The sequence below is a fragment of the Electrophorus electricus genome, chromosome 17 (genome assembly GCF_013358815.1).
Source record: "Electrophorus electricus isolate fEleEle1 chromosome 17, fEleEle1.pri, whole genome shotgun sequence".
Taxonomy (NCBI): domain Eukaryota; kingdom Metazoa; phylum Chordata; class Actinopteri; order Gymnotiformes; family Gymnotidae; genus Electrophorus; species Electrophorus electricus.
In genome coordinates this window covers 11162641-11278320 of record NC_049551.1, presented here as the reverse complement: position 1 = coordinate 11278320, position 115680 = coordinate 11162641, and the positions used below count along the sequence as shown (strand labels likewise).

The following is a 115680-nucleotide window of genomic DNA, read 5'->3' as shown; positions in this document are numbered from 1 at the left end:
AGACTACAAAATTCTAACATTTTTACGGTATTTCGTTGCTCACCGCAATCTAACGCTCCCCAAGCAAAGAGAAATATAAACTTGCATGTTTTTTGAAGAGCTTTGAGGAATACACATACTTTTACCACATTTAAAAGTACAAAATACAGTTTACTTGAATGAACTAGTTTACTTTCATCATTAGATTAAACACAATTAGTAATATACTTAAACATCTTAATAAGCATTGTGCAGAATGTTTTTTCTACATAACGTTTCTCAGACGTTTATTATAGAGCTTGATTGGTAGCTCAAACAGGGGTTATCACTAGTGAAGTGTTGCAAATGTGTAGGGCATGGGGTACTCCAGATTTGAAAAATTCCACTGCCAAATGAGTGGTGGCTCTTGGCTATCACCAGGTCAGGTTTGAAAAGATTCTACTGCACCAGTTTTTAATAAATCTATATTGATGTTCTTGTATTTGTAATGATGTTTACATGCCCAATTAATTCAGAGGAAGTATGGTTACATATTTTTTCTGAATTTTTCCATAATGCCAAAACAGTTCTACTACCACCCAAGAGTGGTAGCCTTTGCCAATCCCCGGTGCAAATTTGGACAGATTCTACTGTACAACTTTTCAAAAATCCATATTAAAATGCTCTCTAATGGGCTTGGAGACAGTTTGGTTATCTATTTCTCAGAAATGTCCCATAAAGCTAAAACAGTGTCATTACCACATAAGAGTAATGTACCTTGGCTATCCACAGAGTAAGTACTGACAAATTTCACTGTACCTTTTTTTCATAAATTCATATTAAAGTCATATTACCTTAAGGCAAGTTAATATTCTCATTTCGTATTGGCTGAATTTAGATATGCTTCTCAGAAAGTTCCTGTAATGCCAAAACACTTCCACTAGCACATGAGAGCAGGAACCCTTGCCCATCAGCAGAGTAAGTCTGGCCAGATTTCATGAGCCATTTTTTCATAAACCCATATGAAAAACTGAACTGAACACAAACTCCAACAGCTTGAATTTGTAAGTCAACTTATTACACTGCTTTTTTTTTTTTTGGGGGGGGGGGGGGGGGGTAAAAATGGTACAATAAAATCTTCCCGAACTTGCAATGTTGATAGCTAAGGGCTACCTCTCTTGATTAGCAGTGGAAATGTTTTGGCATTATGGGAAAATTCTGGGAATTTGATTGCCATATTGTCCGTAGGCCCCATTAAAGCTTTTGGGTTTTTTAAATAGATTTTTGACAAAATGGTACAGTAGAATCTGTCCAAACTTGCAGTGATCATAACCAAGGGCTACCCTTCTTGACATTATAGGAAAACTCTGAGAAACAGCTAACCAAAATCAGCCTTTATGATATGAATATATTAATCTGACCAAAGGTAGTATGACTAAAAATGATTTATGAATATATAGTATAGTTGAATCTGGTCATAATTGCACTCATGATAGCCAAGGGCTCCTACTCTTATGTGGTACTAGAATTGTTTTGGCTTTATGGAAAATTTTGAGAAATAGCTGTCCATACTGTCCCAAGCTCTATTATCAATATTGGGATTTTAATATGGATTTATGAACAAATGGTACAGTAGAATGTGACTAAACTTGCACTGGTGATAGTCGAGGATTACTACTCTTGTCATATAATTGTTTTGGCATTATGGGAAATTTCTGCAAAATAGATATCCAGATTCACCCTATATGAAATGAACGCATTAATTTGCCTAAATGTAATAAGATTTTAAAATGGATTTATGAAAACATTGTACAGTGAAATCTGTCCAAATGTACTCTGCTCATAGCAAATGTACACTACTCTTATGTGGTAGTGGAACTATTTTGGCATTATGGAAAATTTCTGAGAAATAGATAACCAAACTGTCTCCAAGCCCATTAAAGAGCATTTTAATATGGATTTTTGAAAAAGTGGTACAGTCTAAATTTGCACTGGTAATGGGCAAAGGCTACCACTCCTGGGTGGTAGAAAAACTGTTTTGGCTTTGCTCTCCTTCAGTGCAGATTCTAGCGCTAGAAGTGCGCATCCAGACCTTGTAAATGTTAGACCTATGTAGGAACTAGAAGTACAAGCTCTGGACGCCTTAGGGGAAGTTAGCAAGTCCTCAACTCCGGCACTACAGCCCTTGCTGCAGGGCAAAGGGGGGATATTATGGCGGAATAGCTGCCCATGGGAGCACTACAACATCCCGAATTCGCGTGTCCAACAGGTTTGCTCCACTCAGCGAGGCACCCGTTGAGAAGCCTGTTGAAAAAGCTCTGATTATGGGGGATTATATTTTGCGACACATGAAATTAGCTAAGACTTTAGGGACACCAGCAGCTGTAGTTAGCTGTATACCAGGGGCCAGGGCGCCAAGCATTGCAGGTAATCTTAAGGTGTTAGACAAGCATAGGTTCTCGTTATCCACTAAAAAAAATATTGAAGAGGTGTTTCAGTTTGTGAAGGCGATGTCCGATGCTGCAGGATTTTCTGGTCCCATCCCAACATGGCGCAGCAATATAACCTACAGCTGGTTATGTTTGCTGAACTGCCGACTATCCAAGTGATGTTCACAAAACAATGTGGGATAATATAGATAATTGGAACGCATGTGAGGGCAAGCCTGTCCTTTTAGGGTGGGGTGGTATCCATCCTACTAGGGAGGATGCTGCTCTCCTTTCCTGTAACATAAGCCATAGTCTCATGACAGACCTAGTTGATCTATGACAATCCAGAGCAGAGGCCAGGCAGCAGACAAAGAGGCTAAACCAACCGTCTGCTGGTTGCTATGTGACGTCACCCGAGGTTCATCATATTGACACTGTGTCCGTTCCCCAAGCTAAGCAGAAAAATGTGTCTTAATAACTTAATTACTATTAAAGTAACCTATTCACAGAACACTGCCTGCACCTTTTATCTAAAACTTAGCTTAATGTTAGATCCCTCACATCTAAAGAGCTCATGATAAATGAAATCCTAACAGATCATAGATTTAATGTACTTTACCTAACAGAAACCTGGATCAAGCCAAATGAGTACATAGCTTTAAATTAAGTGTGCTCTTCTGGCTACAGCTATGTACACCACCCTTGCCTAACTGGTCATGGAAGTGGCATTGCAGTTATTCATACTGACATGTTAGCCATAAACCAGAAAACTGGTTATGATTTTTAGTCCTTTGAAATAATGTTTACTAGCATAAATGATATAGCCAGCGATAAGAACCCCACCCAGCCTCTTCCACTAAATGGCATCTAGAGGCCACCAGGACCCTGTCACAGTTGGCCGATCATCCAACAGGAAGGACACGCCCACTCCTGCTCGGAATCACACCCCCTACCTGCCCCGCTCCCAATCACCTACCTATTAATTGTGTTCACCTGTTCCTTATTCTTTATTCCCCGCTAGTTACACCCACAGGTCCCGATAAATAGCTCTGCACATTAGTTGACCACGGAGCTGCGTTTGCCTACGAAAGACGCAACGCTACTACTGTTGCGATATTGCTGTTTCTTATTTTTCATTAGTCCTTTCAGACTCCGACTGGACATGGACAATAAAGAGCGCTTACCCACAACCTCGCCTCCTCTGTGCCGTCACAGACCCGACTCAGAACTTATTAAGGCATTTGTAGATTTCCCTTCTAATCTAGCCACTCTAGTTGAAAAAGCCATTATTGTTGTTGTTTTCAATATTCACTTTGACAGTGCCCAAGACCCTCTGAGATCGGCCTTTAGTTCTATATTAGAGTCAATTGGTTTCACCCAATATATAAGAGAACCCATACACTCTGGTGGACATACGCTTGAATTAGTACTGACATGGTGTAGACATAGAGAACGTAGTTATACAACCCCAGTCAGATGCCTTCTCAGACCATTCCCTAATTTCATTTGAACTACGTATGAGCCACAATATAGTAACCTCGTGTCGCTATCATACCAGATGCACGATCACGTCAGCCACTGCACCTAGATTTATTGTGAATCTCCCAGACTTATCATTTATGACTAGGATACCCTCAAACCCCATGGAACGTGATCAAATAACTGAATGCTTAGAATCAGTATTCCGCAGCACACTCAATCATGTTGCTCCACTTAAGAATAAAAAAATTAGGTACAAAAAATTAGTACCTTGGTATAATGACCACATTCACAATTTAAAATAAAACACTTGAAAATAGAACATAAATGGGGCCACACTAAGCTTGTAATCTTCCAGTTTGCATGGAAGGAGAGCCTTCTCAAGCACAGAAAAGCACTTATTACTGCTAAAACATCTTATCTTTCAACCCTAAGAGAAAATAACAAAAATAATCCTAGATTTCTTTTTAGTACAACTGCACATCTAACTAGGAATAAAGATGACACCAATGCTCAGATTACAACATCACACAGTAGTAATGGGTTCATGAATTTCTTCAATGAATAAATTAAGCACATTAGAGATAACATTAAGAGTATTAACAGGACATTGGGCAACTACTTAGAGATCAGATCAACCAAGGCAAAAATGACTCTAGAATCCTTTACACCTATCCAAGAGCCAGAATTTACATCTCTGAGCTCACACTCAAAATCCTCCACTTGCGTACTAGATTCACTGCCCACACACTTTCTTAGGAAAATCCTACTTGAAGTAATTGAACCTAAATTTAATAAACTCCTCCTTGAACCTTGGCTACGTTCCTAAATCATTCAAATGTTTTGTTGGGATTAGAGGAATAGCCCTTTATGGTTTACATTTTTATCTAGTTTGTCTCTACCAGTTTGTTAACATAAATGGAGAATTATTTGCATACAACAAGCATATAATCCCACAAGCATCCGTTCTAGAGCCTTTGCTTTTTCTTTATATATGCTACCTCTAGGTTACATTATATGTAATCACTATGCTAGTTTTCACTGCTACGCTGAGGATACTCAGCTATATGTCTCAGCTAAACCAGAGGACATGTATCAGTTTAGTATTATTGACAAATGCATAAAGGATGTCAGACACTGGATGTTGAAAACTTTCTCTCACTTAATCCTGAAAAAAACATTGCTTCTATTAGGCCCAGGGACAGCTAGGTCCTCACTCTCTAATTACTCAGTGAACCTTAATGGTCTCCCAATCACATTTTCTCTAACAGTTAAAGATCTTGGAGTTATTATGGATCCCAGTCCCTCGTCCGAAGCTCATGTAAATAATATTCCTAGGACCACCTTTCTCCACCATAGGAACATTTGAAAGATTAGGAACATACTCTCCTCACATGATGCAGGAAAGCTAGTCCATGCATTTATTACTTCAAGATTGGACTACTGTAATGTTTTACTATCTGACTGTACCATTAAGTGCCTAAACAAGCTCCAGCTAGTTCAAAATGCAGCAGCCAGAGTTCTTACTAGAACTAGAAAATCACATCACTCCTATCTTAGCTACTTTACATTGGCTCACAGTAAAATTTCATATTGATTATAAATACTCCTAATAACCTACAAAGCACTGAGTGGTATTACGATCCACCACATCTGCTTAGATCAAAAGTTGCAGGCTCTTTACTAGTACCCAAATAAGAAAATCTACTGCAGGAGGCAGAGCCTTTTCCTATAAAGCTTCCATACTATGGAATAACCTTCCTGTAAATGTTCGAGACTCAGACACAGTCTCAATATTTAAGGCTAGTGTGAAAACCTATCTGTACAGTCAGGCATTTTATTAGCTACTTTCCTTCTTAGGCTAAGGTGTAGATCTGGGGGTCCATGGGCATTGAGAGTTATGGTAAACTGGGATGTTATGATCACTTCACCTCTCTTTTGTCACTCAGGTTTGTTGACTGAGAGCGGCGGGGAGCTGATGTTCCAGTGTGCTTTCATGCCTGTTTTTCCTTTTGGCTCTTTCCTTTTAGCTGTGCTGCCATAGCTACATCTGCCAGAGTCCATCATTGCACATTATAGTTCCCTAGTTTACACACCCTCATACTTGGACATGCATAATAATCTAGTCTCTCTTTCTGCCGAGGTACATCTATCCCTGATGTCATGATGTTACTGCCATGGCTACTTCCACCACCCCCTGATGTCCCCACCACACCTCCACCCTAGCCTACTACATCTCCGTTACCCTTGATAGAGGTTGTCTTGCGGGATGGATCTCGGACACATGCGCAAGATCGGCCCTCTAGACTATTACCTCTAGAAAGTTGGACTAGACATTAATTGCGTATTTGTTCATTTTTTATTGGATCCTCACAAGGTTTCCTCCTCATGTTCTAGGGAGGTTTTCTTTGCCACTGTCACGCTTGTCTTGCTCACTGGGGGCTTGGACTTGGACATTTGTAAAGCTGCTTTGTGACAACATCTGTTGTAAAAAGCACTATATAAATACATTTTGATTTTGATTTGAATATAGATTTATTAGAAACTGTTCCAATAGAATCTTATCAAACTTGATCTGGTCATAACCAAGGGCCACCACTCATTTGGCAGTGGAATTTTTTCAGCCCTGGATTGCCCCGTGCCCTACACATTTACAATTCACTAGTGATGACTCCTGTTTGAGCTGGCAATCAAGCTTTATAATAAACAGATGAGAAACATAATACAGAAAAACATTTGTTTAAATTTGTTTAATCTAATAACGCAAGAAAACTAGTTCATTCAAGTAAACTGTATTTTGTACTTCTAAATGTAATAAAAGTGTGTGTCTTTGTAAAGCTCTTCAAAAAATGAGATGTTTAATGATGCCTGTTGCTGGTCATTGTCCAGAACACATTATTTTCCTTTTTTTTTTTTTTTTTTTTCTTTTTTTGAGTACTCCTAAAATGACCACAGACCTGAAGGACGAGAGCCTGACATCAAGGTGTATGACCAGTCTAACACAGAGGTTTCTGAAGAAATTGCAAAGGAGTCAAATGGAACCTTGTGGGCCACTCTGTGCAACAAAGAACTCGGTAATCATTCAACAATTTTGTATATTTTTAAGATGAAAGGTTGGGTTAGTATGAAGCCATTTAAAATACTAAGTAATTTATACAAATCGACTCAACGTGGATTTTTTCTTTCTGATTTTTAAAAACTCATGAATTCCTAAATATGATAGCTCAATGTGATGTTTCTATTTTGTATACATTTCATAACAGAATTTCATTTAGAATTGTTTCCTTATCCGGAAGATCCATACTCACAACATGGAATATATGTAAGTATATATGTCATTGCAACCTTATGCACACATTCAGTCTTGTAAATGTTTATATTATGTATTTGTATATGTTTATATGTAATTACGTAGGAACATTACTACAATCCATCGAGTGGGTCTGGATACCTGACATGGTGATTGAAGACCATAAAAAGAAAAACTGCAGAGGACCTCAGGAAGCAAAATGTAAGTTAATTTATCAGTTACTGACTAATATCATAAAGATATCATAAACTATGTGAACTGTGCAGGCATGAGAATATTAAATCGCCTTCTGTCTTAAGCCTGTGCACCAGGCCCTAGTCATTAACCCTTCACAGGTGACCAAGACCCAAATGACAAGGATATGGATGCAGCCATTGCTGTTTTGAGATATTCTGCTGATGAAGACGCTGTCCGTGTGAAAATGGAGGCTACCTTTGTTTATTGCCAAGTAATGGTCAATGATGCAGACAAAGAAGCAGATATCTTTTCGGGCTTTCATTTTAAATCACTACATCAACCAAAATTTTTAACAGAGAAGTGGGAAACTGTTGAACCAGTTGAATGTGTAATTGGCTCAAGATTTGACACAAAACAAAACAAAAAGCATGGAACATATGATCAGGTAGTTAAAGACAAGCTTATGTATGTTGCAATTTGATCTACATTGCAGTCAATATTTAAAAGTAGGTATGTTGCAGAGATGTTGCAGAGCCCTAAATTGTCAGTGAAGATGGCAGAGTTGACATCCTTGTGAAGTTTTCATTTGTTTTAAAATAAATGGAGGATGTGCTTTTTTAATGGAAAAAGAGACTAAATGAAGCTTAGAGTTTGTTGCGAAAAGATTTCGATTCATGCACCCATATTAGGTCAGCATGTAACATGAGAAAAGATATGTAAGACTCAAATTTATTTTAGAATATTTGTAATATTTAGTTTGGTTTTAACTGAATTAATTTATTTATTTATTCATTTTTTAAATTTTGTTAACTGATTATTTTTATATCACTAAAGCAATGTGTAAGCTCCATTCCTGAAGATGTTTTATTAATAATTATATATTTAAATGCCAGATCTGGCCAGATGCTGAAAAAGGCCTTGTATATACTGATGGAAGTTTGAGGAATGAGTTTTTTAATAGTGGAATCACCATTGGCAGGTCAGTTGAAAAAAAGGATTTTCTTACAGGGAGAAACCTGGTCTGTATGAGGCCTTGCTCCTAAATTCCGTTTGCTTGCTGTGAAATTGTAAATCCAAGTAAAAAATAAAGATGCAGACTCTGGTCTAGCTGGTCACATTCTTTATTGGAAGTTAAACATAACGTGCATTTGAGGCACTCCAGCGCGCGTCTAACAATCACACAAAGAACTCACATTTTTGTAGTTTTTCAGGTGCTATGAAGTAATTGCTCCTCCTTTTTTACATTTTAGTCTTTGAAGTTACTACCATTATGTCCAAAATATTCATTATTCAACATTATGCAAATTTTGTTTTATACCACTATATTCCAAAGAAAGGTTTTCTTTAAAAAAAAAATCGAATTTTGTCCATCTACGTCTGATAACATTGTTTCTTGTACTACTTCATACCTGATGCTAGAATAAACCAGAATAATCCACTTTGCTCCTCCTTAGTGGCCTTGAAGTTCTCTACAAGGTGTCCTCAGATGCTTGTGAGACATCATCTCTCGTTTGCTTAAAAACATTTTATTACCTCAGACTTCTCATTTGTCTGGTTCTACATGAATAAGACCTTGAGTATGTATTTGAAATTTCTTTAATACCATTTTTAATTACACTATTACTAGATGTACCATGTTGGCACTTCATTTTGAGGTGTAAAATGATCATGGTCCAGGCTAAAACCAGGTTTTTCTTACAATTTACAAGGCCTTCATTACAAGGAATTAGGCTTTCACTATGTATCTGAAATTTTCCCTTTGTATTCCTTTACCTGAGTGCAGAATGTGTCATGTTGCCAGTTGTGATGTAGATCACCATGGACCAGACTAAAATCAGATTCTCACACAAAGAGACAATATATCCTGTGACTGGCCTGTGGTTATTTAAACTGTCAAACCTTAGCTGGTGTTTCTCTCTTCCAATTAATTTGTGTCTTCCAAATAATTTGTGTCCAGTTTTCAGGCACTTTTGATGTATAAAATCACTAAGAACCAGACTAAAAATAGGTTTTGCCTAAAACAACTTGCACATTGAAATGACATTATACACTTCTAAGGGACTGAAAACAAAATTACATAAAATAAATATTTTAAATTAGATTTGAAAAAAAATATCAGGATGAGAAAAAGAATCAATCCTTGACAAATTTAGTTCATCTACAAAGTGTGCAGCAAATATGTGACGTGAACACTCCCTTTATGAGTGAGGAACCAATTTCAGCCACTGAAGAAGAAGTTGTGAATAAGTGACTTCAGTGTCATGATGTGAATTGACTTTAAATTAGGAGCAGTTTAATTCTGGGTTTGTTTACCCTACTCAGGATTTGCCTGTAATCGATTAAAAGATGACAGAGACTTGGATCAGTTCTGAGAACTCAGCGACTCTGGCTACCCTGTCCTCTGGTTTTTCCTTCACCCATTCTCCATGGTGTCACAGGTTTACTGTTGTCTCAAAAGTGGCATTTCACACTACTTTCCTTCTCTTTCAATCTCTTCTTTCAAATTTCACGCTATTACAGTGTCCTTCCCCACTAAACTTCAAATCATTGTCCTCTATCTCCCTCCAGGTTCCCTAGATAACTTCATTGATGAGCTTTGCACCCTCCTGAGACAATTCTGCATTGAAGGAAACCCACTTATTCTCCTCTGTGACGTCAACCTTCTATCAGACAAACTGCATTCCTCCTGCATCCTTTTACTGTTGTCATCATTTGACCTCACCCTCAAGCAATAAGGCCAAATCAGGCAATATCCTGGACCTAATTTTCACCCGGACACTGGACATTGCAGTCACCACCCTCTACTTCGCAGACCATTACTTTCTATCCTTCTCTTTCTCCCTCCCTACTCTTTCTGTCCACACCTCCCTCACGTGTTCTTCCTCCTTTCATCGTAATCTGTGCTCCATCACTCCCTCCTCCCTTGCTTCTACTATATTGTCCACCCTTCCTCACCCTGACACTCTTTTTTCTCTCTTTCAGGATACAGTTATTATTAATTTCCTCTCTACACTCTCCACATCGATGAATCTTCGGTGCGCTCTCTCCTCCAGACCAGCAAGATCTCCCCCACCTGCCCCCTGGCTAACAGAACCACTGCATTGCCACATGAGAGATCAAAGAATGTCAGAGAGGTGGTGGAGAAAAACGCAGACCTCAGTTCATACCAGTCTCTTCTTTCCAAGTTTTCAGTCTTTTTTCTAGGTTCCCACTCTACCCATCAGTGTTCATACACCTATATCCAGCTCTCCTCAGACAAAATCCAAAACTTCTGACTTCCAGCAATCCAACTACATGTCTGTTGGATCTCATTCATTCCACTCTGTTCAAGACAATTTAGAGAGATCTGCTTCCGTTCATCTCTTCTGTCATCAAAAACTCATGCACCTACTGCATCCAAGACCGCCAGGGTGGTACCAATCCTAAAGAAGGCCTCACTCAACAGCTCCAACATAAGCAATTACAGACCACTATCACTTCACTCTTTCCTCTCAAAAGTCCTTGAACAGTCTACAATTTACAAGTTATGTCTTTTCCTCACCCAGAACCAGCTCTGCAATCCCAATCAGTATGGCTATAAACTGCCACATTTAACAGAAACCGCCCTCATAGCAGAGACAGAGAAACTTCATGTTGCCAAAGCTGCCAAACTGTCATCTGTCTTGATTCTTCTGGACCTTTTGGAAGCCTTTGACAGAGTAAACCCCAACACCATGCTCTTTGTTCTCTCCAGCCTCGGTGTGACTGGATTCTCATGGAAATGGTTCCAGTCCTATCTGGAGGACCTATCAGGTACCATGGAGGGGATCCACATTCAATCCATGTAGACTGTCCATCGGTGTCCCCCAGGGCTCAGTACTAAGCTGTCTTCTATTCTTTTTGTATACTTGCTCTCTTGATTATATAATATCTACTCATGGCTTCCCCTACCACTGCTCTGCTGATGATAATCAATTCATTCTTTCCTTCTCACCTTCTGACACTCAGGTTTCCAGGCATATCTCAACTTACTTGACTGATATTGCATCACAGATGACAGCCCACCACTTGAAACTCAACCCTAGCAAAACTGAGCTTTTGTACATCCCAGGAACTGTCAATCTTTCCCCTGACCTCATAGTTTCTTTTAAGAACTCACTGGTATTGCAGTCTGAAGCTGCTCACAGTCTGCACATAACTTTGAACAACCAGTTGTCCTTCTCAGATTTCTCCTTTGTAACATATAAAGGATTCGGCCCTTTCTCACAGAGAAGATAGACAACTGCAACTCACTACTTGCTGGTCTTCCATACTTGCTGGACAAGCACCGTGTCCTGTCTCCCAGATGGTGGAATGAACCATCATTTGTTATTGCAACCATTGTTGGTGGAATAAACCATTGTTTTTTTTATTGTTGTCTATTACAGAGCTTATGCTTATTTTGCACTTCTTCTAGGTATCAGCATTGATTCCTGCATTTCAGCAGCATTCTAGTTCAGCAGTATCTTAAACTCTGATCTACTGTACTGGCTCGTATACATTCTATGAGTAGATGGCAAAGCACTTCTGTAAGTCGCTTTATATAAGAGCATCTGCTAAATGCTGAAAATGTAAAAGCACACTACTTCTTTGGCGGTTTAAAATGTATTTTAAGAGAAAATCATGTTGTTTATATATATATATTCAGACAGCAGAAACCTGAGGAGGATAGGAATTAGAAGCAGCATGGGAGGATAAACATCTGCACATTATGTTCCACTGGCAAACAGTGGAAGTGGCTGATAGGGAAAAATCCTACCAATGGCTGGAAAAGGCTGGCTTGAAAGACAGCATGGAGGCACTAATCATTGCACCACAGGAACAAGCTCTGAATACAAGATTATTATATGCAAATGAATATTATAATATCCGTGATAACATTCACTGATAAAGACAATTACTGGTTTAAACACAGCATAAAATTGATTAGCAAGGTGCAGCCATATTTTAGTTTCTCCTGTGCCCTCTGCTGGGCTGGGCCATATTATGTTATTTCAGTGCAATATATCAGTACCTTATGGGAAACTGCTCGATGAAACCTTTAGAAGAGTTTCTTTAACTGGGATTTCAAAATCGAATATTTTCAGATAAAAGCATTCTTGAAGGGTTTTAGAACTATTAACTATTTATAACTATCTGCTATTATGAAATGATTCTATGGTCGTACTGTTTTGTTCTACTTCTGTGCAGAATTTTACAATAAAACTCGTTCAAATTGTACTATTGGAGGTGGCATGTACACATTTTTGTGGATATACGCACACTGCTTGTGCTTACAAGACTGCTGTAAATCTAGTCTAACTGGTGCAACAAGTTTCCACATGTTTCAGAACCTAAGCATTTGTCATATCCTCTACAAATGCAAGAATACTGTAAATTACTCAAATATCACCTGAAAATACACAATCGTTAAAATAATGAAAATATGGACCATTATCTTTTACGTTTGTCACCCGTCACCGTCACATAACATTGTTATAATTAGTTTACAAGAAAGTCTGACACAAAAATTGACACATATCTTCAAACGTTGCTTTGTGTCATACTTTTGAATAATTTTCAGCGGGTTCATTAGGTAATACATTAATACATGCTCGTAACAACGTTATCCTCTAGTTCCATATACCCACTTGCTCGTGCTATTCATCACGTTAACCCAAACCCCGTTTTGATGACCGAATCACAGAAGTGGTAGCTGGTGCTTCTATTTTGCCTTCATTTTACTTTCAGTATATTGTGGACAACATTTCGGCTCACCAAAAACTACTCCATCGCCCTATTACATGCGTTTTGTAATTCTTAAAAGGTGTGTCTGTTTGAAAGGGAGGCCATTTTGTAAAGAGGCGTCTGTACATGCCTGTGTATTTTCTGTGCTCACGTCAGTAGCAGGAAGTGTGCCTTTGTGCTTAGCGGAGTGAATTTGTGTTGGGGAGTCGAGCTGAGCTGTACTAACAGCACCCAAACCCATTTCTGCATTTCCCCCTTATGCTTACACTATCGTTTCACCTCGCCACTGTCTCTTCTGTGCAATGGATGGGTATGTGTTTCTATTTGCATTTTGACTTTTATATGCATGCGACTTGAACCAAGTGATTCTATTTTAAGACGTTGCAGTTTGCACTACTACTGTATGTAAGTGCAATATTGGGACATGTGTTCAAAGAATGAAAGAGGTAATATGTAAACTGTCTGGTTTTGTTGCGAATGACTTCATTCTCAGGTATAATTGTGGGTGGGTGGTAGACTACAAGATTGTTTCTTTTCCAACTTGGGAGGCCAGATCAACATGAGAACGAAAACGGAAGACCTAGATTTTAGCCTACGTGTTAAATTGTCTGCTGGTGTTTAAAATCGACGTCTGATATGGGCGTATATCTTATCAACATCAAAGTTGGGTTTAAGGAAGTAGCCTGCTTATATTTATATGATCCCCATTAAAATGGTATTGAATTATTGTGACTAAACCAACGTTTCAGATTTTAAAGCCAATGTTTAGATGTTTGATATTTTTAAAAATGTTTACATTATTTACTGAATATACGCTACTAAGCAAGATTTTCGAAGTGATAAGACTAAGGTAATAAGGTCTTCATGCGCTGCCATTTTAAAACCATTAAGGGGCGTTTCTATGAAAACGATCAGCAAAATATATTTTACTTGGATAAAGCAGTCCCTTAACATTTGTTGTTAAATATAAGAATATATTCAATAGCGATTTCTTTTGTAGAATAATACCTCGCACCACATTTGTGCTCACATATTTTTAGAGACAAGGCAAGTGGATCATTGTTTACAAGTCGCGTGCGTGGGAAGAACGGTGATGTGGGCGGGGGGCGGTTGGGTGGCGCAGCCGTGATGTTTTTAGGGATTTCTCGATTAGTTTAATGTTAACCGTTTTTTACGAAACTGTCTATAATCTAGAATAAGTTGACTTTTTATTTAGACGTATTTACATTCTTGTAGTCGAAATGAAGACGATCAAATTATTTTAATCGTATCGCGTCTAATAACGAACTACCCTATCATCTGAATTAGGTGATTTTATACGGCATGCAAAATAGCGGGTTTTTTTTCTTTTGTATAAACGTTAATTGTTAGAGACATGTGGATCTTAATGGACATTTTTCAAATCCCATAAAAAAACAACTTGTAACTGTATTAGTCACGTTGCTTTCACAGAACAAAGGACAGCGACAGTTTTCGACTGTAAACAGATAACGTCTTCTGTAGGCTCCCAGGCTTTAATACGGACCACGAGAAAGACTTCTCGTGACTGTCCGGTTCGCGGGATATTCGGTGGCTTAACAGCGCATATTTGTTAGGCCTGCATGCTAAATAATACCACAATCGCAGAACTGAAAGCATTAGATCTTAGTGCCTTGCACTCGGTGTCTGGGGATTTTCATGGCCCTCGGACCCTGATCTAAGTCTCCTATTAACACTATTAGCAAGCATTACGCGATGGAAGGATGCGCGTAATGATTCCCTTTTAAGCGCTAGGAATAAACAGTTATGTAGGTTGGTTAAAAAGTCATGTAGAACATGCCACCTGAGGTTGTCCTTTCTGCTTCGTTACTACTTTATAAATTTACGCAAATTAAATCACATAGTTACAAACTCCTTCGTAGACGAAAATAATTGAGAATATCATAATGGTCTTGATCATTTTTCCGCTTTGTCACAGCGTTTCATCTCATAATTATGTGTCGTCCATTGTTGCAAATAATGGCTATACAAGTTCTCTTAGCGCTTTCAATTAAAGGTTTTCATAGCATATTTCCACAAACATTATTATTATTAATATTAATAATAATAACAACAATAACAACAATAGAGCATTATGTACTGACTGAAAATATGGTAATCATATATGGATTCAATATCTTAGAACACTTTGCTTGCACAGCTGATGAAAATCCGATGTCCGAATCATCCTGTTTGAAACCTTGTGTACTTCACTACGATTTTGACTTCAATACACTTCAGTACACTTCAGTTGGTAACCTATATACCATATATATGTATGTATGTATATATATATATATATGTATGTATGTATATATATATATATATATATATATACACACACACACACACACACACGCACACATATGTGTATATAGCTTGCTTCTTATCTGCATCTTATATATACAAGTTTGCTGTATCTTAAATGCTTAAATATGATAACATATACAGTGATTGATGTGACGAATGCTCAAAAAAAATCTTAAATAAAATAACATTTAATAGATGTTAAAAGCACCTGAGTTACTCACTCACCAGGTTTGGTTGCTGGGAACAGTTACATGCAATCATCTGCAAACTGGTCAAACCTGCCCTCCACACATCCTGTACTCTTAGCTTACAAACAAGGTGACTTTGCAGTGTAATACACCGTGACTTAGAAAGTTGTTATGCCCACATGTACCAGCTCTGCTTTAAGGATCTTCTGAAAGATTTTCCAGTGGTATTCAAGCCTTGCCTGGCTCAATTGCATGAATTAGCAATGACTGCCCACCCACAACACTAGTGCTTTAGCCCAATAACGATGATAGCAGAGTGAACACTTCACATGCTCTTCTTGTGCTGCTTCAAGAAGCCTGTTTTTAATCAGTCCTTTGGGTTGTCTTTGTTGGAGACAAGGGGTATACTGCAATCTATGTATGGTCTATTTTTGGTTACACAAAGCAAACAGTGTAGTGAGTATTATAAAACTAGGGGTGCGGCTAGGGTGGAATGGGGGAAGTGCCCTTATCTCGAGCACAGTTGTCTCTATTCAGATCAGAGTGTAGACGTGAACTTTCTTTGGGTAAGCGGCTGTTCAGCTTACTCAGTGTATGACATCATCGAGTCATACAGGCCCATTTCCTGAAACAGCGTTTTACCAAAAAGCTGAAACACTTTTGCATCTTTAGCATTCTGCACAAGATACAAAGCTGCTGTTATACAAAGATATGTTTTTTCTGAACATAGTTTGGTTCAGAATCCCATTTTGAGGTGAGAGCAAGTTGAAATGCTCTCAAGTGTTGCCACAAATATATGTGTGTTGGAAATGGCTTAGTAATAAAGGTTCACAGTGAAAGCTTTTACCTTCAAGCATGTATCTGCCTATTCTTCTGTTAGTCTTGGTGCATCATCTTATACTGTGCTTCTCTCACTGGCTAAAGTCTAAATTCTGTCTGTTTTTCTTTATACGCCTCTGTTGAAAGATGCCAGAACAGATGAGGTACTATAAAATGGCAGATAAGTCATTTTCGAACAATGTCCATTCTGCTTATTGATCTTGCCACATGCTGGCAGTATGTATTGTGTTCCTAAGATGAAACGGGAGCTTTTTGAGCACTGTGAAAAGGAAATGGCTCAGACCTAATAATTACAGAATTCATGTTTAAATGCTGGTTAGTATGAGTTGGCAACAGCAGCAGTTTTTGTTGGTGAATGTGTTGGCACGTGTTGGGTGGAGTTAGCCTCGGGTGTCACAGACTCCTCTGGAGTAAATCTGGGGGATTTGTTGCAGGGTGTGACAGCAGAGTAGCACATCTGTTGTGTTGTATCTCATAAGAATAGTTATGGTCAGGAACATTAAATATTGAAATATCAGAATATGCCTTAGTGGTATTTTAACAGTAATAAGTCCTTTATGTTAAATATTATCTGATAAAATACTGTAGTAAAATTCCTTTCAAGAATCCTGTGACCGAAAATAGTGACGTACAGGGGAGATGGTTCATTAAGACCTTCAGACCTCCTGTGCAAAGCTGCGTTCTTTTGCTCCTATGAGGTCAGTTGTCTCCCCTCCCAGACAGAATGGAATGTTAGATAAGGATGCAGCGTTTGGGCTCAAATGTGGTTTCACCACACTTGCACAAGGTTCATGAAGAACCCTTTGCAGGATATGTTGTTTGTTCATGTATTTGATAGTGGTGAACATCTGTCACCCAGCCTGGTGGTACACTGGGAACTTAGTTTTAACAACGTACTGGGGACTCCAGCTTCTGCAAATGTTAAGTGTGATCCCAAAGGGCTTAATCTAAAAAACTTGGACAAAAGTTATTGATTTACATTTTCTTCAAATATGTAAACATTTCAAGATGCTGTCTTTCGTTTTGCTTTGTTTACCATGTATCAGTTTTTCACTATGATTAAAAAAGTGAACAAAGCCATTTTTGAGTGCACACGTGCACTCCTCTCAGATGCTGGCCTGTTCCTACAGTAGCCTACGCACTACAGAGGCAACGGTGAGAAACTGAAGCCCAGCCTGGTGAGTGCGTCATGCAGCAGACGTGTTTCTCTGTGCAAGCTCAGCACTCCACCGTGGGGAAACGGGCTGAGCGGTACCGCACCTCTGCGTGGCTGACGGTTTAGAATGCACTTAAAATGGCTATTGCATCACACTCCATCTGAACAACAGGGAATGAATGTTTATATTTAGTTGCATTAGTTAGACTAGTGGGATTCACATCGTGTTATAGCCCACCTACTGCACACTGGTGTGTAGGCTTATGTGAAATGAAAAGAGTTCAGTTGAATTCAAGCCAGATAACGGATTTTTTCTTATGTAGTTTTGATCTGGATAGTGGATATTTTACTTGTGTAGTTTTGATTTGGATGTGGGATATTGTACTTGTTGAGTGTACTTGTACTTGTTTTCATTTGGATAGTGGATATTTTACTTGTCTAGTTTTGATTTGGATAGTGGATTTTGTTCTTGTATAGTTTTGATTTGTATAGTGGATATTTTGCTTGTGTAGTTTTGATTTGGATAGTGGATGTTTTATTTGCATTTGTTTGCTGACTGTGTGTGCACATGTTCGGTAATGGCTTTGTTTGCTAGAGGGGATTTTGCACTCCATGGCGACCACTGCACCCCAGCTATTGCCTGCTCCTTTGAAGCTCTGTCCACCAGTTGTTCCATCTTTCCTGCAGTTTTATTGGTTGGATCATTTGTGTTTTATGTTTATTTTCCTCTCATGCTAAGACTAAATCAAACAAATTTTTAGAATTTTGTCTGTGACTGCAATTTTCAATATTGTAAGCAAAAGCCTTGAGAACATGTTAAATATAAGGTTATATGTACCACCATAAATAACGAACAGATATATTTTTACAACCTAATATAGATCCACATTTGTAGCATATGGTTGATTACCATAGATAATTTAGTGTTTCCCTGTACTTAAAATAATGGAAAAACCTGTTGAATTGAAACACATTTATATTGGAAGGCTAAGGGCGGTTGATCTGTTTCTCAAATGCTGGAGTTTAGATGATTTTCAAGAAGATAAAAACCCAATAAGTTGCTCTGAATAATGTCCACCAAATGCCATAAATGTAGGTAAAGTGATGATTTCATTAGTGGAATTGTAGATAACAAAGAAAGCAGTGCAGTGATTTTCTACAAAAGCTGAAATGTGAGTACCCTGCTGATGAGGATTTATGACCTATATTGAGAAAACCGCTTTCATTTTGGGCATACTCATATGGTGACCACACAGTCACTCATGCCATTAAAACAACAACATTGCATTTGGCACCTAAACATGTGATTTGCCAGGGCACATATAAAGCTTGCACTGCTGTCTGAACACTCTGGTGTTTCGCTCTGGTGTTTCGCTCTGGTGTTTCGCCCTGGTGTTTAGCTCTGGTGTTTCGCCCCTGCCGTTCCGATAATTGTCAGCACTGGATCACATGCCTTTGTGGCAGGCCTGTTTGAATTTCTAAGAAGGCTTTAAAATTTATTTCATGTCATTGCAACTGGAGCCTTGTGTGGCCAAAGATAGTGATGTAATGATGTTTTGTAAAGGAGAGGAATATCCTCCATGCATGCTGGAAGTAATCCATAGCTTTGCTACCATGAGGGCTGTTGTGTACCCTCCAAATGAAATGGAACGTTAGGGAAGAGCACAAAGTTAGGGCAAAAGAACAGCACTAACGTGTTTTCTGGAGTTTCGGGAATGACACTGTGGATTCTCATACCTTTGACAGTGATGAACATCAGTCACCCAGCCTGGCTGCCCCTTGCAGAGAAAGATGTGTTGACCATTTCCTTGTTTTTTTGGCCACTTCACTTCCTGGTGAGTGCAGGGGAGAAAGAATCTGGAATGTGTCTCTCGGAGTAAATGAGTCATTCTTTCCACTTTTCCAAGTCGCCGTCAATTGTCTCCTAATTCACTCAGGACAATTCATCGTCATTCTCCTTAAATCCAAAGGCATGGAATTGAAAAAGGTGCAGTTTTAAGCATTATTAGCATGGCACCAGCAAAATGTTGGAAATAAACTTGAAAGGCCAACGGAGAGGCTATAACCATTTCCTTGTTTTGTAAAGTTGACACACTTTTGTTTCAGTTTGCAACCGAGGACTAGAGCTGAACTGGTTTGTCACCCTTTTGATGTGCTTACACAGGGAAATTAAATTTGGCACAGGCACTGTGTTTACCATGTCTTGTCTTTCGTAAGAACCATCTTCTCCTCTTTCTCAGGATGATCTGCTTTGTGCTGTAGAGGCAACTCCTAGGCTGGACTGACCATGTAGGAGTTCGGGTCAGACTTTCTTGTGCCCACTGTAGATGAACAGTTGTACATCACAGTGTCACTCTGGTTGTCCTGGCTTGTGTGCTGTGTCCAGACAGGTGAGGTGCTCAGTCTACCGGGCATAACTTGCAGCCATTTTGTAAAAAACCTTCGGACCTTTTAGCCCGAGCATCATCAATGATGTGGATGTCTGGCTGAATCCCTCTTTCTGGAATTCATCATTGTTACTGGTGAATTCACATACACAAAACACACACACACACGAATACACACACACACACACACAAACAAACACACACAGGCTTTAATATTGTACTGTGCTTTATAATGTTGCCTGTTTTATTACAGCTCTGTTTGTAGAGAGGAAAACAGTCAATTTCCCAGAATGCTCTATTTGAGAAACCAAAGTTCATCTTACATTGGCCAAAATCTGAAACTGAAAACCAAAAACCAAGAGATAATTTAAAGATAGTTTTAAGAATTTAAAGAGAATTTACATTTTGGTACCACTGCATAATATTTTGCTATTTGTCTATACTCTGAATGAATATTGAAAACAAGGTGATAAAAAAGAGACTGCTTTTAAGACTGCTGACCTGCGTTTTGCTTTTACAGAACCAAGTAACAGCATCTTCTGCTTACAGTGAAGCACTGTCACTGTCTAAATGCATCCATGATGTCCAGTGCAGGAGATTGCTAGCGATTATTAGTGAATGGTTATATTTTGATACCTCATTAGATTGACATGCAGTGTAACCTCTTTCAGCAAACATTTCAGTGTTTTCTCTTGGTTTTTACTTTCACTTTTCACATGTTTGGGGCAATGTTTTGGTGCATCCATAACAAGTTCCTGATTGGGTGGAATACCTGTAATCCATTATCTTTTCCCTTCCTGTCTCTGTTTAAATATTTTATGGGTGTTTGTAAATAAGGACTTATTGCATTTTTCTGTTTTTTGTACTTTTTAAATGTTAGCACTGTTAGTTGCTTGTAGATTGACTTCTCGGGACATTCTAGCTACACTTCTATTGGGTCAGATGCAGTTCAAAACTCATAATGGGTCAGGTTCAGTTCAGAACTCCTACTGGGTCAGGTCCAGATCAGAACTCACACTGGGTCAGGTTCAGAACCTCTTGTTTAACTAAGTTCCTGCATTTCAACAGTGGAACTATTTTGACAATTAAGGGAACCACCACATGCGAACTGATCATCGATAGCCCAGTCAGTCTGCGATAGCCCAGTCAGTCTGCGATAGCCCAGTCAGTCTAAGTAATAAATCTTTTTGGTGTGAACCAAGATACCACTGGTTTTGCTACCAGTCAGCCATGAGAAACCTTTTCTTCTCAGCTATGAGAAACCCAATTTCACAAGAGCCAGAGAAGGCCACAGTCTGAAGACTCAGCAAGTAAGCAGTATATAACTAAGTTGGCAGACCTTCCTTGGAAGTGTGTTTCCTGGGACAGTTGTGGCATTAAAGCCCACTTCTGAGCCAACCCTGGAAAAAAACAGCTGCTGACACTTCCATCTGTTCCACGTTACGCAGTGAATAGCCTGGTGTGGTGTCCCCCCCTCTCCCCGCAATGTTGAGAAATGCGATCAAGATCACCACCATGCCTGTGGCATTTTGGTTGGTGGGAGGGGAGAGACTGTTCCTGAGAGACTGGGCCTGCCTGACTGGCCCATCGGCCTAGACGCCAAGCTCGTGTGTGTGGTGAACAGGGCCTTGCTGGAAATTACAGGGGGACTGCTTTTGAGACCACGCTGAGCACACCCACCCACGCTGCTCCACCCTGCTCCACCCTGCCTTTAGTGGAGTCCCACACCATTCTTCTGGCTTGCTAGTTCAGATGCGACTTTGTTGCTGGGTGCATCATGTGCACTCTCTTAAATGGATTCACCCATTACTCCTGGCTCTCAATGCGCCTTTCAACTCGTGGAATTAAAAAATGATGCCACATGCCCCTAGACCCTCTGAGTGGACAGTGCAGTTTTTTCCTGAATGAATGTAAGCTTTAGTCTTGGACTAGATGACTTCGTCAGGGCTGATGGGCCTTTGAAAATCATATTCATGTTGGACTGGGTTTGGGGACTGGGTTTTCCTCAGTGCACATCACTGAATGCCCATGAAAAAAGCCCTGCAAAATCACTGCAGCTTTTGAATAGTTCGTTTGGCAGTGTGCCTGACACACTTCTTTACATAATGTTTTTCTGTTTTGTAAGATGGGAAGGACTACACCAAGTTTGTTTGTTTTTTTATAGTAGTGGTTTTGAGGTTTTGTCAGCCATAAGCATGACAGTCAGTGCTGTCAGTATGGAGCCCTTTAGACCTGTTGAGGCTGCGACGACCCCGGCAGATTGCCTCTGACCACATGAACAGCAGACTGCCATGTCAGCAAGGTGTGTCTCAAATAAGCAGAAGAGCACCTTTCACACAGCGAGAGAGACAGGCCACAGCAAGAGAGAGACAGGCCACAGCGAGACAGGCCACAGCGAGACAGGCCACAGCGAGAGAGACACATCCTTCTTTCTTCTGGATTTCAGGCTAAGATGTTCTTCTCTCCATAGCTCTCTCTCTTTTTTCTCCCCATAGCTCTCTTTCTTATGACTGTTTACTTTTATGCTGGGTTAATTCTTTGAAAAATGGCACTATTATATGACTACAAAATCCTGTTTGCCTTTACCACCTATGTGCTGTCCTTTTACCCCTTATGTGCTGTCCTTTTACCCCTTATGTGCTGTCCTTTACCCCTTATGTGCTGTCCTTTTACCCCTTATGTGCTGTCCTTTACCCCTTATGTGCTGTCCTTTACCCCTTATGTGCTGTCCTTTACCCCTTATTTGCTGTCCTTTTACACCTTATGTGCTGTCCTTTTACACCTTATGTGCTGTCCTTTACCCCTTATGTGCTGTCCTTTTACCCCTTATGTGCTGTCCTTTACCCCTTATGTGCTGTCCTTTACACCTTATGTGCTGTCCTTTACCCCTTATTTGCTGTCCTTTTACACCTTATGTGCTGTCCTTTTACACCTTATGTGCTGTCCTTTACCCCTTATGTGCTGTCCTTTACCCCTTATGTGCTGTCCTTTTACCCCTTATGTGCTGTCCTTTACCCCTTATGTGCTGTCCTTTTACACCTTATGTGCTGTCCTTTTACACCTTATGTGCTGTCCTTTACCCCTTATGTGCTGTCCTTTACCCCTTATGTGCTGTCCTTTTACCCCTTATGTGCTGTCCTTTACCCCTTATGTGCTGTCCTTTTACACCTTATGTGCTGTCCTTTTACACCTTATGTGCTGTCCTTTACCCCTTATGTGCTGTCCTTTTACCCCTTATGTGCTGTCCTTTACCCCTTATTTGCTGTCCTTTACACCTTATGTGCTGTCCTTTACCCCTTATGTGCTGTCCTTTACCCCTTATGTGCTGTCCTTTTACCCCTTATTTGCTGTCCTTTTACACCTTATGTGCTGTCCTTTTACACCTTATGTGCTGTCCTTTACCCCTTATTTGCTGTCCTTTTACCCCTTATGTGCTGTCCTTTTACACCTTATGTGCTGTCCTTTACCCCTTATTTGCTGTCCTTTTACACCTTATGTGCTGTCCTTTACCCCTTATGTGCTGTCCTTTACCCCTTATTTGCTGTCCTTTTACACCTTATGTGCTGTCCTTTTACACCTTATGTGCTGTCCTTTACCCCTTATGTGCTGTCCTTTACCCCTTATGTGCTGTCCTTTACACCTTATGTGCTGTCCTTTACCCCTTATGTGCTGTCCTTTACCCCTTATTTGCTGTCCTTTTACACCTTATGTGCTGTCCTTTACCCCTTATGTGCTGTCCTTTATCCCTTATGTGCTGTCCTTTACCCCTTATGTGCTGTCCTTTACACCTTATGTGCTGTCCTTTTACACCTTATGTGCTGTCCTTTACACCTTATGTGCTGTCCTTTTACACCTTATGTGCTGTCCTTTTACACCTTATGTGCTGTCCTTTACCCCTTATGTGCTGTCCTTTACACCTTATGTGCTGTCCTTTACCCCTTATGTGCTGTCCTTTACACCTTATGTGCTGTCCTTTTACACCTTATGTGCTGTCCTTTACCCCTTATGTGCTGTCCTTTACACCTTATGTGCTGTCCTTTTACACCTTATGTGCTGTCCTTTACACCTTATGTGCTGTCCTTTACCCCTTATGTGCTGTCCTTTACACCTTATGTGCTGTCCTTTTACACCTTATGTGCTGTCCTTTACACCTTATGTGCTGTCCTTTACACCTTATGTGCTGTCCTTTTACACCTTATGTGCTGTCCTTTACACCTTATGTGCTGTCCTTTACCCCTTATGTGCTGTCCTTTACACCTTATGTGCTGTCCTTTTACACCTTATGTGCTGTCCTTTACACCTTATGTGCTGTCCTTGCCAAGTTACCAGTTTTTTCCCCTTTGGCCTCAACTACAAATGTAGTAATGACACAGCCAGCTAATTTGTGACCTCAGTATCTGTTAGTAGTTTCCTGAATGATTGATGTGTTTAATTTTTCCCCCATTGTGCTGACCCAATTAGCTGCAATGTTCTCAGTGTTTCCTTTCGTTGCGAGGTCTCCTTGCTTATATGGGCAGTCTCAACCCTTCATTCCAACCCTGTACCTCTTCTTTTAATGTAGCTAAGTATGCATTGACCTTAATGTGCTTTAGATTCTAGTTGAAGAAGTCACAACAAAGCCTAGGCTTCATGTTCCCCTGACCTTGTAGACCCAAGGCCAACCCGAAGAGCCTCTGGGCCTGAGTATGCCTTTATTTTCATTCCGGTGTTCCTGACGCCATGTTGCTCAGGGCCCCACAGGCCCTTCCAGTCCTTTGCCAGTGTTTTGACTGCCATTAGCTGTTTTCTGCCATTTGGTGTTTTGGTGGCTGGCCTTGTTTTGGCTAGCAGGAATTGGAGCTTGGCTGTGAGGGTCATTCTTGTAGTCTGCCACCAGAGCAGCTCTTTGCCCATCTCTGGCTTGTCATCTGTGAGGAGCAAGAATAGTAGCGTTCCTGGTTCTCTCAAACACCCACCCCCACCTGGACTGAGCTTCTAGTCCAGTGGACAAAATCTGGGTTTTGAGTTTCATATAGTGGGAATATGCTGCCGTGAGCATAGCTTTTGTACTAGTCTGAGGGGGAGCTTGAATTGTACTACACATTAAATGGTGGTTCTGAGATGGTTTACTTTCTGATTATTGTTAATTAATTAATTAGGTTCATTAAAAAATTCCTTATTACTTTATTTCCTTCAGTGAGTTTCAGCATTAGATTTGCAGATTTGCCTTCTACTCAGAAGAGCTCAGTTTGCATAGCAGTATAATTAGGCCATTTGCCTTAAGGTGTACTCCATCACTCAAATGCTCCACCTGCCCTTGTGTGGGTGGAGACCAACATGTAAGATCTCATGTCCATTGGTTGATGTCTTTCCTTTGGACATTATGAAGAGTGAGTTGAAGACTTTGATAAGGTATTTGTCAGTTCTGGGCTCTCCTGTACCAGGGAAACACAGCAATGTGCTCTCCACAGACAATCAAAGGTTAAAACAATTATATTGGAGCAGAGAAATGGCTGAAGTGTTTCTTAAACCTGTCCTGGCAAAAAGCTTTTTGTCACACATTATGCTTCAATATGTATATAATGACAATCAAAGACAACTCAAGTAGGTGCCTTTTCCCAGGGCAGTAGCCTGTGTTCTTTGAAGAACCCATGACGCCACTGCCTAAATGATAAGGCTTAATATTTCCATTTAAAGGTCCTTACATGAAGGTAGGTGTGTCTGTCACATGGATCTGGGATGTAAGGGATCAGGGTGATCTGTGACTGAGAGAATGTGTTTCTCTGTCACAGTGTTCGGCTCAAATATTTAAACTTCCTGTTGTGGAGCCCTGGGGGCAGCCATGTGAACAGGGAGCCAGACAAAGGCTTGCTGTTTCTCTCAGAACGCTGACCTAACAAGGTCCTGTGCACAGTATAGGTAACACAGGCAAAGTCTGCGTGGGCCCTGGATGACTCCTGCTCTGAGTCTGCGTGAGCCCTGGGTGACTCCTGCTCTGAGTCTGAGCCCTGGGTGACTCCTGCTCTGAGTCTGCGTGAGCCCTGGGTGACTCCTGCTTTGAGTCTGAGCCCTGGGTGACTCCTGCTCTGAGTCTGCGTGAGCCCTGGGTGACTCCTGCTTTGAGTCTGAGCCCTGGGTGACTCCTGCTCTGAGTCTGCGTGAGCCATGGGTGACTCCTGCTCTGAGTCTGCGTGAGCCCTGGGTGACTCCTGCTCTGAGTCTGCGTGAGCCCTGGGTGACTCCTGCTCTGAGTCTGCGTGAGCCCTGGGTGACTCCTGCTCTGAGTCTGCGTGAGCCATGGGTGACTCCTGCTCTGAGTCTGCGTGAGCCATGGGTGACTCCTGCTCTGAGTCTGCGTGAGCCCTGGGTGACTCCTGCTCTGAGTCTGCGTGAACCAAGGGTGACTCCTGCTCTGAGTCTGCGTGAGCCCTGGGTGACTCCTGCTCTGAGTCTGCGTGAACCAAGGGTGACTCCTGCTCTGAGTCTGCGTGAGCTCTGGGTGACTCCTGCTCTGAGTCTGCGTGAACCAAGGGTGACTCCTGCTCTGAGTCTGCGTGAGCTCTGGGTGACTCCTGCTCTGAGTCTGCGTGAGCCCTGGGTGACTCCTGCTCTGAGTCTGCGTGAGCCCTGGGTGACTCCTGCTCTGAGTCTGCGTGAGCCATGGGTGACTCCTGCTCTGAGTCTGCGTGAGCCCTGGGTGACTCCTGCTCATAAGCAGCAGTGGTGCCACTGACAGGTGAAACACGATGATGGTGCTTGTCACTCCTTTAAGCCGTACCAGGAAGTGAAACTCTCACTTCTTCATACACACACGACAAATCGGAAGATCCCTGTAGCAATTCGGCACCTTTCACACAGACATTTGACTGAAACTTCAGGTTAGGAGTAAAATATATAGATGCTTGATTTGGAACATAATGATTGGGTTTTCTGATGTTTGTTATTAAATTGGACACATAATACCAACAGAAGAGTAGTGCAGTAGTGGCACATAAAAAATAACTATTTAATAATCAAACAATTGGTAAATCGATAATAATAAGCCCATAAAACATATGGGATGTGTTTGTGTCCATTCAGCTGTATTCCTAAGCGGTTTTAATTTAACAGTGTGACAATACTGTTTGCTGATTATTGGTTCTCTATAACACATTCAGTCTATGAAACATGCAGCTGGTCAGTGTTTTGTAAAAGTACCGGAAATACCTGCAGTATGCTTTAAAAAGGACACTCAGGCAGCTAGCCTATACCGGTGCCATAGCAATGTCACAGAGAGTTCCAGAAGCTGCTCCTGTAGGGCCTTTGATGCCCAGGCTTCATTTAGGTGGCGTTTAGGGCTCTGGGTTTTCATTTAGGTGGCGTTTAGGGCTCTGCGTTTTCATTTGGTGGCGTTTAGAGCTCTGGGTTTTCATTTGGTGGCGTTTAGGGCTCTGGGTTTGATGCAGTAGGGAGTAGGGTGGAGGGGGACAACTGACGCTCAGCACCTCGATGCTAGCGTCTTTCACGGCTGCTTGGCCTTCTCCGTTTTCTCCCCCTCGTGTGGCACAATGCGGCATGGGTAAAAAGGCTTGCCTGCCCCAGCAGATCAGGTGACCTCTTCTGCCTGTCCTGGCCTGGCAGCTGGGTTCCAGGTCCCCGGTCTTAATTATGCTCGTGCAATATTGAAAAGGAAGCGGACACCGCGCCATGGCCCTTCTTTGCGTTTCTGCCCAGTAACATGAGTTTGCAGTTCCTATTTCTCCTCTGTCAGACTGGTCCTGACTCGGGCCTCCAGCAGGTCAGCAGGGTGGCGGCCCACCCCGTGTCCATCATTAATATTTACGCGTAGGCATCGCTGTGGAGGCCGGAGACGAGCACGCACCTGCGGTACACGCGCACCGCGCAGAACGGGTTGGTTTCAGCAGGTTTTGCATCCTTTCGTTTTCAGTGACGTTCGCTGAGATGGAAGAGGGTTAAGCTCGACAGAGTTCTCTCTGTTCTTGTATGATCGGAAGCTCTGCTTTCACACTTGTGGATCGTGGTGTTCTGTCAGCATCTGAGTTGTGATGCAGAGCAGATAATTGTCCATAAACTCTCTGCTCTTCAGGAGAAAAGCTGTACTTCTTTTCCCCAGTTGTTGGGTGTGGATGTGGGAAAGTGTGTGTGTAAGAGACGGTTTTTGGCAAATGAGAATTCCTGGTTATCTCCTCTCCTCCTCCTCCCATTCCCACTCTCCACGTGGGCATTTTGGTTCTGGCCACCCTGGAGAGACAGCATGACCCGAGCATGACTGGAGACGGGTGTAGATCAGCCGTCAGAGAGACTGCGGCTGTGCCCGTGGAAGCATGATTTCGACTTCTTGTGGGGCGTGGTGAAGCGACGGAGACGCAGGCAGGGTTGCTGCGTTACACAGAGAGAGAATTAACAAAAAAAAATAAAAAATCATACAGAGAAAATGAAGGAAGAGAGAAAGGGGATAGAGGGATGGGAGAGGAGGATGGGAGCGAGGGAATGATGGAGGACAGAAATAGAAGCAGAGGGAGTGGAAGAGAATGGAAAGAATCAGAGAAACTGTAGACCAGGAGAAGAGGCCTGATGGTGAGGCCTTTGTAGAGAGTGCGATCACAGTGGACTTTAGGCTGCTCCTGTGCCTGGAATCAGTGTGCCCATGTGTTCTTTCAGACTGACGCACTGAAAGGTGCCATTTTGCCTTGTATTGTGTGATTTTGTTTTTTTTTTGGGGGGGGGGGGGTTGTTTTGTTTTTTTTCTTTTTACATGAAAATGCAGTCAGGCTTACAAGCTGTACTCAAGGACTGGTGTCCTTCTTTGGTGTGGTTTGTTCCGGGTAAGGCTACAGTTTGTCTCCTGTGACAGCTGAAATTCTTTTCATTGCTTCTTATCTGCTCTGTTCTCCTTTCCTTTCTCTGCTTTCTGCTGTATTCTCCTCTGCTCTCTTCTCCGCTCTCCCCTCCGCTCTCCCCTCGGCTCTCTCCTCCGCTCTCCCCTCCGCTCTCCCTTCTGCTCTCTCCTCTGCTCTCCCCTCTGCTCTCCCCTCCTCTCTCTCCTCTGCTCTCCCCTCCCCTCTCCCCTCCTCTCTCTCCTCTGCTCTCCCCTCCTCTCTCTCCTCTGCTCTCCCCTCCCCTCTCCCCTCCTCTCTCTCCTCTGCTCTCCCCTCCTCTCTCTCCTCCACTCTCTCCTACGCTCCTTTCTCTTCTCTCTGTACTCTGTTTGCATGGTCCTCTGGTCTGCTTGCTGGTGCTCTTGTCAGCAGTGCTGCTTTAATTGGATTGTGCTTCTGGCTGTGTTGGTCCAGTTGTATCCGGTTACTGATGAAGGGGGCCAGCCTCAATAATAGATATCCCAGACAATAGAGCCGGCACATGCGAGCCCGCCCACACACACACACACACACACACGCACACACGCACACACACGCACACACACACACAGTCACCCTCCCAGCCAGTGTGCATGCTTGCTGAACAGCTGTTGTGGACTACACTGCCTCTCGAGATTGCTTACTAACCTGTTGCCTCCCGCATTCCGCCTCTCCCTTTGTCTCTGTGTGTCTGATGGCCCTGTCGTACTGGGTCACCTGTTACCAGGAGCATGGCCTTACTGTTCTCCGGGCTTGGACTGAGTTCATTTTGTGCCTGGACGAACCCCTCCTCTCCCCTTCTGCCTTCAGTTTTACAAGCACAGTGATGCGAGTGTATCTATATGCACACACTCATGCGCTTTCTCCCTCTCGTACACGCGCACACACACACCCGCCCTGATCTCCCTTTCCGTACGCTGGTGTCTCTCTCTCTCTCCATCCCTCCCTCTCTCAACAGTGTAAGCCTCTCTCTTACTTACTCCACTCTTGGTCCTGAATGCAATTCTCTCACATCCCTCTCTCTCTCTCTCTCTCTCTCTCTCTCTCTCTCTCTCTCTCTCTCTCTCTCTCTCTCTCTAACACTCCTCCTGCCTCTACCTCAACTCTGTCTGACCTGTCTCTCTCCTCTGTCTGTTCTGTCACTTGTCTACCCAGAGGACTAACTTGGCATGCTGTCAATAACGTGCAGGTACTGTAACCTCGTGTGCAATTTTGAACAGCCTTGTCTTTTGCTGTTGTTTATTTCGTTTGTTTGCACAGACTTATCCAGTAGATTGTGACATGTAACAAGTGTAACAGCTGTTATCAGGACATCTGCTGCCATTGTGTTGTACAGATCTCACTGATAAACACCTTCAATACACCAGTATTGAAGGTTGCAAGTTTACCACTGATGTTTTTAATTTCCTCTTCTTTCTGTTTTGGGGGATGTGGTGTTTTACCAGAAATTATAGCTTTTAGAGAGGGAAATGTCTCTATGTACTGATTATGATCCTCTTGATATTGTTGGCAGTTCCTCTTACATTAGGTCAAAAATAATCTGGAATTCATGCTTGTTAATAACTAATCTACATGGGTATGTTTGGTATGTTTGTATGTTGCGGGTGGTGTTTAGATGGCGAGTCATTTGCATGCTTCTCTGCCCGCTCCACCTGTTAATGGAAGCAGAGTTTGTGCTCCGTTTCTCCTACGTCTGGCCTGAATATGTGACGGCCCAGTGTCTCTGTGAATGTGCTCGCCACACGACAGCAACGCAGCACCGAGCACAGGAAGACGGCGTCGCTCCAACCCGATCTGTTCACACGGGTGACTGCACAGCCTGTTATTTATGGGATTAGTGAAGAATCTTCGCATGACCTAGTCCAAACAAAACAATGAAATCGATTGAACTCTTATTTGTTTTGAACTATTTTATTAATCTTAATACCAACATCTGCAGTCTGGAGAAGCCAAAAAAGGCCCGAAAAGGTTTATGACAGGCTAAACACACACTCAGACCCTTTACGTGTGTGTGCGCGCCTTCATGCAAGTGCACTCGGACATTTGGTGCGAACATGGGAGTGCATCGGAGATAAATGACAGATGAGGCAAATAGTTAATTTGGCAGAGTGTATGGGTAATGTGAATGAGCTGAAGAGTAATTCACGTGCACAATGAAAAGCTTTTTTTCCTTCAGAATTTGCTTAGTGACTATTTTAGTTTATGTCACAATTACTAACAATAAACTGCATTGACAGTGTGACCTCGTTACCTGTTGGGACGCACGTTTTCTCATATATTTGCTCCTTGACCTCTTCCTGTTTTAGACCTGTAATTCTTACGACATTTCTTTCTTGGGCTGAGTCTGGTATGGCAGAAACTGATTTCCATTACAGAAGTGCATCTCCTTTAGGATAAGAATACAAGAGGATTTAGAATACACGTATGAGACCCAATACTACCTCCTACCTTCTCATTCTCTGTGTGTGCGTGTGTGTGTGTGTGTGTGTGTGTGTGTGCACACTCGTGGTTCAGAAATGACAAAGATTGTTTGTCACAATTGATTATAACTTATGATATACCCATAATAAAACTTTACTGAATAAAACGGCAGATTTTACCAGAAAACAGCAGCAAACGGGCAAAAGTAATCAAACATTTCATTGAATTGAAACTAAGATCTTGTTTGTCAGTTTAATTTACTTAATCTGATTCTTTAAAAAAAAAAAACAAATACAGTTAAACACAGCAGTATCAAAAAACAGAAATACAGTTACACATCAAACTGTTTAGGCCGATTTATATTTATGCCATAAATTCAGAACACCTGAATACACATTAAAATGAATGATTCTCACAAAAATAACCGGGCTAAAGGGCAGGTTAATGACCTTAACATTTGAGCAAATTGTTCATATACGCCTTTCCATATGTTCTATTCGAAAAGTTGATTTGAAGGAAATTTAATTTCTGTCTCATTGATGGTAAAAACCAATTGATGCCATATACCGTCTTGTGTGAAAACCAGACAGACAGACATCAGATCAGACCTTAGATCGGATCTTTTGCATGAAGAGAGAGGGAGAGCGTTTGGCCTTTCAGCATTTCAGCATCAATATTTCTATAGTTTCACATACTTTATAGAAAATGAACAGTGTGACCACCCACCCAAGTGCCGGCCAACCCAAGTCTGCCTTCATTACAAGACTTATTCATTTGTTTGGAGTTATTTATATATAAGTAATCATACTGCAAACACCATTGTTTCCTCTTCATTCAGACATCTGGCTTCAGTGTCGTGAACACGCCACGATGCCCTGCCTGACTGATATGTGAATCCAATAACTCTGCTATGAGCCACGGGAGTGAATAAACACAAGGCATCAGAAAACATCAAACCGCCTAGGTGTTGTTTTCACGTTGCGTAACATCTGCGGGAGAGGGAGAGTTGGTTTCACCACCCCGTGCGTCTCCGGTCACCCGCTCTGACCCTCGAGAGACGAGGCGATGGTTTATCCTCCCGGCTTATTTTGGTTCTCTCGTGTGAGGAGATGTGAGAGAAGTCTGACAAGACCAAAAGCCAGTTGCTGGTGCGCATTCATACCGTTTGTTCTGCGCACCAGCAAAGAGTGCTCACTGCTACACGGATCCACTCATCAGTTCACTTACCAATTCAGCTGATGGAAAATGTTATGTTCTGACATCACCACAGTAAACGGGCAGTTTGACCCAGCAACACGCAGTAGTAACAGTAACCACACAGCCTAGTGTCTCCAGGCTGCCGGTATTGATTTCTTGGCTGTCAGCTCAGTTTTTATTTTTCGAATCACTAGTAAGCTTTGGGTGATTCTGTACCTGACTGGTGACGCATGCTTCTGAAAGACTAATCCATAAGGATAAGGTCGTCTTCGGACAGAGCAGTGCATAAGGTAGACGAATGTTTGTTATCTGTGCGTGGTTAAGGGTAGACTTAGGAAGCGCAGAATTACAAACTGATCTTTCTTTTGTAGGTTTCATTAACATTTTACAGATTCATCCACATTTAAAACCAGGAAAAGTGGCATTTAGAATTTCAAAAGACCCCTATGAGAATAGGGTCCAATATCCATCTGGGAACATAATGGCTTTATTTAAATGCTGTGTATTTTTTGGCTTTGGCTGAAATATAAACAGCTGTACTAGTTGGTGAATGTCTTTTAATCAGATTTTTCATGTTACTGTCACAGAGTAAGATGGCACTAGACTCTGGCTGGCACATCCATTTGGAAACCACACTAACCTCAGTGTGAGCTGTTGCCATGAATATTCCCTTTTGGTTATTAAATCAGCAATTCAGTATCGCACTGTGCCTGGAGGATTGAGTCCTCGCATGTTGTCGTGGATGATGGGCAGAAGCCTGAAACGGTGATTTGGCACAGTGGCTGTGTTGCATTCCCCGACACCTTTAACCCATCCTGCTGTGGTTTGTTTTGCTTCAGCTGTGTTGTAGCATGTGACGCGCGCTGTTTTGCAGATGTTTTGCTTTTCCCACCTTAAAAAGCTGTCGTAGAGCCTGCATCAGGCTGGCCTCGAGTTCAATGAACAGTGAAAATTGTAGATTGGTGTTATTAGCTTTGGCATCTCTGACAATCTGATTAATTTTTTTCTGGTTTGGTGTTAAAGAATATCCCTGCAACAAAGAATAGAATGTTAAGGGTTTTTTTTTTTTAGTTAAATGATTTTTTTTTCTTCTGAGCTCCACTGTGTAATGTAAGCTTCTAAGAAGCAAGCTTACATATCTATCAGAGATGAGGGCAAATTTTCACCCAAGGGCTACAGCACAACATTCTCTACTTGGTTCCTTGGACATTATATCATATTGACAAAAACATTATATTCTGCTCTAATTTACACTTGGACATCTGTAAAGATGTTTTGTGACAACAGCTGTTGTAAAAAGCACTGTATATCTAAGTTTGCCTTTGACTTAGGTTTCCTCTCTTAAAATCTTTCTCCGTCTCTTTTGTGTACTTATTTTGCATTTTCATAAATACCCATTAGAACATCTATTCAAAAAGAGGTGTACTCATGTACTCGATCACTCTACAGAGGATGGAAATATAAAACAGATTCCTCTTGGGTCATATTACATTATGTTTACTGAGACTTCTCTTAAACATCTAAGCAAATTTTGTGTATTGTTCTTTCAAGTATTTCTTGAAATATAGTCATGAGAAGGTTTTGTTATGGTACATTGGTGTTTAGCCAGTCCTTGGGAGAAGGTCACCACCTCATCTTCTCCAACTACTGGCCATGCACTACGGTTCAATGCATCAACATTAAGGGAGGAGTGCTCCCATCTCTCTACTGTGCAACCAGTCATCCGATTGGTTGATGCGTTGCTTGGCTACAGGGTGACACCCTCATTGCCTTCTCTCTCTGCCAATGACAGGAGAGCCAATTAGTTTTCTTCCCTCTTGCCTTCGCATATTTCAAGAAAAGCAGCATGCTTGTGTTCCTTCGAAACCTGTCTACGCTTGTGCATAATGAGTGTTGTGTTGTGTTGAGCAGATGTATGATGTCATTCTGGGCTACAGACCTTAACCAGTAGCTGCAGGTTGGGCATCAGTCCTGGCAGTGCAGGAGAGAAGACTGTTTCTGAAATGGGCACTGTTCCTCCCCACTTACAGAAGCCCAGGCTGGGAGCGTGAGGGGTTCCTCCCCACTTACAGAAGCCCAGGCTGGGAGCGTGAGGGGTTCCTCCCCACTTACAGAAGCCCAGGCTGGGAGCGTGAGGGGTTCCTTCCCACTTACAGAAGCCCAGGCTGGGAGCGTGAGGGGTTCCTCCCCACTTACAGAAGCCCAGGCTGGGAGTGTGAGGGGTTCCTCCCCACTTACAGAAGCCCAGGCTGGGAGCGTGAGGGGTTCCTCCCCACTTATCTCTCCCTCTCTTTTACTCTGCCATGTTTAATCTTCCCCTGCCCCCCCTCACATTCATGCTCTGCCTCAGTCTCTCCCTTTTGCTCTCTCACACTAATTAAAAGCACTTAATGATGATGGTGTAGAACAGGCTGAATGTCCTGCCTGGTGTGGTCAGCTCTGCTGGTGTAATCACCAGTGCCACCTGAGCTAATCCTCCAGGAGGGTGCTTGGAGATATGGCGGTTACCATGCAGAGAGTGTGTGCGAGCGCGCGAGCGTGCGAGGCACTTGCGTGATTTCATTAGCCTCGGAGCAGCACGGGTCAGAGCAGGATCCCTGCGGTCCATTTGTTTCTCGCTCGCCACACGAAATGTCAGCAGCACCAGAAAAGAGCTTAGCTGTAAAGGGTAAAGAGATCCGATCTGGGTTGGGCGTGGTTTTTTCCTCTCGCTCTCCTTTTGCATATTCATATACTGAAGCTCATTTGAATATGCTCTTAAAAAAAAAGGCAAAAGATAAGCCCTCAGCCCCTGCCTGGTAAAGAAGTGAATAAGGTTGGGGGTGGGGCGGCACAGCATGACATTAACCGTCTCTGCGGCAACACAAACTCCCTCCCTTTGTGCTTCACCTGGTAGAGCTGTGTCCGTGGGTGTTTGGTGAAAGGCAACCCCCCACCCACCCACCCCTGTCCACTGCCGGTAAGCTCCACCATGCATACTAATAATAATGCTGGGTCAGGCTTGACATTAATAAGGAACACCAGCTGTCTTGTTTTGTGATTCAGAAGTGCTCCCTGTGCTCCTCTCTGAGCTTTAGGATATGGCAGACTGTGACCTGACACTGGACTACTGGGGCAGATTCCCTTATGTTTGTTTTGCTTTACTGGATTGTGGCCTTGTCGATCCGTTTGCCCCCCACCTATTGATTCTGGGTTGTTTTTTTTATAGACACTTGGAAAAGGCTGCATGCTCATGTTATTACCACAGAGAGGAATATATTGTTTATGCTATACAGTTTTCTAAAAAGCACCTCAGAGATAATAGCTACAATAACACTTTAAGCATTTGTCTGAATGTGTCTAGAAAGCTGCATGTTGCCACGTTGCTTGTACATGGCCTTACCCTTCAAGACTGGTCTCATCCTGCATCTTTCTCTTCAACGACTGAGTTGAAGAGCCTCTCAGCTTGTTCGTTGTCTGAATACAGTGAATGTTTCCTGGATGGTCACTCAAAGTCAAATTTATTTCTTTCGTGCTTTTTACAACAGCCATGGTCACAAAGCAGCTTTACAGACGTCCTGGGCCAAGCCCCCAGTGAGCAAGCCAGAGGCGACAGTGGCAAGGAAAATCTCCCTAAGAGCACGAGGAAGAAACCTTGAGAGGAACCAAGACTCGGGGGGGGGGGGGGGGGGGGGGGGGGGGCTCATCCTCTGTCCACTCTTTTTCTAGCTCTGAATGAAAAAACAGTGAAGTTAGTAGCTGTGCAGGAAGTCCGCTGGTATTCGCTCCTGTTTAGGAGGAAATGTGGATGAGCAAACGTCCTCTACTGCCTGCTTCACCCAGCCATTGTGCATCAGCCATCTTGTAGCAGAGTACACCATGTTCTGATCTGGGCACCTTCTGAACACTAAGCTGCTAATGGCTGTGTGTGTGTGTGTGTGTGTGTGTGTGTGTGTGTGTGTGTTAGCTGCTCTTCTTGAGAATTGACTGTTCTGATGAAATACTCCTCCTAAATTTAACACATGCATTAATGCTATACTTGAAATAGTACTGTTTTATATGCATTTTGCCTAATGGTACAGATGGCGTCACCATTGTAATTTATGAAAATGTACTTTTACATTTTATTAGCATATAAACCTCAGAGTTGCTTATGCTCAACCTGTCTATACCTGCAAATTAAAGCTACAGTCAGTGGGTTGTTTTCAGTATCTCATGACATAGTGTTTGTTTGCTTGGTTTAAAGGTTTATAATGTATACTTATTTTAAGATAAAAATAATGGTTATATCACTGGTCATGAAAGAGTGGCTTTGGAAAACAACTAGCATTGTTAAAAGTACTCTCAGTGCTCAGTTTTAGAGCCTATATTCTAGAAATTGCTGTTTCATAAGATGAAAGGTTTACACAAGCCATATGAAATATGAAAACATAACAGCACTTTCTACTGCTGATAGTTACCGTTTTACATCCCCTTCCTGTCAGTCCACTAGCTTCCGTTATCGTGGTTTTGTAGGTTCAGCCAAAGCAGGGGTGCAGCTTTCATGCAAGAGCTGTGAAAATATACGTTGTATAAACGGTGGTTTGTAAGCGTGCCATAATCATGGTTCCTCTGTTTGTTGTGGCTTTCAGTGGGCATCTGAAGAGCCTCCCGCGTCTGCGTTCCTGTGCGGCCGAACTACCATGAGCAGTTCCACTCCATCCACAGGTAGAGCCCATGCCCTGTGTCTCCACATCAGTTCATACACACCGGTGACTCAGAGGCCACACACTTATGACAAAGATGTCTGTGATTAGAAATGTTTATTTTAAACCTTAAGAGGGGTGTCCCGAAATGCCTCGCGATTGTCTGCACCCTTTAAATCTCCAGTGTGACAAGCGCCGACGTCACGTGATCAGTTGAGGTGCGTTATGTTCTTCCATGGTGTGGTTCTTCAGACCTGTGTCACTTAAACGTACATCAGTGTTCGGTTGAAGCGGAGGACTTCGAGCGAGTTTGTTTGGCTTTTTTAGTATATGTTTTTGTGGGAAGGTGAATGAGGTGCTGCGCTGCATTAGTTGAAGCGTTGAATGTGCTGTTAGAGATCCAAACTGGGAGCTCTGAGGCAACACGTGCCTTAAGATTAGCACTGAAGTGGTTGAATGAACTCCCACTACCTGTCCATATGATCCATATTTGTCCGATTGAATCACAACGCAGATTTGGGTGCCATTTAAAAGGATAGTTCGGTGAAAATAAAGTTTACATCAGATTTGTAATTTTTAATATATTACTATGGTCATAGTAGCTCTCTTGCTCTCTCTGTTTGTGTCTCTCTTTGTCTGTGTCTCTCACTCCTCTCTCACCCTTTCTGTGTGTCTCTCTCTTTCCTGTGCATATCAGTTTACTCAGTCTTGGGTAAACTATAGGCAGTGCATTAGTGGACACTTGATTAGAATACTGAATCAGTACTTTACAGGTGCACGGAACCACAGACTAAGGTGTCAGTAGGGACTGTTATTTCTATTTGCACAACCACCACCTTTAAATGTGACCTCAGACACCCTCCTCTCACCCATGATCTAGTTTATCATTCACTGATGTAATAATACAGTCTTCTCCTCTGTGTAAAGACTTAAATGTGTTCACAGGATGATATGGCTGACACTGGGTGTTACTCTAAAACAATTCCCCAATGCTTCCTGCTGGCCTTGAGATGCTGTAGAGACAAAACTGGTCACCAGCCTCAAGAATGCAAGGTCACTGGTGACTCACGTTGACAAGTGAAAGTAGTGGTGATCATTTTGATAGCCGCCCTTTGTTCATTTACCCAACCAGTCTACACACAAACAGCCTGCAGAACCTGGAGAGAAGATTCATGTGGTGTATCTTAGGGTCTGGTTAGGGTTATCCCCAACCCATATGGAGTATCTTAGGGTCTGGTTAGGGTTATCCCAAACCCATATGGAGTATCTTAGGGTCTGGTTAGGGTTATACCCAACCCATATGGAGTATCTTAGGGTCTGGTTAGGGTTATCCCCAACCCATATGGAGTATCTTAGGGTCTGGTTAGGGTTATCCCAAACCCATATGGAGTATCTTAGGGTCTGGTTAGGGTTATCCCCAACCCATATGGAGTATCTTAGGGTCTGGTTAGGGTTATCCCAAACCCATATGGAGTATCTTAGGGTCTGGTTAGGGTTATACCCAACCCATATGGAGTATCTTAGGGTCTGGTTAGGGTTATCCCCAACCCATATGGAGTATCTTAGGGTCTGGTTAGGGTTATCCCAAACCCATATGGAGTATCTTAGGGTCTGGTTAGGGTTATACCCAACCCATATGGAGTATCTTAGGGTCTGGTTAGGGTTAACCCAAACCCATATGGAGTATCTTAGGGTCTGGTTAGCGTTATCTCTAACCCATATGGAGTATCTTAGGGTCTGGTTAGGGTTATCCCAACCCATATGGAGTATCTTAGGGTCTGGTTAGGGTTATCCCAACCCATATGGAGTATCTTAGGGTCTGGTTAGGGTTAACCCTAACCCATTTGGTGTATCTTAGGGTCTGGTTGTTCTTGTTGTCTGCTTGCTCTTATACACCTAAACCTGATGTTGGATCAAGGGAATCGGATAGCCTGTGCTTCCAGAACCAAAGCTAGGCACCTCTGTGCTAAGATGCGGTAATAGGGTACTGAAAGTGCTAATTATGGGGGTGTATGTTTGTCAGGTTCTCTGGTTGTAAACACGGGATGAATTCAACAGCAACTGTAGCATCATTTCAGCTCTTTTTCTTTAGCAGTTGCTGCATGTAGTAATCATCTGGTCTTCAAAGCAGTGCTTAAGGTTCTTTTGCGAGAGCGGGGGGTGGTGTCTCCTCTAACCCATCGCGCTGGTGTCAGTACGTCACAAGCAGGTGTCTCAGCTGCAGCAGTGTGCGGACACCCCAAACTACCTCTTCTACATCATTCCTCAGAATTTGAAAGCGCACACACACACACACACACACTGTCCGTAGGGACCACTCTTCCAGAGCCATACAAGAAGCATTTTCTGCTCCTTTTTTCGGCTTTTATTCTTTTTGACTTTCTCAAGTGAGGATGACTGGGGGAAGAAGCAAAAACCTCATCAACTTTGGGGGCGTGTGCGTGTGTGGGGCACGGGATGAAAGTGGCCGGGATGGGAATTCTCTCAGGAAGGGCCGGAATTTGTAGAATGGCTGATATAGAAGTCGCTGATGACTGGTAATAAACCCTTGCACTGTGGACTGCATTCCTTGGATTCCGAGGTGTCCTAGCAACAGTCTTACATTAGCAAGACTCTGGCCGAAGCATCACTGAATGCTCCTATGAGAACAAAGCTGCTCCAAAAACAAAGAAGTAGTAGTTGTAGTTGTAATAGTTGTAGTTGTTTTAGGGACTATACAGGCAAAGAGGAGCTCCTACGGCCTCCTCTTAACATGCTGCCAGTGTTGCTTGCTAAACGTTAACTTGCGTATTTAAGACAATCTTAATGCTGTTATGCTCTTGGGAAACGGGCGCTGAGCTAGGATTGTTTATTGTGCACATCATACACATCACACATTTTGAACTGATATTTTACCATTTAGTTCAAAATGATAAATATTTGGTTTTCACACGATGTCCTCTTTCAAACCCCGTGTCACATTTGGTTCAGAAGATGGATGCTGTAATGGCCTCAAATGCACAGTGTGATGTGTGTGGGGATGAAGGGTCGACAGGAAGCAGATCATTGGCAGTTCTCTGGCTGCATGTCAGGACCAGTGTCAGCCACAGCAAGGGCTGCACCGGGCAGGAAACAAAAGATGCATGCACATGTTCTCCCTGCGTGCTGTGTGTTTGTTTAGGGCTGCGTCTTAATGAAGATTGGATTTAAGGCCAGTCATTTTTCTGTTTTCTTTGGGTCTGCCTGCAAATGAGGAGATCAATTTTCGATCAAAAGCAGTCATGAGCTGTGTATTCCCCAAATTTTGCACTTAAAATCCAGCTTCCCTCCTAAACAACATTCTCATTCTCTCTCTGAGAGTGCCCCTGTGGTTTTCCGCTCATGGTGCAGTGTAGTTCCTTTCCTCTGCCTGTTCTCTCTGCATGTGGTAAGCTATGGTAAGCAGAGTTCCTTCCGGAATGGTCTACACTGTCCTTCCAGAATGTCCTATACTGTCCTTCCAGAACGTTCTACAGTATCCTTCCAGAACGTCCGCCACTTTAATGTTCATCTCTCTCTTGTGCTGGAGGTAGAAGGCATCTGAATGGGTCGCTATGCGCCTTTAAAACGGGTTTGTTACTTTGACTGGGCCTGAAGGGAGAAGGAACTGAGAAGAATAAAGACAGACCACTGGTAGAGGGCAGTGGTAGTCTTGAATGAAATGTGGGGATTATTTTTTCACTTTCCTGCACACACAGCCAGGATGGGGAATTTTCTTCCTCCCTGAGAAAAAGTCTCTGCACAGTTTGGATTTTCCATGCTTGAAGATTGTGGGTCGGTTTGGAGAGTGATAAGGAGAGATGGGGTTTCATGTAAAACACTGCAGCCTTCATTCTGTGTTTTTAAAACACCTCCCTCATGTGGCATCGCTCCCGCCCTCCTGTTTTGATGTAATGGAAAGAGTCAGGAAGGTTGCAGCTGGTGCCCCTGTCGGTTAGCACGTCTCTTCCTTTAATATTCCTGTGCATTCCACAAAAACTATTCATTAATTCAGGTTTGCTACTTTCCAAAAAGGTACAGAACCACACATGGTGCCCGGTTGCACACAGCTCTCTGAAGCCCATTCCTGTTGCAGGGCCAGTGTACTTCCTGTTCTGTGTCATGTGACTGTCATTGAAATGTCATTCAATCAAGTCAAATGTACAGTATTTATATAATTCTTTTTATAACACATGTTGTAACAAGGCAGCTTTATAAATGTATGGGTCCAGATTCTTAATAAACAAGCCAGAGGCAACTCCTTTAAAATCCTTTGTGCGGCCCAGCTAGTAACCATTCCACACTTTATTATAACGTTTTTAGTCACCACTTCAGTGTAGATGTGGAACCTCAGTTACATCAGTAGGCAGTTACACCAGTAGGTCTAGGCTGGAGCCTCAGTTATTCTGGTGGGTCTAGGCTGGAGCCTCAGTTACACCAGTAGGTCAAGGCTGGAGCCTCAGTTATTCTGGTGGGTCTAGGCTGTAGCCTCAGTTACACCAGTAGGTCTAGGCTGGAGCCTCAGTTATTCTGGTGGGTCTAGGCTGGAGCCTCAGTTACACCAGTAGGTCTAGGCTGGAGCCTCAGTTATTCTGGTGGGTCTAGGCTGGAGCCTCAGTTACACCAGTAGGTCTAGGCTGGAGCCTCAGTTATTCTGGTGGGTCTAGGCTGGAGCCTCAGTTACACCAGTAGGTCTAGGCTGGAGCCTCAGTTATTCTGGTGGGCCTCAGTTGCTCTGGTGGGTAAAGGAGGAGCCTCAGTTATTCCAGTGGGTAAAGGAGGAGGAGTGGAGTGATGGAGAATTGATGGAGGAGGAGGGGAGTTTTGGAGGAGGGTTAGCTTGCCATGTACGGTGGTGGGCATCTTCTCCAGCCATGCAGCTGTGGTGACGCAGCCAGCTGAACACATTTTCTTTTTAGCATCAACGTTCCTCTTGGTCTTCTCTACTCAGGTTGATGGAATTAACTGTGGTGTGTGTGTGTGTGTGTGTGTGTGTGTGTGTGTGTGTGTGTGTGTGTGTGTGGTGCACATTGCCCTTCCCAGTATGTGCCCACACTCCACCTGCCGCATGTCTACAGTGGGATGTTGGGTAATGTACTGTCTGTGAAAGACATTCTGCAGTCACTGTAATCTTTCAGGGCAGGTCTTGGTTTCTGAGAATACATATTTGTGCTGTTGTAATAAAATATAATAAACAATCTATAGACTACAAACAATCAAGGGCTTTGTGGAAAGATGGAAAACTTCTGGTTTTTTTCCCCACTGTTTCGATCTAATTATTCCAGAACGTTACAGTTATTGTTTAACTCCTAAGGCTGTAAAACACCTGGATAGCACAAGAAACAAAAAGAGAAAGAAAAACGCAAGCGATGTCAAAAACAAGACGTGAAAGCGATCTTGGGGCAGTGGGAGGCCTCTGTGCGCACTCTCTGGACATCGTCTATGCTTTGATCCAGCGAAGGGTGAAAACTGCAAAGCTGAACTCCTCCAGAACCAGGGGAGTGATGGGATGCAGCCATGCTTGTTAAATGTAGACATGGAAAACACACTGCGTCTGTATATGTGCGTGCATGTGTGAGAGAGGGCTGTGATGTGGCCCTGGACACAGGTCCGTGCCAAACTGACCTCAGTAGGCAGCGTTTGGAGTCCGCCAGACTACATAAACCCAATAATCCTGCAGGAAGCTTCTCTTATTGTTGTGGTGGGCACAGAGTTGCTGTGCACTAGGCGTGGTGTTTGCAAGCCTGGCACTTTTGGTATTTTACCCTCTGACTCTTCATATAAGACCTTATTTCTTTAAACAATGCTGTTCAATGTTGATGTAATTTCAACAAAATCAGTGGCATTTGGTGTTGCTAAATGGAGTTGTAAGAACTGTTTGCAAGTCTTATTTTTTGAACATTTTTTGAGTGTTCCACGCCACAAAGCCACAATCAGGGATGCAGACAGGAAGTGTGTGGTATATAACCACTGATGTGTGAAGATGACATTCGTTGCTGAAGAATGGATGGATAGGAATAGAATCTCCTTTGTTCAGACCTGCATGACTGACAGGACTGATGTCGGCCTCCGCTCTCCGCTCATTCAGGTTTCAGCCCTGAGGCTGGCGGTGGGGTTTTATCTGGAATCCCTGCGAGCGCCTTTAACCCACCTCTTCCCCCCCCCCCCCCCCCCCACTTTATTCTATTTCCAGCTAATGGCAACGAGAGCAAAAAGTACAAAGGAGACGCATCTCCCAGCGGTACCTCTCGTGTCATCCACGTTCGCAAGGTTCCCCTCGAGGTCTCAGAGGCCGAAGTCATCTCATTAGGACTCCCCTTTGGCAAAGTCACCAACCTGTTAATGCTTAAAGGGAAAAACCAGGTGACTGCTTACTCTATTATCCTCCATTACCTCTACCCACAGACTGTGTATATATATAATATATATGTTGTCCTATTGGGTACCGTTTGTGTGTGTGTGTGTGAATGTGTGTATGTGTATTTGTAAAATAAAGACACTTCATGGAGTGGGTGGGTACGCGTTCTTAATCTTCTGCTGCCCTCATTAGCGGTGTGCTACAAGAGAAAGGGCAGCATACGTTCTGTGCAGCACATCGAGGCGGTTTAATAAGGGACTTTGATAAGAAGCCTGGCAGAAACAGCAGTGCCCCTTCATATTCAAATGGGACGGGCGTTATTTAGACCTGGGGAAATGGACAGGGTCTCCCTCTTGTGATGCATTTATACTGCTGAGGCATAAATTTGGTCATGCTCCATGGTTGGATTCAAAAGAGCCCTGTTTATTAAATCAGCCTCTGAATCCACCACTCTCCTGAACCTTAGTCGAACTACTTGGAATAATTTGAGATGCAGAGGTACTGAGGTACTGGATGAAATTGTGCCCGTTATTTATTTATTTTTTGGACAGTGATTTGATTTTTCTTATTTATCTGAGAGTTTCAGACTTGTCTGTCTGCCTGTCTGTCTATCTATCTATTTCTTGTGTCTGCCTCTTCACATAAGGCTTTTATAGAAATGGCTTCTGAAGAAGCAGCCATCACCATGGTCAACTACTACACCACTGCGACACCCCACGTCCGCAACCAACCTGTCTACATCCAGTATTCCAACCACCGTGAACTGAAGACCGACAACCTACCAAACCATGGGGTGAGAACGTTAATCTATACAGCACCTCCACCTTTAACCTCTGCAGATGGCCTGTGAAGTAATGAGGTATTTAATTAAGGACTGGAACACATTACCTGAGGGGTGTCTAAATAACTGATTCATAAAACACTCACATCAGTCTGAGTTTTCAAATCATCTTTGAGGAAGTTTTCATAGTTTACATGACAGTAATACAAAGTTCTAAATCAGCAGATTTTAAAATAAAAGTCTACATATTATATACTGTATTTTATACTATTTTCAAAGTTGCATAGCATTATAATATCTACATTATAACTACATAGATGATAGCTTGCATTTCATCTGATACCATTTTAAAATAGCATTTTAGTCAGGTTTTTCACCCTTTTGTATTTTCATCACTTTTACTCCTAAGGCAATATGGCAAAACAATTCGTTATTATTCAAACATGGAGATTAGGATTGAAAATTATACACTATATGAAGATTTTCTTTTTGAAAAACCTCCTCAGATAACTGAAACTTCATCTTACTTCAGATTGCTCTTATGTAAAACATGAATATTTAATAATTTAATATTGATTTAAAATACTTATGTAATAAACAAATGTCTTATGTAGACATCCTTCATGTAAAGTGTGACCCGAGTAGTTATGCTGACATTGAACTGCTGGTTTTGATTCTGTTGTGGCAGGCACACTTAGGTTATTTGATTTGGATGATATAAGAGACATATTGACCCGTTTGTCAGCAGGGGATGGTGGGGTTGAAGTCATCGACCTTCCAGTCTGTCACCATGGATATGTCACTGCGTTCTTCTGGGAATGTTAAAGCCACACAGTGGTGGAAGCATTTCTGGGCAGCGTTGGGAGACTGGGTCCACCCGTAGTTGTGTAGGAAGTCTGCGTAAGGGATTCATAGGATTAGACAGTGTAGGTGGTCTATATAAGGGATTCACAGGATTAGGCAGTGTAGATCTACATAAGGGGTTAACAGAGAACATGGTCTTTTTGCTTCATCCCCATCATGTCACCAATTCTTGTCCTTTATGTTTCTGGGGAGCACTGGTAAACTGCTACTGCAATCAGCAACAGTTGGGCCTCCAGGCAAACAGTTGGTGTGAGGTGTGAGGTGCGTTTGTGTGTAAGTGTAAGAGCGAGAGACAGAGAGAGAGCGAGAGACAGAGAGAGAGAGAGAAGCTTTAGAAAAATCTGCTAAAATTACAACATAGTGAAATGTCCCACAGAGAACACAGGCAGCTCTACAGGCTGTCAACGCAGTGCATTCTGGGAATATGACACATTCTGCATCAGCCAGTGACAGCAGCATGATGCCTGGACAGAATCCTGTGCTGCGTATCATTGTGGAAAATCTCTTCTACCCTGTTTCTCTGGAGGTTCTTCACCAGGTAGGCCTACATTTCCCAGAATTTCTACACTAAAATGCCTTTTTAATAACCACCATTGATGTGAATTCGGGTATGAATTTGTAAAAAGGACTAGAAATGTCTGCTCTACTAATAACTCTAGGGTACACCTACTAGCAAATGTCCATAAAACAACTTACCTATGTGTGATGAGTAGGAATTATCTTTCTCAATCTCATTGGCTCTGCTGGCATATCAGTTATTTTTCTGAATATTCTAAAGCCAAATATAAACATTGGAAAATGTATGGTTGTTGAAGGTGTATTGGTATGGCCAAGTTTTAGTCACAAAAACAGGTTCTCGATTAGCTTTCTTATTCTAAAATAACTTTGAAATGCAGATGTAGCTGCATTTTTAAGAAAGCATTTTATCTTTACTCTAAAGTTTTAGAATTTTTGAGTGTCCTTTTTATAATCTTCTTTTTCACCCACCCCTAGATTTTCTCTAAGTTTGGAACAGTCCTGAAGATCATCACATTCACCAAGAACAACCAGTTCCAGGCCTTGCTCCAGTATGCTGACTCCCTGAACGCTCACCATGCTAAAGTGGTCAGTCCCAAAGGCACCACCCGCCATCTCAGAATGCGGCTTTTTGCTTCCTTCTCGCCACGGGTTCCACCGAGCCGACAGACTCCACACGCTCTGTTTAAAACGCTAGCACAGCCAGCTTCCCTGCGCTAAGCATGTGTGAGCGTTTGCCGCGGGCAGTGTGCTGCGTCCTAGTATGTGTGGTCGGTCACTCAGCCCTACCCTTCTCCTGACCCGCCCTCAGCCTCGGTGTACCCATGGTGCACCTGCTCCTCAGTGCCCCCTGTTGTCCTCGACTGATGACTGTGACTGTGCCCCCTTCTCTTCTTTGAGTGGAAAGTTGGGTGGAAATTTTGAAAGTGTTTTTTCCCCTCCTGCTTTCCTGGCTGAAAGCCGGCTCTTGCCGTACCTCGCACTTCTGTGATTAATTTGTCAGTGCAGAGGATATCTAATGAACACCACTGAAGCAGCGAGGGAGAAGGAGCTGTGTGGGTAATTACGCCTCTGGCCTGCGCGTGTTATCTATTGTGCTGCTGCCATGTTGCGTTGCCTCCCTGCACAAAGGAGGCGTTTGTTGGTGTTACAGGAGGAGGGGCAGAATGCTCCGCTCTGAAATGCTCCTTCTGTAAATCACTTGGGAGAAAGGTGAAAAAATGGCCCAAGACACACCTCTTGCTGTTTGGTGTCGGTGAGGAAAAGCAAAAATGAAAAAGGCTTTTCCTTCCATTTTTCCTAAACTACATAAATAACAGAAGTAAAGGCACCCGATTCGTGGATTGGATTGGCCTTCTGTCTGTCACATGATTCACGGATTGCCCTTCGATCTGTCACCTGATTCATGGATTGCCCTTCCATCTGTCACCTGATTCGTGGATTGCCCTTCTCTGTTTTTCTCCTGTGAAGCTCCAGCTGTGTGGAATCTGCTGCTGGGAGGAAGTTTGACTCAAGCGTGTGATCAGGGTTTATTCTAATGAACAGGCATCATGAGGGAAGTTCCATCCCCTTTCCCACCCCGGGGCTACTAGTCTGGCCCACTCATCCCTGTAACCTGTCCTACCCCGTAACCTGTCCTACTCTGTAACCTGTCTTACTCTGCAATGTGCCCTACTCCATAACCTGTCCTACCTTCTAACCTGTCCTAACTTGTAACCTCTCCTACCCCATAACCTCTCCTACTCTGTAACCTGTCCTACCCCATAACCTGTCCTACCCCATAACCTTTCCTACTCTGTAACCTGTCCTACCCCGTAACCTGTCCTACTCTGTAACCTGTCTTATTCTGCAATGTGCCCTACTCCATAACCTGTCCTACCTTGTAACCTCTCCTACCCCGTAACCTCTCCTACTCTGTAACCTGTCCTACCTTGTAACCTGTCCTACCCCATAACCTCTCCTACCCCGTAACCTCTCCTACTCTGTAATCTCTCCTACCCTATAACCTGTCCTACTCCGTAACCTCTCCTACCCCGTAACCTCTCCTACCCTGTAACCTCTCCTACCCCGTAACCTCTCCTACCCCGTAACCTCTCCTACTCTGTAACCTCTCCTACCCTGTAACCTCTCCTACCCCGTAACCTCTCCTACTCTGTAACCTGTCCTACCCTGTAACCTGTCCTACCCCATAACCTCTCCTACCCCGTAACCTCTCCTACCCCGTAACCTCTCCTACTCTGTAACCTGTCCTACCCCGTAACCTGTCCTACCCCGTAACCTCTCCTACCCTGTAACCTGTCCTACCCCGTAACCTCTCCTACCCCGTAACCTCTCCTACCCCGTAACCTCTCCTGCTCCGTAACCTCTCCTACCCTGTAACCTGTCCTACCCCATAACCTGTCCTACTCCGTAACCTCTCCTACCCCGTAACCTGTCCTACTCCGTAACCTCTCCTACCCTGTAACCTGTCCTACCCCATAACCTGTCCTACTCCGTAACCTCTCCTACCCCGTAACCTCTCCTACCCCGTAACCTGTCCTACTCCGTAACCTCTCCTACCCTGTAACCTGTCCTACCCCATAACCTGTCCTACTCCGTAACCTCTCCTACCCCATAACCTGTCCTGCTCCGTAACCTCTCCTACCCTGTAACCTGTCCTACCCCATAACCTGTCCTACTCCGTAACCTCTCCTACCCCGTAACCTGTCCTACTCTGTAACCTCTCCTACCCTGTAACCTGTCCTACCCCATAACCTGTCCTACTCCGTAACCTCTCCTACCCCGTAACCTCTCCTACTCCGTAACCTCTCCTACCCTATAACCTGTCCTACTCCGTAACCTCTCCTACCCCGTAACCTCTCCTACTCCGTAACCTCTCCTACCCTATAACCTGTCCTACTCCGTAACCTCTCCTACCCCGTAACCTCTCCTACCCTATAACCTGTCCTACTCCGTAACCTCTCCTACCCCGTAACCTCTCCTACTCCGTAACCTCTCCTACCCTATAACCTGTCCTACTCTGTAACCTCTCCTACCCCGTAACCTGTCCTACCCCGTAACCTGTCCTACTCTGTAACCTCTCCTACCCCGTAACCTGTCCTACCCCGTAACCTGTCCAGATAAGTTGTCAGACTGGGGGAAGCATTTCTCACTGGGGCTGTGAAGTGGTGAGGTGAATAGTGGGAGAATCCCTGTGAGAGGAAAAAAAGTTTATAGAATAATGACTTCCGTGTCTGCTTTTGTCACAGCTGGATGTGAAGCCGTGTGCGTGCGTATGTGTGTGTGTGTGTGTGTGTGTGTGTGTGTGTGTGTGTGTGTGTGTATGTATGTGTGTGCGTGCGTATGTGTGTGTGTGTGTGTGTGTGTGTGTGTGTGTGTATTCCGATCTGCTTCTGTCTCCCTCTGGCTGTGCTGTATAAATGGTCTTTCTCATCGCCATCTAATACTGATAAATCTTGGGTCTGTATGCTTTAGATTTTAATGTTGTCACTTTGTCATGCACGCACACAAACACATACGTGCACACACACAGACACCTCAAAGGGAAGAGACTAAGTCTGATCTTTAGCTTTCACACATGCACACAGTTGCGAGTTCGTTGTATAACCACATTCAAGGAGAAGATTTATTGTGTATATGTGTGTGTGTGTGTGTGTGTATGTGTGTGTGTGTGTGTGTATATGTATGTGTGTATATGTATGTGTGTGTGTGTGTGTCTGTGTGTGTGTGTGTGTGTATTTGTGTGTTTGTGTGTGTGTGTGTGTGTGTGTGTGTGTATGTCTGTGTATGTGTGTGTGTGTGTGTATTTGTGTGTTTGTGTGTGTGTGTGTGTATGTGTGTGTGTATGTGTGTGTGTGTGTGTGTGTGTGTGTGTGTATGTATGTGTGTGTGTGTGTGTGTGTGTGTGTGTGTGTGTGTGTGTGTGTGTGTGTGTGTGTGTGTGTGTATGTGTGTGTGTGCACGCACATGTCCCTTTGTCATCGAAAGTGCCTTAGATAAAGTCCCATTCTACCTTATCCTAATTTTAGCCTCTAATGTTGCAAGAACTGACATGATGGCATTCTAGAGAGACCCTCTGTCATCTGTGCGCGGTGGGAGATGCTATGAAGCTGTAGGGCAGGATCATCCTGCCCGAGTCCCAGCTTCAGTCACACGGATCGGTGAACACACCGCTAATGAGACCTTCTCAGGGCTTAGTGTTATTAATCTTTTATTTGGCCTAGTGGAAGTGGCTAGTGGAAGTGACATTTTTCCAGAGTGAAACAGAGCTCTGGGCAGACACCTGCAGGGCTGTTATTTGGGAGATGTTTGGCAGTGTTCCAGCTGTCGAGTTGGAGATCTTTATCAGCAGAGAAGAAAGAGCAGCACGAGGCTGACGTGAGCGGGTGTAGCAGCACTCCCCTCTGAGCAGAAGGTCTGAGGGAGCAGGCCAGAGGAAAGCAGAAAGCCGAAGCTCCCTCTCACTTGTTCCTGCTTCCATTCCGACTCCGTTTGTAATTTCCTTTTAATCCTATCGTTAGGTGCTCTCCTATTTCTCTGGTTTCGGATCATGTGGCAGTGTTTAGGGTGGCGATATTCCTGCCACGGGTTTCAGCAGGCGACTGGTTTACATTGCTTTGGAGGGAAAGCGATCCCCTGAACACGACTGGAATGAGCTGAGCCACTGGATCAGGGCAGGTCTACTGCAGTCTCCTGGCGTTACGTGCAGGGTTGAACAGCCTGTGTCTCTCTGGCAGACTCTGGACGGACAGAACATCTACAACGCCTGCTGTACGCTCCGCATTGAGTTCTCCAAGCTGACCAGCCTGAATGTGAAATACAACAATGATAAAAGCCGAGACTTCACGCGGCTAGACCTGCCCTCAGGAGACGGACAGCCCACGCTGGATCCAGCCATGACTGCTGCATTTGGTAATAGTCACATGCACACACACAGACGCGCACACACACACACACGCACACACACACATATTAATTTTGAGACTGGCTGAGAGTGTTGGCGCCCATGTCGTGCTCAGGCTGCTCTTAGCAATGCCATCCATGCACATGAACATCTCCATGACAGTGTCAGTCACAGACTTCTTATAAAGGCTTCCATCCATCAAAATCCTTTATTAAATTCTTTTTTTCCATCATTTCAGAGCCAGAATTCACATCAGTGCAAAAGTGATTATGATGTAAAGATTGATTGTGCAGTAGCGCAACAACCTTTATGTTGTTAGAGTGAGGTATTCCGATCTGCTTCTGTCTCCCTCTGGCTGTGCTGTATAAATGGTCTTTCTCATCGCCATCTAATACTGATAAATCTTGGATCTGTATGCTTTAGATTTTAATGTTGTCACTTTGTCATGCACACACACAAACACATACGTGCACACACACAGACACCTCAAAGGGAAGAGACTAAGTCTGATCTTTAGCTTTCACACATGCACACAGTTGCGAGTTCGTTGTACAACCACATCCAAGGAGAAGATTTATTGTGTGTATATGTGTGTGTGTGTGTGTGTGTGTGTGTGTGTGTGTGTGTGTGTGTGTGTGTGTGTGCATGAGCATAGTCTTTGTGAGTATTTTATAGTGGAGGTGGTGGATACCTCAGACAGCTCATCCATCTGTCTTGTTGTCCAGAGCCCTGTAAATCATGGCTGCTGTCGACAGGCAAAGGTGTTGTGGCTACCTGATAAGCTGTGTGTGTGCAGGTGTGTGTGTGCATGCATGCCTGCATGTGTGTGTGGCTTTAGCCTGTAAATCTGTGCTGATAAATAGCTCCTGCAAGTAGTTGCGAGCGTCAGAGTTCCCCCTAACTCTCATGCTCCAGCAAACGCAATAAAAAGGCGTTAAGATGGCGGCGTTGAGATGGTGGTGTTAAGGTGTTAAGATGGCCGTGTTTATTTCAGCACCGCCATTTTTTCTCAACTCCAGTCATGCATTCCCAACACTTTTCCTCTCAGCATGTTTTATTCTGAGGCAGAACAGATTTGGCGCACAGAGTTCCATACAGGACTGCTAGCCCTCAGGTCCAGTGATACCATTTTTCCCAGTGTGCTGGGGTCCAGCAAAGTGCTGTCCAGCACAGTGGGGTCCAGCGTGGCGCTGTGGAACAGGGGCTTGCAGAGATGTGCCGCTCATGCCTGCTTTGCTGGATGCTGACGCCTGTTGAGAGAGCTCCGGTTGTTTAGGCCTCCAGTCGACCTTTCAGGTCCCTGTGCTGTGCTGCTTTCACCTGTTTCTATATGACAATCTTGTCAGATTCATAAACACTGTTATGTAAGTGTCTTAAATTGAGCAAAGTGTTTTATTAGTAGTATTTGTGTCGGTTCGCCTGCAGAAGTGTACACATTTGCAGCATTTCTTAGATGCCCTTGTCCAGTGTGACTCTCAGAAGTGCTTCATAGTCTCTATCAACTCCATCTCTTAATGTGACCACAGATGGTAGTGTAGATAATGCCCTGGCTACCGTGGAAACTAAGTCATTATACAGTACCACTCGAAAGATTGGACACATCTGAATAAATGTATGTTTTTAATAGTAATAAACACATTTTCTGATGGATTATGCTTAAGTTTGTTTCTAAGACATATAAGTTGGGAAAGGTTTTAGCCTATATATGAATTCATATGTTATATGAAAACACACACACACACACACACACATACAATTTTAGATGCACCCTCAGCAATAGTGTTCTTTCAGACGTTTAGTTCCTCACCCTACATGTGTCATTCATGTGTGAGAATGCCATCAAGACTGATGGAGAAGTATCCTTGGTGACTGCCTCATGAACCTGGTTACGAGAGCACAAAGCCGTCAAAGTACAGGACAGTTAGTTTGAAGAATCTAAACTATAAGATAGAAGTCAATATTTGTTTATTACAGCATAATCACATGTTATTTCATTGGTTTGGTACCTTCCCTGTTTTTAAAATGTTGAAAATAAACAAAATAGAAAATAGGTGTGTCCAAACTTTTGTCTGGTTCTGTAAAGGAGAATTATTTATTTATTTAAAGTATGCGCTGGTGGTTTTGTGACCCCAAATTTTTAAAAGTCAACAATTACATGATGAAAATGGAGATGACGTTGACTAATTGCTGATGGCCCTGTGTGTGCGGTTTGTGCTTGTGCATGTGCGCATGTGTATGTGTACGTGTGTAGGAGCTCCTGGGATCATCTCTTCACCGTATCCTGGAGCGGCGGGTTTCGCTCCTGCTGTTGGCTTCCCGCAGGCTGCTGGTAAGATTGTGGAATGTACAGACACAGGCTCACTCTCTCTCTCTATCTCTCATATATATGCATACACACACACACACCATATGGACAAAAGTATTGGGACACCTACCTGTGGGACACCTGTGGGCCCTTTGTGAGGGCAGACGTTGAGGTTGGGCAAGAGGGCTTGGCTTGCAATCTCCATTCCAGTTCATCCCAAAGCTGTTCGATGGGGTTGAGGTCAAAGCTCTGTGTGAACCAGTGAAGTTCTTCCACACCAAACTCACCCAACCATGTGCTTTGTGCACTGGGGCCCAGTCATGCTGGAACAGTCAAGGACCTTCCTCAAACTGTTCCCATCAAGGTGGAAGCACACAATTGTCCAAAATGTCTTGGTATGCTGAAGTGTTAAGGTTTCCCTTCACTGGAACTAAGGGGCTTAGGCCAACCACTGAAAAACAACCCCACAGCATTATCCTTCCTCCACCAAACTTTAGAGTTAGCACAATGCAGTTAGGCACGTTCTCCTGACATTCGCCAAACCCAGACTCGTCCATCAGATGCGATTCATCACTCCACGTAACACGTTTCCACTGCTCCACAGTCCAGTGCCAGCGTGCCTTTCACCATCCATCCGACACTTGGCATTGTGCTCATGCAGCTCCTCTGCCATGGAAACCCAGGCCACGAAGCTCCTGGCACAGTTTTTGTGCTGATTTTAATGTCAGAGGTGGTTTGGAACTCTGCAGTTATTGAGTCAGCAGAGCGTTGGTGACTTTTCCACACTGTGCCTCAGCACTCGGCGACCCCGCTCTGCAACTTTACGTGGTCTGCCGCTTTATAGCTGAGTTGCTGTCATTTTTAAACACTTCCACTATTCAATTTTGCCACTCACAGCCGATCGTGGAATATCTAGCAGGGAGGAAATTTCACAAACTGGCTTCTTTCGATGGTGTACCACTCTTGAATTTAGTGACTCTTTAGAATGACCCATTCTGACTAAATGACTAGAATGCCTAACATGAGCTCTTTAGAATGGCTAAATGTTTGTAAAGGCAGACTGCATGGCTAGGTGTTTGATTTTGTGGCAATGGGACTGAATGAAGCTCCTGTATTCAATGAATAAGGGGTGTGTCACAATACTTTTGTCCATATAGTGTGTGTATATATGTACACAAACAATTTCTCTCATTCAAATTGGCATACACTTATTCTCTTTCTCTGATTCTTCTTCACACATTTATATTCTCTCTCTCATTCTTGCACACGCATACAAACACACTCAAAGCCAAGTAATGAAAGTTTTAGCCTGGTGCTCACACCCCTGGTTTACACTAAATAACCAGGGATGTCATGTAATCGCCACAAGCAGTTGTATATGCCTGCTTGTTAAATATAGCAACACAAATGAAAACAGAGGTTTACCAATACTGACTGCACTTTATAACAGATGACACAACAACACATGCATAAACTGTGTATTACACATAATTGGTTGTTGATTACTCACCCGGCATTAACGCTGTGTGCATCAAGGTTCACTCTTCTGCTATATTGCCCCTCTGCTCTGCCATTCTCCTCAGTGACTTATATCATCAGTTTAAATCACAACAGTTATAAATGTTTTGTTGGACTTCTGTGAGACATATTTATGAGTCCACCACCGCAGTTCTCAAGGGCACTGCGCTCTTCGTCCTCCTCTTCCTCTGTTAATGCCGGGGGCACTCGGAGCTGTTAATGGTTTACTTTAAAGCCCGCACGCCCCAATCCTACACAGGTTTGAAATGCCACAGTCAGCATTCGAGGAACATCTCGTGTTGCTAAATCAGCAAGGAATTTCAAGCCTTTTTTTGATGATGCAACCATTTCCTGTCTGACCCTGTGTGACCCAGTTGCTCCTCTCGGCCCTCCTGTGTGGCGGGCTGCTCCCTCTGCAGGTCTCTCCATGCAGGCCATGCCGGGGGCACTCGGACCCCTCACCATCCCCACGTCGGCTGTTGCTGGCCGGATGGCCATCCACGGCATGGCCCCCAGCACCCTCCACTCCGTTCTCCTCGTCTCTAACCTCAACCCCGATGTGAGTGATCCTACACCCCCCCACCCCACCGCACAGACACGCAAGCACACCAGATTCGTGCCCACTGCCTTGTAATGCTTTGGCATCTTTGGGTGGAGTATTCTTTTAATCGGACATTGGAGTGCAGTGGAGAACTCCTTTACTCAGATATCTGATTGCTTTTCCCTCACACCTCCTATCCCAATATATATAGAAACACTGTGTGTATGTATTTGTTTATGTATGAGGGTGTGTTTCACACCTCCTCTGATCGGCGGTCTGGATGGCAGATATTAAGAGTTGTTCTGTTCCCTATACAGAGTATATCTCCACATGGACTCTTCATCTTATTCGGTAAGCGTGATTCCTTTGCTCCACTAGATTAATTCTGTGGAAGGTTGTTTTCTTGAAGGAACGGCTCTGTTTGCCGGCAGACACAGGAGATTATTTAGAAGTACACAATGACAGCTTCACTTATATTAAAATTACACACACACACACACACACACACACACACACACACACACACACACACACACACACACACACAAAGCATATAATAATTGGAAACAACATGTGCTTGTGTGAGTGGGTGTGTGTGCATGCAATAAAAAGACTTCTCCTTAAGTGGCTGAGGTTAGCTTTTTTTTTTTTTTTTTTTTACATTTTCTTGTAGTATCTTTGGATTCAGTGTTAAAGTATCACATGTGTTTGTGGGTGACGGGGTCAAAGAGAATTTGAATATCCACTTGAAGTTGCTCATTTCGGGTCCTCTCTTGGTGTCTTTGCAGGGGTGTATGGGGATGTCCACAGGGTTAAGATTTTGTTCAACAAGAAAGAAAACGCCTTAGTGCAGATGGCCGACGCGACTCAAGCCCAGCTGGGTATGCAGCTCCTCACCAGCCACGTCCGCTGGATATTTTGATTGGCTTCTGCTATTCATGTGTGTGTGGGTGTGTGTGTGCGCGTGTTTGTGTGTGTGTGTGTGCATGTGTCTGTGTGGGTGTGTGTGCATGTGTGTGTGTGGGTGTGTGTGTGTGTGTGGGTGTGTGTATGTGTGTGTGCATGTGTGTGTGTGTGTGTGTGTGTGTGTGTGTGTGTGCATGTGTGCATGTGTCTGTGTGGGTGTGGGTGTGTGTGGGTGTGTGTGTGTATGTGTGTGTGTGTGTGTGCGCGTGCATGCGTGATTAAGCACTGCTCTGATTCTGTTGGGGCTCTTATGCACCAGTACATTCTTTTCTAAGCCTGGACAATACATGACTGTAGAAGTACACAGAGCTATACTACATTTTATCATCACAGCTCTGGTGATTTTTCTGCATTTAGCAAAAAATACAAGCACAAAAAGAAACAGAGCTCCCTTCCGGTGTTTGTGGAGTGGGTTTTGTTGGAGGTGGGGTAGTCAAATCACTTCATTTTCTGACAGGGCCTGATTGTGTTGTGTCTGCATGCTGTGTTTGGTCCTAAGCTATGAGCCATCTGAACGGACAGCGGCTACACGGCAGGGTGATCCGGGTGGCTATCTCCAAGCACCAGACAGTGCAGCTGCCCAGAGAGGGGCAGGAGGATCAGGGCCTGACCAAGGACTTCAGTGGCAGCCCCCTCCATCGCTTCAAGAAGCCCGGCTCCAAGAACTTCCAGAACATCTTCCCACCCTCGGCCACGCTGCACCTCTCCAACATCCCGTGAGCGTGGATGCATTTTTGCACGATCGTGCAAGCATTATCTAATGGGGGGGAAAAAGCAAGTCTCAAATGATCTGGTTGTAAGACCAGTCTTTTTAATTGATTAGCACGTAAAAATAAATTAATGTTTAAAGCTCTTTTGAGTTTTGAGGTCTATTAGATTTTAACATTATTTTTTAGGTTTACTCACTGATCTAGAGATCAGTGGCTGTTGCTCTGTGAAAATGTAAAATAGTGAAATGGACTTACTGTATGTATTCACTTGGAAAGAAACAGATTGTTTTGGTATTGTGAATTTTCAGTAAAGTAATACCCAAACACATTTTAGCTCTTTTTAAACTAATTTAATGTAATAAATGCAATAAATATTAAATAATGCAATTAAATAACTATATTAATATTTACTAAAATATTTATTAAATAAATAAATATTCTAAACTTCATTTCATTTCAAAGATGGAAAAAATACTTGGGTGTTATTAATATCACTTAACTATACAATAGTGTTATGAATATCACTTAACCATAACAGTGTATTATTATCACTGAACTATGAGTGTCATTAATATCATTTAACTATAACAGTCTGTTATTAATATCATTTAATTATAACAGTGTTATTAATATTTAACTATAACAGCACACTACTATCACGGAACTATAACAGTATTATTAATGTCACTTAAACATAACTGTTATTATTATCGCTTAACTATAACAGTTTGTTATTAATATCTCTTAACCTCCCCAGTAACTCAGTAGTAAACTGTTCTCTCTCTTCTCCCGGCCCTCCTGCTCAGACCCTCTATTGCAGACGACATGCTGAAGAATCTTTTCTCAAGTTCGGGATACAACGTCAAAGCATTCAAATTTTTCCAGTAAGTTCCCTTCAGCACTAGCCCACTGGCCCTAGCAATTGCTTTGGCACTGTGTTTGTTCTATGGTGAGGTTTCTTTGGGTGTACAGGCACACATGAACAGACTTGTTCACAACAAATCTGTTGTGGGTCCCTGTTTGTCTGGTTACTAGTGAGTCCACATCTACCTGCTTGCTTCAACATGTCCTCTGGGGGTCACTGAGAGGGAAAGAGATTGGTAGGGTTAGGCACGCGCACACCAAAAATGACCTGAGGGTATGCAACGTGCTTAAGGATGTGAAAGAGGCAGAGAGACACTGGCTGAATCACACGAAGCGCACCAGTGTGAATTATTCCTCACTCCTGAAATGTTTGAGCGAGTCGAGATGTAGTACACTTGCAGTGCAACTAGATGGCAGTAATAGGCTCAACTCACATGTCCTCGACTTGGAGAAGACCCAAAGAGCAATGTTTGTTTGAAATTTGGGCAGGTGAAACAGGTCTGCTCCTGAGAGTCCTGCACTGCATGCTTTAACGGTTCTCCTGTGCTACTGCACCTGAAGTAGCTCGTGAAGTTGCACTGGATGATTGAGCAGGGGGAAATGGTGTAGCCTCCGACTCCTGGAGGTACACTACACATCCAGCCTCCAGTGTGAAAGCATAGCTTCTTCAGTTTTTTTCTGCCTTAGAGAATGACAGTCACGTAATAAGCGAGGTATTAAAATATGCATTTATGTGCTTTTGATCCAGGACTCCCATGTGCTCAGATAGTCAAATCATAGCCAGAGCACTGGTCTTGCCTGAGGGATCAAGCTTTTATGTCTTTTGGCAAACATCAACAGAGTTTATTATAATTTTTGTGACTGCTGGTTTGTAGTTTAGGTTAAGTCGATCTTTTGGAGAATTAACAAGTGATGGGTCACAACACAATTTAGATACCACTGAATTAAATGTTAAACTAAAACTGTCCAATAACTGCACAAACTTGCGGTTGTGGGAACCTCAGTTGCCTGTATGAAAACCATGAACTCTGCAGTGTGGCGATTCTCCAAGTTTTGGAAAACACCACATTAGAGGCTACAGTCTTTCTAATAAAGATGTAAGCTGGCATCATCACCTGTGAACTGTGTCAGAAGGGCAGTGTTTCCCACGGACCTGCAGCATTTATGCCACTACTCGTTAGCTGAATGTGGCGGTCCCACAGGGCTGGGCTCAGTAAACCCTGATCCCTGTCCCTGTACGGGACCCCGACTAAGCTCATTACTCTCGTGCCCCTGCATACGGTCCTGGCTGACGACAGCCGATGTTGGTGTTCGCCATTCACCACGAAGAAGCTCTCTCAGTGTGCGCTCTCTCATTTGTCAGGAAGGACCGCAAGATGGCGCTGATCCAGCTGGGCTCTGTGGAGGAGGCCATCCAGGCCCTGATCGACCTCCATAACCACGACCTGGGAGAGAACCACCACCTACGAGTGTCCTTCTCCAAATCCACCATCTAGAACCTTCTCCAAATCCACCATCTAGAACCTTCTCCCTGCGCATACGCCTCTCCCACCCCCAGAACTTCAGCTTCCCACACCAAGATGACGCTGATCGGTCAATTGCAAATGATGGCCGATGAACTACAAACATATGAGAGAAAACAATAGACAAAAACACAAAAAACCAATCATAATTGCTTAGTTTTAGAGATTTGTAGGAAAAGCAGTTTAAAGAAGAAGCTAAAGACTACTGTATGACCTTCAGGTAGAGGCTGGAGGTGAGTTTGTTTGTTTTTTTTTGGTTTTGTTTTTTTTAAGTTGGAGATGAGGGCACTTCCATAGCGAGGAAGTTGGCTCTCTTCTTCTGGGCTGTTCAGACACACACACACTTGGATAGCTTCAATGACACTGCAGGAAGTACGTTTCCTGATCAACCAGTCGCTGAGGATGACTTCTGTGTTGCACGGACGTGGAGGCGTTGTTGGAGATGGAAACTCCTGTAGCCCAATAGCCTTGTTACAGTCAAGCTGTGGGCGGGGCCACCACAGTTATGGCCCAATAACTGTTGTCTGTTTCATCCAAGTGCCCCACCTAGTCCTGCTGCACTTCAGAACTGGGGCTCATGGGATAGGTGGATGCAACATTACCCAGGAAGGTCTCTGAATGTCTCTGATGTTATCACACGGTGCTGCTGGGTTGGAAACCCTGTAGCGACATTCCTAACCAGCGGGCTGTCCCTAAGTTTTGAGTAGCAGTAAAGTGCAGTGGAGCACTGAGTGACTTACATTTCAGACTCCCTGTGCAGCTGATCGGTGTGAACTGAGGACCGTGGATGCGGGGGGACACTGACCATTGTGTGTGTTTCTTGTTTGACCAGACGGTGGGGATCTGTGAATAGATGGTGAATGGAATGCTTTTATGTTCTCCTGTGAAAAAAAAAAAAAAAAAGGGGGGGGGGTGTTGTTTTGTTTTTAATTTCTAACGGACAAGGCTGTAGTGGGCCCGTCTGACCTAAACTGCTGTCTCGACGTATCCATGGCGACTGCACAGGATGCTGTCTGTTGCCGTCACAGGCGGGTCTGGTCCCACTGAACTGGAGAGACTTCTTTAACGAATCAAAAACAAACAAAGAGCATGCACGACTAGTCCAGGAAGAACTGCCAGCTGTCCATACTCCCGGAATACTCCGGAACACTCCAGACAGCAGATCCCAGCTGTCAGGAGGCTCCACCTCCTCTTGAATGGATTTTTGAATGTGAATGATGTAGCCCCTGACAATGCGTTATGGGTGGGGATTGGGTCATTCTCCACTCACTTCCCTCTTATACCCTGATTCAGTTCTTGTATTCAGATGCTGTTTTTTTTTAACTGTTTTGTTTTGTTTTCCCCGCCACTTGTTCATCTTGTGACGTGTTGACAAGCGGTCTCCGCTCTCTAGGAGTGGGTCTTGTCAGGTAACTGCCATAGAATTGGAATGAGTAGAATGGACCTGCGAGGAGCTCCCGTTCTACTGGTTCTGTTTCTGTGCTCTCTCTGCCTCCTGGGCTGCGAGCGCTGGTCTTGTCATAGGTCAGCGTCGGCGTTGGCACTGAGACTGTCACTTTCGTCACACACTCTCTTTTGCCTTGCTGTCCCACACTAAACACCTCCACATAAGTACAAAACCAAAAAAGGGAGAGAGAGAGAGAGAGAGAGAGAGAGAGAGAGAGAGAGAGAGAGGTGTCCATGTGGCACTAATATCTGTCCCTTCTGAAACAGTCACATTTTAAGATTGTATTACAAAAGTATTGAAAAAAAGTTGAAATGTGTTGTAACTTAATTTTAAGACATTGTTATGCAGTTTCAGTGGGGATGGTGAAAGTTTGAAGTGTGTGTGTGTGTGTGCAGGCGTGCGTGCTTGCGTTTGTGTTTTGATGTGTACATGTTTAGTGCTGTTTAATCAAGTGGTGGAACTCATCAGGACTTTGTAGGACAGGGATGTCTATCCTGCTCCTGGTCTGCTACCTGCTTGAGCTGACACTCCAGCTTCTAATGTTTACACGTTTAAACACTTCAGAAAGGCTCGACTGCAGCAGACGTGTCAAATCAGGCTGCAGTGGCTCATCTGGAGCACGGTTGGGCATCCGCCTCTCTAGTGGAACACCTCCAGCGTGCAAACAGACAAGGTGCTGTCTTGAGCTGCCAAGGACTAGCCTTAACATTCCAAGGAGGGTCACTGTAGACCCGCTGAGGACCTCTAGAGGGCGCTCCTCCTGTTCCTCACACACGTGCCTGTTTGTGTCCCACAAAAAAACAAAACAAACAAAAAAAAAGGTTCATCAGACAAGTTGAAATCAGCATAAACAAAAACACTGGAGCTTGAAGGTTTGTGGACCCTTTGAATTTACTATATTTCTGCATAAATATGAACTAAAACAACAGTCCTAAAAACGGAGAACCCAATAATATAAATGAGATTTAAAAATAGATAGTTGTGTGAAAATTAAAATGAAACAGAAAGCGATGTGTTATGCAGAAATCTAGAAAATTCTACAGCGTCCACAAACTTTCGAGCACCACGGTGGCTCCAGAAATGCAAGGCAAGGGACAGTGACCGTTTTTTCCTCCTGGTTTTACCTACAGCAATTCCATACTTCGCTAACACTTCTCAAAAAGAAATTGAAAGAATTTTTTTGAAGTTTACAGTCTTAAATAAAGCAAAACTATTCAGGTCTATATATCTTGAGGATTGTCAAGATTTTTTGGAAAAAAGAAGTTACTTATTTTTGGTAATTTGTTCTTTTTTATGGAAAGAAAAAAAAAACAAATTTGAAACCTCATCGGGTTTTTGTACCACTATAATCATTCAAGAAATCATGGTGAAAAAATCATATTTACTGTGTATTTACTTAATTTTCTTATTATGTGCCTTATAATGTGTTTATAATCAAATAGGTTTTAGAAATATTACCTAAGATATCTTAAGTACTATTTTGTGGGATTGGTGAGAGGGTTGATTTCATTTGATCTTTAATTTTCTCGTAGATTTTTTTAGACGTGCTTTTTGTGGGGATTCAGTACTGTGTGGTCTGTCTTCAAATCATAAGTTAATGTTTGGTGCTTTGAATGCACATTGGAGAAATATGAGTGAGTGGTAAAATCTCAAAAGCTCAGTGTCTGCTGTGGGTGTCCACCCTCTGTGCGCGCGCGTGTCTCAGCGTCAGTGAACTGCCCTGTGTACTTAGAATTAGAAACAGGTAGAAAGCAAACATTGGAACTCAGAACACTGACCATAGGAGCTCCCAGATGAGAACTCGACGGGATGCAGTGAAATGAATATAACCATGGCAACCGCTTAAGTGAATATAACCATGGCAACTGGGTAACATCCCCTTCCCCCAGTCCAAACTCCTAACAGTGGAAATCCTGGCAGTACTCGGCCTGGAGTTGGACTGGCGGGAGGAATGGGAGTGCTGCTCCTGCCACAAGTCCGAGTGAGACCTGCTGTTCAGCCAAATGAAGTGATTAACCTGAAAAAATCACAGTCCACTCCACACCCGAGGAGACGGAGCGGTACGCCACGGCAGTTCTTGTCTGTTGGTCTGGGCAAACCTGCACCATTCACTGCAGCTTTGCAGCTCTGCTGTCAGTAGGCGCTCTCAGTAGCGCTGTCAGTAGTCCTGTTCCTGAGCACAGCTGTCAGAGACGTCCCCTCTGCGTGTCTGTCTGTGTGGTTTGAGTTCTGTTACTGTATCTTATACTCATGTAGGGGATTTGGTCTGTTGCGTGATCTGTAGTGATTATTTTCCCCCTTGCTTTTTCTTTCTTTTTTTTTTTTTTTGGCAGGGATGTGAAACCTGATTAAAGGTGGATGTCAGTATGACTCTAAATGTCAGTCGGCTGTAGCCACCGGCACACTAGCGGAAGAGAGAGAATGTGTGCGCGCGTGTGTGTGTGTGTGTGTGTGTGTGTGTGTGTGTGTGTGTGTGTGCGTGCGTGCGTGCGTGCGTGTGTGTGTGTGTGTGTGTGAGAGAGAGAATGCGAGAGACAGCTTTGTTTTGCTCACTAAACGTCAGTCTTGGTGGCCGTGTGTGAAGCAGCGTGTGGCGTATGCTGTTAACGTCGTGCCCTCCCGCTCCTCAGCTCGACTGGGCGTGGCCGGCCCCTCCTCCAGCTGGGCGGGCCGTGGCCGGCTTCGGCTCTACAGCTTTTCACTCACTAAGAGGAGAACAAGCCAGCCTTCATAACCACGGGGCACTAAAACCGTTGCTCTGGTAATGTCTGATTCCCGCCGTCTTGCGCATTTTTCTCTCTTCTCCTCTCCGCTTCACTCAGTCATTTTCAGTCCTGTCTTGACTCAGGCTCCATTGTCCCCGCCATGATGAAAGACAGTTTCCTGTCACTCCGGTTTGAAACATTTTGGGTTTTTGGTTTTTTTTAATGGTTTTATACTCACAAATAACGCAGGACCAAAGTTTATGTGCCTTTCATCTTCTTTCGTCCATCTTATTTGTATCTTTATTCCTGAATGTGTATCAGAACCAACAATCTTTTTTCTTCGTGTTTTTCTTTTTGCATTGTTGTTACAAGTCTGGTTTCCAATGAAGTGAATGTGTTTTATCGTATTGATTTGCTTCCCCTAAAACAAAAGGTCAAGCCATATATTTGTCCCTCTAACGAGAGCTACTATTACGATACTGAATGTTTTTCTTGCCCCTGATTGGCCCGCTGGAACAGCCTATCATGAAAGCCTACTTTGGTCCCCGGCTTTGAAGTTAGGTTAGTTACTTCAGAACTAAAAGAACCATTACCAATTAGATTTATCATCTCATTTTTAAACAAATTGATGTAAGAAAGCTTTATTTAAATGTATAAGATATAATGATTCACTAACAAATGAAACCAAAGGAATCGGGCTAAAATTGGACTGGTGGGGGCAATGTTTAGCTCTTAACTGAATATTCTATTGCTATAAAGCAGAGAAGTTGAATTTCATGAATAATTCAAGTCCAGGTGCAATGGCTATTTCCTAGGCTCTTATTCTAAAATGGTGGCTTTGTGGGTGGGATGTCGATCTTAAGCTCAGCTGTTGTAATGCTGCAGAGGCTGAGATCTCGGGCTCTCTGTTCCTTAGCAAAGGCAGTGCAAGCCATCACAGATTAGCTAGTATGGATCATGGGGTAGAAAATTAGATTTGACAAGATGCCCAATAGTTTTAATTTGCCCTCCAGTCATGATGAATTAAGATTATGCATGCATTTGACATTTTAGACAAAACATGATTTATGGAATTTAGGCATAAAACTAATGTACTTTGATCTGGGAATTACATTGGCTGTCTGAACACTTTGATCCCTAAATGCACACAAATCAAATGCAAAAACGTCCATTGCACTCGTTCTTTTGAGTTGAGGTGTTTCTGAACTTAAAATTTCAGCCATCTTGTCTTTTCTATATTTTCTTTGTGTGGAAATGATCTGGGCTGCATTTAACTAATTGAATTTGTAAATTTGCATAAAAAGGAGGGACTAAACTCAGCTAATTGAGGTGGAGCTCAGGCACAGCACACATACAGAAGTGCCTGCATGGACCTCAGAATGCTTGACACACCTTGAAATACCTAATTTATAGCTTGGATGAATGTTCCACTACCAAAAGGAAACAAATGCTGTAAATATACGTTCCCTTTGTTTAGGGATTTTTTTTTTTTTAATCCTGGCCCAAAAAAAGAAAAAAGAAAAAAAAAGGTTTTGCGGAACAAGATACAAACATACGAATACGAACTGGTTTTATATTTATGAACATTAACAGAAAAACACAATTTGTCTTCTGTATTTTGATATCATACCAGTACCAGCTTTCATTTGTAAAGCAGTTGACATTGTGGGAAACGGGGAGAGAGACGTGCAGATTCAGTTTGATGTAATAAAATGCAAATAGAAGATGACTATTAAAGAAACATATTTTCTAATTTTGCAGTGCATGGTTGATTGGAAGTTTTTTGTTTGTTTGTTTTATAATCTTGTAGGAAGCATTTCTTTTTCTGTTTCTAAACTGCTTAATAATATACATAATCATTATTAGAGTTACGGCTATTATTATTATTATTATTATTAATATTATTATTATTATCCACCCAGAGTATCTGCTGACTTTTTTCCTAATCAACTTTAATTGTAGCATGCCTTGAATAAATGTCATGACATCTGTACTTTCCTCAGTGCTCTGTCTTTTCGTCTCTTTCGCTTTGGGTTCGTGCTAGTTTCCTGTAGACCCAGACCCAGATCCCTTTACTCCACAGCATCCTTCTTGTTCTGCTTCCTCTCAGGAACCCGTTCACTAACAGGCTGGATTGGTGAAACCGATCTGAACCAAGTCCTTTCACCCATCCACTCTGCTTTGAGAGGTGTGTTGTTTAGGAGTACTAGAGGGGATTCCGGTCTCTGGCTATAACACTGTCTTTCTTCTGCTTTTTCTCTAATGGCTGCATCTTTTAATTCAGAGCAGTGGCTATTTGCAGTCCTGGATCACAGGCTGGTGTTTGCAGTCCTGGATCACAGGCTGGTGTTTGCAGTCCTGGATCACAGGCTGGTGTTTGCAGGTCCTGGATCACAGGCTGGTGTTTGCAGTCCTGGATCACAGGCTGGTGTTTGCAGGTCCTGGATCACAGGCTGGTGTTTGCAGGTCCTGGATCACAGGCTGGTGTTTGCAGTCCTGGATCACAGGCTGGTGTTTTTCCTGCTCTATCACATTTGACTCAAAACTAGTTTTTGGTTAATTGAAACATGTGTATGAGTGTGAGCAGGGATAAAACTAAACTGTGGAGTGCTGAGGGCCTCCTGCACTGCCTCTGTATTCATCCTCCCACTCTCGCTGTCTCACTCCCTGACTCCACCCTCCCATTCTGCCTCCCTGTCTCACTCCCTGTCTGGCTACACTGTGCTCGGCACAAGCGCTCTGCTACCTGTTGCTTTGCCTGTTGCATCTCTCTCTCTTTTTAAAGTACACTGTGGAGAACAGATCTAGTCATGTTGTGATCAATAACAGCAGAGCCTCACTACAGTGCTGCAGTGCCTAAATGGTGTGAGCTGAACAGCAAAAGGGATCATTAGGTCGCAGTGCCTCCCTCCAGCCGCCCCCCTCTAACACCCCCGTGCCCTCTCAGGGGCTTGGCCCCCCTCTAACACCCCCGTGCCCTCTCAGGGGCTTGGTCCCCCTCTAACACCCCCGTGCCCTCTCAGGGGCGTGGCCCCCCTCTAACACCCCCGTGCCCTCTCAGGGCCTTGGCCCCCCCTCTAACACCCCCGTGCCCTCTCAGGGGCTTGGTCCCCCTCTAACACCCCCGTGCCCTCTCAGGGGCTTGGCCCCCCTCTAACACCCCCGTGCCCTCTCAGGGGCGTGGCCCCCCTCTAACACCCCCGTGCCCTCTCAGGGGCTTGGTCCCCCTCTAACACCCCCGTGCCCTCTCAGGGGCTTGGTCCCCCTCTAACACCCCCGTGCCCTCTCAGGGGCTTGGTCCCCCTCTAACACCCCCGTGCCCTCTCAGGGGCTTGGCCCCCCTCTAACACCCCCGTGCCCTCTCAGGGGCTTGGCCCCCCTCTAACACCCCCGTGCCCTCTCAGGGGGTTGGTGCTAAAGAAGATGGTGCAGCTGTCCAGTTGAGGAGCACCTGTGCTGAAAGGCAGAAGGTCTGAATTAGGGACAGAAGGTCAGAACTGACCTCTGTTTGAACTGCTGTTTGAACATGGGTTAGTTTAAAGCTATAGTCACATGTCATAGTCATACACACACATACAGGAAAATATGTTTCATTTGGAAATGTGTGTGTGCATGTGTACACACAAGACCTTTTTTCCAGATTATGGATTAACCAAATCAAGCCTTGAACACTGAAACTTTTTTTATTATGTACAAGTTGCACACATTCAAGACAACTAAAGACATAAAACCTTTGCTGTCAGTGTTTTCTAATGAAGTCTGAGGTGTGAAATTCTTAGAAGTAACAAGCACATCAAACCAGTTTATGGAATGCTGCTTACTCCAACTACATGAAACTTCAAGGATTTAGGTTAAAGGGTAAGGCAGCTCCTGACTGCTGCCGGCCTGCTCCTGCACAGATCAGCGCAGACAATGGTAACAACTGGCAAATGACTGAACAGCTGCCAGATAACAGCTTATTTAGATATGATAATGAAATACATGTATGAAAGAGAACTATGGGAGAAAGAAAACTGTGAACTCTTTTTTTTTTTTTTTTAATAACTATTTCCTCTTCGTCATCAGCGCAGCAGAGGACAGCCTGCAACCCTCCAAACAGAAAGCTTTCTCAGGCCAAACCACTACAGGTCTAAACAGGTTCACATGTGCTGACGTAGCTCTTTGAGTTCTTTGGTGAGCCGTGTCTGTTGTATTAGAATGGGGGCTTCAGGCCTTTTCGCTGGTGCAGGATATTCGCACGTGCCCAGCCATGCATTGTGAAGCGTACACCTTCCGACTCATCATGGTGAAGCGTACAGCTTCAGACTCATCATGGTGAAGCATACAGCTTCAGATGCATCACAGACTCATTCAGAAGTGCATTAAAAAAAAGCTAAATTCATGTTTGGTCTTATATATTGGTTAAATAGTGGCTACTCCAATGGATGCAGAAGCAGCTCACAGCCCTTGACCCTCCAGAGTAGCTGAGACTCCCACATCTACACTGAAGTGGCTACTTGGATTAAACATAATAAAGCAGGAACTGTTTATTAGCTGGGCTGCCCAGTGCTGAACGGGTTCCCTTTTGAGTCTTGGTCCTGTCAAGGTTTCTTCATTAATTCCATCTCTGGTTTGCTCATTAGGGATCTGGACCCAAACATCTAAAGCTGCTTTTTGAGAGCTTGTTCTAAAAAGTGCTACATAAATAAATTTGACTTGATTTGGCTGAAACAGTTTTGTGTTTATAGTTATACAGTTTTGTTCTCAAAAAGGGGGAGATTTGTGTCATGCTGTGCCATGTCATTAATAACAACTATAAAGAGGGAAGGTAAATGTGATGAAAAGAAATAGCAATATTAAAGTATATAAAAGTAACTGTCATAATTTGGAATTGGAGTTTAAGCTCCTGGAGTTCATCCCACCTGTCATGTCCAGGGAACAGGGGCTGGTTTACAGAGGCAACGCTAGTGAGTGATACTGCTGAGTGCACGGCAGACTGAGGGTATGCAGGCAAGCATTCTCTGAGCTCAGAACAACTGGACATAACAGTGAGGCGTAGAATGAAAGCCAACAAAAGAGAAGCAGGTTAAAACCCCTTAGTGTTAATAAACATGTTACAGTCAGTTATCTCGTGCAGTAGTAAAATTAAATTTTCATGTTTTTGTTTTGTTTTTGTTTTTGTTTTGCAAAGTAAGCGTTGCTTTAAAAGTTAAAATAAAAACAAAAATATACATTGCAGTTCTAAAAGTTAGCACAAGAGGGCAGTAGAGATTATGAAATAATGAAGATGAATCTAGAGCCACAGTTGCAGACTATATTCATAACATTTATTTTCCACTTATATAAATCCATAGAAGATTCCAGTTGTGTAGTAACTGATGTTCAAAACCATAATGAAGTATACAATGTTTCCCAAGAAATGATGTTTCAAACAAAAGTCCTGCACAGCTGATGAAGGACCTCTGTGAGAAATGTCGGGTGGGTGTGTGGGTGTGGGTGTGGGTGTGGGTGTGTGTGTGTTTTAAATAGAAAAAAAGTGAACAGAATCAGAATATGAGAATTTGCAGAACCGGAGACTAAAAGAGAAAATAGACAGAAGGCCAGAACCACAGAACAAGTAAACAACCACAGCACTCACTTGCAGGCCTGAGAATATTTATTGATTTTAATATTAGTTTGCTTATTCAGTCATTTATGCATCACCCTAACATGACTTATCTATTTAAAGAAAACCTCTATGAACATTTCGTTAAAGACATATTGAAAAGTCAGTCTCTCTGCTCCACTGCAAGGATGCTGTGGACAGTAGAGCTCTTGCCAGAGTGAGCCAGACCCCCAGTGAGAGCCCGCGCGAGTGCTGGCTCTGCCCAGACCCCTTGCGAGATCCAGCGCGAGTGCTGGCTCTGCCCAGACCCCTTGCGAGATCCAGCGCGAGTGCTGGCTCTGCCCAGACCCCCAGTGAGAGCCCGCGCGAGTGCTGGCTCTGCCCAGACCCCTTGCGAGATCCAGCGCGAGTGCTGGCTCTGCCCAGACACGTGCAGCTGTTGAGCAGAGGACTGACATGGTCTGCCTCGGCTCACACGCTGCATTCATGTGTCCAACACAGCGCACATTCACGGCAACTTGGACAAATCCACTCAGTGCCTCTTCAGTGACACTGAGCACAACATGGCTTCCTCTTCAACAGCTCAAGGCTTCATTGTGCTTGGATCTTAGAGACCATATCACCCCTATGCTATACTACACCAAAATACTACAGAAAAATGTTAAACAAAAATGCCACTCAAATTAGCTCCTTTTAAGATCATGAATTATTCCCATTTTACAGCCACATTTTAGCAAAATAATCCTAGCTAGAGGGTACAAAATAAATCTGTACAATAACTTGTATTAAAAAAGTAATAATAATAATAATAATAATAATAATAATAATAATAATAATTCTCCCTAATAGATGCTCTATATCTGTAGCTGTCTAGAAGAGGGATCCATTGGAAGGGTTTTGTCTAGTTCCTGGGAAGTTACATTTGCTAGAACGGTACAGTTGAAATGTAGCCTTTTACTCCTACATTACTTCTTCCAGATAGAGATGATGAGGATGAGGATGAAGAACAGCAGGCATATCAGAGCTTCTCCAGAGCTACGTCCTTTACCTGGTCCCTCCTGTTCAGCAGAACACCAGTCGCTAAAGAACGTGTTGTGGCACACTGCTGGTATTGAATCTGCAGTAACTGATGTACTGCTAAAGTGTACAGCAGATGCCATAAATGGGCACTGGGCTTGGCCTGAGTCAGCAGAGGAACACAGGAAGTAGTTATGCTATCTCTCACCATCTTCTCTGTACCTGCTGTGGTGCTTTTCCTGTACTTGCACGATTATGCTTGTATGTGAGAGAAACCTGCACACCGACACAGATATAGACTTAGGGGGTGCAGCAGGAGCTTCTATCCCTGCAGTCTGCAGCTGTGACTCACGCCTGTCCATGATGCAAGCAGATAAACCAATCAAAAACATCTGCTTCAGCATGCAAATCCACCGTGTGACAGAGACACATTCACTATCAATCAAGACGCTATGATGGGGAAGGAGGGATCTGGCTGGCTGATAATGGTAGGGGGATAGTGTATGGAAATAGTGCATTTGAGATGCATTTATTATTCATAGAATGCTTTGCATGTAGCTGCAATGCAATATTCTGTGCTGGATTTTCGAGCCAACATGCTGCTGCTGTATTTTGGTGCAGTATTTTGGTGTAGTATAGCATAGGGATGAGATGGTATGTAAGATGAACACAATGAAGCAAAATGAAGCCTTGACCATTTTCAAGTCTATCTAGTAAAATGTTGTGATTTATGGTGTGAAATGCTCAGATTGCACAATATAAGCAAAGAGACGTAACCCTGGACAAGAAGCCACCAACAGGTCATTAACTACTTTAATCAGCACTGTCTCTGTATTGTGATGAGGCCTAAACCCTGACTGAAAGACTTCATGTATCTGGTTCTGATTCAGGTATGAATTTAGCTGCTTAGCTACAGCTTTTTCTAGGATCTTGGAAATAAATGGATGATTTGAGATTGGCTTGTGATTTGGCAGTTGACATGGGCTGAGGTAAAACATTTTGATATGTGGTCTGATTACTGCTAATTTGAATGATTTAGGTACAAGGGGTTTATAACATTTACTTCAATTACTTCAGGTAGAATTTCCTTAACAAATTGTGTGGGCAGCGAATCTAGTATGCAAGTGGAAGATTTTGAGTGTGAGATCAGAGATGTAAGTTCAGAGTAAAGGAATTTAGAGTCTTTTTTTTGGCTTGGTTGTTCTGATCTCTAAGTCCTGATGTTGCATTAGTACTCTGAATGTTATCTCTAATGTGCTTAATTTTCTCATTGAAAAAAAATATTAACTCATTACTACTATGTGATGTAATCTGAGCATTGGTGTCAGTTTTATTCCTAGTTAGATGTGCAATTGTACTAAAGGGAAATTTAGGTTTGTTTTTGTTATTTTCTATAGAGAAAAGCTGCTCGAGTGGTAATAAATGATTTTCTATTATTAAAGAAGGCAAAATCTATTTTCTGTTGTTCGTGTGTCTAATACTAAATCATACAAGTGCATGGTTAAATTTAGCATAAAGACGGAACAAAATAAGGCAAATCCCGTAAGGTACAAAATAACCGAGTAAATGAAAAAGTCTGTTTGTCCTGACGGTAATAAATTCCTGCCGTGTTTGACTCCCATGTCCATGAGAAAGCTAATCAATGAAACTCAACATCCCACGTTGGGTCATCACATACCGCACGGTTTTATAATTCACCTACTCCTGTCATCTAACCAAACAGATCCCCAAGAACGTTTAATCTCGCATCTTGGGTAAGCCTTTTAAAGCCCCTATTAGAGAACAGGACGCCGTTTTAAATGATGCATGTCAGCAGGTGGAAAACAAACGCACCAACAATATAGTTCGGTGTGTGTAACCTATAGCGCAGGATTTACGGGTCTGCCTCCAATACAGCATTTTGTTGCGTGTTGGTGTGTAAGCCTACCTAAGACTCTAGGTAGTATACGTAAGTTTTTATATTCACGAAATAATTGTCGTTATTCACCTACCTACTCCCCAAACCATTCCATCTCTCTGAGGCGACTCATCCCGGAATTTGGAGAGCTTCTGCGGACACCTACATTACACTAACGTGCGACTCATGCTCCGCAGCTAATTAACTTGCGTGTTTCGCAGGCTGGCGTGAATGGTCCGTTTGAAATGAGACCCACGCCTGTTGGAGAGCCTCGGGCGGATGGACGTAGCTTAACCCACCGAGAGCTGTGTCTGTGCGTTTCGTTCTGCAGCGAGGGGGTACTTGAACTACTGAACGGGGTAATGTTTTAGATCAGCACGACGAGTGAGGGGAAACACACGCCGATCAGCGTGCCGACAGCCGGAGATGCGCCGTTCCTTCTCCGTGCCGCTGGTGCAGAAGCTGTGAACAGCGCTCACATGCGCCGTAACCTGGCATGGGGACCCAAAGGACGTTCCACTATTGCGGGTTGGCGTGGGAATTCTTGACCTTTTAGTTGCGCTTCCTTGTCTTAAAGTGCATAATTGAAAGTATTTGTATCAGTGTGTTTCTCTGCCGGCAGCTATGTGGGCAGAAGAGGCAGCGCTTCTGAGTAAACAGTGGTCAGGCCCACACCCGTGTAAAAAAGCCCGTAGCACTTCCTTTCAGTTCCACTCGTCTGATACAAGTGTAAGATACTGACTCCTGATCAGAAGACATTTTAGTTTTTTTTTTTGTTGTTGTTGTTTAGGTAATAAGAATATGTGAAGAAAAACGTTAGAAAAACGAAACGTGTTCACAAAAATGCAACAAAATGTGAGGATTTAACCCACTAGATTCCCGTTACACTGTGTCTAACCAATAATTCTATGGCAGCCCTGCTTAATGCTGGAACTTAATTTTACTTTGGGACAGTGTTGGACGTACAGATGTCTAAACGTTTGACTGTCAACTCAGTTCTTGCCATTATTGCCAGTGAGGGAGTGAGTAATACGTTTAATGTGAACATACGTCAACTATATGTATATTAGGTCTACGGAATTTTCTGCCTGATGTCGGAAGGCGGATATGTACTGCGCTGCGAATTCTTAACATAAATTTGCAGTGACAAGAGAAACCTTGATACAATGTTTATATGCGTGTAAAACACACCATCTACATTTTTAAAATACATTTAATACCATGATCTTGAATACTAGTACATTTATTTCTGACAACTGGGGCTAATCGTAAAAAGATTGTCATAAGAATCATATTTCCGATAGACGATTCAGATTAAAAGGGACACACCGACTTTCTGTAAGGGATACTTAGAGCAAACACAGTGCGAGAATAAACCCAAAGCTTGTCTGCAGTGGGCATGCAAAAGTAGCCTAGCATCATGTGACTGTGAAAGTATCCGGCTAGCATCATGTGACTGTGAAAGGGCTTTGCCCCCTACAAAGATTCACAGCACACATTCTGCGCAGGGATTGAATCCCTGACTCCCACCCACCAAAGATTAACGAAACACAAAAAGCAATTCGGCCTGGCTTCAGTAGATGCCCAGTTACACAAACACATCATATGTCAGGAGTATAATGACTATATGAACATTAATCTCTAGGTAATCACGTTGTGTCACAGTCATAAAGGTTAACAGAAACCAGTGACGTATCCTAGTGCGTACTATTCAGTAGTGCATCAGCGAAACACTATGTGCAATACAGAGTGGAGGTTTGGCCAGTGAGAACACACCTACAGACTAAAACAATAAACAGGCAGATTTACTCCGAGTTGGCCAAGCCGTGGCAAGGCTGGTCCTGAGCCACCGTGCCAACGCCTCAGGCTGGTGTCTACGTGAGTGGTGGTGCTGAGGTGTAGTCTACACCTGCAAGGCGTCGCTGCGTTGGGTGTACTGCCAGCAGCGAGACAAAAGAACCGTTACTGAAACTCCTTCCAAGCCATAATCAGCTCCACTGTAAACGCAAACGTTGGTGTGATAAAGCTTCCATTTACTCGGAATGTCACCGTCGGCCGCTGTGAATTAAAAGTTCGTTTTCTGAACACAATACAGAACAAAAAAAATCAACCTACATACAAAAGGGGACTTCAAAAACAATAGTTTATTTCAGCCATAGTTCTTCACTACAGACAGATGAAAGGATATACAAAATCTGAAGGCAAAAAAAAAAGTCCAGCTCAAGAATAAATTAGGCCTCCTGAAGCAGAGCAATTAACATGTACTGAACTCCATAAATACACTATACACATTTAAAAAAAAAACACAGAGGCAAGTTTTTTTTTTCTTTCAGCAAATAAAAATATACAGTGGATCACAACTAGATATTTTTCTTCCCAAGTGTGACTGGTGGCACATGGGAGCAAACTGCCCCAGTGTATAGTCAGAAGCTAATAAGCATGACAAAGTTTTATGCTAGCTGTTGAAAACAGTATCTGACAATGCCTCACGTGGCTCCTACAAAACTAGCCCTTGCTCTTCCTCACGTCTAGACAGCAGCAGCTGAGAGTCGGAATTGCTTCTTTCATGTGGGGCAAGTGCATTTTCAAAATCAGAAAGACTGCCTAGTTCACATTAGGTTTCTGCTCAGGATACATGAGGGTTTACTGTGCCCCGAGAACAGCTGCACATCAGGATTTGGTTCACTAGTCACCTTTTTGGAGTTAACCACAGTAAGCATGTTTAATTACCAACACAGGAGACTTCTGGGGTTCACAATATGGTCAATGCCACTAGCATTCAACAAAGCACAGGAATCTTCTCTTGCTCTCTCTTTCACTCACACATTGTGGATTCACATACAATAAGTCACACTAATGATTCAAACATAGTGAACTAAGATGGGAAAAAAAAAAAAAATCCAGTTCCCCACATACAATAATACAAAATCATTGCCAACAGCAATATGGTAAAAGACTGTCAACAGATCACACATATGAACCCTAAGACGCGTACACAGGTGCACGCACATTTATACGCATTCTCAAAAGGAGAACTATAAGCAAAAGAATTTGACCATGTGTTGAATAACCGCTGCAAATGAGCTGGAATTAATTCAAGTGGCTCTGCTTGATCAGACAAAGAAGGCAAGAACAGCTTACTTGCTGAAAGCAGAAACCGTCCAGTTTGAATCTGTACCCTAACTGTCAACTACTATTGCACCTTCTGGGGCAACACCAGATTTACTGCACAGAAAGAACAATTTACACTTATTTACATGCAACAATACATTCAGGTACTTCACTGTGCTGCTCAACTATACTACATTGCTTCTGAATGAACAATTACTTGAAATGGTCATTATACTGTGTAAAGTTTAATATAGAGATATATTGTATGACTGGTGCAATCGGTTTGTTTCACAGACTAAGTAGAGGATGACTTAAACTTATTGCTAACTAATCTACGAGCAACTTTTCAGACTTTGCCGGCCTGGGTTGAGATAAGAGTCAGTGTTTCCCGGCCTGCCACCATCATTAGCATGAAGTGTTCACTTGAAGTCATCAGCCTAACTGGCAGAACGGTGTGGATGAGGGACAGCTGACAGGTCGGAAGAAGCGATGCGTTGGCATTGTACTACACTGGACAACAGCACCTGCTGCTACCTCTGCACAGAAAGCGGGGTCAAAGCTACTGCAGAAACGAAACCAAGGACCCCGCCATTTGTCCCTTTAACAGAGCCACAACAAAAGGCAAAGCTGTTGGGACGGAGGGTTACACTCCTACATAATACTGTCCAACTTGGTGTCAGCTCAGTGTAAAGCCCTGACTGGGGTGGGTGTATGACCAGAATACGGTAAGAGCAAGGCTGGGTGCGCAAGCAAGGGTGGAAAGAGGACGTTGCACGGAGATTGTGCAAAAGGAAATCGTGGACTCAACCAAAACGCTGCCATTTTCGACACTGGGAGAGCTTTGATCCGCACATTTGGAGAGGGCGTTCTAAACACGAAGCAATCCAGCTGACAGGTATCTGAAATGAATCAAGGGGAAATGAAGCCATTGTGTCGCTTAACAAAGCCGTGGGGTTTATTGCAGAAACCAAAAAAGACCGTTCAGTGGTCTACATTGGTAGACTGGCTCAAGATTTACTGGACATGTTGAAATGCAACAGGATTAAAGAAGATACAAGTATAATTGTATAATTTGGAGATCACCCCTCAAGTAAATATGTGCACACACCACCATTCTCAGAGTAAACATCAAACAGGAGTAAACAGTGACAACTGTTTTGAGGTGGGATAGCAGGGTGCAGTGGGGGGAGCGGTTTGGTGGACAGGGCCATGTCCTCAGTGTATCTGTGCACTTCATACACATTGGTGCAGGAATGTGTTATTACATTGAGACAGCAAAGTCTTTGGGCATAATCAGAAACCTCCTCCGTTCAGACTGCCGGCCCCTTGGCCTGGAGTAGGTTATCGAGGGCGACAGCAGGCATGTGGAGGCACCAAGGCTGGCCTGCAGAGCAGGAAGAAGAGGCTGACCAGGTGTGGACAGGGCACACAGTCAGGCGTGGTGTCCAGAACAGTGCGTGTGGACCTGCCCGACGTGGACCACCTGCAGGCGAGAGGTGGAACCGTGGCCTACGGCTTCGCAGCACACCCCAGCACTGTGGAACCCTGTGCGGAGAACTATGTTTCGGCCACGGTGTGGCAGCTTGGGGGGGGCCGGTGAAATGCTGCGTGGCTGCTTGCTGGCCAGGAACCATGTCGCAGAGACGAGGGCATCTGCTTCAGAAGTACCAGTGAAACCAGTGGGGTTTCAGTGGAGTGTGACCATGCTTTAGGTGAATAATCCCACTGCTGAAATGCCCCGCTGAACACTAAACAATGGCAGTTCAACCCGTTTGGCATGCTAACATTTGCATAAAATGATTACCATAATAGTAAAATCATAACCACTATTCAAAGTGATTCTTAAAATGTATATGTCTGCATGCAGCAGTGCTGTTCATAACACAGAACATGTTTACCAGCACATAAAAAAAAAAAAAAAGTATACCTCTTAGGTTCCAGACATTGTTTGGCCCTGTGGCCCTGGTTCATTCCTCCTTCCTGGACATGTTCCATGTAACTCCGCCCTCGTTTTCCTTCACTGTGCCCTGCAACTCCGCCTTTTTCCCCCCTTCACTGCTCCGTCACAACTGGCTCGTTTGGGAACTCAAGGTCTTGGACTGTTCCAGAAGACCACAGCGAGTCCCGAAAAAAGCACCAAGAACATAAATACACTGTACAAGACCTCCCGCACGCCACAGGTTTTTAAAAAACTATTTTTTTTTTAAAAAATGTCACTTCTTAAAACTCACACAAAATCTAAACCCAAGGAAGCTGTTGCAGTTCGTTCTGCGTGTTGTGCAAGCGTCCGTCTCTCCTTCCTTGTGGGCGTGTCCCGAGCCGCCAGCCGACGGCTCTTCTCTTCTCCCTGCCCCCTTTTGCGTTTTAGTTTTTATACGTCCAGTATTTCCTCAGCCGTGCCTCCACAGCGTAACCGGTAGCGACCCGTTCTCCAGCTGATGGTGGGGTCCCACAGGGCTGAGAGGAAGATCTGGATGGTCATGGACTCCCTGATGAACCAGGCTACAGCGTAGTCCAGCTTGGAGAAGCACATTGGGCCGCCCTGAAGGGACACGAGAAACATGGGCGTTAGAAAGGTCAGGCGTTGAGGGAACGCTCCACAAAGAGATTAGGGGACGGCAGATGAAGCTTGCGAGGAATTAGCCGAACGGCAAGACACAAACCCACTTGGTTCATTTGCCAGAATCGTTTGGCAGCTGGGAGCTCTGAGTGTCAGAGCCCCTGAGAGCAAGGACTGCCAGTGAGTAGCGGGTACCAAAGTAACTGCCGCTCCTCAGCTTATAGAACACATATTGTATAAATCAAGCACAACAATTCCAATACATTTCAAGTAAAACTGTTGTTTTCACTGACATTCAGGTATTTAGGCAATTCGGTGCACAATTTGTGTGTTTAAAAAAAAAAGAAAAAAAAGTGGTGCTAAGGTGTGGTGTGACCTGGACTCCACGGAGCTGGATGTAGTCAGAGATGAACCAGGCCAGACAGTGGCACATGAAGAACACCATGATGTCCCAGTGGAAGACGTGGTGCGCGGCCCAGCCAATGATGAGGCTGGCCACAAAGCACTCAGAGATGGGCTCCATGATGGTGGCTGGCAGCATGTTGATGCGCAACTTGGCCCACCTGGTTTAAGGAGACAAGAGAGGATGACCCAAATAACAAAAACAACAAAACTTTTTAAAAAGAAAAAAAATAATTAAAAAAAATCCCACAACAAAACAAAAAAATCTTCCCAAAACTGAAACCAATTTGTTAAAAAAGGGCTTGCATTGTACAGAAGCCTGTATCAGAACCATCAGTAGATTCTCTATTAATGCACACACTTTCATTAAATGTTGGAAACATTTAGACACTAACTAAAATGACATAATACAAAGACTGGAATGGCAACACAGACCTTGTAAGAGCCAATTAAGATCTAGGGAACTGTTTAGTGTTAGTCAAAAAAAAAAATAGGAGATTGATTATGATAATTTCATTGCATTTGATTTGTATTATTCATTTATATTTCATTGAATGCAGAGGTTGGTCCGGCTTGAGTGAAGGAAGACTTCTCTTTTTGGTTCTCTGGACTGTCAAGTGTGATGTCAATACTTCATTGGTTTCTGATTGGATGTAATTTGATGTTTCTGGAAGTTTTTCGACTGTGCACTAGGCATTTTAATGTAAACGTTTTTCTTTTTCCTTCAGTAAACATTTCTAAAAATAAATTATTTTGTCTCGTCACTTGCGCCTCAAAGATGTGCTTGATTGACTGACTCCAACATGTTGCGGTACAACAGCAGCGAATAATATGAAGTGTCACTAAAGATCTAAATAAATAAACAAATCCAAGAAAGCCCGACAGACTGAACATCAGGGTAGTGCGGCACGTGGCCTGTTAGCGCTGACAAGGCTAACTGTACGACACCCGATCATGCACGATACTGTATGACACCCGATCATGCACGATACTGTACAACACCTGATCATGCATGATACTGTACAATACCTGATCATGCGAGACTGGAACTGTGCAATGGAGTAGGAGCCCGAGTTCTGCATGGCAACCTGCGTTGCCATGGAGAATTTCCACCCTCTGTAAAGACAAAGGAAGAGGTTAATTCCCACCCAGGTGAGCACATGACTGTTGCACTGACGCACTCAGTAAAAGCAGCGGTCTCCACGAAGGCAAACTCCTCTCCTGCCCCTAAGGAAAAACGCCCAGTAGGCAGCTAAATTAGGACGAGGCAGCAGCAGTAATAAAGATGTTATTAAATATGAAGGACGAGCTGGCAGCAGTAATAAAGCCATTATTCATTCTGAAGGGCAGTCATGTTAATAGGAGGACTTGATAAAACACTCTCAAACCTTTACACTATGGTCCAAACAGTAAATCCAAGGGGAAACAGGTATAATTTAAAAAATAATGCCTGAAGGGATAAAATTCAAAATTGACTAATTCAGGGCAAAGTGTCTATTACATGGAAAATTTAATGGTCAGTGACATTTTTTGAGGGGGGGGGGGGGGGGGCCAGAGTGTACAGTTTAGCCTTCACATCTTAAATGTGTATTATGTGATATTCTCTCCATTTAGGGATAAATAGGGACAGACATTCTGCTTCACTGGGGGTCAGGCCGCACCTGTCTGCAATAGCCTTGGCCATGAAGTAATCCTCAGCTATGTACTGGGCAAAAGCGATGAGCCCTCCAGCTTGGTCCAAGACTTCCTTCCTCATCAGGCATGACATTCCAGTCACACACTTGATCCCCGTCACATTGGCCGATATGTACGAGCGAGGGTGTGACGTTCCAAAATACACCTGCGGAATCACGAGGGCAGAGCAACACCAGCGGGATTACTCATCATAAACTTCCTGAAAGACAGATTCATGGTCAAGGCTTTTGTATCTGAAACGAACCAATTAAAACAGGCTGTTTAATGAGGAAGTCACGATTAACCCACAGTTCAAAGCAGCTCCTGCAGTTAAACCAGTACCTTTCAGTCTGAAACATGACAGAGATGCGCAACAGCGAGAAGTTAACCTGAGAAGGCCTGTTTGGACTATTATTTAATGAACAGGTTTTGCTTTAAAACGTTTAGTCTAGGAACAAAACGCCACCCACCCACACCAACCAAGTAACAAACAATAACACCACCAAACAGGAGTGGGACACCTCATCAAACAATACATTACTCATTTGCCAGATGAGCACCACAGCCCAATGAGGAAGACTTCTTTCACCTGCAGGCTGGAATGTTTCCACTCGAAACTCGACATGGTGTTTACTCAGTACCAGTGTCATGCCCCGGGCTGGGTGCAGCCCGGACTTATGGGCGGTGCCTCAGCGTGGCCTGGATGCATGTCGCATGTTCTCATGCGGTTTTTCATCAAGGCGTATCGAGCGCATGGTGAGCACAGTGAAGGGCAACGCCAGCCAGCACAGAGGATCTTCAGGTCTGGGTGGGGACAAGAATAAGACTACCATATGTTCTTGTTGACATTACAGCACTTCCAGGCTCCTTGGAATCTGCTCAACTAGAAAATCCAGCTTGTAACAGATGTGTCTGGTGGAGCAACACATGTTCCTCATGCTCTCTACGCTTCTCTGGCCCAGATATCTCAGGATTGGGATATTTTAACGCCTTACCAACTCAAATGTTCAAACTTTACGGTTCTTATACTCCAACTGCCACACTTTGTTTAGATCACATCACCCCTATGTTGTCGACACTGCACTGGGTGCCAGTCATATCCCATACTGATGCCAGACGTCTATTACTGACACAGAGCTCTACATGGCTTTGATCCTCAGTAGCCAAGTGAACTTATTTTGTTACGAACGATCGTGCCTGCTTGGATCACAAGGTACTGGTTATCTGTTAGTACCTAGAAATAAGAAAGTTACAGAAGGGGGAGATCATTTACATATTAAATGTACACAGTCTTGGAATAACCTTCCAGTCTGTGTTCAGAAACTCAGACACAGGTGTTTTTAAGGGTGTTTTCACACTAGAGCCTTTTTCTGCTTGCTCTGTGAGTTCGGTACTTTTGGTCAAGTGTGAAAGCCATTTTCAAGACTTGGAGCGGTGCAGAGCACAGATGTCTGGTTATTCTGAAATTGGTAGTCTGTGGTCCTAGTAAGCTGTGGTGCGATCCGGAGCAGGTGTCGTGGTCTACGTGATATAAAATGAACCAAACATGACTACTCAGAAGATACCTGAAAAGGGAAGTGGAAGCAAACAATCACTTACTATAACAAAAACTTAAAATCCATTTTATCAGGTATCTAAAGCTTTATATTTTGCAGGAGAAAAAAAATCTAGAGACATAAAATGCAACAAAAATCTTCTCATGAGAAGGGATCTTTGTTTGCTAGTGCTCCTGCACAGTGAAATTCCATGCATCCCAAAAGCGCTGTTCCTCATCAAATGAGCATCTAAGCAAAAAAAATTAAAAATCCAACCATCTTGCAAATCTGTGTGCAAACAAGTGACATACGGAATTGCACAAACCAATCCTCGGTTCGGACAGAACCCAGCAATAATGAGCCCCTCCGTCAAAAGAGCCCAGAATGGGTCCTTGGTATGGACTCAAGTAATCAGGACACGTGTGAAAACACCCCAAGTACATGTTGAATACTTGAGTGCGTAGTCAAGCCCTCACACCTGTGCTGAGGTTGGAGCAGATGAGCACTGGTGTCTCAGTGAGCCCTCATGCCTGTGTTGAGAGTGAAGCAGAGGGGTGCTGGTGTCTCAGGGAGCCTTCATACCTGTGCAATCTTCCAGCTGCCCTCTTTTAGCTGAGCTGACATAGCAGGTTCTGCCGAGGTCTCTGTTGTACTATATTAATCACGTCCAGTGCATGTCAAACAGCGTTAACCATATCTGTGTTTTTCTCTGCTGAGTTGAACCATCCATCTTGTCTGAAGGTCACCCTGAACCAGCTGCATGATCCCAATCAGTCTGGCTACAAATCGGCACATTCTACAGAAACAGCCCTCATAGGGCAGTTTCTCATAGCAGAGAAACTTTATGCTGCTAAAGCTGCCAAACCGTCATCTGTTTTGATTCTTCTAGACCTTTATTCTATGAGTAAATGACAAAAGCATTTTTGTAAGTCACTCTGGATAACAGCTTCTGCTAAAAAACCATAAATGTAAATGATGCAAGCTCCACGCTGGAAGAGATCCTGCTTGTCTGCCCTTCAGACCGGCCTGACCCTCATGGACCCTACTGCTGTACCTGATCGGCTCATCTGCATGTTCCACCTACTCTCCTGAAGAGATCAAAAACTGTTTCTGGTTACCATGGAGACTTTACTGAAGAGGCCATCTCCACTGCCATCAGCTCTCCTGCTAGACAGTGTTTATTCATTATGTGCTATTTGCCATCCGGTGAGGACCGGTGGAGAATGGGTTACACATCTGGACATTGGTTTCTCCTCTTTCTCTGTTTTTCCTCGGCCCCGTCATTGGCTTGCTCACTAGGTACCTGGACCCAGATTCTTTATATATATATATATATGATTTCTTTAAAGATGCTTGTTTGTGATAACGCATGCTTTAAAACGTGCCAAACAAATAAATTAAGTGAATTACACACTTTTTAACAACCAGCCCAGCCCAAACCAGGCTCCTGTGGTCAGATCGGAGTGGTCTGTTCTCCTTTAGAGATGAGAAATCCGAGCGGATTTTCTAGGATTAGACTGGACTTGTGACAGAGTTACTGGCTCTCTCGTCTAAAACATCTTGTAAAATCCAAAGCTTAGGTTATAATGATGTGAATTGCTTTCAAAGCAATGCAACACATTCCAACAAAGAACTAAGCCCTGCTCAGAGACAGCAAGACATAGCTTTGGCCGGGCAAAGTTCATTTATATAGTGTTGTTCATACACAATGGTAATTCAAAGCGCTTCACATAAGAATAGAAAAAGTTAATTGCACCTCAGGAAGTTCTTTGCCAAGATATATATTAATAAAATAGACATTAAGAGAAATTAGAAATTAAAGAACCAAAATGAAAGGTTGGGAGAAAGATAGATACACAGACAGACAGACTGATCTAACCTGAGCTAAAAGCCTGGCCAAATAGGGACGTTTCTAACTTTGATTTAAAAGCATCTAGTGTTAGAGCTCTTCTAATATCCTCTGAAAGATGGTTCCATTTGGAAATGGCATAGTAGCTAAATGCTGTTTCTCTGTGCTTAGTTTTTACCTTAGGCAGGATAAACTGATTAGTTCCTAATGACCTTAAGAATTCTGCGCAGCTCATAACTCTGTAGCCTATCACATAAATATGCCGTTCCTACATCATTAAGTGATTTTTAAGATATTATTACGGGTCTATAAGTGAAATATCTCTATAGTATCTTGGTAGCCAGTGTAAGGACTTAGGAACAGGGACAATGTGTCTTTTTGCTCTTAATGAGATCTCTAGCAGCTACATTTTGAATCACCTGAAGCCGTTTGGGTGTCTTTGGGACTCCCGTTTGAAGGCCATTACAGTAATCACTCTGCTAGTGATAAGCTTGGATGAGTTTCTCAAGGTCTGGTTTAGACAAGAAATCTGATTCTCTTGATGTTCTTAAGATGATTAAATACCGACTTGGAATAGTAATTGACCCTTCTTAGGGGAGGGTATGAGGGATGAGGGTTGGGATGAGCCAGTAGATTAGGGTGGAAGAGGAGCTGGGCTGATTTTACACTACCTACTGGCTGGCTAACAGAGAAAATGACAGCCTCGTGCCAGCTGCAACCAGCTTCTCCATGATTGTGGGGAAACTCAGGTGGGGTGAGGGAGGCATGGAGATGAAGGAAAGTGTAAAGTCCTCTTGGGGTTGTGGTGTTCCCGGAAGCTGATGAGCTCCCATCATCTTCATGACTCACATCCAAGGTCTGCATCTCCATCAGGGCATAGAGAAGAGATGTCGTGGCTCTGGAGCGAGAAAATCTGCTGGTGGAATGGAGTCTTTTGGTGCCAGTATGTCATCACTGGTGGGGGTGGATGACATGCTTACTCTGTCAAATGTCTCGTTTGTGTGTAGTACATCTCACCTAAACAATTATTTATTTCCAAAAAACAAGTTAAAGAAGTTGTCAATAAAATTCAGGTTGTTGGACTTGCAGCCTTTGTGTAGCCAAGTGTAATCCAAGTAGCCTTGAGAAAATCTCTCTTCTCCATGCAGGCAGAGGACCGCTGCTAAATTTCTGAACCGCAAGCTCTCCAATTGTGCTAAAGAGGTTTTTAAAGTCCCTTTTTAAAAACTCAGAGTCCTGCTTTTGTGTGTCACTTACACATGCACAATAAGCCACTTCACTGTAGTGTGGTCAGCCAATATTGTTGGCAATTTATCATTTAACTCAGAAACTGTGATATTCTGTTATTTCATGCCAACGACAGTGTCATCTATTATGAGGGGGTCAGCTGCATCCACAGGCTGAAGCCTTGTGGGTCTGCTGGAGCGCTCAGGCCGACGGACACTTACTGTCCTCTCTGTCGCTTTTCAGTGGTTCAACTGTCCTGCTGATGAAGTGACTCTTATACTGAGCTATACATAGCACATTTAGATTTGACCCGAAAAAAGATCCACTGATCATTCAAGCCGTCTGTGCTTGTAGTGGTTCTGTTCATCCAATCCACTGGCCTGGCTCCGCTGCTCGCTGCTGCACTAAGCCGCCCATCAGTGGTCCACTGCCAGCGCGCTCACACTCAGATACTCCACGCAAAGTACCGGAATGCCAATTTTTAAACTCCGATAACGAGCTCTGAAAAGCCATTTTCAGTACTGTCATTTTCTGTAGGGATTGCAGCAATTTGGACAGCACATATGTTCAGAAACCCGAGGAGCCATTTTCTGATGGATTCTTTTATTATCCAACAGGAACTTTCCTGTTACAGTATCTGTGGCACTGATTTTAAAAACGTGAAAATTACAAGAAAAATGACCACTTTTAGCTTTGTAGTTCTTTGCAATAACGATCTCGGACGCAGTAACTTAAAAAAAATGGACTTTCGAAAGCAAGTAAAAATATAAGAAGCTGCCAGAGCTAAACACAGAAGCGTCCGAATAGCAAAGAAGCAGGAAGCATCTCCTTCCTCCTTGGCAATAAACAACGTTAGCAGGTGACTTCAAATAAACCCACACGCGCCATTAACACACGGCCCAAGAATGTTCCAGGGAGAGTTCCAAAGGGCAAAGTTGGGCAAGGCTCCCCCCTCCCTCAATCTCTTACCTGCTCCAGCGTAGCGGCGAAGCCCTGTCTGTCTGCCACGTAGGGGAGGCCGTGGACCAGCCCCACCTTCTCCGTCATCTGATTAGCCATATCAGTAAGGGTGTCTGGCTTCACTGTCAAGACACAGGCACACTGTCAGTAGGCAGCTAGAAGTGGCCTGTCAGGGGTAGCAGCCTTAACCGAAAGACCTCTCAATAGGCTGGTACAGGGCCTAGAAAGTTCTAAAACACACTAGAGTGCTACCCATTGACCAAGACACACAGTCAAATTATAATTTAACACTTGTCGCAACATTCCAATTCAGAATAAAAGGACAGTAAAAAAGTGTTGGTTCATTACCTCATACAATCAAATGTAGGTACATTACCACATACATAATCAAAAAGGTACATTACTACATACACAATCAAGCGATAAAAATAAATAAAGACTTGGTGAAATGTATGATTCACATGCAGATGAACTTTATTTGGAAAAACTGCAATAAACTGTACCTCGAATTCCACTGTCACAGATCCAGACCAAACCGTATTTTGCACCCTCGTAGCCTGGCATGAGATTGTTTATCTTTGGATTGATGCCGACCTTCTTTCCCCCTGTGACAGCAGAACACAGGAAGAGGAAGATCTCATTAATATGGGTCTTCCTGGGACACTGGCCTGACCCATCACACCCTTAATCCAGGTCATTAACCATATTTTTTGATTCCTTCTAAAGCACCAGTTATGCACATCAGTAAAAAGTTACTTATATTTCTACATACCCTGAATTACTTCATCTGAGAATGAAGGCTTTCAGGGTAAGACATCTGGAGGCCCTGTGTCTGAGACCAATCCCATTAGAGTAAGTGTTTCACATGGGATCACTAATGTGTCTGATCTGCCATTCACCTGCAAGCGCTGATTAGGCTACCTTTTAAAAATGCAGAAACACATGCTGAGGTTTAATGGTTTCAAATCTAGATTTTCAGCCATTCCAAGTGTTCAGACAGAGTTCAAGGGTGACCAGGCCTATTTCAGAGTTCACCCTGGCCGATAAACCACTGGATTACAGCAGACATTTTTTAAATCCACTATATGTGTTTTCCCAGGTGTTTAAGGTTTTAGCCTTTATGACTTCAGTTTTTTGTTGTATTTGTCCATTTTATTTATTCTTTTTTTTTATGGCATTTCTTTTTTCTTTTTTTTAAAACCTGGGTTATTTGTCTTTTGATTTTGATAAAGCACATTGGCCACCTTGTTGCCTTGTAAAAGGTGCTCTATGAATAAATATGACTTCAAAGCCAGTCAAACATGTTGAGACTGCCCTATCTAAGCTTAGCTGTTAAATTACAATGGCTGCTAAACCTCCAATTTGCAACCTTATTGTTTTTACCCTGAGGGACATGAAGATTTGGGGTTATATTGTTTTCCCAGTCTGACTAGCAGCCAACCCTGTTGTTTATCCACAGGAAAAATTACTTTGGATACCTTTACTTAATTAAAAAGTCTTTCCCAGTTCTCACTCCCTTTTTCCCTACTGAACCTGAAAAATTAATTCCCTCTCCCAGGAATGTAGTCAACAGTATTTTCGCTTTGGAAAACCAGGCAAATGCTGGCACTGAGGTATAATGACATTAAAAGGCTCCATCATTGTCACTCTTACTAGCTTGCATTGAGATATAATGCCAATAAAGACTCGTTTACTCTGACTCTTACTAGCCATCAGCGGTAGTAAGGGAAGGAGAGAAGCAGTCTCTTCTCAGGCATCAGCTCAACTCGCCTGAAACAAGTCTGTGCTAGTGCATGCCTATGAGCTGCCATGTCACTGGTCAGCAGCGGTCTGCCACTGCTCGACCAATCGAGTTTTCCAAGCAGAGCATCAGCTGTGGTTGACATCACTGAGCCGGTGCCTCTCTCAAGAATATCAGTACGTTAACAGATGGGCAGAACAAGATGTGACTCTGCAGAGCAGCACAACAGGACCCTGGAGAGTGGGATGGTGGAGTTGCTGCACATCCTTAATGAGCAAGAATCAATATTCTGTCTCAGAGGTGTTCCTGCAGACGCACTGCTGGGCCATAAGCATTTACACGTGGGATCCCTTCGCTCAGAGCATGCATTAAATGGCACTCATCTGCCCCATGATGCAGCTCAGCTCAACTGATTTTCTTGGAAAGTAAGTGTGTGTGTGTGACCAGAGTGGAGCTATGGTGAAGAGTTTTCTTTTTCCTTGACACACTTATGTACCCATGTGTTCAATTATATTCTCACAAAAACAGAAAAAGAGTGAAATTGTTTTTTGAGTGCTTACCTATAAATAATCTGGCATCAACGTTGGGATATTTGCCCAGTAGCTTTTTACAGACGTCGATGGCTGGATCATCATGGTCTTGGACACAAAGGAGAATTTCATACTGAGGAAACACAGGAGGAAAAAGGAACATTTATTCTTTCCAACATATCTATAATGGAAGATATGGGGGATGTCGAGAGATCAACATGTAAAACTCATGCCGTTTTACAAGTGAAAACTGCCTGAAACCCGGAGCTGCTTTATTCCACCCTGACCTAACGGGACAGGCCAACGGTCCACCAGCAGTGGCAACGACAGGAAAACACCTTCATTCAAGCCTCCCCAAGTCCCTCCTGCAGTGGTCACAAGACGAGGCACTTGTAAGGAGACATAAGAGCCATTGAGAAGAGTGCGTCCTCCCAAACACTGGCGCCATGCCTCCCCAAAGCCAGAGGAAGTGCAGGTGCCCACTGTGAGGACAGCCTGCCTGACAGCAGAACCCACTCCAAATGGGCTCTCTCGCAGGACTACACACTGCCATTAAGGGTGATCCATGCAAGCCCAGGCTGCCGAGGCCAGGTTGCCATGGCTACAGCAGGGGAACGCAGTGGGGAGGTGGGTGGGGTCCTGGACAGGGAGACAAAAGGACCCCTTTTTCTGCATGCCTGTGGACACAGGAAATCCACAATGCCCCCAGGGCTGGGTAATAGAACCAAGGAAAGAACAGGAAGGCTCACAGAAAATCACAGTGGGGGTAGAATGGACCACTGGTTGCTTACATCCCAACAAATGGAGCGGCACGCTTGGGGGCCAGCCGGGCAGAAACGGGCCCAGAGCAGGGGAGGGATCGGCCAGCCCAGGACCACGGCCCAGAACGGCCCGACAAATTAGCAATGAGGAAGCAGACACCAGAGAGAGCTCACAGGGCAGGAAGAGCAGTAAATCTCTCAAAAGGCTACTGCCATAGAGCAGTTTTATATCCAAGTACAGTCATTATATGTGGAAAGTTGTCTTAATGGAATAATGAGATGGAAAATCTGCATGACAAGCACAAGCAAGTAAGGTCCATCAACCAATGCAAAATTTGGAGATCAACCATTTCTTCACTAAAAAGGAGTTCCTAAAGGTAAATTCTGCATTTTCAGCTGCTAAAGAAAAGCATAATCTCCAAACTAGCTGAGGTCAATCAACACTGGTGCCACTAGCAAGGCATGTCAGTCTGGTTATACATGGGGCTGAAGTACCAGCAGGGGATCTCCTTAAAAGCCCAGACACACAGAAAAACATCAAAACATGGCAACAGACGGAGGAGAAGGCATCTCTACTAGGATTCAATTACAACAATAACACTAACTGTATTGACGTCATTACCACTGTATACAAAGATTACCTGTTGTTTTGTTGTTGTTTTTTTAAATTAGGAGTTTACTTGTATTGCAATTGGACTTTTAAAAAAACCACTACATTCAGTCAGTTCAAGAACATACTGAACATTTTTCTTTTCACATAGTCCAGGATGCATGACTGCCAAAGGAAGTCAACAGTGACAGTGGCACAACTACTACTGCAACTTCCTCCGATGTTAGAAAGAGCTATAAATTTGCGTTTAATACAGCAGACTGAATATCAAGAACAACTCAATCTTGAGTGCCATTATAAAACTGACATTTTGATTGTTGTTAATAATTAAACAATACAGACGGACAGAGACACCACTGAATTTCCAACCACAGTAATAATCATCGGTGCCTTTTCTATGTGCGAGGGTCATGTCGCTATGCGTATGTGTAAGGTAAACCCTTGTACTAATCTCTGTTCTGCAGACAGTTTGGTCTTCAAAAGAACATTAGTTAAGCCAAGCAAAAGGAATTTTAAAAAGATAGATATCCATCCGCATGGATGACCAAGTAAAGCATGAAAGCATGTTTGCACCCTTGTCTCATGACAAAGGAACCACTTGACACTACAGTTTCAAGGGACGGGGTGAAGGTTACCCTGTACACAAAGCTTTCACACAATGGTGTGTGAGCAGTCCCATGAAGCATGCCCCAATTCATGAACATGTTTTGATGCTGAGCTAATAACAGCAAAGAATTCATTAGGCTGCTGTAATCAAAAGTGTACACAACAAGAAGTACAGAGGGGGGGGGGGGAAGAATGCCAAAGTCCAAAGCATACAAAGACAAAGCTATCTGGTAGCCTTCCAACTCCACTGCCAAAAGCCCTCAAGTGTTTCTCACTTCAACCTGCACTCACTAGAAAGCAAAAATGTACATTTTACATTTACAACATACAAACAGGATGAATCCTACCAAAACCTCAGTCATAACTTCTTCATTCTCGTCCCCACCAAAGGGGCGGGACGTACAGATGAGCCTCGCAGAGATAAGCAGGCAAACACCACTGGAACATTTAACAGTACTGAAAGAATATCAACAACTGTGATTAATTGAGTCACCGATACAAAGTGGAATGTTCATATCCGGACTTGTTCTGTTCAGAGGGAAACAAATGAGTCATCTGTGATATTACACTGGTAACATATTCTACCCAACATAGCACAAGCACCGGAGACAGACGCAGATTTGAGACAGGACCAGATAAAGACTGATACATGGACTTGAAGCTGGTATTTACTTGAAGAGAAGAGCATTAATGAAAAAGTGGCCTTATTTCTTCCCTTTAAGTTGCTGGGCTCTGCTTGTGCTTTGGTTTAAACTTGCAGGATGTGTGTTAAAATGTATATGAAACTATTTTTGTTCCTCCTTTCAAATTTATTAGATGATTGGGTGAGGAAGGAACCCACGAGGACAGCAAAATACAAGCTGCCCTAACTAGGAAGGAGAAAAAAAGCTGGACTGAACCTGCAATGTACACAGGTCATGTTCTCCTTTGGCACGGTGTTGTAAACTGTTACTTGACATTTAGACAATTATTTGCACAAAGTGCACAAGAAATTCATAAAATCACCTGTGTGCTCATTACAAGAGGACCTAGGACTAACTTAGCTGTCCAGTTTACACTAAATGGCCAAAAGGTGGACATGCCTCCTAATGAATTGGCCAGTCTAAATCTCTGGTCTTCTCCAGACCTGTACATTTTTGGCTTTAATGTGCTCGCTCCTGAGATAGTCCACAGGGACAGTGGGCTGTCTAATTCTGCTGTACATCCACACACACTTTTGAGCTTGAAGAGAGTCTGCTTAAGTGCAGGCCTTGGCAGAATTGTCGAACTATCAAAACACCGACCTGATGACGTATACGTCCACTGGCTAGGACAGTGTAACTTAATCCGTATTACAGGAGATAATAAATCGCAAACCTCTAACGGGTCCTGGAAGGCAAGATGATGGGATCAGGGAGTAAACCTTCTGCCTCTACATGGCAGAGGCAGGCACAAAAACTAGAGTCGCATTCATAGCTGTGTACATCTTGCTTCCTGTATCACATTTTGGCATTAATGGAAATCATGGAAATGGGTTGAGCCAAGACATTTTAAGATTTTGCAAATTTGACATGTCACTGACCATTTCAGTAAACGCCACAGAACGCAAAACTAAAGTCCGTGAGACTGGCATCCAGTGCTTCACAGAGACCTAGATTGGGCAACTGAGTTCAGGCACACCCACGGCTGTCACGCATAGTCATGCGATCTGAAGATCTCAGTGATTAAATGTGGTGGGAGTGTCATAGGATGTCTCCTTTGCACAAGTCAGTATGTGAAATTTCTACCCTGCTAGATTCTTATACATCAGGGCCTCACCTCAAAAAGGTTATTTTGCTAGACTGCTCAAAGAATTCCCACAGACACACTCCAAAATGTTGTGTGAAGTCTTCCTGCAAGAGGCAAGACAGCTGCAACCGCCCCCTACCCCCCGCCATCCTCTATGTTAATTTCTTTACTACACCATTCCATTTATTTAATCAATTCCATCTTTGATTAGTTCTTGACAATATATAACTTACAGTAATTAATAATTGGCTGCATAAACTACGTGTCAACACAAAATTAATGACATTTTGGAGAGACTAAATACGTTTAGTTTTGCAAAGAATATAAAAGAGGAACAGATTCCAGGACATCAGCAGAGAGTCAAGTGCCCCCCCACGCCAAACCCAGCATGGTTATGGCATACAGTCCTTTCTGAACACGTGTGCGTGTGACACACACACACACACACACACACACACACACACACACACACACACACACACACACACACACACACACACACACACACACACACACACACACACACACACACACACACACACACACACACACGTGCTCACTCTCGTTTGCTCTCCCATTTTCTCTCTCTGTGTGTGTGAGCACACTCAGCAAGGTAAGAACATGCTGGAACATCATTTGGATAAGGACCAGGAGTCCAGCAGGAAAAGCTCACATTGCAGAATTCAGAGAGTGCCATTAAATCAATCAAAGGTCAGGCATCCCTGCTCTGCTCTAGAAACTGAGAGAGTTAAATACATTACTCACATCCTTACTGATCATCTAAGGTGACTCACAAAAAAGCCTAAATGTCATCATTTAAGTCTTCTAACCATCACATGCCCTCAGCATGAGGAAGATGTGCTCAACATCACATCAGATCACATGCGACGTGATGAGGCAGCTGCCATGCGTGATGCTAAAGCCATCAAACCTAAAACTCATAGGTTTGATCATCCCAAGATAACGACATAAGCCGAGAAGCACAGAGAACCAGTCAGACAGGTACTTATGCCAGCGGCATGCGCTGCAAATCACATGCATAACAGCAACGAGCCCACAGCCCTCTGCTGAACCTACAAACACAGAGTCTCACGTGCAACACTGTAATCAGACGTCCAGACCCCGGCTACTGCGACACACTTCAGACACCTCAGGACACGTCTGCCCAGCCTATTCCGCAAGAAGCCTTCAATTCTCAAGCCAAACCTGTCACAGGTTTGGGCTTTCGTTGGGCTCAGACACCCTTCTCAGATGCGTGCACAGGTGAAAAAAAAACATTGGAGCCTTTGAACCTGCTCGCAAGAGGCAACTTTGCAAGTCGTCTCTTCATTTGCACGCCATCTAGTCAAGTACTGTAAGAAAGAGGGCAAAGATGGATCCTGACAACCTTGTTAATGATCTAGCATTAAAATTGTGGCTCCTTCAATTTGAAAACTACATTCATTCTTAATCTCCATATCAAACATTCATCGTTGCGTCAGTTCTGCGATATAAATGCTTTCGTAACAAATGGCCCCAGGGTATGGCAGAAAGGACATGGGATGTCACAGCCTTAAGTCACCAGGTGAGCACTCACACAGCCAAACGGGCAAGCCCAGCGGATTCCTGAATCCACATTCACAAGTGACACCCACTCACGCAGCTGCGCAGGCGTAACCTGGCAACAAGGAGTCACAGCGTGTGGAAACAATCGTTAAAGCTGCTTACTTGAGCACAGTTTAGCCTGTCCCGAGGGGTGAGGTGGCTGTGCTTTGGAATAAAAGGACAATTTCTTAACAGAAGACATTAAACAAAAAAAAAAAAAAGATGGCAGAATGTGTAGCAATGAAACAGGCTGATAAGGGAACTTGTGGTTGGCCAAAGTTTACCAAAACACAGGAACCCCATCAAACAAGCTACAGACAGGCAATACTGACAAAGCCTCAATTTATACGGGTGCAAATATCGTTCTGTTTTGCTACATTTCTGCACATGCTTGTCAAGACAAGCGCAGCCTGGGTAACAGCTGCATGGCCAATGAATACTGAGGTCAAGCTTTCTTAGTACAGTCCTTTTGACTTAACAGAGTTTAACTTCTGGCTCTAACCAAGGTTCTTCCTGGACCAGCTTAGGAGTGTTGGAAGGTGAAAGGGATTGTCTGACTGAAGGTAGGTGACCATACCTTTGGGTAGTCCAGCTCAAAGAACGTCTCAAGGTTGTCCACGAGGTTGGGGTCCACTCCCTTCAGGGGCTTGAGCAGTGAGACCCCTGCAAGTTTGCTGTATGGCTGCTTGTCAGTTGTCTTCTTATTGAGATGCAAGCGGCTATAAAGAGCAGAAGAAAAATGTGTGTTCACTGGAGGTTATGCCTTCCCTGAACCAACTGCTGGGTCCCCGCACAGAAACTGCACTACATTTAGGTAATGAAGAGCCTGGTCATTCAAGACAGGTGTGTTAAAGTACACACTACCAAAGTCTACAGCAGCTTTAGAACCCCACGAGAACATCTCCATGAAAACACACTTGTGTGTGTACAGCCAACCATGTTTTTTAGCATCACTGACTGTGTGCTTATGGCCAATCATAGCTCACTGCCTTGCCCTAAACTGGTATTATGAGTGTATCTTGCAACTGTGCTAGGACCCTTTACAATGTGCAAAGATCCATGTCAAAACATTTTCATGAAGAATAACAGTAAGTGATCTGATAATCCAGCTGTCGCTACTCATTGCACACGATTTTGAAAAAGGCTCTATATTGGGTGACGATGGACTTGCAGTATTTGGAGACGAGCTGATGACCCCCTTCTGCAAAAAAAAAATTAATAAAAATCCCCATCTTGGCTACAATACATACCTCAACATTTCAACATCAGTTTTGCCCAAAGGAAGCGGTTTTGGGTTAGCTAGCATAAGAGCTGTACAAAATGTTCTGATCACCAATTCAGATTGTAGAATTATTCAGCATGAAAGAAAAACATAACACATTATTCAGACACTGGCTGTGTGGGATTATAAAGCCTAAATATTGATCTTTCTGCAAGAGAGTCAATGATTACATACATTAAAACTATCATGCATCCAGTGAAGATATTCACATCAATAATGTGGGAAGGTCAAATCAATGGCTTCTTTAAATCATACAGTTGCAAAAGTCACATTCATAAACTCTTCCTGAAAGCCTGTAGATGTTTTTTTTTGGGGGGGGGGGAGGATATTATATATATATATATATATATATATATATATATATATATATATATATATATAAAAATAATTAGATATAGATATATAAAATTCAGTGTAGATGAAAATTTAACACCTTTTTACTGGCCAACCAGCCACACACAGACAGGTTAAGCATGAAAAAAAAGAAAGCCAACAAAAACCATTTGTGCATCGTGAATGACTCGCTGCAGGACAGAGATCACACGCTACAAGCAGCATGAGCCAACCGCACACAGGCAAGCTGATCTGACTGGTCGGACTGTGACACTAGTTTCACAAACGCTCCCTTGGTTTCATTCAGACACTCTTCTTAGACAAAGAAGATCTAGATGAGCTCAGAATAACTTGCTGTGCTTACAGAGGTTTTTCATATAGAATCAATCCCATACACGTAAAGGCCTAAATATGAGAGAAATAGAGAGTGATTCCAGGTGAGTGCGTGCGCTGTAGTAAGAGATGTAGATATATTCAAAACTGCACCAAAATACAAGCTTCCAGAGAAACTAGATATTTTGGACTGATGTCTTTCATCAGCTGCGCAACCAAAGTGTTTCTCTGGAAACCTTGTATACTTCACAATTCGAAATCTCTCAATCTCTCATTACATTGAATATTTTACACACATAAAAACACATTCTTCACAGCTGGTGTATCAGACTATTCATTCTACAGCACCACTGAAGACAGACAGGAAAGCCCATCTTCCTCTGTGTGCAGTATGTTTCTGCTGCGTGGAGGGGTCCACTGGATCATTACCATGAACATTCAACATTTACAGAGGCAGTAAAGAAAGCCTCTTGATTTAGTGAATGCGCTGCAGCTGGCCCTATTCAAATAAAAACATTAATAACCTGAATGAAAAATTGCCCATGGGCCTAAAGGGCAGAAATTAAACCACTGGGCAGAGTTAAGACTTCCTGCACCGCTATCTGCGCCCCCTTAACCCTTCATCACGCGTCACGGCTGCTGGATTCTGGGAAGCGTCCCCCGTGCCTCCCCCATCAGCTGGGGGTTGGCCAACGCTGCACAGGATGTACGGCCAGGCTCAAAGAGCTGCCCCATCCAGGACACGGACATGAAGACTGTCGCAGAGACGGGGAGACACAAACACCCTTCCCCCACCCCTGAGTTTCCCTGTCAGTGAGCGCTGCCAGCAGCCAAGCGAGTGCGTTTCTCCAAGAGCCGCTTTGTTACCATGTGCTCTGCTTTATAGGAGCTGCAGGTCTCATCGGGTTACAAATCTAGTACGGATCTAGTAGAGGATGGGACTGCAGTTCTAGAAGAGACCCCCGAGCACGTGTTGGTCTTCTGTTCACCCCCCCCCACCCCTCCTCCCGGAATGTGACCTCTGCATATCATGTGACATTTAACATTAGGAAAAGTGACTAATCCGGTGAAGGCACAGAACTGGCCTGGAACGTAAATGTGTTTCAGTAATGGGTACACTGATGGGGGCCTGGCCTTCTTGCGGCTGGATGTCTTTCTCTATTGTTCTGTTTAACATGAGGGACTCAGCTTTCCTGCCTCACATCCTCACTATTAAAGAGAATACCATAAACAGCGTTATGCACGGTGGACAGGAATAAACCTGCCAGTTAGGATTTATTATATACACAAACTTTTTTTGAAAGAAGCTAATTAGATAAAATGTCCTTCTCCAGCTTGATCATGCAGTGAGACCAGTCACAGTTTCTCTCTCTCTCACACACACACACACACACACACACACACACACACACACACACACACACACACACACACACACACAAAAGGTGATATCCTGGCAGCACATATGTGAACATGGTAGCTGAGGGCATGTAGGTCATCCTTCACAGACTGGCTCTCACTTCAGTACCAAGCCTGGGACAAAGGGATTCCTTCTCATAGTTTAGAGGAACCCTGTTTAACTCCACTTTCAAGATGAGTGGAATCATTGAGCTCCTGACTGTAATCACAGAGGCTGCACTGACATTGGGTATGCTTTGGTGAGCCATTGCATGAAAATGAATGAAAATTAAGTCCCTTTACAATTAACACACCCTACAATTAACACATCCAGTCAACCCTGGTGGGAAGCAGCAGCCAATCACACACATAATACTCTCAACCAGAAACCTCAGTCCCCTGGAAGGCTGAATCAGGTGCAGGGAGCATAAAGAAGGCAACATGCACGACAGAGCACCAGAGTGGTGACTGGGCATGCAGACACACACATTCTCACACAGGACAATTTATTTGGGACAGCCAGCTCACCTAACCTCCATGTTTTTGGACTGGAGAAGAAACCAGAGACCCTGGAGGAATCCCACACAGACACAGAGAGACCATGGAAATTCCCCCCAGATAGGGACTCAAAACCCAAGACTCTAGTGCTGATAGGCAAACATGCTGCCCCAGACAGCAGTGTTCATTATCAGACCTATAGCGACAAGAACAAACAACTGGTCCTCTGCCCACTACTGAGACAGACATCAGTTGGACTGGAGGTGCTTCTTGCATCCAGGTCTTCTTGTTAGACAAACAATCCAACAGCAAACAGTGGTCAACAAAGTGGCATTTAACACCAGAATGCTGTGAATGACCTCACATCCTGGCCAAGAGGCACAGAGCGTGCATGCTGGCAGCTGAGGGTGTGGGGGTTGTCATGAGTGAGCACATGCAGCGACACTGCCAGAGGAAACCAGCCAATGTGAACCACACGACAGGCTGATCTCTGGCTCTCAGTGCCACTGTACTGACAGATGCGTGACCAGGCCAGGTCTCAGCAGAAAGGTGAGGTCAGTACAGTTCAGGTTGCTGTAATGTGAGGTTTCTTACACACACGCACACAATATCCATGGTAGATGCTGCTGCATTATTGACCAAGTTCAATCTGAAAAGTAAGACTGGCAAAAATATTTATTTGTCTAGCAGCTGGTAGCAGTCTTCTCCCCAACTCAACCAACAGGAGTAAGATGAGTATAACTGCAACTTGCAAACAAATAGTGTTGGTAACTGAGCCATTAATTACAAAAGCTATTTTCAAAAGGGTAGGGTACAAAAGGGCACAGGCATGTGGTCATCACTTTGTCGTATTAACATCTCAGCATATGTTTCTGATTAGACAGAACAAATTAAGCCTTTCGACAAAAAGCTTTAAGACATCTCATACTAGATTTACTATTAGAAGCACATTAAAAGCCTTTTAACTCAATTACAGCAGTGAGTCAGTAAAGTGAGAAATCATGACGATAGCACGATGTGTCGTAGTCCAAGTGATGACAGACTTCAGACGGCTCATATGACCACGCCATAGTAGTGATCAAGGGGAACTTCCAGCTACATATGATACAACTATGATGATATGATACAACTATGTCGATCGAGCGGTGTCTAACAAACTCCTCGCGTTAAACACGTCATGGGCAATAAGATGATGTTAATTAAAGTTAGCTAACTAGCTGGATGATTAGTTCAACTAAAATACAAATAGGAGAGATAGAGATAGATAGATAGATAGATAGATAGATAGATAGATAGATAGATAGATAGATAGATAGATATAGATATACACACGTTTGGATATAGCTGACTAGCAAGCTAAAACCATTTTATTAATATCGGGTTGTATTGTGATTTTTCGTGGTATTTAGAATTCTTATCATAGTCCAATAGCAGTATAGAAAAGACCAAAGTGCATGCCCAAGAACTCCATTTTGAGGTTTAAGGTTAACTTAATTCATTTCCTGAAAGTAGCTATGATGCGCCTTTTATGTGTTAAGACACTTAGTTACTCGAATAGTCAACTAACCGGATCAACTCGAAATGACACCGGCGTCTTGAAATTTAACAAAACTAGCTAACAGCTAACTATTTGAGGTAAAGTTAGAGATTTGAGGTAACTAACCTAGTTAGCTATCTGAGGTAACGTTGGACCAGTTAGTTAGCTATCTGAGGTAAAGTTAGCTTACCATTGCGAACCGAAACATAATTGACTACCAAACCAGTCTATTCAGTGACTCTGAACGCAGAATATTTTGTGAAAAGCAACACGGTATTCTAGGTGCTAATATCCTAAGAAAGAATCTTAACACAGCTAGCTAGCTTTAAGATAGCTTAGCCACCTACAACACAAGTCTAGTTGGGAACGCTGGCTAGCTAATCACACTGTAATAAATTAACGTTACCAAATCTATGATAACTGATAAATATTCACAACGTATGCAGTATTCACACCTCTGTTTACGAATGCCGATCTAATTTCTACGATGACATGTAAATTACCAGGCAATAAGCAAATCTCTTAACGCTAGCCCGTCTCATTGAATCACCCAAATGAGTGCTATGCTGATCCCACCAATTATACAAAATGTAAATACACATGATAGCTATCTTTATACTTACACGTAGATGATGGACATGAAATGCATGAGCCAGAGGACAATAAATAACAGAAATCCGAAGATAGAGAACCCTTGCATAGCAAGATCAACCAAGGCCATGGCTGTGCCTTGGTGTATTGACACCGCTGTTTGGCCCCGACACTAAAGTGGTGATGCACGGACGAGTGTACGGTACGGCAGATAGGCGGGATCTGCCGAAAATACAGCAGTAGTAGCAGTAGGGTGGGTCTAATGGTAAGCCTTTTTAATTGTAACGTCTACCTCAAACTTAAGTCGGATGATATGCTTTCCAAAAGCAGCAAAAAAGATAATTATCTCACAAAATATACTTCTGTGCATTCAACTATGTGCAAAAGGTCTGTAATGTAGTAGGGTTCTCAAGATTTTATGTTACTTGACTAGAATTTCAAGTGTAATGTTATTAAAGGCGTTTCTTCCGCACTTTTCGTCAAATGATGTTTCATTTGAAATTGTTTCGATTGATTATAAAATACTTCTAATGACCTACAAAGCACTGAATGGTCTTGCTCCACAATACCTTAGAGAACTCCTAGTCCAACACGTCTCTTTAGATCAAAAGGAGCAGGGTCCTTACTAGTACCAAAAATAAGAAAATCTATCGCAGGGGACAGATCCCATACTATGGAATAACTTTCCTGTAAATGTTAGAGACTCAGTCTCACTAGGATGAAGACAGTCAGGCATTTTATTCATTACTTCCCATCTTAGGCCAAGGTGTAGATCTGGGGGTCTGTAACAGGATAGCGGGGGGGAGATCAAACAGAGGGTGATTCCGGTAGTAATTATGGCAGTGATGGAGATTTATTTTCCCCAAAAAGTCCAGTGAAAGGGGCATGATGCCATAAGCAGACAATAAAATAAAATAAAATCCGTAAAAATAATAATAAATTAAATTATCAACGCCAACAGAAAATTAAACCCAAATAAGGTAATTTTACGTGCTTCCAATTATGGCATTCAATCAACACGTCTCTGCCTCGCCTTCTAACGCCAGTCCTTATATATAGTCTTCGCCCCTTAGACCGGACCATTCCAGATACATAAATTATTCAGTTCATAATATTTCTCCCCTATGCTTCAAAATAAAGGTTATACTTGAAAACACTTTCCCATTATCCAAAATTCCCTTATAAAAATAAATATACCCATATTCAAACACAGAGTCATTAATCACAATTTTATCCTCCCCGTTTCTACTTGGAAAATTACTTGCTCCAATAACGTGAACTAAAGACTACAAATCCACCTCAGTTGTGAGCACGACTCTCTTGACTCGTCACCCTTACAGTCGCTGAACAAAACAAGTAGGCATATGCTTTGAACCCAAACTCCCGTTATCTTATTACAATAAATATATCTATACATACACATATAGATTAACTTTCTTAGTTATCTACAGTCAGTGGTCCACCCTGAACAATGTAAGACAATTACAATTATCATTATTTTACAGAACTCCAGCAAATGGCAAGTTTGTTCCAATAGTGGTGTAATTAGAATAAAAGACTTTCAACCTTATGTATTGTCCACATTATCCCTTTAATGTTTGGCTCTCCTGTTTGTCCACATGGAACGGAGCGGGCCGAGCCAGCCAACTACTTTTCCATTGCCCTTGATGAACGTTCTCTTGTGGGTTGAGTTTTGGACATGAGCACACAATCGAGAAAAGACTAGGACCTCTAGCAAAGTGGACTTTAATTGCTTATTTTTTCATTATATTATTATTATTTATTTATCTCTTAAAATTGTTACTATTGTGGTGACCATTGTTGGCCAGAGGAGGAGGCCCTTTGAGTCTTGGTTCCTCTCCAGGTTTCCTTCTCATGTTCTAGGGAGGTTTTCTTTGCCACTGTCATGCTTGTCTTGCTCACTGGGGGCTTGGACTTGGACATTTGTAAAGCTGCTTTGTGACATCTGTTGTAAAAAGCACTATATAAGTTTGATTTGTTTGTTTTTCCACACCATAAACTTTTCTGTCATTTTTCTACCACTACAGACAAGTGCCACTTGCTCAATAAGTGCCATCTTTGTACCTTGATAATCTTGCAACAGATCTGCAAAACTCTGTGGTGCGAAAAAATGTCACTGGCAAAAACTGTACAAAAATCAATGGACTGTGATTATATTGTAGCAGAGAATGTCGATTCTGCTCAGAACAGGTCTTTTATGGCAAGGCAAAGCCTTTTAAAAAGGCTTATACACAACAAACACGGCAAAGCAGAAACGAAAACTGTACAGGAAAAGGAAGTGAAGGTAACTAACATTAAATATATCACAATAACATCACAATGAACAGATCACATACACCAGACTCAACTGCTAATTAAATCTATGGAGATATGTACGGGATTCCGTGTTGTGCTCCCTTTGGCCTCCTGGCCAGCCACTCTGCATTTCACAGGGCTGGTACAGGGTGACCCGCTCCATGTATGGACCAAATATACCACCTCATCACACGCAACGCAAGAGCCTTCCCACATAGACTGGTGCTTGGGGCAGCAACCCCTCAGGTGGTTAAGCCATACTCCCATTACTGGTAGCATGAGTTGTAGGCTCATTCCTGGTGCATGGAGTCACTGGCCCAGATCCTCAGTTTACCCTGCTGAGGCATGCTGGCCTACTCTGATCCTCGTGGACAGCCAAATACAAGCTCTGTCTTGGGTTCATGGCCAAATATCAGAAGGGCTGCAGGTAACCTAGTTAACTCCTGCATGGCAGTCCCAGGTGTACTGGTGTCATGCAGTGACGATATCAAACTGAGTGGTAAAAATCTGGTTGAAACTCTCCACAAAGCCATCATTCTGAGGATGGAGCAGCGTAGTCCGAGTCTTCCGGACGCCCGGCTGATTGCAGGCCTCATCCATCACCTCTGGTCACTGAGGAGCAAAAGAACAACTCCATTAACAATGCCACTGATGTGGCCACGCTCTGCATATGCCTCATGCCACTTAGTGCGATAATCTATAGCCACAAGGACATAACGATTCCCTGCACTGGTGATGGGAAAGAGGCCCAGCTCCACAGTGACACTCTCCATCAGCGAACCAGAGAGAAGAGACTGATGTGGAGCATGACTACAGATTTCTGTGTTGATGCTGTGTTGTACTGTATACAGTCCACATACAGTCTTTCTCTGTGGCCACAAAATGTTACCACCGTTTTTGCTCTTCTGTTAAGCCAGACCTGCTCCACTGCCATAGTTAACTTGACTTCCGTCTACTCACTACCATGTCACCTGCTGCATCATCAGTGCTTATGAGGGTGCTGCTCGTGTGTGCTGCTCCAGGCCTCAGGGATCCCCAGCAGTTCTGATCCTGTATGCTCAGCTCCTCCAGAATGGAATGAAGGCCACTCTGCCAGCAGTCCCTGACTCTCCAGCTCTGTTTTACCATGGACAGCTCAGCTCAACAAGTCAAGTCAAATTTATTTATGTAGCACTTTTTACAAGAAGTCACAAAGCAGCTTTACCGATGTTTGGGTCCAGATCCCCACTGAGCAAACCAGAGGTAACAGTGGCAAGGAAAAACTCCCTGGGTAGAACTGAGAAAGAAACCTTGGGAGGACCAAGACTCAACAGGGAACCCATCTACCACTGGGTGGCCCAGCTATTAAACAGCCTATGCTTCATTACGTTACGTTTTGTCCAAATTCACACCTCACTATAGATGTGGAAGTCTCTGCTACTCCGGTAAGTCTGGTTTGGGTGAGCTGTTTCTGCAACCACTGGAGAAGATAGAGTTACAGGAAGGATATGAGGAAGCTCTCTGGATGGATAGATATGAGATAGATATGACAGCAAAATCGACACAGACCACCATGCCACAATATGGAATTTCAGTAAACATAGCCTTTGGTGTCCATTACAATCATATTTGTACAAAGTATGTTGCTGTTTCTTTTTTTTCTGAGGACAAACACTATGCTGACATCACGCCAAGTAAACCAACAGAACCTCATGAGCAGTGTCAGAGGAAGAGAGTGATGTGCAATCTACTAGGGAGTTATTGGAAGATACTGTGTATCTGTACTGATATGACACAACCCATAAAAGCTGAATAACCAATGAACTTCCTTACATAACACATAAAAGCACAGGGGTTAAGACACACAGAGGTAGGATAAATGTTATGAAATAATGGTTACACAAGATAGATTGCATACGACCTTCAGAATAGTAAAGTTCAGACCTTCATGTGCCTTCTGGTTCATATTAATGCAATGCAAATGTATGGTTAATCTAAGGAGGAAGTTGTGTCTTATATTTTAGATTGCATAGCAGGTGAATCTGCTTTCACTAAAACCAACTGATGGCCCTTTTCAACAGATGAAAGTCACACCACAAGAATGTGTCAAATGTGGTCTCACGTGTCCTGAATGGAAAGACTCGTTCTCATGCCTGCACCTTTATTTTTATTTTTTTTGCAAGAACTTAAGGGATTTAGCAGACAAACTATAATCAAGAAACATTTCACAGTTGAAGGCTAAAATGTGAATAGTTTGCTCAAAAGGATTGTAATTATCACCTAAATAATAGCTAGCTAAATTAATATTCAATAGGTTAATAATCAATAACGTCCAATGTTTTGGTAATGACTGGGACGCATGGCAATGGAAAATTAAAGGATAAAAAAAATACCTTTCAGGTTATTCAGAGTAATGATCCGAACCGTTTCAGAAAGATTAAGGATTGCCATCTTGTGGTGACGTTAAGGAATTGTAGCGCTGGTAAGCTGTTTCTCCGTGGGTAACGGGGTGAACATACAACTCTGGAGAAATGTATGAACCCGCTCCAAAATGTCATCTCTACGTGTATGGTCCGACTCCTCGATTACTTGGTCTTACGTCCTCCAGCCAATGGCCCTCCTCCACCTTTAAGGACATGTCAATTGATGGCTTCAAGAGCAATGCCACCAGAAAGCTGTGCATGCATTATGGCAACGGAAATGGAGATTTGATCCACAGTGTTAGATATATATATTTACAGCTTGGATTTTTTGCATTACTCATAAAACCAGATTGAGGCTTATTGTTTACAGATTTAAGGACACATTTCATTCTCAAAGCAAGTATCAAATCTAACTAATAGAATTCCAATTATCAATAAAGAAATCTTTTATTAGGTTTTGGAATAAGTGTTGTTACACCCTTTGATATACAAGGAGGGAGCACCCTTTTCAATATTCAATAACACTTTAGATAAACACGGGCCAAGTTGTTTAAAAAATTCAGATAAAATCCAAGCATTACCCGGGGTTTCATTATTTCTGAGGAGATTAAGAGCATTACTCTCCTTTTCTAATAAGTTAGTCAGAGAGCACAATCAACATCACTAATTAGTTTCACATTTGAAAGGAAATTTAGACCTGTAAAGTTTAGCATAGAACCATAACAAAAATGGAAAAGTTATGTGTCATCGGTCACAGACCCACCACTATTTCGCTGTTGGAGATTATTATTTTTGCCTCTATATCTCTGTAGATTTAAAAAATATGAAGATTTCTTTCCCTCTTTCCCCATCCACCTACTCCTGGACCTGCACCTTCAGCTTTGGATCTACAGAACTCATCCAACTCATTATGCAGTTCAGCACACTGAATCTGTTCTTCTGGTGAGAGACTGCTGGGACTGAGAACTGAAGAAAGAGGTTATTTCCAAAATGATCTGTTCCTTCGCAATCTTATGCATTTGCATAAGATGACTACCATATTTCCTCAAAAAGGTTTCTAACTCCAACACTTTCCACAAATACTGTCCATTTCTGCCAGATCCAAAGAATGAGAAACCAGGTTTTTGGTCTCTAATTTAACTCATTTGTCCTGCAAATGAGAGTTATTCATCTTCTATTAGGAGTTTCTTTTCAAACTTCCATCAAAGGAGGAGAAAATAGTTTTATGATCCATGAGAGGAGTAGCGAGATTATTAACTTTTATTTTACATTTCTCCATACTCTCAGAAACTAGCCAAAAATTTCTTTGAGATTGTTTGGAGCCATCCTTCCTACTCTAAGTTAAATCTTGACATCGTCCACTGTGGAATGTGACGCTTGGAAAAAGACAAAATCGGTCTTAAAATGTTTAATATATAGAAACAAAGCTTTTGTTTTAACAGAATCTCTCAACTCCCTGGCATTAAGTGAAACTAATGATCAAGACATATAAAGAGAACAAGTGCTAGATAAGAAACAAATAACACACAATAAGAACTGAGTGCAATTTGCCAGCAAGCCCAGGCTACAGCATCTGGCATTAGCAAATTAATTTAAACACTTATTAGACATTCAGCAAACGACACTGCATGTGAAGCAAATAATGCTGAGATAGACCCATTTAATAACGGTTCGGTTACCGGAGAGATTTATGAGTTTCATTTATATTTATATGAGACATAAACACAAAAGAACTTCGGCTCATCCCAGAAGTCGTTTTCCCTCCAACAGAAAGAGCGGTCTGCCCTTTCTCCTGAGCTTCCACCACTCCACCACATCTTAGAAATGTCCTCCTTGAAGAACAGGCCATTGGATTTGACATACACAATTTTTGGCTTGTTTCTAACATTCTTCATCAGCCGGGGCATGACCTGAAATAAGATCATCAGTTGTCTGTGAGAGCCAAGCAAATTCTTCAGGCAGAACTGACAAATGTTAACTGTCTCCAGAAACACCATGTAATTTTAACCTCTAGAGAAAGATCTGAGGTCATCTGTTCGCTGCCGTCACATACCAGCTGGTGTCTCAAGAACACAAACCTCTTCATCAACCTTCTTGATTTCATCAATAGCCATGTCAATTTTGTCACCCAGCTTGTCAGTTCTCTCTGTATTTCCACTCCAATTTATCAAGACCGACTGATTGTTAATGAGCTGGGAGAGAGTAGCAGTAACTGATGACTGGAGCAGTTTCTTCTTGGAGGTGGGAGATTTACTTGGAATTACAAGCAGCTGTGGAAAATTGTTGACATCAAACAGAGCAATTCTCATGTCCACTGTTAGCAAGCATGGCACTAGCCGAATCACAGCCTGAGTAAGAGTTTACATCCCTTTTCTTGTCATGCGCTGGACCAAGCACTGCTGCTTCCTGGGTTTAAATGTAGACACATGAAACTAGCTGCAAAGTTAAAGGTCAACTTCAACAAAATTGGTGATGAGCTCAGAGGTAAATATTTGTTCAGGCAGACATCTTAGGCCCCGCACTGGGTGCAGCTCATCTCGAATAAGCCAAACACACTGGCACTGCACCTGTGTGTGAACAGCAGAGAGGTACACTCTGTGTACACTGTATCAATACATGATTAACATGATTAATCATTGGGTGTGTCCTGGGGAGGTGTGACATTCCAGATGTATTAGAAAAATAGAGTTAGAAACTTAACTAAACACACGAGAAAACTGATCAGTCTGGACCAGAAGTATTAGCAAAATGGAGTCAGGAACTTAACTAAACACATGTGAAAATACCCAACAGTCTCTACTAAAGGTATTAGCAAAATGGAGTTAGAAACTAAACGCACGTGATGAAGCTTAACAGTCTGACCAGTTTGATATCTATCCAATTAAGTTTTTTAGAATGTTTCCAGGCTTCAAGCAGGGCAGGCTGAGTGAGGGGAGATGGAGTTCAGGACACAGAGAGTTACAGCTATAGCACAGCAGGGCAGCACTATATTGCCATATTTGTTAAGATTATAGTGGGGGCCCCTGCTCAGCTCAAGACACCTCAAGACTCGGTGTAGCTCAGACACTTCCCCCACCACAGTGTAACTCTTCACTATTCAGCTCTCGCATTATTAACAATTCAGTTCAAATTCATTTGTATAGTGCTTTTTACAACAGGTGACAAAGCAGTTTTACAGAAATAAGATTTAGAGTCAGGATCCATGTCTCTAATAAGCAAGCCAAAGGAGACAGGCAAAACCTGGAGAGGAACCCATGGCCAGAAAGTATTATTGAAAGTATGCTAATTAAATTGTTAATAATAATAATAATAATAATAATAATAATAAAGCATAAGGGCAAGGTAAATTATTTACCCTGTTATAGGACTTCAACATTTTCATAAAGCCTTTAGAGAATATAAGGGATGTAGGTCACTAGATGTCACTGGGAAAGCATCACAGATTCAGTGTGTAACTGGCTGCAGTAGTGACAAAAAACCCAGACATTTTCCTTCAAATACTTGAAAGTTAAAAACATTTAATAGGGACTCAACATGTAATTCACATTTTCATGTTGAACTTTTAAACATTGCATGATTACATAGTTTAACTGTAAATAACATTAAAAACCTTATAAATATATTGCAGGTTTTATTAAAACAATAAAAATCACTGTAACGGCTGTAGAACGCAGCTACTGCTTACACCACTACTACAGAATTCAAACAATATTTAATGCATCCCATTATGAACTGCAGGGGGCGCCATTTTCTAAACATTCAGCTGGCAGCTTATTTGCACACCACGATTCTGTGGTCTTATATGGGGCATCATGTTTTCATAACCTGCTCAGTTCGTTTGCATGAGGTATCAAGCACCACTAATTCAGTCTGCAGTCCCGGAGCAGTTCATCACTTCTCTAGTGATAACAAACCCTACTCTGCCCCTGAAAAGATTAATGACCTAGAAATTAAAAGATGGAAGACAACAAAAAATGTAAAAGACCCATCTTATGTCAACATTACCATAACAATAAACAGCAACAGAACAGGTGAATTCACACCTACATTGTTTAGGTGTGATGCTTTTATCCAAAACAATTATGACTAAGTACAATTTAAGCAATTGAGGGTTAAGGGCGTTGCTCAGGGGCCCAACAGTGGGGCTTAAACCAGCAACCTTCTGATTACTAATAGAGTACCTTAACCACAGAGCTACCACTGCAAATAAATCATATACATCACATATATAAATCATATCACAAATTATATAAATCACATACATACATTATATATCACATATATAAATCCACCTGGGCACAAATGAACACTGCAAGAGTTAATTCAACAAACCTGCTACTAAACCACACAGGGTTTCGCTGCGTACAATGTGGTTAGGAATCTGAGTGTTGTTGCTTTTTCTTTTGCAGACAAATCACCAGAAGAGATGGTGTGATATTTTTGAGATTTTCTTGCAGATGTTTTTGTTTGTCACTACAGTTCAAACAGTTCTTAACAAATAACTAAACTTCAACCCTACAGACCCTGCTAATTTTTCCCCCCCGCAGATAGGAGACTCCCTACGAGTTGAATCAAGAACAAGGACAGTTTCATTGAAGTGAAGCACTGAAACTATTTCAGTGGCAACAGCGCTGCCTTGTGGTAAATTATGTTAAACGTCAGTGAGTTTCAAGCTAGGTCCACGAAGTACTTCGCATGTAAAATTACAGTTTCCAGTGCATGGCGTTACCGCGGTAGACCCATGCCATCGCTGCAGCCTGTGTATGTTTTTTAAAGCTCTCAGTAATGTTGGAATATAAAGGTCCTCTCCGTAGCCACCACCGCCTACCGTCTAACCGCAGAAAGTCGGCGCGAAACGGTATGATAATACAAAGAAGCAAAACGACTTCAGGTCTCGGTGGTTAGCAAGCACATCCTTTCTTTTCGGACAGTAGAAAAGATTAATTTCTTGCCTTCTGTACAGGGTGCCAGATTTAAAATCTGCAAATAGTTGCCAAGTTTGGTGAATAAAACATTCATTGAGATTACAGATTTCTAGATCAAATTGTATGTCCTCCGTTTACGTCTTATTAAAATGGCCCCTCTAATTCCCAAGCGTCTGTGAAATCAGTGTCATGGGAATAGCTATTTGACTGCTTATTTGGGCCCAAAGTCAAATCTGGTTTTAATACTGTTTAAAAACACGTTCAGATCGACAGATCGATTACATTTTAAATACATTTGCCGTGTGGTTTTAACACGTGACATTGCAATGACCAGCAGGGGGGGTCGTTTAAATACAGACAACCTTGCCGACCGCCAAACACACCGAGTTGCGTAATCGATTATGCATTTAGAGGATCGTAATCCGAGCCTTTAACTCTCCAAAAACTAAACAAGCCATTCTAGAGAAGCGTCCTTACCTGCTCATCTACGCTACTTCCTGTGAAGTTGGTGTCCTCCTCCAGAAACGTCATCGAGCTCGCGAGGGAGAAGTGCGCGAGTGTTTCTGTCTGACCGGAGATGGCCACATAACCGAGTACCGTGTTAACTGGATTGCTGCGTCGCTCAGTGCATGAGTGTTTAAAAGAGACGGATTCCGGTCTACTTTTCAAAAGTTAGGTCTTGAGATATTTTCACCATTTTTAAACATGGTTTTGAAAAGGATATTCCGAGGCGTGATCATGGGACCACCGGGCTCGGGAAAAGGAACGGTGTCTGGTCGAATCACACAAACTTTTGGACTGAAGCATCTTTCCAGTGGTGATATCCTCCGAGCCAACATCAATGCAAAGACGGGTAAGAGATGCGCCACAAACCTCCACATCAAAGGTAACTGAAAGCGACTCTAAGACGATCTCGTTTAGCAGGATGTTCTCGGAAAGTGGACGAGCTCGGCTCTTCTAACGCACCAAACTGACTGTAGTGTGTACTGTCCAGACTCTCCTAACGCACACTGCAAAAAAAGCCCCAACGTCTAGAGACCTTGTGCGTTTTGTTCATGCTACGCGAATATTTTCATCTTAGTTATATGGGGAGGGGGGACCTCTTAAAAACCCATACAAGGAAAAAAAAACACGTTGTTTTCCAAGCACCATCAAAAAGTTTGAAACGCTAGGGTTTGGTTATTGGGTTTCAAGCTTTGCTGACTGCCTGTGTCTGCACACAAATCATAAAAGCTATAACTTGTTTTCTTGGCGAGTCTTGTTTGGCGGTTCCGTTCCTACAAGCTCCTCCTGTTTGGACCAACGCCAAACCCAACGCCTGCTTTAGATGTCCCATAACCCCGCAATTCGCAGAGCTGGAATTGCTTGTTTCTGTCTTGTACCACACGGCTCGGTGCCTTTTTGACATCACCCCACTGTGCCTGGGCTCTCGTACGGGTGTCCACCTTTTCAGTGGCGTCCGAACGCGACTAAAGGCACAGTATCTACACGCCGTACGGGTGTTGATGCAAAAATGTCTGCTCCAAAACCCCAATCATCCTGCAGTTTGGTTCCAGCGTTAACACCGCAAATGGTGGAGTTTGGCATAACACTTCCATGCTGTTCCAGCTCTAAATCAATACGGCACGGTAAGTTAATAAAAGGACTGGACAGCGTTGTAGAGGCACAGCTACACTAACTTATCACTTGGATAAAAGATCAGTCACCCCGTTTCTAAAGCATCCCGGATGGCCCTGGACACAGGTAGCATGTATCTCCACCATGTCAGAGTGAAATCTGTAAACAAGGACCCAATGGATACATTAAACAATGTCAGTATGATAACTAACGGTGTTCTTTTTTACATGCAAGTTTAATTAAAATTTATTATATATGTATGATGAAGCAGAAACATGAAACGCTGCTAAAGAAACCAATAAAATCAGTCCTCTTATCCCACGAGGGCGCGTCATTGACAGGCCCCCGCACATACTTGAGCGACTAGACACCTGGAGTCCTACAACTATCCATGTGCGAACGTATCGGCGAGCTTTGCATATCAATTTCAGGAACAAGAGAAGACTCGTTCACAGGTGCTAATCAATTTTAATCTTTTCTATGAGGATGGAAAGGAAACCTTAGGCTTGGACACAAATGGACAATTAAATATCGCATGAAAAAAATCTAATACCCCCCCCCCCCCCCCCCCCCCATTTCACAAAAAGATGTTTACCAGGTGAACCAGGTGAAAAGGTCAGAATATTGCTAAAACCAGAACGCAAAAAGAGTGATGGAAATGGTTTGTCGAGTAAACTGACCTAACAAGTCGTAAAACCGAGTTTAATCTACATTTGGCTTGTTTCGATGCTGCACGGTAGCTATGGCATACAAGGTTTCTTCACATAATCGTAGTGCATGGAAACACGACTTAATTCGCATTTTCTTTCTGCCGAAGTTTCGTAAATGCTCATAACATTTGTGAAAACGTTAACTGATTTCCATTTTCCCTTTTAATGTCAGTGTTGGCTTACGCCAGTTTTACCGAACATTTAAAAGGAGTCATTTTTACCACTTTTTATCAGTAGCATACAACTTTTGAGTGACTGAGTTATATACATTTGTTCTAAAATAGTAGCTCAAATGAGATGAGGACTACAAAGCAATTATATTATTCAAATTAACCAATTTAGGCAACATGGGGTGGGTTCCACACGTGGAAGCGACCCTAAACCAGACGCTAATTTTAAATAGATTGGAACAGGATCTGCGCCATCCAGGCCATTAGGTGGAAGTATAATGGCTGTTTCGTAATATGAATAATCGTAGGAATTTCCGAGGAGGACATGAAGGCATCATGAAAAGGAGAGAAATTTTGGCCTAAGTATCTGGCTATTTACTGGGCTTTGGAACAGCATTCATATCCCACACGGCGTGTGTCCAGAAGAGCGAGATTAACACGATCAGAAAGAAACCCAAACTTGGTCCCCTGGAGCTTTACCCGGACGCGGCCAGTCGGCCAAGCAGTGTCTACAAAAATGCTTCTGAAAACGAGTTGTTTACAAATAAAGTATTAAACATAATGCCCTTTTCTTTTTCGAATCATATGTCCTATGCCTTCGGTGTATTAACAAAACATGTATCTAAAATCTTCAGTTCAAACAGAAGGAAATCTGTGGTCAGAAACACATGTTATATAGACATGTTCCACAATGCAAAGTAGGTTGTTACTGGTAGCCTAGGGTGGCTTCATCCAAGGTAATCTAGGTTGTATCTTACATGGGTTTATAAATTGTTTCATGGAGTCAGTGCTCATAGAAATGGCTCTTTGTCTTGCTGCAAAAATAATGCCACTGGTATTAATGAAGCCAGTTGTATGCTCTGCAGTGCTGTCTGGGATCAGTGGAGCTAGAAAAAAACCGTTACATTTACCCAGCTGTTGTTGTTGAAATGTCAATGGAAGCCTTTCCTGTAAAAGTTGAACAAGCGAAAGCTAATTGCAGTTCACTGTGTAATTATTTGGAATACATCCAATCGGTTCTGTGTAAAACACATGAAGCAAGCCAGTAAATCCATTGTGCAACCAGTGTTTGTGTCATTATTGCATGGAACTGATAGATGTTTTGTGCTCTGATTGTGCAGAGCTGGGTCTTCTGATGAAGTCTTGCATAGACCAGGGTCAGCTGGTCCCTGATGACATCATCTCTCGCCTTGTCCTGGCCAAGCTCAGAGACATGGATCACAGCAGCTGGCTCTTAGATGGTAAAACTCATACAATGCTTCCTGCCTCAAATAAATTGTAGTCACATATGTTCACATAAACCCAGAGTGCTGGCGAGTGGCTACACTTCAGCTGAAAGGCATGAGTCCTGTTGCATTGTATTACAGTGACACAGGTTAAAACCAAGAAGAGTGAAAGCCTAAAACAGTTCATGCACAAGATTTATTCTGGGTTATAATGCATCATTTCAACATTTACAGCATCACACACAATATACGTTACATCTTGGACATGCTTGTACAGTATTTTGAACTCTCTAAAATAGTATAATGCTATTATGATGTAAAGTGCATAATGGTATGAAATAGCATAATGGATTACATAAATAAAACACTAATTACTACTATTAATTATCACTAATGAAACATTCTGGAGTTAACTAAGAAGTTTGTTTTGGATATACACACAATACTCTCCCAGCTATCTTAGTATTCGGTTAGAAGAATCACCATTACAGTGACTGTGATGGTACAGAGTAGTGAATTGAGTGAATGAGCCCCACAATGTCCTCTCCAGTATCCCAGTCTGGGTGCTTGCCAGACGTTTTGCATCAGATGTGGAAAGGGCAGTGTAACTGGGGGTACTCTCCATTCAGAGCCGTCTCTCGGCAGGGTTCCCCCGGACCGTGGCGCAAGCCGAGAACTTGGACAGCATGTGCACCTTGGACACAGTCATCAATCTGGACGTGCCTTTCGAGACCATTAAGGAGCGCCTGACGTCACGCTGGGTGCACCTCCCCAGCGGTCGAGTGTACAACACGGACTTCAACCCACCCAAGATCCCAGTGAGTCTGCAGCACCAGATTGATTCTGGGTAACGAGATCGACTGGGTCTCTCTGTTCAGTCACATTGATCATCAAGAAAGGGTCACAGGCCATGCATAAGATTACAGCCAGGTTATTAGTCCCTTCTGTGTGATTGATGAGTTGGCCTATTTAGACAATTCTTGATTTATTTACATTTCAATGTAATGACATACTTCTTTTGGCACAGATATATAAGAAAACAATGCTCTATAACCTTAAAAACAAAAAGGTTATTCATGATTTAAAACAAGTAATGGAGCCAAGCATGGATTTATTCTTTCTTTAGAGACAGCATGATGGTTTGGGTGCAGTTCTTGCAGGTGTCAGGAGCAGTTTCCACTTTTTTAAGGAGTAGAAAAGCCAGAAGCTCTAGAGCACCTTTACCAGGTCTGGCTGGATACACTTCCAGTGCTTGGCACCAGACACTGATGAGCTACACAGCTGACGAGGTCATTAAAGTAGGTCACTTAATCCTGAGGCAGGTCTGCAGAAGTGCAGAAGGAGGAGGAAGGCAGAGATGAGAAACAAGGGGCTTTCTGTTTGCAGGGAAGTTTACTACACTGGGACCTTTGCACTTGTCCATATGGTCAAAGATTATTCAGAGGATTTAGTGTGTTCAAGGGTTATTGTGTGTTGAGTAAATGAGAATCTGTTCGATGAATGCCATGGATGAATGTTTGGCTATGGAGGGCAGTTACAGGAAGAATTCAGTCCTCGATTATTTCAATTTGCTTTCATCCTTACTGGTGTGCCCTCTGTGGGAAGAGTTGGTTCAAACGTAGTCTTACTGTGGAGGAAAGCCGAGTTATTGTGGTCAGACGTTTGCCTGGACTTTGAGGTTCGCAGTCGTGGTGCTCTTCGCTGTAAAATTGTGGTTCTGTTTCAGCCAAGGCAGTGAGCTTGCAAAGCCTACTGTACGAGGTGTAACATCAACCAATCATTTACCATTTCCCCTGTAACTGACTTCAGCTGCATAACATTTGCCAATTCAGTGCGTTGACCTCTGGTGTGGTGTGAAGTACTGTTTGCACTGTAGGCCAACAGCTGGGAGCAGGGTGGAGCACACTCATCTGAAGGTCATTTCAGGCTGGAAAAGGTGCAACTGATAAGGGGTTGTTTGCAGCTCCAGGATGTGGGCTTCAGTAGATACTAGAGATGCACTGACTGCAGTTTTCTTGGTTGATTCCAATTTTCTTTCTAAGAATTAAGTGACAGCATACAGAAGCATTTTTGTTTGTTTCTTTTAATGGAAATGTGCTACATCTGGACATAAAAATGGGCACTGGCCTATAGGACAAACCTTTTCTTTTCACAAACCTCCAAATAAAATAGAGGAGTATTTTTACTTTTCCAAGTGAAAAAAATCAAGGCACCTTTATGTTGTCAGCATATAGGTCGCTTGCAGTCACTGTGCTGTCGCCCTCTTGTGGTGCATAAATATAAATGGGACAGGCTCAGAATCGGTTCTATGAGACTGATCGGCTGATCACATTGAAAACCGGCCAATCGATCAGTGCAGCTCTAGTAGACACCCGTTAAAGAAGGTTCCGGAACCTGCTGACAAAGCTACAGCCTGCAAAGCATGAACTTTCATTGTCTGTTAGTATACTGCATAGCACAGAACTAGCCTTGGTTTGAAGCCATGCAAGGCTGTGGAGGTGACTGATAGGGAATGATATTAAATGATCCGGGTGTGGCGAATTATTCGAGTGGTCTGTGAGCATGCAGTGAAATCGTAACTTGGTGTAAGAACAAGGAAATTCTTCACGTCTTCTTCATGTAGATAATACTCCAATGTAAGAAACCATGCTGCTGTTCAAAAATGCTTTCGGGGGAGGGGACAATACATGCTTCAGAATGCTCATCAAAGTGCAAGTAATCATTAACTTTACACTACTGCAACTTGGCTACACACAACAGATTAACAGAGCGTAAAGGTCCTATGATCCAAGTGTTTCTGAAACTGAAATCTTCTGTTCCTCTTTTTCTTCTTACAGGGTCTTGATGATGTCACAGGGGAACCTTTGAGCCAGAGGGACGATGACACACCCGTGACGGTGACCCGGAGATTGAAGGCCTACGAGAACCAGACTCAGCCGGTTTTGGAGTATTACAGGTAGATGGAGTGCACGTAGAAACGTCCTTCCTTACAAGTCGCCTGTATGTTCTTGAATGTTGATACAGATGTTTAAATGAGACACAGTACAGTTAGAAATTGCTGGACCACAACAAAAATAAACTTGTGACTTTTAAGACTGTTTACATATAAGGCTATTCAAACAGTATAATACCTACAATGATTCTTGTATGTACATTTGCTACTGAATTAACAGGAGCAAAGGAGTGTTGACGACGTTTACGGGGACTGAAACCAACAAAATCTGGCCTCATGTTCATGCCTTCCTCGGCAAGAAAATTCCACATCCCCAGCAGGTCAGTGGACAGGTGTAGAACCCCTGGGACCATTTCCACTATAGAAACGAGTCTGTTTACCACAACCATGATGCATGGAGTCCAAAGCCCATTGTGCTGTTGACTGTACGAGCCTCTGTGACGAATGGCAATACAGTGCCAAACTGCATTAGATTCCAGTTTAACCGAAGGCTTTGAGCTTAAGCCTTTTTCTGCCACTAAGTAACTGACATAAAGGATTTAGTTTGTGTTTCGGGTCAGTGTGAATCACTGACGTCAGTGTTGATCACTGTGGTTGTTACAGAAAGCAGGCCCATCTTGTGCATCATCCAGTTGATGTTGAAAAAGATCATTGCTTTGATTGTTAAGAAAGCCTTGCCATAACCACTGCCTTAGCACCTGTAGCTCTCTGCTGTAGCAGAGTACACCATGGGCTACAAGGTGATTATAGACTAGCAATTCTATGATGTATAATAGATTTTATAATCCTATGATTTTAATAGGAAGGATTTGTAGAATGAAATTCAGGAACTGATCACTTATGTAAGAACAGATTTAAAC

General features: G+C 43.1%; 3 protein-coding genes and 1 long non-coding RNA gene across 5 annotated transcripts in view; 2 read left to right on the top strand and 2 right to left on the bottom strand.

Annotated features, from left to right (window-relative positions):
• The first annotated feature begins 13254 nt into the window (after positions 1 to 13254).
• Positions 13255 to 65116, top strand: ptbp3 (polypyrimidine tract binding protein 3). Of its 2 annotated transcripts, none has more exons than XM_027007394.2 (14): positions 13255 to 13408; positions 37063 to 37138; positions 43307 to 43476; positions 44118 to 44264; positions 45493 to 45654; positions 46110 to 46220; positions 50369 to 50543; positions 52787 to 52864; positions 54778 to 54917; positions 55217 to 55250; positions 55688 to 55780; positions 56365 to 56581; positions 57382 to 57459; positions 58803 to 65116. In XM_027007394.2, the coding sequence occupies exons 2-14, from the start codon at positions 37114 to 37116 to the stop codon at positions 58933 to 58935; spliced, it is 1563 nt and encodes a 520-aa protein (XP_026863195.2). In that variant the 5' UTR covers positions 13255 to 13408; positions 37063 to 37113; the 3' UTR covers positions 58936 to 65116. The 2 variants fall into 2 exon arrangements, with proteins under 2 accessions (XP_026863195.2, XP_026863185.2); XM_027007384.2 differs by lacking the exon at positions 13255 to 13408 and adding an exon at positions 19911 to 20000.
• An 8620-nt stretch (positions 65117 to 73736) lies between these two features.
• ugcg (UDP-glucose ceramide glucosyltransferase) lies at positions 73737 to 98695 on the bottom strand. Its single transcript, XM_027007723.2, has 9 exons — positions 98534 to 98695; positions 93107 to 93248; positions 87232 to 87334; positions 85434 to 85535; positions 84940 to 85052; positions 79347 to 79525; positions 78715 to 78801; positions 77660 to 77846; positions 73737 to 77265 (listed from the first exon to the last, which is right to left on the bottom strand). Exons 1-9 carry the CDS (start codon positions 98629 to 98631, stop codon positions 77095 to 77097), a joined length of 1182 nt encoding a protein of 393 aa, XP_026863524.1. The 5' UTR covers positions 98632 to 98695; the 3' UTR covers positions 73737 to 77094.
• Positions 98696 to 104614: 5919 nt separating this feature from the next.
• On the bottom strand, positions 104615 to 105750 carry LOC118242820. The gene is made up of 2 exons (XR_004777060.1): positions 105273 to 105750; positions 104615 to 105129 (listed from the first exon to the last, which is right to left on the bottom strand). It is a non-coding gene; the product is annotated as an uncharacterized LOC118242820 (long non-coding RNA).
• Positions 105751 to 108502: 2752 nt separating this feature from the next.
• The window catches only part of ak3 (adenylate kinase 3), an 8121-nt gene continuing 943 nt past the window's right edge, over positions 108503 to 115680 (top strand). The window contains exons 1-5 of the mRNA XM_027007319.2: positions 108503 to 108997; positions 111763 to 111882; positions 112513 to 112685; positions 114705 to 114823; positions 115041 to 115140. Coding sequence (XP_026863120.1) covers positions 108850 to 108997; positions 111763 to 111882; positions 112513 to 112685; positions 114705 to 114823; positions 115041 to 115140 — 660 coding nt within the window. The 5' untranslated portion in view covers positions 108503 to 108849. The remainder of the gene's footprint in view (positions 108998 to 111762; positions 111883 to 112512; positions 112686 to 114704; positions 114824 to 115040; positions 115141 to 115680) is intronic.

Coding starts and splice junctions, on each gene's coding strand:
- ptbp3 (XM_027007384.2), top strand. CDS start 19,938: ATGAACAGTTGTACATCACAGTGTCACTCTGGTTGTCCTGGCTTGTGT. Junction 50,544..52,786: donor AGCCATGACTGCTGCATTTG/GTAATAGTCACA, acceptor GTACGTGTGTAG/GAGCTCCTGGGATCATCTCT. Junction 57,460..58,802: donor AAAGCATTCAAATTTTTCCA/GTAAGTTCCCTT, acceptor CTCATTTGTCAG/GAAGGACCGCAAGATGGCGC.
- ugcg (XM_027007723.2), bottom strand. CDS start 98,631: ATGGCCTTGGTTGATCTTGCTATGCAAGGGTTCTCTATCTTCGGATTT. Junction 79,526..84,939: donor TCGCCGCTACGCTGGAGCAG/GTAAGAGATTGA, acceptor GTGATTCCGCAG/GTGTATTTTGGAACGTCACA. Junction 77,847..78,714: donor TTCCAGTCTCGCATGATCAG/GTATTGTACAGT, acceptor TCCTTAAACCAG/GTGGGCCAAGTTGCGCATCA.